The sequence below is a fragment of the Sapajus apella genome, unplaced genomic scaffold, assembly GCF_009761245.1.
Source record: "Sapajus apella isolate SASKATOON/1434 unplaced genomic scaffold, GSC_monkey_1.0 scaffold8, whole genome shotgun sequence".
NCBI classification, from domain to species: domain Eukaryota; kingdom Metazoa; phylum Chordata; class Mammalia; order Primates; family Cebidae; genus Sapajus; species Sapajus apella.
This window is the reverse complement of record NW_022436948.1, coordinates 29,401,191-29,545,369: the sequence shown is the minus strand read 5'-3', so window position 1 is coordinate 29,545,369 and position 144,179 is coordinate 29,401,191. Positions and strand designations below refer to the sequence as shown.

At 35.5% G+C, this 144,179-nt stretch overlaps 3 protein-coding genes across 3 annotated transcripts in view; 2 read left to right on the top strand and 1 right to left on the bottom strand.

Annotated features, from left to right (window-relative positions):
- Positions 1–29,322: 29,322 nt before the first annotated feature.
- On the bottom strand, positions 29,323–77,566 carry LIPI (lipase I). The gene is made up of 10 exons (XM_032277178.1): positions 77,002–77,566; positions 71,347–71,732; positions 68,311–68,419; positions 66,096–66,197; positions 59,373–59,462; positions 58,213–58,380; positions 56,348–56,452; positions 47,777–47,888; positions 39,378–39,554; positions 29,323–29,446 (listed from the first exon to the last, which is right to left on the bottom strand). Exons 1-10 carry the CDS (start codon positions 77,132–77,134, stop codon positions 29,359–29,361), a joined length of 1,470 nt encoding a protein of 489 aa, XP_032133069.1. The 5' UTR covers positions 77,135–77,566; the 3' UTR covers positions 29,323–29,358.
- A 4,149-nt stretch (positions 77,567–81,715) lies between these two features.
- RBM11 (RNA binding motif protein 11) lies at positions 81,716–95,079 on the top strand. The gene is made up of 5 exons (XM_032277177.1): positions 81,716–81,907; positions 85,164–85,326; positions 86,684–86,756; positions 91,375–91,471; positions 93,709–95,079. The coding sequence occupies exons 1-5, from the start codon at positions 81,812–81,814 to the stop codon at positions 93,994–93,996; spliced, it is 717 nt and encodes a 238-aa protein (XP_032133068.1). The 5' UTR covers positions 81,716–81,811; the 3' UTR covers positions 93,997–95,079.
- Positions 95,080–140,452: 45,373 nt separating this feature from the next.
- LOC116550966 (canalicular multispecific organic anion transporter 1-like) overlaps positions 140,453–144,179 on the top strand; it is an 85,866-nt gene continuing 82,139 nt past the window's right edge. The window contains exon 1 of the mRNA XM_032277175.1: positions 140,453–140,746. Within this exon, the coding sequence (XP_032133066.1) occupies positions 140,675–140,746 (72 nt within the window). The 5' untranslated portion in view covers positions 140,453–140,674. The remainder of the gene's footprint in view (positions 140,747–144,179) is intronic.

Genomic DNA, 144,179 nt, shown 5'->3' with positions numbered 1-144,179 from the left:
TCACCAGCACTTTGGGAGGACAAGGTGGGCAGATCATTTGAGGTCAGGAGTCTGAGACCAGCCTGGCCAACATGGTGAAACCCCATCTCTACTAAAAATACAAAAAATTAGCCAGGCATGGTGGCAGGTGCCTGTAATCCCAGCTACTCAGGAGGCTGAGGCAGGAAAAATGCAGGAGGCAGAGGTTGTAGTGAGCAGAGATGGCGCCACTGCACTCTAGCCTAGGTGACAGAGCTAGACATCGTATCAAAAAAAAAAAAAAAAAAAAAAGAAAAGAAAAGAAAGAAAGAAAAAGAAATGAAAGAGAGAAAGAAAATTATCAGTGTTCAGTGACTTTTTCATAATGATAAACTATTACACACAAAAAAATTTTCATGCTGATAAACTATTACATAGAAAAAGAAATGTATCCATTATGGACTATTATGGACACCTGAAAGGAATATACAACCTCTCTCATTGTATGATTCTGGTTTTCTTTTCTTTCTTTCTATTTATTTATTTATTTACTGAGACAGGTCTCACTCTGTCACCCAGGCTGGAGTGCTGTGGCATCATCTTGGCTCACTGCTACCTCTGCCTCCCAGGTTCAAGAGGGTCTCCTGCCTTAGCCTCCTGAGTACCTGGAACAAAAGCATTCACCACCACCACTCCCAGTTAATTTGTGTATTTTTCAGTAGAAATGGAGTTCTGCCATGTTGAGCAGGCTGGTCTTGAACTCCTGACCTCAAACGAGCTGCCTGCTTTGGCATCCCAAAGTGCTGGTATTATAGGCATGAGCCACCACACCTGGCCTGATCCTGCTTTTTAACACAATTCTTAACACTTCTCTTTTAATTTTATGAAGCCATATGTTTTTAGTCTGGGAAACCTTTGATAAAGCATCTAGGTAAATTTATAAATAGAAAAATAAATTTATATACATAGAATTAAATTTATGATCTATCTAATGGGTGGCAACTGAAAAATTTCCAAGTTCCATAAACTGAAGTGAAAGGATCACTTTCTTAAAAATGTTACAGGGCTTGATAATTACTTGGATTGTACTAAAACCTACAAAATCTGGTATATTCTATAGCAGCAATTCATAAAGATAGCTTCATGTACCATGCAGAATTTATACCTACCCTGAATTTAAGGAATGCATTATTTGTTATTGGAGTAGGATAATAAACTCCCAGCAGAATTGATTTGCATGAATGCCTATTAAACTATCATTCATGTGGAAATTAAACAACATATTCAGCTATTCAGCCCCAGATGTGTGAGACACAGAGAACATTTTCAAAAGAAGTTGGCTACCAAATCCCTTCCTCAATAGCTCTTTGAGTCTCAAGACAGCTTCAACCACACACAACCTCGGAGTCTCATGGTCCAAACCATATTCGATTGCAGCTCTAAAGTAAGCAGACATTTGAAAAGAAACAATCAAAGGTCTATGCCTGTAGCTACAGTCAAGGAGTTCTACCTTAAGTGGGGGGTGACCATGGCAAGGATAGAGTCTAAGCCAAATGATGGGCTTACCAGAACAGAAACAAGACAAGTCATCGGAAGCAGAGTCCAGGTTATAACAGGAGCTCAAGCACATGATGTGGGAACCCTATATGTCTTAGTTAGCAGATAGAGTACTACCATCCTGAGGCAGAGCTAATGGCCTTCCTTTTTTATTTTTTGTAATTGATTGCATAGTTTAGAATTTTGCCTTGAATTTAATATCTATGTGTTGAATAAATGAATTAATAATGATGAAAATCTGTCCACAGGTTATATGTAGTACTGAAGAATGACTTCAACTAGTGAGGTATCTATTAGAAGCCTTACTCTCTAAAAAGCCTCTGGTTAATTATTGATATGGGTTGCTGACAATTTCACTCTCACAAGGTAGGGGAAGCAGGGATGCCATCTGGCCTCTTGGCCCCTCTTCCTTTGCCTTCCACAGCTTTCTCTCCTGGTTCACAGAGGGGCACTTTGGTGGCTCTCAACTCATTTTGCAATTCTGCTAGACTCTCCTTCCATCCTTAGTTGTAACCAGCTTGTCGTCTGCCCAACACTTATTCATGGAGGGACAGACAGCAAGAAGAAATCACACTCTGGATTACAAAGTGGGAAGAAGCACCCCTTGGCCAGAATGACGGCCTCCTATGTTCATGACGGGTATTTCTAATTGATCTTGCATTCTTTTTCATTGAGCCCATATCCCCAAATGGCCCGGAGTTAGGGAGAGGACTCTAGAGTGGGAAAGGTTTACCCAAAACTTCCCTAATCTGACTATCAAGCCTAACATAATCTTTACATCAAGAAGTAAAATTTAGAACATTTAATTCAACATCCCTTGCTTTTCCAGCTCAGAGTGACTGACGGTGTTGGAAGTCCCTACTCATAAAAATTCATAATTGAAAACTGTTGATAATTTTGCCCAACGTCCTTTCTTTGCCTAGTTATACCTCAAGGCAATCTCCCGGAAGGCCAACCTTAAGCGCAGCAGACCAACCAAGCATCTAAGCTGAGTTCTTATCAGAGCCAACTTCAATTATAAACAACTGAGATGACGCCAGAGGCTAGAGTCCCTGAGGACCCAATTTGCTGTTTTCACCGTGGCTAAAATAAGGTGCTTGGCATCTAGAAAAGCTGATCTGTAGGAAATTTCCAATAGAGTTCCATTAATTTCTAAGTTTAAAATGTGTAATATCAAGGTCACACACCTGAGATAAAGCTAGGCTTGCATTTAAACAGAATAAAAACAGTGGAAGACTAGTAAGAGTGTGACTAATTTTACACTGGAATGTGCAAAACAAATTGGTTTTTCCTTGTGCCTTTAAAATTATGTGTTTTGTCAATGTGATACTGACATATTTATAATGAAGCATACTTTGTAAAATGACAGAAAAATATACAGTATTATTTACATCCACAAAGCTAGAAAAAGACTGTATGTCCCAAGAGTCTCCGTCATCTACCCCATGGCCACTTAACCAAATTACAATCCAAATACCAAAAAGAAAAGAAAATAACATTTGTGTTGTATGCCTTACAAGACCAAACCTATAAAATGAGGGGAAACTTCACAATTACTTGTAATTGCTCTGGGGAATTGTAACAGATGGACTATAAAGATGATTCCATGATAAACATCTAAATGTGGCTACTACCTTCTGTGCTTTCTTGGTTCATATTTTTATTGTTTTTTTTCTTTATAAATAGATAATTCATTCTTATCCATGGTAATGCAACAATTTCGGAGGTATTGAGTATGTCATAGTTTTTTGTTTTTTGTTTTTTTTTTTTAATTGTAGGTGTCTCTAAAAAGGCAGAGAAAACAAACAGAGCAAAGTCTGGTGTTGAAAAGAAGAGAGAAATAAAGCTTGCAAAGGAATGAAAATTTGAGCTTTTTAGAGACAAAAATTCTTAGACAATACAAAAACTAGTTACTGAATTAGATGAAGGTTCTTTTCCAGCTTTTCCCACTTGTTCATCTCTTAGAAGGCACTTATTCATGGCAGAAAAGAAAGAAAAGGTTAAAAAGAAAATACCTCAGTGTAGTGAGACTGTAATTTCATGAAGGCATTGCTGAAGACTCATCTTTTCCAGCATCATTCATCATGGTATTATGCATGTGTGCAATGTAAAGGAAAGTTAATACATATTCTTGGATGGGTGATCAAATCATGATTCCAGAATATAATCAGATACTGATTCATTATCCTCTTGAGATTTCATAATCTTTACATCAAGAAGTAAAATTCAGAAGAGGGTAAATATATCTAATCTTTTCAAAGTTAAAAAATTAAGAGCTTTTCATAATTTGTCTTGCATCATAATCAGCACTAAAGAAGATCATAGATTTCTACCATATTTACATAGTTAAAACAATATAAAGAAATATGCAATAATATATTATGTGACATTGTACAAGATGCTTTACAAACATCCAAACTGACTGTTAAAACAATTTTTCATGAAATACCATTTTTAGGTAAAAGAATACAGATGTGGTTAAGGCAAAATATTTCTGCTCAAATTACAAATCCTAAATGAAAAATCACAGTATAGAAAAAAAATACATTGTACCTGAAATTCTAAGTCTTCAAATTTATTTAGATATATTTATGCTATTTTAATAAAGACATATTTAACTGATTATAAGCTTGTAACATTTATATTTTGAATATGTCATTCTTTAAAAAATTAGTAATGCTTATAGGATTGCTGCAAAGATTTTAATTTTAAACACACACTTTTCAGTAATGTGACCAGTATTTATGTCCTATTTCACTAAAGAGATTTTTCAGGTGTCTTTGAAAGTGAATTTTTAAAAACTAAGTATCACAAATATTTCTGAAGTGTTTCCTAAAAAAGACCGTAATTCATGAAATTACAGTCATTTTCATAATGACTACAAAAGAATAAATTAAAAACCATAATTAAATTATAATTCTATTTTTTTTATATCAGATGAAATACTATATAAAATGTCCAGCATGTGTTAATGAGGCTGTGCAGCCTGGACACTTGATGTCCCGTTTGTGGGAATGTGAACTAACCCAACCATTCTGAATAATTATTGGCTCTGTGTGTTAACAGGCTAGACTTCCAAAACCAAGATCCTAATTCTAAAATGAAATCCTATTCTAAGATTATACCAAGGGCCGATAATCAAGAAAGTTTCAAAGTTATAGAGAAGAACCTCCATCCTATCATTATATATATTATCATTCATATAAACCAGATAGTGTTGAATGAAAATGCAGAAAAACAAAAGGCATACAAAATATGTTTCTCTTTGTGTACAATTTCAAATGCACACGTCTATCCATGTAAAATTTTACATCTTAGAAGGATAGGCAGCTATATCTAGAAGATAAGAAATTTTACTTTCCTATAATTTCATACATATACACGAGTATATGTAAACATCACTATTTATATAGATACACACAAATGTAAACATTACTATTTATATAGAGACACACGCCAATACATACACACACACATACACAGATGGTCAACAACTTATAATGGTTCAATTTATGATTTGTTGACTTTATGATGAAACAAAAGTGATAGCTTTCTGTAGAATATAACTATTTTGCTTTTCACTTTCAGTACAATAGTCAAAAGATTACATAAAATATCCAATACTTTATTATAAAATAGATTGTGAATTCAATTATTTTGCCCAACTATAGGCTGATGTAAGTGTCCTGAGCACATTAAAGGTATGCCAGGCTACACTGTGATGTTCAGTATGTTAGGTATATTAAACACATTTTTAACTTACAGTATTTTCAATTTATGATCAGCTTATCAAGACATAACCCCATTGTACATTGAAAAGCACGTGTATTGCTTTAAGCAGATTATGTAATATTTTAATTGAAATTACTGGCAACTTTTGAAACAATAAAATGAATTAATGCACTTTGCTAGTGGTTAAGATGATTTTTGGCCAAGCGTGGTGGCTCACACCTGTAATCCAGCACTTTGGGCTGAGGTGTGTGTATCACTTGAGGTTAGGAGTTTGAGACCAGACTGGCAAACATGGTGAAACCCCAGCTCTACTAAAAATACAAAAATTAGGTGGGTATGATAGTGGGTGCCTGTAATCCCAGCTACCTGGGAGGCTGAGGTGGGAGAATTGCTTGAACTAGGCAAGCAGAGGTTGCACGTGAGCCAAGATCATGCCAACGCACTCCAGCTTGGGCAACAGAGTGAGACTCTGTCTTAAAAAAAAAAGTTATTTCCTTTAAGTAACAGAATAGTCAACTAATTGTAGAAAAAAACAAGGAGCAGCTTTTACCAAATTGCACAATAAATATATTGTATTAAGGGTTAGTTAATTCAACATGATCCACTTCTCTTATGTTTTCAAGATGGGTATAGTATTCCCATCTTACAACTTAATGTGATAAAATCCCATAGCAGGAAAGGATAAGTGAGGGAATTTTAGAACTTTGAGGAAGAACTTTAAGGATTTGAAAACAGAGATGCCAAATGTCCTGTAAAATAGGATAACCTCTCCTGATCAAGGACTGCTATATGTCCTGAATGACTCTAACGCAATGAAGGTGAATAACCTGTTTTGTTTAATTATGTAAACCCAAATGTAACTGCCTAACTGCCAAGTACTTTCTCATGGTTTTAATATGCCATGAATTTTCCAGAAATGAAACTATTATGTACATGAGAAAAGATGGTAGATTTTTTTGTTTAGATACTCATTTCATAGTCTCAATAGGAAAAAGATAACACACTCAAACTAAGATAACTTAACATGGGTTAATTTTCAAAGAGTTTACTTATGAAAATGACAGTGGAGAAAGGTCAAGGGATCACAGGAATCACAACCCATGATAACTCTGGGTTAGTAGCAGCAGACAGAGTTCCGGGGAGCAAACTGCCCTGATCACACAAGGAAACACTGATTTTCTTATTAAAAAGAAAGATCAAGGAAACCTAGCAGAGATGGAGTTTAGGCAAAAATCCCCAATCCTATTTCCTCCCTTCCTTTAATCTCATACACATGCATAGGAGGAAAGAGCAAGGGAACCTATTGAGATATTCAATATGAACCATTTCACTTGGACAAAAGCCAGAAAATAGGGGAGTATAGCTGGGGACAAGGGGCAAACAGAAAATATCTATCACATTTACCAATGCAGATCAATCATGTCAACAACAGAAATAGCAGTTTTGTATTTGGTTATCCAATGAAACTATATTTGTAGCTATTTTTTTTCCTACAATGATTCAACATTTGATGGATGCAGATATAAAAATTTCATTATATTCTATTGTATGTGATATGTAAATGTTCTGGCACAATTATATACACTTTGGATTAGATATTGATGTTAAATTATTTCTCCTTTGTTAGCTGCAGCATAACATTAAAATTTTCAACAACTTGAATGCATACATTGTGTTTTCACTAATAGTTTAGAATAGTGGAGGGGTCATTCAAGAATATATGAAGTAGAGGCATTTCAGACAGAGATGAATGCCATTGGCTTAGAGTAATCACTATCTAACCAGGGCTAAAGAGGGCTAACTGAAGACACAGATGTCCAATCCCTGTATGAAGTAGGAATTCTATGAACCAGAGAAATAGAGACTGGTTCTTAGGGAGGTAATAAGTGTGCCTTCTATAGTATATAATACTATGTGCTGTCTTAACCGTCAAATACTTAAAAGTTAATGCCCCCATAATATCCAAAAGTTTTAGTAAGTACTTTGGTCCCTGTGTTCAAATAGTTGGCAGTCAAATTGGTGAAGTATGTTAAGTCTTTTGAAGAGCATTAAACAGCAGAGAATGTAAGAGATTTGTCTCTTTAATAGTGTGGGCCTTCTGTATTTCCTAAGGGCACATTCACATGATCCAATAACTGAGAAGAGAGAAGCGTAAGGGATAGCTTATGGCTTCGTTTGTTTGTTTTTGCCAATTAACGTAAATTTCTGGATTAAAGGTCAACTATCTCTTCCTTGGGAGTCATCTATAGGAGAAGCTAGGGAAGAGGCAAGGACAATTACAGCAGCTCAACAGTTTTGCCCTAGAAATATTCATATCGTGTACGGCTAAAGCCTACCTTTATCAGTCAGATAACAATGTCAAAGAGGCAAGCTTGGCACCGTTGCTCTTAGTGAATCCCTGCTGCCAGCCTTTTAACCTAAGTGCTCTCAAAACACTCATTTAATGGACCTTCCTGAAATTGTTCTCAAGATCAATAGGAGGTTCATTGATACAGCAATTTTGGAATTCACCATTTGCTTCTTTATTAAACCTGGGATAGTTGCCCAACTTCTATCATCTGAAATCCTCTCCATGACTCTCAAAATTACCAACATTGGTTCCAACATCATTCCTAGAAAACTTTTCAGTGGAGTATATTTATCTGACATTTGACCTTATTTATAGCAGTAAGGCTCTATGATGATTCCACCACCAAATAATCCCACAATTACATATTTTGTGTCACTTTTGAAGGTCTTATCCTTAATATCAGAGATCCATTCTATACATTTGAATCTTAGAAACCATTACTAGCTTCTCTCTGAATTTAACTGAAATTTCTTACTTTTATTCCGCCTATTACCCAAATTACATAATGTATTGAAGGCTAAAAACTGTCCAAATTTATGACTACATTTAGTTAAAAATGGGAATATGACTTTTTCTTTTCCTAACTTGGCAAAGATCATGGTTTTTTTCATGAAGACATATAGGCATATTTAAACATTCAGGATCTGAGAATCTGAAACATGAAACTTAACAAGTGGTCTTTAAGTAGTTTTCGTTTCTAAATTATGGTACATACCATTGAATGCTACAGAAGAAAAGACAACTAGGGACTACTCATCAACATTTCCTTTATGATATTCTTCCAAAGGAAACCAGGTGCCCCCGTGCTTGAACTCAGAGAGCAGGAACATTTACCTTGCTTTGATGTCACTAACACACACTTTTGGCTACTCATTGGATTCTAATGCATTTAGGCCATCTTGAGAGTAGAGTCCATAGGGAAAATTACCAATGGAAAGTTCACTGATTTTTTTATTGGACTTTCCTATGGATTAAATTTATCACTTTCTTATAAAATCTCTCCCTTTGCAGATCATGTGTGATAAATATTTAGCCGATTTTCCAGCTGTCCACCCAGAGATACTTCCATAAGAAGAGGTGGAAATAGATTCTGTGCATGATAGTGGTCAGGCTGGGGCACTATTTTATTTTAAAAGGAGATTTTTAAAAAATTGTTTGTCTTCCTTATACACATGACCATAATCTTGTGTTACTAACTTTCCTCTGGGAACAAAGTCATTCCAATCACAAATACATTGCCTAAAGAGGGAGGCTGATTACTCTGTTATGAATTCCATCTCGTATTATGTTTTAAAGATGCTACAAACTTGAGACATTACTATGTAGATGACATTCTCAGCAAATCTCCAAATAACATTTAATGAGATTTCAAATGTCATTATTATAAAACAGTAAAAGATATAAGGAAATAAAGAAAGCACAGTATATGTGTAGAAGGCATTAAAACCCAAATTTTGTAATTATGAAAACATTCAGTAAGTAACAAGTTTTATTCTAAACAGCAATTAAATCAGAACCACCACACAGGGAATAAAAGCGAATATTAAACCATTGTACCAACAATAACAGAGCCCTTTTTCTGCTGCATGACGCAATTCAGTGTTTACTAAGGAAGGAAAAAATGCAAGGTATCTTAAATTTGGTACTTCCCACCAAATTTAAGAAATGTGTACACTCTTAAGGAAGCTTAAGAAGTCTCTGACTAAAACACTGGAAAGGAAAAGCACTGAAAAGCAAATAACTATTACCCAACAATAACAACATCTATTAATATTATATTAATAATGTATTAAACACACTATTAAGCATCAACATTTCAGTTACTTACTGAGCCCAGATTTAATTTGCATAAACCATTTACAACACTGATAACCTATTGAAAAATGATTAAGAATATAAAAGCTTATTGCTTTCCAAGTTTCTTTTAAAGCCTTCTCATGTGTCATTTCATATAATCCTTATGCTGGATCTATGAGCTATCTACTGACTTAATCACTTTACAGTAAAGGAAACTGAGTCATACACAGAGTAAGTTTCAAAGTTCCCCAGATAATCAGTGTCATAGGTGAGATTTGATGTCCCAGTCTATCAAGTATAATTTCAGGAAGCAGTACAAATGGTGGTTGAAAGCACAGGCTCTGGGGCAAATAGCCTGAAGTGAAAATGTAGTTCATATCTTTACTGGCTGTGTGATCTTGGAAAATTTCCCTAAATACTGTGACTTGGATTTATAGTTTCATCCATTTTGCCTCTCATATGAACTCGTGAGAATCACACTAGTGTATGCTTCTAGGACACTTAAAACAGTACCTGGCTCTTGATAAATATTAACCATTTTGTATTATTTTCTTCACGTTGAGTATTTTATGGCCAGATGGAGATCAATGTCAATATGAATAAATGTCCATAATTCAACAGGAGGAAATACAAAACCATATAAACAACTTTGTTTTACTGGAAAGTGTATTTGGAAGCTATGTTAAATTGAGAAGGGGAAGGGAAAGTCTCTAAGGATATCGGTGAATCAATGACTGGAAGCTGATGAGACTTGTCTGGAATTTTTTTTTTTTTTTTGGAGACTCTGAGACTTAAAGTTTTGACAATGATAAGGAGATGATTGAGTGATGTTGTGGAAGAGATATTTTTTGAAGTCAGCAGAGACAGGAGAGACAAATATGTTAAGGGGAAAATGGTATGAAGTAATAGTATCTATGAAGTGCTTTCTAAAGGATGACACATGTAAATTGTGTTAAATGTAAATTATCACTATGATTTCAATTTCACTACTGTCTGACTGATACAACTATGTCTACCTCAGTTGGCCACATAAGATCAATGTTCCTATACCTTAGAGAATACCGATAACCTCCAGTTCAGAGAGATCATAAATATCTATCCACAGCTGAGCAGGCATATACAGCCAGCTAACAGATGAAATGGCCTGTCTTCAAATGCTATTGTTTTCCATTTTTTTATTGTGGCAAAATACACTCCACAAAATTTGCCATCTTAACCACTTTTAAGTGTACAGTTCAGTCTTATTAAATATATTCACGATGCTGTGCAAACATCACCACCACCCATCTCCCTAATTCTTTTTGTCTTGTAAAATTGAACTCCTGTACCCATTAAACAATGACTCCCAAGCCCCTTCCCCCAGGGAAACTCCTGCTTTACTTTCTGTCTTGATGAATCATACAGTATCAAATGCAGTGTTTAAGATATTTAAAATCTTTTGTCTGAAATCAAAGTGGAGGTTGGTACCAATGCCTGTGCCTTCAGTGAGTTCTCAGATCACATTACAGTGTAGTTACCTATTTATCTTTTATTACATTCTAGACATATTATTTCTTCCTGGTACAAAAATGTCTTCTTTGAAGATTATGGCATCTACCTCTATCCTCACTTTTTTGGGTCTGTTATCCACAGATCATCAGCCTCTTGTTTAGTCTTCCATTTAATGACAATTTCTGTTTAGTATACAACAGCCCTTCCCCCTGCAATGCAATTTCTTCATTCTTTTTTTTAATTGCATTTTAGGTTTTGGGGTACATATGAAGAACATGCAAGATTGTTGCATAGGTACACACATGGCAGCGTGATTTGCTGCCTTCCTCCCCTTCACCTATCTCTGGCATCTCTCCCCATGCTCTCTCTCCCCAACTCCCCACCCCCTCGCTGTCCCTCCCTTATTTCCCCCCAAAAGACCCCAGTGTGTGATGCTCCCCTCCCTGTGTGCATGTGTTCTCATTGTTCAATACCCGCCTATGAGTGAGAACATGCGGTGTTTGATTTTCTGCTCTTGTGTCAGTTTGCTGAGAATGATGGTTTCCAGGTTCATCCATGTCCCTACAAAGGACACAAACTCATCGTTTTTGATGGCTGCATAATATTCCATGGTGTATATGTGCCACATCACCCCAGAATTTCTTCACTCTTAAAAGCTCTGACTCTGGTTACTGGTCTCTGTTATGCACTCATTCCCAAAGCCATGTATTCAAATAGTTCTCAGAAGTGCTTCACATCTAAAAATCTAGGATTAATTTCTTGCTCTCTGACTAAATTCTCCTGGTATTTCAGGTATCCTGTATAACTTATTTATCTGCCCTTGCTTTTCTTTTACATTGAGACGCCAAGTTCATTGACCTCTCCAGTGCATCATTTTTTTAAAATTTGTTTCAAACCTGTATGAATCCCTACCATACACATAAGTTCTTAGGAAGTATGGTCCTACAATTTGCATATGACAATAGACCCTGTGTCAGGCATTATGGACATAAGAATAAATAAATCCTGGCCCCTACCTACAAGGGGCTAATTCCCAGCCTAATGCAGATTGCAGGCAAATTGTATGCAGAGTGGTAAATCTAAGAAAACTAATTAGAATGTACATAATTCAAGCTGGGAATATCAGAAAAAGGCTTTTTGAAAGTGGTGATACATGAGCTGTGCCCAAAAGAATAAAAGAGAGAGAAATAAAAAGAAATAAATTAGGGAATGAGATGGGTGTAATAGCAGAAAAAGGAAATCTCTAGATCAGGAGAGCTTAGAGATGAGAGAATATGAGAGTATATAGGGAGGCTCATTCACTCAATGTAATTGGAGAAAACAGGTTAAAGGAGAAATGGGGGAGAAAGTTACAAAGGGAATCAAATGTGTTAGGAGTTGAGGGAAAAGCAAATATTGAATACGACCCATAGATCCTGGATAACCCAGTGGTTGGTAGTAGCTTACATAAAAGGGTGAAACAAAATAGCCTAGAGATATAAGGAGAAAATAATCACTTTGTGTTATACTTCCTCTCAGTAGAAACCTAAGAAAAACTTGTAATCACGTACCTGATCTTTTAACAGATCTCTATTTATCTAGCTCCCTGGATTAGCATATATACTCCTCTGCCAGAAAAATTGCTCAACACTTTTGAAAGGTGGTTTCTCACCATTACACCCTGGCATTTATGCTAACACCAGCTGAGTTGTAAAGGGCCCTCCAGGGCTCCTAGGCTGTTCTCCTAAACTTATACATTATTTTTATTTATCAATTTACCCAGAATATTTAATGAAATATTATAGATACCAATAACATGACTAAACATATAGCTATGGGTACTAAAATGTAAATTAATGTCTTTTCAAAGGCTGTCGTGTCTTATATGCTAAATTTGGAGTATGTGTTTCTAATAAATGAATAGTTTGCTTTAACCATCCTGATTCGTGAATGTGAGTAATATAGGGGAGCAGCTTTGATTTTGCCCTTAATCTTAGAAAACAAATGATTTTACAAAGAGTAAATGATGATTTAGCATAAACACAACTTTAGCCTAAAACACAGTTCACAGGACTCAAACTTTGTTATTTTATGGGATTATACTAACCAGTTAATATTCAAAATTTACCATTTCAAAAGCAGAAATATGACAACAGACCCTGTTTCAGGCATTATGGACATAAGAATAAATAAATCCTAGCCCCTGCCTACAAGTAGTTAAGTCTCAGCCTAAGACAGATTGCAAGCAAATAATATGCAGAGTGGTAGATCTAAGGAAACTGATTAGGATGTACCTAATTCAAGCTGGGAATATCAGAAAAAAAAAAAAAAATCTTTGAAAGTGGTGATACATGAGCCATGCCCAAAAGAATAAAAAATAGAGAGAGAAATAAAAAGAAATCAATTAGGGAATGAGATAGGCGTAATAGCAGAAAAAGGGAAAATTGCCATTGCTTATGTAGAAGAATGGAGAAATCTTTTTGAGTGTAGCAATTCTATTGATATTCCTCATCACTTGTTACAAAACCCAGCTCAGGGAATGTCTGCATAAGGATAATGTGGAGAACATGCAAAAGAAATACACATTGCCAGCTCTTCAACCTAAAGCTACAAGGGAATGGCCAAGGAATCTGTATTGTCCTGACAAATTTGAGACTGTTTTAACTTACATTACATCCTGCTCAATCATATGTAAACACACACACACACACACACACACACACACACACACACACAGATGGTGTTATCACTGAAGCCTCAACACTGCATCTTGATTGGACAGATTTGACAATTAAAATGGCTGGAAGAAGATAGGACATTATAAATCGCACTTACTATTAACATCACACATTAAAAGGACATCTAAATTAAATCTTATCTATGATAGATAGGCAGAAATTTATGACCCAATGTTAGTTTATAACTGCAGAAATATTCAAGACAGACCAATGCTTGCTATGTTTAGGAAGTGACAAGAAAATACAGGTCTTTATAATCTACCATTTTGCCTCATTGGGTATCAGGTAACATTCATAATGCAGGCAATAGAGAATTCCAAGATGTGCCAGAGATTTCAGGTCTTTGGAAAGCTACGACATTTCACAAGAACAGCCATGAAAACAGGAAGAAAGTCAATTCCCACTTAAGGTAATCAGAATTTACAAATCTTCCTTTCTTCATTGAAATCTCAATAGGCACTTCAATATTACCTTTTAATTAATTGTTTCCTTACAATCATGCACCACATAACAACATTTTGGTCAAGGATGGTGTACATATATGAGAGTGGTCCAATACAATTATAACACTGTATTTTTACTGTACCTCCTCTATGTTTAGATATGTATAGATATACTTACTCTATAGATATAAGTAAGTATAGATATACTGAATTGTTGTGTTATAATTGCCTACAGTATTCAGTGCAGTAACACGCTGTATAGGTTTATAGCCTAGGAGTAATAGGCTGTACCATACAGCCTAGATATGTAATCAGCTATATCATCTAGGTTTGTGTAAGTACACTCTGTGATGTTCACACAATAAAACTGTCCAGCAATGCATTTCTCAGACATATCCCTGTCGTTAAGTGACATATGACTGTATTAGTTAACACTATGGGAAATGAACAGTACAATTTCATCATAAATAGAAACTGTTTACGTCAAAAATCACATAAAAGCATAGTTGCAAGACTACAGCCTCTTCCAGATATTTCACTTAGTATCTCCACAGATCACTAAGTGTCTGAATAGCACTCCTGAATCTCCACTTCCTACATTTAATTTCAGGACATTGCATCAATTGTCACAGAAGCATCCAACATCAACTTTCCAACTACTGCTTTGGATTATGTCAAATTATCATCCTGAGCAACAACAAGGCAAAAAGCTAACTCAGTGAGGTAACAGAGACATTGATCAGTGAAATTTTGCTGAAGGGTGGTGCCATTTTCCATCAAGATCAAGGGTACTCATACCTTCAGGCATCTAGATAACATTATAAAGGGCAAGTTCATGGACAAAAAGGCAATGAGGAAGGGTTATTGCAGTATACATGGGGTACCTTGTCTCATGTTTAGCCTGAGCCTGAAGAGATTCAAAGTGCAGATGCCATGCACAGCTCTTTAATAGTTTCATGTCCATTGATTTTCTGGGCTACCCTTTCCAACATTCAAATTGCTAAATGCCTCTAAAATACTACTGAATATTTATAACTGATTTGTGCCTTTGAGTGACATTATGTATAGTTATGTGTTTCAGTGATATAACTTGGGATTGACTCCAAACTTTGACAAAGTAGAATTAAGACCCTGCTTACTACTTGATTATTGCTGCACTGATAACTAATTTACTGAATGCCACAGTGAAAATTATAAACCTCTTGATAAATCTATTTAGACCTGTCTTATAACCTGTACACACCTTAACCAGGTATGTTACTTGGTCTTTCTATGTTCAGGAGTGTGTGGAGATAGAACAACATGCAGGGTTGCAACTGTTGCCTGTGAGGCTAATAGAAAATTCAAGCTAGTGAAGTATGTTTATGTATAGCACATTTCCCACCAGCAATTTTAGGAAGTTCTACCCACCACCCATATGTTCTTCGATATGTGGGTTACTTGGAGGGAGAGAAAGGAACTCTGAACACAAGCATAAAGTGCTTTATAATTTTATCTAGAGTTGGACTTGTCCCAATGCTTTTGTATAAACTTGCTTGATGAGCAACTGTTGTCCATTGGAATTTTCACTGTACAATCTACACACAACCAAACTTCACAATTGGAGACCTAAATTTGCACTTCCTGTTTGGTAAAGTTGAATGAAACGTGTTGTCTTTTAAGCTGATACTCTCTTATGAAAGCTGTTATTAATTTTATTCTATGATATGACAGGAAATAACTTCCAATTTAATTTCACCAGACCCCTGTGGGTGGACTAATTAGTCATACATCACACTTCTGCTGGTGGCAAAATGCCTCAAAAGAAGATCTCCAGGGATTGCTCTACCCAGAAGGACATGAATGAAGACACATGAAAATCATTCATTAAGAAGGAAGAAGATTTTTCTAGGTTAGATTTTCACTTGTAGGATTCAATTCATTTTACCATTTAAAATTCTGTCCTGGTAGGCATTCATTTTACAAATTTGTAAGGTCAGTAGAAATGAGAACTTTTGGAAATTGAACTGTAAATGTGCTGTAGACGTTGATAGAAATAGCTATTTAGAACTGTGCTTTTGCCAACGAGACATTCTGAGAAAGTCTGTGGGGGTTGGGATATGTTTAGGAAGTCATCGAACCCCCTAAAAATCAAGTTTATTGTTTTTACTATAAATAATGTATTTATTACCAACCACTTTCAATATTCTAATAAATAACCTTCACTGTTTATTTCATTGTCATGATATACATAGACACATGATTTATCTTCTTTTGCGATACATTCAGAAAATACGCTGCCTAGAAAAGTCATGGTTTAAAATTACCACCTGTTGATTATTTTGTTATAAAAACATTTTCACTTAAGAATCTATCTCTATTTGCCCTTTATTTTCACTTTCATCCTAGCTCTATCCCTTGTCTCCTTCATGGACCTCAGGATAAGTGCCCTATATATAACATTATATATTTCTGGAAACCCCTCAACATAAAATTTTTACATGTAGAAAAAAACGCATGTTTTAGCAAACATTTTGTTTACAGATTATCTTGGCCTACTTGCTATTAGACAATTTTTGTAGGCTCCACACGCTATTAATTTATATTCACTTTTAGAAGAATTTTCTTCAAAAACAAAAGTCTTCATAAATTGATTATACGCTATTTGTACTGCATAGTGCTTCTATGTATATACACACACACACAGCCACATACCTGTGTCTAACTCTGGAGGCCCGGCTGTACTGTTCAGTAAGTGTATTGAACAAGAACAAGAAAAGCTGTTCAAATTTCAAACAAGTTGAATTGAAGAGCTCACATCTTTGAATAAAATAGATACTAGCAGTCTTTAAATTTAACATTTCTACTGTTTTAAAAAATTACAACCAACACAGTATGAGGAAAAAGAATTGTAATAATCCTTTTTAATTCCTGCCATTTTATTAACCAGGGAGGCCTTATACCTTAACTTCATTGGTAACCCTTTGAAATTAAAAATAACAATTTAAAATTCTGATAAATTAATCACACCATTTACTTGAGGTACTCCTTCACCTTTCAAGAAATATTTTGAGAATTCATTAGCTAAATATTGCCATAATGCAGGCTAGAAATAAATGGAAATGAGTTCACTGTAAAGTTTCAACTAATGATGGCATGATCCAGAATTTTGTTAACCTAGAATACATAATTAGCTCTAGAGGTGAAATGAAAGGCAAAATCAATTCACGTATTAGTAAAAAACAAATAATATAATTATATAAACTACTGCTGTTCTTTTGCTATTAAGAACCAATGACATCTCTAATTAGGGAACATTATGGAAAGGTTAAAGATGAGAATACATGCAGTTTATCTACAGGAAACCTAAACCGTTTAGGTTAATGAAATGTCTGTGAAAGTCATATTAATTAGCACGTTCACAGGAACATAACATTTATTGTATAAATTCCATGGTAAAAAAAGTATTAAGGCTTCATACACACAACAGTGCGCCATCTACATTACCACACAGTGCTTACTTCTTTCAGTCTTTTATCCATTTCTCTCCTAATGATCTGTATGTTATTAAATACTATATTATTCTAAAAATCTTCCATAAGGCAGAAATTTCATTTAATGATATAGCTTTGAAAATAATGAAAAACAGTCAAAACTTGCTATTTTTGTAAAACAGAATTGTTGAATTTTCAAAGCTTCATTTATGTAATATTACAAGATGACAAACATATTTCTTTAATTCACTTTTGTTGTTATTTTTGTCTACTATCAACCAAAGCCATTTCTTTTACTTGAAGGTGAAAACTGCTCATCAAAATACAGTTTATGTTGGGAAACAAAGGAAGATCTAAATTGTGCATGAGAGTTTATACACTGCATATGTATGAAACAGGACAGGAAACAACGGTGGATTTGCATTTTTTAAAAGACAAAAGCAGATTATAATCAAATCAATTGTTACCACTACACCAATTCCATCTCTATACCAGAAAATTAGCCACTTACCCACAGGAAAACAGTAATTGACGACAAAAAAACTAGTGAAAGGTTTTTTTTATCTTTTTCCCATTTTTGCATCAACTAAAATGATACCTACAGTGCCTCTTAACACTTTTCTTACTTTTAAATATGTGGGTATGTTTAATTAGCTGAGGCTATGTTTTTCATATGCGCATCTGGCTACAAAGGAAACTGGGAATTTGAGTCCTGATTCTAATGTTTGCAGAGTATTTAGAACTTTGAGAATTCCCTCCAAATAAACAGTTTTTTTAAATGTTGTTAGACAAAAAATTTGAATTACAAGTAAGCCATTGACAAAGTATTTGACCACTGAAAGAAGAAAACTGCAATGGTTTAAATTTGCATTAATGCAACTTTACACCTAAGGACACTCTCAGGTCTGGTCCAATATGGATGTCTATGAGTAAAGTGGTGAGTTTTACTAGCTTGAGGAATAAGAGTACAGAGTTTCAGGCTGACAGAAAAGAAAAGCTGGGAAATTCGAGTGATCTGAGAGGAAATCTTACACAAATCAAAGTCACAAAGAAGAATGTCACAAAGAATAAAGATCTAAAATCAGCACATACACTTCATTTAGATATATGGATGGCTGCTACACTGCACGTTCATAAAAAGAGACTCCATAGAATCCTTCCGTCTCATAAAAGGGGTTCTTGGTGCTGGTAACACAGATTAAAACTATTTCAATCACATTCAAGATAAGAGGTTTAACAGTGGTATGTAAGAAGAAAAAATCACCCCACAGGAAGACAAAGTTCCACAAAAGGATACTTAAACCAGCCAATACTTTGAAATTCAGGCAGAGATGGTGCCTCTCTGGGTGAACTAAAAGTAGCAAGAAGAAAGTAGTGATCTAATTCTAGGAAAAATAGGGCCCTAATAAGATTTATGATCCAGAAACTCCAAAGAAGTCCAGACAGAAGGATGCAGTCTGAGCATTCTAGGCAGTAGCAATACCTGGATTACTAAATCAATCCCCAAAGCAGGAACTCATAAATACGAATTTGATTGAGGAAGAAGCTTGCCTAGCAGAAGACTTAGGTTATTACAGGGTAGAATGTGACAGAGAAAAAGAGCTTAGAGTGGAAACAAAAGAAGGTAGCCTCATGATTACAACTAGAATACATGGGTCAGAGATGGTGCAGAAATAAGAATGAAGAGAGAGCTCCTTAAACCCCATCTCCCTTACGTCAGGACTAATCCTGGGCACAGGCAGGAGAGCATAGCCTACAGGTGGTGGGGGAGGAGGAGTGGACTCAGCTGTGAGAAGGTGAAGGCAATATGGCTGAAAACCAGATACAGAGGATTTCGATCTTTGTTGCTCTCTGCCAGCAGCTGCCAGTAGTTCTCACACTTTAGTTGGGATCAAAATCACCTGGCACGGTGATGGTGGCAGGGGAGTGTTGTAAAACCACAAGTGACCAAGCAACACCTGTATGTTTTCCAATTCAGTAAGCACAGAAATCTTAATTGGAACAAGGTGGAGATCAGGCATTTACAGTGCTGCTGACTGCTCCTGGGACAAAAGCATGATCTTTAGAGAAGTGGGTCTAATCCATTGAGGGCAACCACTGAACAGAGAGAGGTCCAGACCAGCCATACACAGAAACATCTTGCAATTACACTTTACCAACATCCCCAAATAACATGTCTCCTAGTGACACTTGGGAGGCTGAAAATTAGAAACATAAAATCCAATGTCATTTATGTATCCTAGGCTCTTACATTTGTCTGGTTCTTCCAACTTGCCTTTGCTTGTTTAGAATTTGGGGTAGATCAGAGATGGATTCACATGTGCTAGTGTGAGAATTTGATACATTCATCTAGACATTAATGTACTATCTTGATGTTTGAAAACTACAACCCAAAGAAATTTATCTTTTTACATAACAAAATTCAGCCTTTGCTTTCCTTATAGATTACATTTTCCATTAGCAATAAAAAAAAGTAACAACACACATAGGCAAAGTATCTGCTTAGATACTCTGTAATATTTTATTATTTAGTCGTGTGAATTAAAGTAACTGCCTCAAAATTTCAAGAAATGCCTGAGAAGCAATTCATGTTAAAAGGCTGCCCTCTTGTGACAAGTGTTGTATGTTTTACTGTAAAAGTAATCTTGTTTTTTACCTTATAACTCCTACAGTCCAACTCATAACAGCATAAAAAGGAAATGAAACCTTATATAGTTTTGAATTTTAAAAAGTACCTTTCTTATATGGCACCTTTAGATAATGAATAGCCAACTTGAGTAAAATATTCCAGTGAGTTGAAGGTTTGAATCTAACTCACTTAACTAGTTTAATGGATGTAGTTCTAAACATATATAACCCACTTCTCTGCTTTTAAAAAATTAAAGTTAGCTGTAGATTGAGAGATCAGTGACAGAGTTTATACAACATAACTTAGATTGTCATCTACATTACCGTAACTACAAATGCCACCTCAGATTGAAGAATCCGTTTTATCAGTAAACATCTCTAATTGAACTATAAATAGTATCTGTCTTTTGGCTTTTACAAGCTCTTGTCTAAAATAGGAAATTTATGATGTAAAAATTACAAGGCAAATTGCAAATGTTATAATACACGCACATATGCTATACACAGAAGCATCTAAGAGAAAGTACTTAGCTTTGCTTTGGAGAACCAGTTAAATGAACTAGGAGAAAGTTAATATTGGAGCCACTCTCCACATTTAAATAAGGCACACAGGATTTTAATATGTGCTAAGTATTTCTTACATGCTGAAGCTATACTGAGGAAAATATTTATTCCCTATCTTTAAGGAATTAGGGTGCAATATGGAAACCATAGCTGTAAATAATTTGATCACAATGTTATAAGACCTACAATGTTCTGTGGATTTTTCATCTTTCAGATGTCTTGAAACTGTTCCCTTCTTTAGATTTTTAACCACTCCCTAGTAAAAATACGGTGACTGTAATGTTTTGTAATGTTAACTTTTGAGAGTTTTTTTTCTTTCTTTTCCCAAGTCCCTTTCGCAGTTCCAGGAGCAGAATTATTCTAAGCTTATTGATGTAAAGAAACAGAAAGAAAGGGTTTGATGGAAAAAACAATAACCTATTATTTCTGTCTTTTGTTTCTAAATGTCTGAGCATTTCGGATAATTTAAAAAGATTGTGGAATAAGTCAAAGAAGGGATTTGCTAAGAAAAATTATACAAGGTAAAAGGAGATTTTTTTTTTCCAGGTTAGAAAAGTCCACTCCCTACACTCCTACCTTCCTTTAAACGGTTAAGAAGAGGAGAAAGCAAAGGCCTCTTGATGAGAAGTGAGGACTTAGGCAGTTTCTTAGAAATATTCTAGAAGGCATAATCATCTTTAAAGAAAAAAAGTAGCTATAAGGATATGTCTAAGCAGAAGGGACCGTGGGCCAAATTACGAGAAGACCTTTGCATTCCAAATATGGTAAAGGAGAAGCAGAAAGCTGGCCAGCCTAAACAGGACACACAGAAATGAACAGAGGGCAGCAGTAGCTTATGGGGACAAGAAGTCAAGCCCCAAATGTTAAACCTGACGTCCATCCTCCAAATCCTCTGTTTAACAAGGCTGTGGCCTGGCACTATGTTTACATTTTTATCTGCTCCACAGTCTGGCACTAGTTGCCTCCTCAGTGACTGAAGCATCATTTCCCAGCTCCTAGGATTGTTTACAGCTGACTCCTGGCAACAATACTCACAGCACAGTAAAGTTTCTTCATCCAAGCTCATAGTCGCTTCCTAGGGCACCCCACATCCGAGTACTGCTTGGTACGAAAATACAATGGCCGGACTTCCTTGCTCTAATTTGAGGTCCTTAGGTAGACCCATCAATATCCGTGTAGGGTGGGCTGCGGCCATGATAGTGATTGCATTGCAGCCAACTTCCTGCTCTGCGCAATTGTATTGCTTTCACTCATCCACAGGTGTTGGAAATAACCCTTTCAGCTTCCCGGCATGCAAATCTCCATCTCAGAGTCGGCTTCCTAGGACATGTGACTGGTGACCTCTCTATCACTATGACAGTACTCAGGTGGGAGCATCATAAAATGGTCTGAGGCTAACTGCCCTAACAGCAGGGGCAGATAGGGGATTAAAATAGAATTTAAATAGATTTTTAAAATATGAAGAAAATTGACATTGTATACTCATATGAGCTTATGGATAGAGCCATGTATATGATTTCTAAGATCTCTCATGTAGTGTATATTTGCACTCTTTATAAATGGCATGTCTTTACATTGAAGTCAGTGAAATTCAAAACAGTAATTAATCTGTGGGAAAAACTGGGAATGCAGATAGCCTGGATGCTGGAGAGGCACACATCATGGGGAGGATAATAGTGAACTGCCTGGTCTATGAAGGAAGAAAACAGAGTGAACATAGAATATTGGTGAATAAGGAGATTTTCCAATAAACATTCAAATTAAGGTGAATTTCTTCACAGAATTATGCCTTAGAAATAAAAAGTGTTTCCCTACATTTGAATCCTCACAAATTTTCCTTTGATGGCTACTTTTGTGATTATTTTGAATAACAAGGTTAATATTTAAGGAAGCTCTCTTGTCCGGAATGTACTTTAAGTTATGTCAATTGATGTTGCATATAGAGATGTTGCATATAGGAGGTAAGAATGCTTTTGGCACCCTTGGTTTGCCTCATCATCCTGGGGTGGCTTCCAAATAATTTTTCTTTACCTTATAGCAAATACTGTGTCTACATCTAAATCTACAAATATTGATCAAGTGTTATATTTTGGTACAGGTTGTGGGAAAATGAGGCTCAAATAAAATAGTCCCTGTGTACAGTAACTTATTATTTAATAGAAACTGCCTCTTGTCTTTTATAATGAGAGTTTTTTTGGGAGCTGAGTGCATTGTCCTGCATTACATGGTTCTGAGAATACATTAATATATTTACTTTGATCATTTAAATAAAATGTATTTTTACTAAATTCTAATAATCTCTCCTCTCTCTCTTTTTCCCCCATAACCCTCCACATACATAAAGAGTTTTCTGGTGGGGCACAGTGGCTCACACCTGTAATCTTAACACTTTGGGAGGCTGAGGCTGGCAGATCTCCTGAAAGGTCAGGAGTTCAAGACCAGCCTGGCCAACATGGCGAACCCCCCCAACTCTACTAAAAATACAAAAATTAGCCATGTGTGGTGGCACGTGCCTGTGATCCCAGCTACTTGGGAGTCTGAGTCAGGAGAATCACTTGAACATGGAAGGCCGAGGTTGCCATGAGCAGAGATCATGCCACTGCTACTCCAGCCTGGGCAACAGACCAAGAATCTGTCTCAAAAAAAAAAAAAAAAGTTTCTAGTGAGAGTAAGCCAACTTTCTAGTTCCTCATTCTTCATTTACTTTGACAACTCTCATCTTAAAAGTTTTTTCCACAGGTGTTTTCCCAATTAAACTTGTCTTATACCAAGTCTTGAAGAGTAACACAATACTCCAAGTATTGGAGAATAAAAAGTCTTTTGAAAACTTGAGAAGTTCAGCTGATAAACGTCCAGCAATTTCAGAATCTGTATCTGAAGTAGAGTGTGTTTTTGCCTTCAATTAGTCTCTTTCCCTTTAGAATTATTAAGGAAAGATTGGGAATTTATTATTATTCTATGTGTTTGAAGTGTTAATACTTTAATATTTTACCAATATGTGCCCAGAATCTTTTAAGATCCTGTTCTAGATGAAAATTATTTTTAAATACTACGTTTGTCTTAACTAAAATATTATTAAAATCTAGCTTTACTGTATACATGGAAAAGAGTTTAAAATAGATAATCCAAGCTTTGATCTGATCTCTAACTGGAACAGAGCTGCTTGTAACATTGTGTTCTTCTGAACAGCCTGCTGCCTCTGGTCTCTGCCCACTCTTGCCCCACTAAGCTGAGGTTCACTGCTTCATTTATTTAATTTTGCATTTATCATTCAACAAATATTTATGAAACTGAACAGGCATTCATCCAGACACCAAAAATATAAAGATGTGTAGTACGAAATTTCCTCCTGTCAGGAAGTTCACATTCTGGTGATGGACACAGACACGTAAGCAAAGAGTAACAGCACCCCGTGCTACAGCAGAGACATGGAATCACAGTTTAGGAACACAAGAGGAGGCAAAGGCAAGGTTAGGCATGTGCTTGAGACAGATAGCAAATTAACCATAGAAAAGGCCAAGGAATGGCTCAAGTGAGAAGAAAGACATGTGGGCAAATCTGAGCTAAGAACCAGAAGGTGCTGATGAGTATCAAACCAGGAAACCTGGAAGAGTATTCAATTGAATCCAAGTGAATGTGGGTGAATAATCTGTTGCTTTGAATCTTAATACACTTTCTGCAAAATTACATTCCATTTAAAGCATTTTAATCATGACTGCTAGCCTGCATGCAAACACATTTTTCTATGTCCTTGTGAGATATAACTCTACCTCTAGCCAAGAGCCTTGCCTTCCAGAAACTTAAGCTATGATACAGAAATCCAAATTCAATTCATCAACACCATCTGTATAACCAGCTGTTCACCTCCAAGATTTTCTTCTTTTTTTTTCAAGTACTGCATATTCAGAGAAAAGAAAAATTATGAATGAAAATGGTAAATACTTTGAACTCCTACATTTCATAGCTCCAAAATTAGCCCCTAGTGTTGTCTGACAATGTTGCTTGTGCCACCTGGAGAAGCAGGTTATATTTGTCCAGTATTTGGTCTTTTTTTTTTTTTAAGTATTTGGTCATTTTTAGCAGTTATTTTTTTTTTTAATCCTAAGAATCAAAAGCACATACCATTTGAAAACCAGCACGTGTGTCTATCAATTTGCCGTGACATTTGCATTTAGCAAGATCTGTGTCACCTGCAGGCATCCTGGGCCACATCACAGTTCCTCAGAGGCAGCCCCCTCCTATTGTCCTATGCCTCCTTCCCAGTGGATTTTATTTCGTTTATCCATCCATCCATCCATTCATTCACATTTACATGGTGTCTATTGTTTACTCGGTAGATAATACTCAAAATGCAATAAAATATGTCTTTCCAATATTAATTGTCTAAATATTCTTTTTTCTTTTTTCCTTCATGTGATGAGGATGATAAGGGTACGTAACATAGGGCATTTGGAGGGATAACTAATATATTGCAAGTAAAAGACTTAAGTCACAGGCTGTTACACGCAGTCAGACAGGCACGAGTGCGGCAGGAGAGGGCTCTTCCCTCACCCACTTAGGAATCTCAGGTGATGGTTCAGCAATTATCACATTGCCTCTCCAAAAGATAAAATGAGGCTGCTGCAGACCGGTATGGATTCGCTGCTGGTAACTCACATACTCTTTACCGGTAACATATTGGGTTCTATGAGACTTGGATACCTTCTACCCCTAACAAGACTGGCACATAGTAAATACTCATTACATATTTTCTATTATTACTGTAATAATGTATAAAAATAGGATTAATGCTTAAGCCATCTGTTATGACCCAAAACAACACTTTTATAAATATAACTAATTGTAAACACCCTTACATAATTGTGCCTCATCTATATTGGCAACACACACACACACACACACACACACACACACACACACACTCTTAAACAATTATCCAGTAAATTAGAACATTGTTACAGCCTATTTAGACAATGCAATTTATTTTTTAATTTTTTTTTCAAGCCCAAATCTTACTATGTTGACCAAGCTGGTCTCTAAATGCTGACCTCATGTAATCCTCCTGCCTCAGCCTCTCAAGTAGCCACTATACCTGGCCCTTTAAAACAAACGAAAAAAAGTAGTATATTAAAAAAAAATTCAGTTGGCCAAATTGTGTTCACCTGAAATTGCAGTCTACCATGACGGATAACAAAGGTATTATTTGTTGGTTTGTTGGCGATTTATTATTTTAATGTAATGTTTATAATTCAGTGGAAATCCAAGGAGGCACATCAGTAACATAGGTCACAACTTATTCAGTTAGATGAATAAATTAATTAAGCTTTAAAAAGTAACCTATAAGTAATAAAACTACCTCATTGAGGGGGCGCTTTGAAAAGCAATGTTCAGTCAGATTATCTGACCTGTGTGAAGTAGACATCCTGAAAGATAAAATTTAAAGAACCTAGTTCCTCTGCCTCCTGCTGTATCTGATCAAGAACATCACGTCTTCAAGGCAGCCTGGTGTAACATATTTTGTACATAATGCCTACTTGTTCTTTTGTTGTTCCAGTAATTGCTGTGGAATACCTGGGTCTCATTACTGGCCCCTTAAAAGTGCAATTTTTGCTCTTGTTCTTGATCTGTAGTTTTCACAAATTTGGAAGGTCAAATACAATTAAAAAGATTGGTTGAGGACAATTAAATTGAAGGTCAGAGGAGTGTACTTTCCTCACCACCATCAAGACAAGCTCCAAAGGCTTCCTTTCTGTCTTAACTTTTACCTTGAAAAAAGGTGGAAGGAATTGGGATACTGGAGAAGATATTGCAGTATGGCAACATGGACACATTTCACAAGTTTATGCCTTTACGTTAGTCTGGAAGACTGTTATTAGCTCTGGCAAGGAAGGCCTTGTCTATTAACTCAAGGTCCTGAGCAATCAGGAAGACAGGGACAAAATTTCTGCTGTTGGTAACATATTTGCAGTGCATTTCATTTAAGTGTCATTGATGTCATAGACTGATTGAAAAGCTTCTGGGAATATATGGAAAATTAATGGGGGAGCATTAGAAAAGCAAAATTGCATGAAGCGGGGTGTGTGTGTGTGTGCATGTATGTATTTTAAAGAATGTACGAAGATTGTGAGCAGATGCCCAAGTGGTGGAGAAGAGAGAAACAGCATCTCTGTGGGCTGCAGAGGTCTGTGAAGGGAAGGGCTGCAATGGAAACTGAAGGAAATGTTTTAATCAAGGTCTGTCAGACAGTAGAGGTGCAAGCAGCACTGCTTAAATCCCTAGAGAAAAAGTGGAGTGTTTATGTTTTGTCCTAGAACATGTATCTAATACCTCAAGCACCTTCACCTACGACCAGATGAGCATCAACAATGGCCCCAATTTACTCTCAAGTGGATTATTATCAAAGTACATCATTATGATACTAACGGGTCATGGCACATGTTATAAGCTGTGTCCCTACACAAATTCATATTTTGAAACCCTAACCCCTCATTCCTCAGTGACTATACTTGGAGATAGGGTCCCCCAATGGGTGATTAACTTAAAACAAGACTGCTAGATTGAGACCTAATCTAATCTGACTGGTGCCCTAAAAAGAGGAGGAAATTGGCCAGGTGCGGTGGCTCATGCCTGTAATCCCAGCACTTTGGGAGACTGAGGTGGGCGAAACACGAAGTCAATAAATTGAAACCATCCTGGCCAACATGGTGAAACTCTGTCTCTACTAAAAATACAAATACTAGCTGGGCATGGTGGCGCACATCTGTATTCCCAGCTACTCGGGAGGCTGACGCAGGAGAATCCCTTGAACCCAGGAGATGGAGGTTGCAGTGAGTGGAGATTGTGCCACTGCACTCCAGCCTGGTGACAGAGTGGGACGTCGTTTCAAAAATAAATAAATAAATAAGAAAAGGAAATTTAAGCCACACTGAGACACCAGGGACATGCATGTACAGTGGAAAGACCATGTGAGGTGACAGCAAGAGGGCAGCCATCTGCAAGGCAAAAAGATGGGTTTCATAAGAGTGTTGGTCCATTATCACTCTGCTATAAAGAAATACTGAAGACTGGGTAATTTATATAGGAAAGAGGTCTAATTGACTCACATGAGGAGGTCTCAGGAAACTTTTATAATCATAGTGGGAGAGGAAGCAGGCACCTTTTCGCAGGTGGCAGGAGACAGAAGTGTGAAGTGTGAGAACAGGAAAACTCACTTTTAAAACCAACAGTTCTCATGAGACTCACTCATCATCACAAGAACAGTATGGGGAAAATGGTGCCCGTAATCCAATCACCTCCCCAGGTTCCTCCCTTGACACATGGGGACTACAATGCAAGATGTGATTTGGATGAGGGCATAGAGCCAAACCACCTCAATAAGAAGCCAAGCCTGCTGACACCTTGACTTGGACTTCTTGCTTCTAGAACTGTGAGAAAATAAATTTTTGCGCTTAAGCCACCTAGTTTGTGGTATTTTGTTATGGCAGCTCAAGCAAACTAATTCAGCAGGCAATCAAGCTCACAGAGGCTGTGACTGCTTTTGGCAGAGTGCATTAGAAACACACATAAATCCTTGGGGGCATTCAGATATATGTGAGAGAGAGTGCAGCGCTAGAAATTCCTGAACTGAACAAGTTAATTGGAGAATGCTAAGAACATTTAGATTATTATTTTGTATGTGATCACTTGTAAATCTAGTTATTAGCAGACAACACATACTGAGCTTTGGAGATCACTTAACGTGGGGGTTAAGAACACGGACCCAGGCATCTTAGTTTTGAATTCTGGTGCTGTGCATGATTCTGGGTAAATTACTCAGCCTCTGTCTCTTGGCTTCTTCTACTGTGGAGGCAATAGGGCTAACTATATGTGGTTTTCATAAGGGTTACATGAATGAATATGTATAATGCATTTAAATGGTTCCAGGAACACGTGATACACATAAGATTTAGCTATCATTTTATTATTGTCATTATGAACAGACACTGCTCAAAATATTTTATGAAAAGCAATTTTCATAAAAATTCTTTGGGCAACTGAGACATGGTGAAGTAAATTAACTTACTCAAGATCACACCATTAGTAAGCAATGGAACCAGTATTTGATTCATAGGTTATTTATTGTACTCCATAGAAACAAAGCCATTATCTACAAAAAAATAAAAAGATGCCAAGCAGATGATTAAATAGGTGTATATGTCTACCAGGTTCACATTAATACAAGTGACTTCTCCAAATGAAAATTACAAATAAAATAATGTATTCATTTCTTTTACTAATGAGATCTGAAAGGTGTAGAATGGTTCTTTTCAAAACAGTGAATTTAAGTATTCACTAAACTTCTCTACTTTTCAAAAGACATTTATTCATTAATAATAAGTAATTTACCTTAATAGGTAATAGTCAATGATAAGTATTAAATTGAGGAAGCAGAAAAATTAAACAAAAATGAACAACTTTCATAATATATTCAGAATGTTTAACTGTATGCATTTTTTTATTCTTTATTTTTGACTCCTAAATTTTTTTCAAGAAATAGAAATATCTGAATCTCAAATTGAACAGTGCATTGTAAAAGAAAAACTGATTACATTGTTTCATTTACAAGTCCATTAATTCACAAACAAGTGCATTTGATGGAAGACAGCATTTTATGTTTTCTTTGGTGTACATGTGTTTGGATCAAGAAATACTTCCTCTCTTTCTTTAAGTTCAATATTATACCTGCAAAGTGGTGGTCTGTGAAAGAAAAAAAGGGAGAGAACAATAAAATAACTTTTAGTAAAACAAGTTTATTTCCTTCTCTTGTAAATATTAGAATACTGTAGTCCATGCCTGTAACTAACTGGTTCTCTAAATGTAGGGAGTTGGAACAAATCTATAGGATCGTTTCCACTCTATCCCATTTTGCTGTGCAGGGATGAAATAGACATAATCCTTATGAGAAAGAAAAAAATCTGTTTCACTTCTTTTCTTGCTGCTTTATTGGAACACTTAATTGTATGAGTGTATACTGTATCAGTGTATATACAGTTATACACTGATACACCTGAAACTTGAACTCAACTCAGTGACCAGGCCATTCCTTCCAACATCATGGCCACCAGAAGAGAATCAGGGTGAATCACAAAGGCAAATTTTGCCAAAGCGATTTAATCAGTCCTCTCATGCCACCTACTAAAATGGAAATATTAAAGCTTAAGGTATTCTATATCTTGGACAGATTTTATATTTAATATTTCAAGCTTTCTGAGAAGTCAAGTCACTGAAGCACTGTTCACATATTTATAATAAAACAGTAAGACAAGTGTGTTTTCTACAATCAACTAAAAGCTCACAACCCCATTAGCATAGCACTGAATTACATTCTCTTGGTAAGTATGAAGTAAATACATGATTTTAAAAAAATACCTATATTTTACAAAGCCTCTACAAGCATTACAAAACAGTTTAGGCAGGTTCACAATGCCTATCAATGTTAAATTTTACCCAAGCCTTTGAGAAAAATTAATTCGCTCTCCTTTTATGTTGTAAAAGTTTATCTAATATCACTGTCATGAATTTGGGTATCTTTTTTATCTTATGTTTAATAGTTCCTTCTCTCCAGGCAATAAAAAATAAAAGCACTATAATTTGGAAGTAATTCTGTGATATATTTGGAATTACCAAGGGAGAAGAATATTATGTATTTATCTTTTTAATTTCAAAAAGCATACTGAATATTGTACTTCTACTGCTGTGCTTACCACACATTACTAAAATGAACGTATTACATTGGTATAAAGTGTAAGATTGATCTAAAATAGTAAAAAAGAAATCTAGTGATTAAAAAATCTTTAAAATTCAAATACAATCTAGTTTTGTATTTTAATCCACACGTATTATTATACCAAAGCCCAAAAAATATATAAGCTTCTTTGCTTGAAAAATCTCCTTAAGGCTTTTGCTCAACTTATCACCGTATCTATCCGTTTAATATTCCTTTTCTTTTGCCATGAACATAGAGGCCTCTAAATTTGACTTCATTTTTTATTTATTTGCTTATTTTTAATTCATAAAATTCTATGTATTCATTATGTACATTATGTTTTGAAGAATAAATACATTGAGGAATGGTTAAATATAGTTAATTAAAATACATATTACCTCACATAGTTATTTTGCAGCAAGAGCATGTAACATCCACTCTTTGCATTTTTCAGGAATATAATATTTTGATAGTAACTATGGTCACCAGGCTGCACAATAAACCTATCAAGCTCATTCCTTCTATCTAACTGTAATTTTCTATCCTTTGACCAACATCTCCTTAACGCCGACCCCGCCCTACTGGCCAGCCTTTGGTAACCACAATTCTACTCTCTGCTTCTATGAGATCGGCTCTTTTAGATTCCACATATGAGTGAAATCCTACAGTATTTCTCTTTGTGTACCTGGTTTATTATACTTAATACAATGTCCTTTAGGTTCATTCACATGTCATTGCCAATGATCAGATTTCCTTCATTATGTCTGAATAGCACTCCAATTTCTATCTCTCTTTCTATCTTTATCATTTATTTCTCTCTTTCTGTCTCTTTCTCTCTCTCTCTCTCTCTCTATATATATATATATATATATATATATAACATACATATTTATATATATTATATATATAAATTATATCAGATGAAAATACACATGTACATAAGAATTTGAAAAGCACTAGAAATGGTAATCCTGTGGGTAAATAGGCTTTTACTTAATTATTTATATCTCTTTAATAGAGTAGCACAAAACCTGGCAAGAGAGAAATATAAGTATACTATTGTTCTCATTTTATATGTGAAGTGCTAAAACTCACATAAAGTTAGACTGTGATAAAGTAACAGTTATAAACTCCAGATAAATCATTAAAGTAATAAAACAAAGAATTAGCAAATTGACAAAAGAGATAAAATTGAATCATGAAACTACTAGATTCACCCAAAAAGGCAGAGAATGAGAAGAAACAGAACAAAGGACAGATGGATCAATTAGAAAATGGAAGGGCAAGATGATAGTTGCTTGTTTGTTTGTTTGTTTGTTTTTGTTTTGAGATAGAGTTTCACTCTGTCACCCAAGCTGAAGTGCAGTGTTGCAAACTTGGCTCACTGCAACCTCCACCTCCTGGGTTCAAGAGGTTTTCCTGCCTCGGCCTCCCGAGTAGCTGGGACTACAGGTGCATAGCACCACGCCTGGGTAATTTTTTCTATTTTTAGTAGAGAATGGGTTTCACCATATTAGCCAGGATGGTCTCTATCTCCTGACCTGTTGAACTGCCTGCTTCGGCCTCCCAAAGTGCTGGGATATCAGGCATGAGCCACTGCGCCCAGCCAAGATGATAGTTTTAAACCCAACAATATCAATAATGACATTAAATTAAAAGATGTAAGTACCCTCAATTAAATGGCAGGGATCATTATCATTTTTCTTTCTTTTTTTCCCATTTATTTATTTTATTGCATTTTAGGTTTTAGGGTACATGTGAAGAACATGCAAGATTGTTGCATAGGTAAACACGTGGCAGTGTGATTTGCTGCCTTCCTTCCCATCACCTACATCTGGCATCTAGACCCTTGCTATCTCTCCCCAGCTCCCCACCCTCCACCGTCCCTCCCCTATTTCCCCCTGAGACACGCAAATTTTAAGAAAAATGAGGTACCTCTGCACACCTATTAGAAAAACTAAAATGAAAACCAAACGTTAAGAAAAAAAAAGCTGGTGAAGGTGCAGTTTGGGTTTAGGAGTCCACGGAGTTCTTATATTTTGCTAGTTTGAATGCAAAATGTGCAGTCACTTTAAAAAATAGTCTGGCAGTTTCTTGTAAAGTTCAACACACACTTACCATATGACCCAGATATCCAAATTCTAAATATCTGTCTAAGACAAATGAAAACATATGTTCACATAAAAACCTGTATGCCCAATATTTACAGCAGCTTTATTTACAGACATCAAAAAATGCAAGCAAACCATATGTCTTCTTACTGGTGAATGGGTAAACAAACTGTGGTATATCTATACGATAGAATACTATTCATTAATGACATGCCACTGATGCAAGTAACAACGTAGATGAATTTTATATGTATGTGGTTAAGTGAACGAAACAATATTTAAAAGACCTCATGCCATACACAGTCAACCCTCTGTATCCATGGGTTCCACATCCATGGATTCAATCAATAGCAGATAAAAAATATCTGGGGGAAAAATAGATGGCTGTGCCTGTATTGAATATGTACAGACTTTTTTCCCTTGTTATTACCCCCTCAATAATTTAGTATAGCAACTATGTAAATAGCATTTATATTATATTAGGTATTGTAAATGATCTACAGATAATTTAAATTCATGTGCATAAACTATATGCAAATAGTACATGATTTTATAGAAGGACTTGAGGATCTGTTGATTTTTATATGCACAGGGTTCCTGAAAACAATCTGCCACAGAAACCAAGGAGAAACTGTAATTCCACGTATATGTCTGGAGAAGTCAAAATTGGCCACAGTGGTTGCCAGCAGGTGGACTTGAAACCCAAAAAGCAGCATCAGGAAGTTTTTGTGATTGAAGGAAATGTAAGTTTTGATTGCAGTGGTGATTATACGACTCTCTGTATCTATGAAAATCCATGGAACTATACAACAAAAGAGTGAATTTTACTGTTACATTAAACTTTTGAAAGCAGCTTTAGCCCAACATTTTCTAGCTGTCATCTCAGGTCACTTCTGTCATATTCCTCTCAGCCCTAAGTTCTGAGGTCCTACTCCACTGGAAGTGCCTAGAAGGAGAGCTCTGCTGTGGTCTCTATCACAGTTTGTTAAGAAGAGATAATTACTTGTTGAGTGCATGCATAGTTTAATATGGACCATAAAGCATCACGTTTTTATAACTCATATTCCCAATAATTTGGCAGCACTAATTCTCACTAATTGCACATTATCTGTATGGACAGATCTAAATAGGAAAAGCAAATAGATGGTTTCAGCAATTATCTAAGTAATTAAAGTTAAAGCATACATTCATCCAAGCATCTGTTAACGTCTCCAGCCAGCAGGGAATGTAGCGTTTTGCTCAACACACCCATGAAATGTATTTTCGTATATTTTCCCCAGAGTAGAAACAGCTGCTCCAGATTTCACAAATTTAATACATTTCCATAGTTCATCCATGTTTAGACTTTACATAAAAATTAAAATTACATGCTTCTTTTTTCTTTTGCTCTGTAGCATAACCCAGTGACTTCACCCTATTTTATTACTTAACATATGAATAAGTAAAATATAATATTTATCTATGTTAAAATGATTAAGAAGATAGCGAAACAAATAAAATAGTGGACACATCTGTTCGTCTTTTCTCCTTCCTTTCTCTTTATAATAAGTGGCTAAGAAAAAGAAATGTATGCAAAGAACAATGATTGGGAGCTCACCAACATTCTGTACCAAGGTGTAAACATCATAACCCAAGATAGAAGATTTAAAAGCGTTCTTCCTCCTTGATGTCTCTTCTATGCATATATAACAATGAAATTGTCTAAAATGAAGATAGTTACATATGCATAGATATGAACTATTTATGGTAAGACAAACTTTGGGGAAAATGATGGATCCAATAATAAAAGACTAATTAAATTTAATAATCCCCAAAAGATAGAATACAACATAGCCATTAAGTTAGAAAAAAATGCTTACAACCCAGTTCATGATATAACATAGAACCAATAACACTGTGTTCACATTGTTTTCTATGTGAATAATGAGCCTTGAGGATATTGCAGTCTATGTTGAATAATGGATGTACACAAAGACTGTGTCAGATAATGTAAAAAATTAAATGCATGCTTCCACTGTAATATATGCACTTATGAGTAAGTATAACAAAATATTAACAATTGATATCTCTTAGTTGTAGGATTACATATGAATTAAGTTTTCCAAATTTTCCACAATGGGAATAATTGACTATATTAATTAGTGAAAAAGGTATGTTATTGTAAAAATAGCAATAACTAAAAACAAAAGATAAAACAAGGACAAATTAAAAATTTGAAGAAAGATTTTAGTTTAAAATCATTACAAAGGTGATTCTTGAGCTGAGAAACCTTATATATTCTATGTATTAACTCTGGATTTCTGTTTCTTAAACTAACAAAGAGGATACCTCATAGATTTGTTACAAGGACAACAAAAATAGCATTTGTAATGTAGTAGACACTAATTAAATTTTTACACTGTTACTCATCTAGAAAGCAGTTTACTAATATAAAATAATTATTAAGGATATTTCCTTAAAGATGCCTAAATAGTCAAAGAAATCATCAATCTTAGGTATACAACATATCTTAAATCATGTGTGTCATCCAAAGCACGCATCTTGAAGAAAACTAAAAATCCCTTCCTTATGTATTAGTTCTCTATAGGAAATGATTAAATTCACTTTGGGGCAGATAGCTCTAAAGATAAATTCTACTTTAGGGATAAAATTGCAATCAATGCAAATTCCATTTTCTAACCTTCTTAGTCAACTGTGCTCCAGCCTTCCTATATCCTAAACAACTCTCCTGGGTGGCTGGGCTCAGTGCCTTATGCTTGTAATCTCAGCACTTTGGGAGGCCGAAGTGAATCAGGAGGTCAGAGGTTCGAGACCAGCCTGACCAACACAGTGAAACCCCGTCTCTACTAAAAATACAAAAATTAGCTGGGTGTGGTGGCAGGCGCCTGTAATCCCAGCTACTTGGGAGGCTGAGGCAGGAGAATCACTTGAACGTGGGAGGCAGAGGTTGCAGTGAGATGAGATCATGCCACTGCACTCCAGCCTCGGTGACAGGACTAGACTCTGTTTCAGAAAAAAAAAAAAGAGGAGAGACAGAGACAAAAGTGAAATATGAAAGATTTTAGCATCTGTGCCCTGCCCTTGGACCAAGTTCAAGTTGACATGGCTACAGCCACCACCTAGCCAAGTAGGGATGAGGAAACCAGGCTCTCTCTGCTCTGTATATCTAGGATAATACCCACTACCATGCTATGAGCTGCTGAGAGACCAAGACTTGAGCAGACTGCACTGCCTACCGCTTCTTGCTTATTCTGCACACATGAGTAGAGCTCCATCCTCTCTGGTCACAAGCCTATACCTGGCACCATCTTGAGAGTTTGATGATGTGCTGTGCCTTAGCCTTGGGCCAAGTTTGAGGGGATTCAGCTGCAGCTGCCAACCAGCCAGAGGAGAGACGGAGAGACCGAGCTCTTCTAAGCACACTTAGCACAATAACTATTGCCCTACTACCAGCAGCTGTGGAACTGAGGTCTAGCCTGTCTCACCCATCACAGCTACCACGAACATCAACATGGACCAATTGTGTCCCAGTGGGTTACCCCACCACCACTACTGTCAACTCCGTGCTACCCAGAGGTCTGAGAACCTTCCCACACACCTAGCTTACCACTCCCAATACTAACTTCTAAACGAGCTACTTGGAGGCCCCCAAATCAGCCCTCCAGGACCAAAATGTGACCCAAGTCCTTTAAAGTGTCTGGAATGCTCTCCCAAGAAGGATGGCCAGAAATAAGCCCAGAAAGTGAGGACTACAATAAACACCTAATCTTCAATACTCAGACACTGAAGAACATCTACTAGCATCAACACCATCCAGGAAAACATGACATCAACAAATGAACTAAATAAGGCATCAGTGACCAATCCTGAAGAAACAGAACTACGTGAACTTTTAGACAAAGAACTCAAAATAGTGGTTTTGAGGAAACTAAAAAAAATTCAAAATAACACAGAGAAGGAATTCAGAAAAGGGGAAGTATAAGATTCATTCACCTTAAAAAGGAGGTAGAGATAAGCTTCTTGAAGACATTGACTCTATATATTTTGTTCAAAGACTTAATGTCAAGTGCCTTTAACTGTGCCTGGTACATATTGGGCACTAAATGAATAGGTGTTGAATGAATAAATGCAGAAATAAATACACTGGCATGGAACAATTTTAAAAAGAAAGAAAAAATGATTAATGGACATGTTTTTAAATGCCTAACCCCAATCATATTCAAATAAATTAAAGTTAAGGCAATGACACATAACATATCTCTTCCCAAATTAGGGAAAAAAAAGCATATTGTTGAAGTTATACTGAAATTGCCATCTTGTGTCATCAATAGTAGTTATGTAAAATTCTATATATATACTGGAAATAAGTGAAAAAATACACTAATAATCCCCAAGTGTTAATACTTCTGGCCCTATCCTCTTCTAGAATTTATACTTCAGAGACATAGCAGAAAGTAACATTTAAGAGTATCAGCTTTGGAGCCAGAGTACCCTGGTCTGAATTTCAGTTCAGCTAATTACTAGCTTTATCGCCTTGAAAATGTGATTAATCTTTCCGTGCCTCATTTTCTTTACCTGTAAAATGGGAATAGCTATAGTCTATTTTGTACAATTGTTAAGATTAAATAATGTAATATTTATAAATAATGTAATATATTGCCTGGCATATAATATGTGTTATACAAATGTTTGTTTAATAAATAAAAGATCAAAAATGCACATACGTATTTCTGTAGAAGACATTTACAGTTTGATTAACAGCACTAAAAATTATAAATAAATTGACTCCCCAAAAGTAGGGTAATTTTTAAATTGATTATGGAATAGCTGTAACATTAAATGTTATATACTTATTAAAATTAAAGAATTATCACAGCATAATAATGACAAATGACAATTTTTTCCCAACATATAATAAATATATAAGCATTCCATAATTGGAGAAAACTTAATGAAGTGACATTTTCTTGTAAAAATACCTTGATAAAAAATTAATTAAATGTATATGGATACCAAAATTTTACAGCTTTAGTTTGAGTGCCTTACATACTTGTTTTAACACCTCTAGTTATTCAGCCTGATTGCATTTAGTTCAATCATTTCCAGATTCTTTTGAAAATATTATGCTGTTAACCACATATGCTGTTCTATTATTATTATTATTATTATTTACTTTTTTGCTTCTGATTACTCTCTCTGTTCCAAAACAACTCGTACTTTTAATGGTAAAAGGCTACTGTATTTGGGGATTCCATTATCTGCTCATTAGAACAGTGACATATGCCTACTCCATAACCACATATGCTGTTCTAATGAGCAGATAATGGAATCCCCAAATAATAATAATAGATGCAAAGATTAGTAGCAGATTGAAAGTCTTGCAGCTCTAGTCCTTCAGGGCTTTATCCCTACCCACTCTGTACTTTCATAGTGAATGATGTTGCTAATGTTCCTGCTGACAATGTTCAGATATTTTGGTGTTTTTGTAAGAATTTCAATCATAGGCAAGGAACAATAAAACTACTCCTAGATTTTTGCCATTATGGTGACATCTGATTTATTGACTTTTCAGTGACTAAATAATATCACACCAAAAGTTACAAATGACTTCCCAACTCTCTTCTGTTGAAATAGATCTCATCTAAATGTGTATTCTTAACATTTATTATTTTTATTTTTACACTCCACAGGTTCTTGTGTACTATGTTTAACATTGACAGGAAGATAACTGGGAAATAAATATATATATAAATATAAATACAGGAACACAAAGAGAAATAAAGAGGAAGCACCACAGTCAACTAAAGAGAGATTTCTAGCAATGTATGCACCCATTTCTACTACTGGCTGTCAGCTGATGCTTACTGTTTGGACAACTCACATATGCAAATTGACAGATGACCAACTTATAAAAGAGATTTTTAGTGGTTCTCAAGGGTTTCACAAGGTGTTGTCAATGGAAATATGGATTCTTTTATAGCAAAAATTTACACTGATACCATGTGAAACAAGGATAGTGGGAAAACCTCTGTGATTGTGAGGACAAAAAACTGAGAAAAGTATATTAAATGTAATAAGAAAAACACTTCTAGAGCATGTCGTCTTCAGGAAAATTGTGCCCACACAGTAAGGATTGTGTTACATTTTAATGGGAATGGAGATATTTGTGATATGCTGACAAATCAAGACAGATGGCTATAAAACTGCAAAGTAAAGCGTCAGCTTCTCCTCAAGCTGTTATAGTGCATATCTGAGAGTCTCACTCCTGTCAGTGTATTCTTAGGGTTGGATCTCAAGTGATCCATAGGATCTTAGGTACAGCAGATGAAAATGGACTTTTCTGTCTTCCCAATAGAACAGCAGTGAAGTTGAGAAAAAGAAGATAATGCTGGAAGTCATGATAAAGTATATCTTCTGTGACCATCTATTTCCTTAGAGAGTTTTCATCATTGGACCTCATCTAAAAAATTGCAGAAAAGGACTCTCACCACTCCGTAAATATGTATGTTTATGGCAGAAATTACTGGTAAACTTCTAAGGCAGACATTGTTGTTACTTTTTTCATCTTTATTGTGTCTTTGAAATGATTGTGTTATTTTTCTTTGATTACACAATGGGATTATCAAACAAATTTCATTCAAGCAAGAAAAAAATAACTTTACACCATTTTGAGATTCTAATATTTGTGTAAAATATAGACTGACATACACAACAGATATTTGAATACATGAATTCTTAAAACATTACTTAACAAACTAATAGTTTCAAGTTTAAAAGATAACATGTTGAAATCAAAATTTAATTTTCTTACCTTTCTGGATATGTAAGTGATTTTAACATGAGACTCTGGATCTTGTATGTGCATGTGGAACATTGCAGATTTGAGCTCTGGAAATATGTCAAACCAATGCTTGAAATATTTACAAAGTCATTGTAAAATTGAGCGAGAATCTTGACTTCTTGAAGTTTATAAAATGGTTTGTTCTTTCTAGAGAGAAATTTGATATGTTCAGCATATTAATAATTTGAAACATAATTCAATTCTAAAATCAATATAATCCTAATAAGGGAGGCCACAGGGAACAATATTATAGGGAAAAGACCAAACAAAATATTATTGGAGTATTTATTAAAATAATTAAAACAGTAATTTATAGAAGAACAAAATAATAATAATAAATGTATTCCATCATATAACTGTTTTGAAAATGCTTTTTTTAGGTAAAAAGTGACATGTCTTTCTGAGTAGATGTCTGGTTTGTACATTTGTCTAAAATTAGAGAAGTCATCCTGTATATGCTTTTTAGATTCTTTAATTATCACAGTTCCTTCAATAGACTATATGTTCAAGGGAAAACTTAAAAATAATTTATCAAATATTTTTGACCGAAAGGAATAACTTTCAAAGCCCTGAGGTTCAAAACAGAAATATAGTGTTTAATAAGTACAATTTTCCATGCATTTACAATGTAATTAAGCTTTGCATACTTAACCTTATTTAACTACCTGAACAACTCCTTTTATTAGGTACTATGAGTATTACCATTTTACAGATAAGAAAACAACATCAGAGCACGTAAGTGTGTTTCGCAAAGCCACACAGCTAATAACACTCTTCACTGCTCTGCTCAATTTCTCACTCCTATGTGCCAGAAATGTGGGTCCCTGGAGAGCCATTTATGTCAATTAGGGCTTTCCTGACCCAAGAGGAGCTCTAGCTACCCTGTTGCACTTTTTCTCACTAGATAAAACTGATGGCAAAGAGGCGAAGGAGAAGGGGGAAGAAGAGGTGTAGGAGGAGGAGATAAAAGGAGAGAAAGAGAAGTAAAAGGTGGAGGAGGAGGAGAAAGGGAAGGGACTAAAGAAGACGACAGAAGTGAAGGGAAGAAAAGGTTTTTTGAAAAATCAGTTTAAAGAACTTTCTCTTTTGAGCCAACAACAACTTGATTAATCAAAGGTGACAATCACAGAGAGAACAGCTGAAGAGTAACCAGTGGGGCACCCAGCACTTCCTGCCACCTCACATTTTTTCTGCTCTCTTTTTGATTCCTTGCAACAGTTAGAAACCAGAAAAAGGACACGATTATTCACTCAAAGTCCATCTCTGCTACCTCCTTGCAGGGTTACCTGCAATGTCACGGACTATAATGTCATTAGATATATCTCTAATGTCTTTGCATGAACTTATCGAAATTTTTCAGAGATGATTCAATTCAACATAGCCAGATAGGTATGTGTTATCTTCCCATACAAATTCACAGCCATGAAAGGGGCTTCAATTACCAACAGTTTGCTCATGACGGCAAAATCTCTACCTTCAGCTAAGGCCTGTATGCTAAGTTTTAGATACATGTATCCACTGTCATTCAACATGTCCATTTGGATGTCTCAAGGATGCCTGAAACTCACTAGGTTCAAATCTAAATTACTCCTCTTCCCTAACACTCTCTCCAACAACAACAACAACAAAAAATACTAAAACTAAAACTTAGATTTTCTTAGAGTATTAAATGGCACTACCACCTAATACCCAAGTCTAACAACTAGGATTCATCTTTGATAGCACCCTTCTTTCAACTGCCACATTATCTGCTGACTTTACCTCTGAAATATCAAAACTGATTTGTATCCCTCATTTTTCCATCTCAACTCTAAACCTTCAAACCCAGGACACCATTGTGTCATGCCATATTCCTGCAACGGCATCTTGCTTTGTTTCTCTTCAATCCACTGAGGTCAAATTGCTTTTCCAAGAGAAAAATCCAATTATGGCCTCAACCTGACTGCCACAACTAAAATATTTCAGTGGTTTTCATGTGCCCAGTTAATAAAATATAAATTCTGGAACATGGCCTATGAGTTCTAATTTCTACAAAATATCTAAGTGTTCTCTATATTTCCCCTCTTTCTTTTGCTTCCCCAGTCTCTATTCTTAAACACACTAAACTCTCTTCACCTCTTGAAGAGGGCCATGCTTCTTGCTTCAGATATTCTGTATTTATTGGTCCTTCAGCCTGGAATGCAGCAGGGCGGTGAGTCCTGTTCATCATTTAGGACTCAACATAGTATCATGGGGAAGCTTTTAGTCACCCCACTAATTTACATCCCCTATTTTAATTTTCCATATACACTACGATTTGTGTCAAGACAATTTTTCATGAACAGATTTTACGTATATAGTTTTATAACTCTTTGTCTATCCTAACATGTCTCATTATGCTACAAACTTAATGAAGGTAGGACCGTGACTGATTTTCTCATCACAGTACGCCCAGCAGCTAACACAGTGCCTGGTTCAATGTAGATGCTCATTAAAAGTTGTTTGAATTGAGGAATGATGGACATCATTGTTTCATTTTTATTATTAATTTAAAATCTATCTGCTGCAGACACCTGATTTATATAAGAGCAGAACATCTTACCTATCCAGATTTGTATCCCCTATTCCTAGCACAGGTTCTGGTCTATAGAAGAACTCAATAATTTTTAATGAATGGACTGAATTGGATTCTCTCCATGTAACTTTTAGATCAGTGTAGAATGGCTTTATACTTTTTAAATTGTCACAAAGCTTGAAACTTGAAGTCACTCTAGATTGGTTTCTTTCCTTAACTTTCACTTATTCAATTAACCATGCAAACACATAACATACCTATTCTAAAGCCCAAAACTTCTAGAATCTCCCTTATCCTGTTTTTTCATTCCCACTGACTTAGACCCAGGCTCACATTATCTTTCACATGAATTATCACAGTAACTACTTCTGTAGCCTCCTGTCTCTGGTGTTGTTCCCTCTAATTTCTCCATTACTCATATGTCTGGGCCATCCTTCTATCTTGAATACCCAATATTGATATTTTCCATTTAACATCCTGTATTAGCATATTAATACACCTGGTCCAAGGAATCATTAATGGCATAGAAAAAATAACATTCAGTACAAAAATCAGGATGCAGAACACATTTCAATCAGATCCTAATTTTGCTAAATAAAAAAATGCCCATCAATGATAGACTGGATAAAGAAAATGTGACACAGATACACCATGGAATACTATGCAGCCATAAAAAAGGATGAGATCATGTCCCTTGCAGGGACAGGGATAAAGCTGGAAACCATCATTCTCAGCAAACTAACACATGAACAGAAAACCAAGCACCGCATGTACTCACTCATAAGTGGGTGTTGAACAATGAGAACATATGGACACAGGGAGGGAAACATCACACACTGGGATCTGTTGCAGGGTTGGGGAGCTAGGGGAGGGATATCAGGGGTTGCGAGATTAGGGAGGGATAACATTAGGAAATACCTAATATAGATGATGGGAGGATGTATGCAGCAAAACACCATGGCATGTGTATAACCTATGTAACAATCCTGCATGATCTGTATGTGGACCCCAAAACTTAAAGTATAATAAAAAAAAAAAAAGAAAGAAAGAAAAAGAATGTGTCTGTACGTAAGAGCATGTACAAGAGGGAGGAGGAGGAATAATTATAAACCAAATGCAAAGTGTAGATATTTCTGGATGATATAATTATAGGTGATCCTTGTTTTCTATTATATACTCTTATACATTTTCTACAGTGAATAAATAATCCTGTTTCCATTTTGAAAAAGAAAATAAAAGATCATTTAAAATTCTTTGACGCCAGTGGTATCTTTAAGACAATTTAAATCCCAAAACTTAATTAAATGTATACTCATGTGCCACATAATGATGTTTTGGTCAACAAAGGACTGCACATATGAGAGTGATCCCATAAGATTATAACACCATATTTTTACTCTACCCTTTTGTATGCTTAGATATTTTTACATACACAAATATTAATGATTATGTTACAATTGCCTCCAGTATTCAATACTGTAGCATGCTGTACAGGTTTGTAATATATTGCTTCTAGGTTACGAACTTATGTTACACTCCATATAGCGTGTGTGTGTAGCAGGCTATACCATCTAGGTTTGTGTAAATACACTCTATAATGTCCAAACAATGACAAAATTGCTTAAGTATGCATTTCTCAGAGGATATTCCCATTGTTAAGTGATGCATGACTGTATTAGAAAATAATATTAATAAAAAAACAGTAAAGTCATTATCCAAGATTAGGTGGACAGGTTATAACATATGTATATATATTCCCATATTTTATATCCATTCAGGAAAATACACTAATCCAAGTGTGTGAATAAAGCTATCACTATTTCATCCTGTTGCACATAGAATATGTTTGTAAGTTAACTCAAGGCTAAGTTTCTTTGCCTTCTGAACAAATTTGAAACAACTGTTCTAGGCTGATGGTTGAGTGCAATTTTTGAATTTAGATACTGTAGTAATCTATTCTCATGCTGCTATGTAGAAATACCCAAGACTTGGTAATTTATAAAGAAAAGAGGTTATTTATAAAGAGGTAATTTATAAAGAAAAGAACTGACAGTTCTGCATTGCTGGGGAGGCCTCAGGAAACTTACAATCATGGCAGAAGAGAAAGCAACATGTCCTGTTTTATATGGCGGCAGGAGAGAGAAGAATGAGAATCGAGCAAAGGGGGAAGCCCCTTATAAAACCATCAGATCTCTTGAGAACTTACTATCAAGAGAATATTATGGGGGAAACCACCCCCATTATTCAATTATCTCCACCTGGTCCTGCCCTTGACATGTGGGGATTATTACAATTCAAGGTGAGATTTGGGTGGAGACACAAAGCTAAACCATATTGTTCTGCCTCTGACCCTCCAAAATCTCATGTTCTCACATTTCACAACACAATCATGCCCTTCCAATAGTCCCCCAAAGAATTAACTCATTCCAACATTAATCCAAAAGTCCAAGTCCAAAGTTTCATCTGAGACAAGTCCCTTCCACCTATAAGCCCGTAAAATAAAAAAAAAGTTAGTTACTTCCCAAATACAATGCTGGTATAGGCATTGGGTAAATACACCCATTCCAAATAAGAGAAATTGGCCAAAACAAAGGGGCTACAAGCCCCATGCAAGTCCAAAATCCAATAGGGCAGTCATTAAACCTTAAAAATAAAAATGAAAAAAAAAAAAAAAACACAAAAACCTTAAAGTTCCAAAATGATCTCCTTTAACTCCGTGTCTCACTTCCAGGGCATGCTGATGCAAGAGGTGGGCTCCCATGGCCTTGGACAGCTCACCCCTGTGGCTTTGCAGGGTACAGCCCCTCTTGCAGCTCTTTTCATGGCTAGCATTGAGTGTCTGCAGCTTTTCCCGGTGCACAGCGCAAGTGTCAGTGGATCTACCATTCTGGGGTCTGGAGAATGGTAGCCCTCTTTTCACAGCTCCATCAGGCAGTGCCCCAGTGAGAACTCTGTGTAGGGCTCCAATCCCACATTTCCCTTCCACACTGCCCTAGCAAAGGTTCTGCATAAGGGCTCTGCCCTTGCAGCAGATTTCTGCTTGGATACTCAGGCATTTCCACACATCCTCTGAAATCTAGGTGGAGGTTCCCAAACCTCAATTCTTGTCTTCTGCACACCTGCAGGACCAAGGAGAATAGTATGGGGGAAACCACGCCTATGATTAAATTATCTCAACCTGGGCTTATCCTTGACACGTGGGGATTACTACAATTCAAGGTAAGATTTGGGTGGGGAAAAAGAGCCAAACCACTTCAGGTACTCTCCTATCTCTATGTTTTTGGTACATTCTTTCTTTTCCCCGGCTGTATTGCCTTGCTTTCATATGCTTCCTTGTTTCTTCTCTCTGCTTGAACCGTACATTAAGTGATCTTCTTATGTAAAACAGTTTGTTAAAAGCTACAATTATGCATGAGTCTCCATTAATCTGTGACTTCCCTGAGAACAAAATACTATCTGTGTCAGTTTGGATCCCCATTATTTTGAAAAATGAAAAATGCCCGAATAAGTTTGATGTTGAACGATTTAAATCAATTTAATAGCAAAACGCATGTTTCTGACAAGAATAAATAATAGATCATGCGTGAATGCATATGTATATACATTCATATATAAAACTGTAAGCAATTTAAAGCAATGAACAATTATGGAATAATATTAGTTATTATTTTAAAACATACAGTGTTCAAAATTAGGTGAAAAGGGCCAAAAAGTTTCTCTCAATAAAATATGGGTTCCAATGAAAGTCAAGAATTTGGATTGGAATTATTTTTTTGAGACAAAGTCTTGCTCTACTGCCCAGTTTGGAGTACAATGGCACAATCTTGGCTCACTATAACATCCACTTCCCAGGTTCAAGTGAGTCTCCTGCTTCAGCCTCCTGAGTAGCTGGGATAACAGGTGTGTGCCACCATGCCCGGCTAATGTTTTTGTTTTTGTTTTTGTTTTTCCATATTTTTAGTAGAGATGGGGTTTCACCATGTTGGTCAGGCTGGTCTCGAACTCCTGACCTCATTATCCACCCACCTTGGCCTCCCAAAATGCTAGGATTACAGGCATGAGCCATGGATTCTGGCCAGAATTTTTGTTTAATTTCTTTTATCTTCTTTGGGTGATGGAAGGTTAGTTTAAAAAGGGAAAAGAACAAGGATAATTGCTACACTTTCATTACCAGTCCTATCCAACTGTTAAATTATCTGAAATGCCTTGATTAACTTTAAGAAAATTAAATGTATACAATCTAATAGTAAAATATTTAAAATATGTTCAAAATTTTAAAAACTTTGCTGGACTTGTAACCCAGGATATTATCTCTAAGGATGATCATGGCATCCCATGACATAATGGTCTTTATGTTACCTCAGTACACAGGTATTTCATATTTTCATTACGGTGAGCTTATCATTATTTTCTTTGTGGATTCCAAGGTTTGAAAAGTTTATCTATTATTATGAGCTATGGCTACTTTTTGTATTTTAATATTGTTTCATATTTTACTTAAGTGTTAGTAACACCGTAACATTAAACATTTTCACTTCCATTGTTTGTGAATGTGCAAATAAATAACTAGTCAGGGACTTTCTCCTGGCTCACAGAATTTGGATATCTCTATGTACTCAAGTCCAAGGTCCATCACACATTAAATTCGTTAATTAATTAACTTATGTACTGTAGCTACCTAAACTGTACAGCAGTAAATGTTGGAAATATCATCTATGCTTCCTGAAATCCTAATCTGTTCAATAACCAGTGAAAACTGTAGCCAAATTACTGTGTCTATCCACAACAAAACAAACCTTTATATTGCTTTTGATCACTAGATACGGTGCCTGTGAGCCTTTTGAAAATCATTTCATTATTTAATGGCTATTTAGAAGTCTAGCACAGCAGGTTGGAAACCACAATTGTATAGTAATGTGCCCCTTTATATCATTCTTCTAAGAAAAAAAAAAATATCTAGTTTAAGAATTTATTAAACACAGAAATATATATTCAACAAGCTCAAGCCAAGAACATTCTTTTATATAATTATACAACCTTAAAAATACGTATACACACGTGCACATACATATGTACCTACATACAAAGTTAAATAGAAGATTGAGAAACAAACAAAACCCTTTCCTATTATTTGGGAGCGTTGTAGGTGGGAATCGCTCTCTGACACAATCCTAAAATTGTGTCACTCTATTTACAGAAGTCACTAAACATTTATTCACATCACTGTGAACATGATACTGCCTAAAAACTGGAGAAATTAGAAGGCAAGGTGGTTAGGAGAAAGACTGCAATGAGAGTCAAAAGAGAGAGAAAGAAACAAAGCCATCTTTAACTCTTATAACTTTTTTTGTGTGTTTGTTTTTTGAGACAGAGTCTCATTCTGTCTCCCAGGCTGGAGTGCAGTGGCTCCATCTTGGCTCGCTGCAACCTCGGCCTCCTGGGTTCAAGGGATTCTCCTGCCTCAGCCTCCCAAGTAGCTGGTACTACTGGTGTGTGCCACCAGGCCTGGCTAATTTTTGTATTTTTAGTAGAGACAGGGTTTCACCTTGTTAGCCAGGATGGTCTTGATCTCCTTATACATGTATAACTTTTAAAGTCTCTAGTTGCTTAAAGTAAAGGAATCTCTTTAAATATGTTACTTTTCTCTGTAACATGAAGGATTTAGAATGTAACACATGAGATCCTTTTAATATTTAACATTTTGAGACTCTCTGGATTAAAAACAAACTATAATATTTAAATTATCTGTTGGATGGGATCCTGAAGAAAGCAAACATTGAATTTAGGAGAGAAGAAAATACTGCATTTTACTTACTTATAAAGCCTTGGCTCTTCAATCATTCCAAGCTGGTTTAATAATTTAAATGAAAAAGAGCCATCCGTCATAGTTTTATCCAGAACAATTATACTGAGAACAAAATAATAGGCTATAAAATAAAAATATAGAATGCAACTCACGTTATTTTTTAATTTTTTGGTTTTGGTATATATTCAAATACATATGTATGTATATGTATAGATAGATACATAATCTAGGCTTTTATTACATATGCAAACAATATTATTGAGAGGACTCATTTGGTAAATGGATAATATATTTTAACTTTTGTTTGTCAATTTTTGACTACTCTTAAACATGAGGAATGAAAAAGCCTGCCAGCTAGTAATGGGTATGGTGGAGTGCCAAACAAATAGCTTCTAAATACTAACTAGTCTGAAACCAAAACATTTCAGAAATTAGGCCAATTAAGCAACTCATACTTTCAATAGCACACCTAAGGTAAATATGATAAGATTTCTTAATTATCTGATTAATAGTGCCAGCTGTTTGCTTGGCAAACAATTCCTAATTTCACTGGCTGTTCAAGAATGACTGTCAGATTAAATAATCCTATATAAGGCAAGTTCATAGTAGTTCTTATTCAAATTGCCTTTACTAAACGTTGGTCGAGTATGTCTTTCACATGCAAGGATGCTGAACTCACTCCTATATATTGCCAGGTCTGTGCAGGAAATCCTGACTCTCTAAGAGTTACCTCAAACACTAAAAGACGATGAATTTGTGATTGGATTTTTCCCATCTCTGACACAAGAGGTACAAAGTAGCACTTCTTACTTTGAAGTTATTTCACAGCCTCAGAAAAAGTACTTTGATTCATTTTGACCATAAAAATGGGCATTCAGACTTGCTCAGATGATTTCTGGCAGCATAGAATATTGAGATGTTACAGATTAAGCCACTCTCCCACTATAAGTACTTGGAAATGCTAGGTGTACAATCCACGTTTCAATATGCAACCAAGCCCGGAAGAAGGAAGGGTAGATGTCAGAAGGCAGAAATAGAGAGAAATTAAAGCCAAGGCCAGAAGAATATTTGTGCTATTAGAGTGTCAGAAAGAAAAAAGAGTGTGGGGCCATTAAGAATATTCAAAGACACGATAGCTGAAAACATTCTAAATTTGGCAAAAAAAAAAAAAAAAAAACAGATTGAAAAAGCTAATAGAATAAATAGAAATTCTCACCAAGACACATCATAATAAAACTGCAAAAGTAAAATCAAAGAAATAAAAATCTTAAAAGCAGCCAAAAACAAATGATGCATTACCTACAGGGAAACACCAATTTGAATCACATTGGATTTCACATCTGGAAGCCATGGAGGCCGAAAGAAAATATTACATTTTTCAAGTGTTGAAAGAAAACACTGTCAACATCAAATCTTACATCCAACAAAATTGTCCTTTGAGAATGAAGGTGAAATAGAGATATTATCAGAAAAAGAAACAGTTAAAAAAAAAAATCTTACTACCAGACTTATCCTTACAGATTGTCAGGAGTAATTTCTTCAAACATAAAGGAATTGATGAAATAATCAAGAACCGTTATGAAGAAAGAATGAACAACAGGAAAAGAATAAATATGGGTACCTACAACAGATTATGTTTTTTTTTTCATTGATTTTATGAATGTTATTTGAGGATTGAAACAAAAATTATTACAAAATCTGATATTCAAAATCAAGATCAGGAAAAGTGGGGAATGTAAAAGGACCTACATGGATGTGAGGTTTTCACATCTTACTTGAAGTGGTTAAATGTTGGAATCACTAAACAGTGATAAATAATGTCTGCATATTGTAATTGTTGTAGGCCTCCCCAAATATGTCCTTGTCCTAGTCCCTGGAAACTACAAGTATGTTATCTTACATAGCAAACGATAATTAAGATAGCAAATAAAATTAGAATTGCTAAGCAGCTGTTCTTAAGTAGTTACATTATATTAAATTATCCAGGTGGACCTAATGTTATCACCTGAAAAGAGGAAGAGGAAGACAAAAGAGGAGAATCAGAAAAAGAGATGTGGCGCAGAAGAAGGTTCAAAATTATATAATATGAGGACTCAGTCCACCAATGTGAAGGAAAATGACACAAGCCAAGGAATGTGAACAACCTCAGGAGTTAAAAAAGTTAAGAAAGAAACGAATGCACCTGCCAACACCTTGACTTTAGCACAGTGACACCTGTATTAGACTTCTGGACTACCGAACTTCGAGATAATACATTTGTGCTGTCTTAAGCCACCAAATTTGCGGTAATTTGTTATAGTAGTGATAGAAAAGCTATATTCATTTTGATACAAAGAACGGGATAGTGCTATAACAAACATATGCAAGTGGAAAAGTTGCTTCCAAATTAGAAATGAGCAGAAGCTGGAGGAATTTTCAGGAACATAATAGGAAAACCTAGATTTCCTTGAATAAATTGTTATTAGAAATGTGCTTACACTAGTAAGGACACAGGAGGAAATAATGAACATGGCAAAGAAAACACACATTGCAAAAAGACTGTTGGTGAGAAATATGGATGTCTAATGAAGTGAATAAGAATGTTAATCTTGCTGTTGTTGAGGACTCAGACAGAAATCAGAAATATGTTATTGGAGGCTGTGTGCAGTGGCTCATGCCTGTAATCCCAGCACTTTGGGAGGCTGAGGTGGGCAGATCACAAGATCGAGTTCAAGACTAGTCTGGCCAACATGGTGAAACCCTGTCTCTACTAAAAATACAAAAATTAGCCTGGCCTGGTGGCAGGCACCTGTAGTCCCAGCTACCCATGAGGCTGAGGCAGGAGAATCACTTGAATCCAGGAGGTGAAGGTTGCAGTGAGCAGAGATTGTGCCACTGCATGCCAGTCTGAACAACAGAGGGAGATTCCATCACAAAAAAAAAAAAAAAAAAAAAAAGGTATTGGAAACTGGTAGAAAAAGAATCCTTGCTACATAGTGGCAGGTAGCTTAGTGGAATTATATCCTGCAATTTATGTGGAAAGCAGAAATTGTAAATGAAGAAATCTGAAATTTAACTAAGGGGATTTACAAGTCAGGGATTGAAAGTGGGGCCAGATTTCTCCTTGGTGCTCATCGTGAATTGTGAGAGGAAAGACAGAAACTGAAATGAAACTGTTAAATTTAAAGGAGTCCTGACTTGCTGATTTGGGAAATCATCAGCCTAGCAAGTTTACTAAAGATGCCCAAATTAAGAAATTTACCATGGGAAATGAAGATCTAGAGAGAGAGCTGAGGGTGTAGCTGGAACTACACCCTCAGAAAGATTTTAGAAATCAGAGTATTTAGTCACACAAAAGGGTCTTTGAAAATATTAAGCAGGTGACTCACAGGTTCCTTTAGCCATCTCAGCAGAGGCCAGTGATAGAGGCAGGATTTTCTAGAAATGATATGGAAGAGTCTCTTTTCTAATGGAATGACTCTCTGTGACATGTACGGAGATCCACCAGGCTGTGGAGAATGTAATAGTGGTATAAATACTGCCCACATAGACTAAAGGCAACAGAGTATAAAATGACAGAAAGTTTTGAGGCCTGTAAGAATTCTACAAACAAGAAACAAGATGAAAAAATTACTCAGATGCAAACATATGCTACCATTTACACATCTAAAGAAGAAGGGGGAGAAAGAGAAAGAGAAGGACTCTAAGAGACCAACATACCATGAACCCAGGGAGAAGAGCCATGAACCATACAGAATTATTCCCAGGCCTTAAAATCAAACGGAGTTTGCCTTGCTGAATTTAAAAGCTGCATGGGACAGTTGACTCTATTTTTCTTCTACTTTTTTTCTCTTTGAACAAGAATGCCTATAACTGGTATCCTATGTCTATGTTGTGTCATTGTATTTGAGGAGGAGGTAAGTGGATTCCTGAGATTCACCACAGATGACGAAAAATTATTTCCATGCACTTATAGCCAGAGCTTTAGCCAAATCTGATTTAGGTGAATTAGACAAGATTTGGAACTTTATATCTGTTGGGTTTAGAGGACATTTTTTTTTACTTTAAGTTGATGCCATAATGACTTAATGATGCCTGAGATCAGCCAACAAAATATTATCTTATACCCAAAGAAGCAGAATACACATGTATTGCAAGTACCTTCAAAGCATGCACCTAAAGAGATCAATCCTCGGCGACTAAAAATACCTCAGCACATTGTTAAAAAATGATACAGAGTTTGATTTCTAGCAATAATAAAATTAAACTAAAAATCAGCAACAGGAAGACAACAGGAAAATTTCTAAATAGTGGAAATTAAACAGCATGCTAACAATTAACCCACAGTCAAAGAAGAGTTCTCTAAAAAATACATAGGACAGAATAAAAACATACAATATATCAAAACACAAGGAATACAGTTCAAGAAGTACTGAGAGGGAATTTCATAGCACTAAATGATTACAATAGAAATGAAGAAATATCTGAGGCCAACAATTTAAGTTCCTTCCTCAAAAAAATAGAAAAAGAACAAAATAAACCCAAATAGAGTAGAACAAAATATGTGTGTGTGTAAATATATACATAGAGAAAGGAAAGAACAAAGCAGAAATTAATGAAATTTAATAAAATAACATAATAGAAAATTAATTAAACAAAAATCTGGTTCTTGAATAAAAAACAATAAAATTGATAAACCACTTTGTCTAGCAAGACAGACAAAATAAAAAGAAATGAGATAAATCACTATCAGGAACGAAACAAAAGGCATTACTACAGACACTGCAATCCTAAAAAAAATTTTGAAACAGATAATCCAAGTAGTCTTAAAATTTTAAATAAATTAAATTTGCATAAATAAAACTTCCTCTCAAGAAAGTCTCCAGACCCAAATAATTTCACTGGAAAATTCTTCCGAACATTTAAATAATTAACACAAATCTAGCATGATCTCTTCCAGAAAAGGTAATAGAGAAGGGAAAATTTGCCCACTCCTTTTATGACGCTGTGTTAATATAGTATGAATACACTATTACTCTTATGCCAAAACCAGACAAAAATGATAAAAAAGGAATACTACTAAGAACTTAGAAAAATCCTCAACAAAATATTAACAAATCAAATTCAACAATATATTTTAAAATATTCACTAAGGCCAAGTGGAATTTACTACTGAAATGCAAAGCTAGTTCAACATTCTAGAATCAATTAATGTAGTTCAACATATCAACAAAGAAAATAATTACATGATCATATCAATTACACATAAAAAGCATATGGCAAGATCCAACACATATTTATGAGGTAGAATACTTAGCAAGTTAGGAATAGAGGGGAACTAACTCAATTTTATAGAGTATCTACAAAACAAAGCAAAACAAAACTATAAGTAACATCACACTTTAATGGCAAAAGATTGGATGTTTTTTCCTCTAAGGCAAAGGTGTCTGGGTTTACCACTATTATTCAACATAGCACTGGAAGTTCTAGCCATTGCAATAAGTAGATTTAAAAAAAATATTAAGTGCACAGAGATTGTAATAGAAGAAATAAAAACATTCTTATTTGCAGAAACATAATTGCTTACATAGAAAATTCTAAGGGATCTATTTTTTTAACCTAGAAATAATAAATGAATTCAGCAAGTCCCAGGAAACATTTTCAACACAAAAGATGCAATCTCATTTCTATATACTAACAATGAATACGGAGATACCAAAATTTAGCAATACATTTTATAATTATCACCCAAAATGAATATGTTGTATACACATAACAAAAGATGCACACTATCTGTATGCCGAAAATCGTAAAATGCTGATTGAAGAAATCAAAGAATCAAAGTATATTGAAAGACATACTATATTCATGAATTAGAATATTTAGCATGGTAAAAATATAAGCTCTCCCCAAACTGAAATACATGTTTAATGCAATTTCTGTTGAAACCTCAGATAAATTTTTGTAGATATAAAAAATCTTATGCTAAAATTTATATTAGAAGGCATATACAGAAGATCTAAAATAACCATGACAAAGAAGAATGAAGAGGTACTCTATAGCTATATTAATTAAATGATATGTGGTGCTAGAAAAAGGGATAAACACATAGGTAAGTGAAAAAGTGTAGAGATCAAAATATGAATCCAACACAAATAGGTACAAAAAATATATTTAACTGATCATTGGTAAAGATGCAAAAGCACTTAATAAAGGAAAACCTTTCAACAAATGGTTCTGGAGCTACACAAAAACTAAATATAAATGGATTTCAGATGTCAATGTAACACATAGAACTATATAATTTTTAGAAAAAACATTACAGGAGAAAACCCTCAGGACTTAGGGCTCAACAAACAGTTCTTAGATGTGACACCTAAAGCAGGATACATTTCTAAAAGGAACTAATGATCGATTATTCCGCATTTGAACTAATCACTTTTTCTCTGACAATATTTTTGTAAAACAGATAAAAAGACAAGTTACAGACTGTAAGAAAATATTTGCAGATCAAATACCTGACAACATATATAGTTTAAAAGGTATGTAAAGAGTTAACAAAAGTCAACAGCTTAAAAAAAAAAGCCCAATTAAAAAATGTTCAAAAGACATGAATACACATTTCACCAAAGATAATAAGAAGAAATAGTCAATATAATCCGCCATCAAGGCAACAAATATTAAAACCACGGAAGTATCATGCATGCATGTCAAAATGCATAGGAGTTTTAAAAAATAATGACAACACCATATTCTGAAAAAAATCAGGAAAATTAGATCACTTATATTTTAATTGGGAGAATTTAGTAAAGTGGTACAGTCACTCCAAAAAAAATGTCAAATATTTTCAAAACTAAATGTGCAATTAGTTTCTGTCCCAGCAATAGCACTCCTGGGGATTTAAGACAGATAAATGAAGACATATTCATACAAAAACTAATATACACTATTCATAGCAAATTTATTTGTCATAGCCAAAACCTAAAAACATCCCAGATGCTCTTCAACAGGTAATTGGTTAAACAAATGGTGGTACATGCTATATCTATGTAAATGTTTATGCATATTCCACATGTAATATCTATACAGAGAGATATGGATAGATATATAATATTTATAGATATATATATAACATAGATATATAGTACATAATATCAAGATCAATATATAGATATATCTATCAATGGATATAGAGATATTATAAATCTCTCTATAGAAAGAGTTACATAATATAGCTATATATTATATAGATATCAATATACATTGATTAACAATAGAGATAGAGGTATATTACTATGGAATACTACTCAGCAAATAAAAGTATAATGAATCATTGATACATGCCACATGGATGAACCTCCTCCAGGAAATTGTGCTGAATGAAAAAATAAGCCAATTAGAAAGGTCACATGCTGGATGGTTCCCTTTATATAACATTCTTGAAATAACAAATTTCTAGGAATATATGAATGGATAGCAGGAATTGGAAACCAGCAAGTGGGGGAATGGTGTAGGTAGTTATAAAAGCATAATACAAGGATTCTTTGTGGTGATGAACTGTTTAGAATCTTCATTGTGGTGGTAGATACACAGCCCTATATATGTGATTATTTTATATGGAGCCAAATACACACATAGCCACACACAGGCAAGTGTATAGGGAAATCTGATTTAGATGGGTGGGTTTTATCAATGTCAATATCCTGCTGGTGATACTAGACTATGGCATTGCAAAATGTTTCCATTTAAGGAAACTAAAGTATTCATAGTATTTCTGTATTATTTCTTACATCTACATGTAAATCTAAAATTAACTCAATAAAATTTTTAATTTGAAAAATGGACAGCCCCAATTCTGTTTGATAGGACACATCACTAATGTTTGAAGACTAATATATTGAAGTTGGTAGTGACTGTGACTGGGAAACATTAACAATGATTGACCCAAAATATTTTATGATAATCTATTTTAAGTATTTATCTCTCAGTAATCAAAATCAATGACAGGAATTTAAAACTTCCTCCATAAAATTCTTCACATAAAAAAGATTCATTTTATTTACAAACCAATTCCAGTTTTTCATTTCCAAACAGAATAATTTTGCATTTTAATACTTCCTCAAAAATCTAATTTTGTATTATATTTCTATGAGATTCTCTCTTGTTCTACAAGTTTTCTTCTCTTGTCTAACTCTAAATGAATTATGAGTTATTACTGCTTTCTTGACCTTATTTATATTTACATATTAACAATTTAGTTTTGGTTTCCAAATGGGTGTTCATACTGTATGTAGATGCCAAAATAACTTATCATTTTAGAGGCTAAAATAACTCTAGAGGTGAAAAGAGTAATATGCAAATTTGGGGTGAGGGAGTACAACCTTGATTGCTTCTTTGGGAAAATACTACTCAAGCATCTGTCCATTTTATCTAAAATATCAGGTCCTTAGTAGAATTTGTCTAATTGGCTATGGCAAATTTTAAATTTGCCTGAAAGAACACAGTGGACTTTGAATGGGTACAAAGAACACTTTGAATCAAATGTAAATTAGCAACAAAAAACAATAATTTGTTTATGTGTTAAAAGTGTTAATAACTTACTACAGAATGGATATGTGCCACTAGTATCCAAAAACACAGTGGTCTTAAATGGTCTTTCTTCCATCCTTCCTTTTAAAACATCTTTAAATAGCTTGGCTTGATAACCTGAGGTTTGAGAAATAAAACATTAGAAATTGGACTTCCATTAAATAGCATACGGAAATGTCAAATCACTGAAGTAACTAAGGGATCAGTACATATAACCATCGTGATGATCGTCATGGATTTTGATAACTTTAAAAGAATTGTTTTCAAATAATGTAGCATTCTAGTTATTTTAATTACAGTAACAACTCTTAATTTCAGGATTCACAAATAAATCTGCTCCCTGGACAATCTTATCAAAGCTTGGCATACTCCATATGGCTATAGTCCATTTTTAGAAGTTTTACTATTATAAATTCAGAATTTTACTTGTAATTCTTTACAATAAATAAGCAGAGTAAATTGGCTACATAAAACTTAGAGTATAGCTCCCTGAGTATAGCTCCCTAGTTCTCTCATACACATAATACATACAGATATGGTATGCATGCATATATGTTATTTATACTATATATATGTATTATAGATGTATTTTACATGTGCTATACATTGTACATACTATATACATATTTCAGATACATATGTGTGCATGTAGAATATTTATTATATATAACATGTTGATATATTGATAAAAATTATAAAATAAACTTTATATTAATATATATTTCATATGCTTCATGTATTTCTTTGTTCCCACAGTGCTATCTCCAAATTTGAGATTTGAATATTGTAGAAATAATAGTAAATTAAGAATTCAGAAGTTTTACTCAAGTTCTAACTGATGCCTTTATACAATTTATATATTCACTCTGGGCTACAATTTTCTTATTATATGGAAGAAGGTTGGAACCAGAAAAGCAATCCACAACAGGAGGTCTGAAGGAAGCTAATCCCACATGATATCTTATAGACAGAAGAGGTCTAAAAGAAAAATCAAATTGGCAAAGCCTGCACAGTGCATACCCCTCCCAGGGTATTCTCTGTGTGTGTCAATCCTGCTTCAGCATATGGTTTAATTTAGCCTATACAATCACTACCCATTCCTGGAACCCCTTTGGCTTTGGAAACATTTCTGGAAAATCCTGCCGTGACAATGACCAGATGTTTACATGCTCATGGCATGCTTGGGTCTAGTGCTCTCTTTGAAAATCCCTAAGCAAACAGTCTCTGAAATTCTTTCCAGTTCTAATATTATATGTTTATGTGGATTCTTTTTTCTCTATAATTTCCTATTGCTAATAGAAATTAGCAGTAATTTTCTCTATAATTTCCTATTTCTCTATAATTTCCTAAAAAAAAAAATTTAGTTATCAGAAGTAGCAATACTTAACTGCTCTTACCAAGCTTTATCCATTTAGAAGGTGTAAACCAGGTATGATTCATGTCTACTTGCTGATAGCAAATGAGAAGCTAACCATGGCTCACATCTCTTCACTTGCTCCTTAGATCTCCCATTAAAAAAATAACAAACCTTAGGGTTAACAAGACCATGTAAGTTTCATTCTTTACGTGAAAATATAGTTGGACGATAGTTAGATGTTTCTGTACATCAAGAACAAGGATCATTATAAAGCCACCCAATTTGCCTACAGCACTGAACATAAAAAAGCAATTGATCAAGTTCCTCTAATTCAATATATTGAAAATGTTTAGTAGGGAATGAAATATTTACTCTGTACTACATCTCTACAGATAATTTTTTCCATAAAATGGTCATGTATTAACAAGTAGAGTGCACAGTTTAGCTTCCTGCAGAAAATACTAACAATTATGTTATGCATATTAAAAAGAATGATAGTAACCATAACAATATCCCTTACCTAGCCAAGGACATGATTTATCCTTAAAACTGCCACAGTCCACACATAAGCTATTCTTGTAATCTTTGTATGATTGACAAGGAAATGAAATAAAATTGCAGTTTGTTTCCAAAGATGCCATGAACAAGTGAACTGCTCTCTGGTGGTCGCATTTAATGAATTCAATTCCTTAAGGGTTAAAAAAAAAAAAAAAAAAAAAAGCAAAAGAACTGTGGATATATTAAGCCATGTTCACATACATTTAAAAGCAAAGTAAAGATGAAGTTTTACTAAATACTATGTATCATAGGAATATTACTGACTATAATACACAGTTTTATCTCAAACCACTAAACATATAGCACCAATGAAAACTTAAATTTAGCACATCTTTTGCATATTTATAATAAATTTTTAAAGTAATAACACAGCAAAAAGGTTTAATTTCAGTGTTTCACAAGCCCTACACAATATAACTGTATTTAATAACTAGTGTACATATCTTTTCCTTCTAATCCTTCACTCCTAACATTTTCATCTAATGACAAAGATGACTATGAAACCAGGTGACATTAAAACTTTATTGCCTTCCTTTTATTTTCCAGCCACTTTTCTAACCTTGTACATCCTCATCCTTTTCACCAAGCTTCTTCCACTACCGTGGCCTTTGGTCACGTTATTTGACCAGTTGCCATTATGGACCTAAAAGCATTTCTTGCAATGGCTCTGATGTGAGCCAAATTCCACACCATGGGGAAGTTGCTCAGCTGTCTTTATGGACAGAACAACCAAGTATCAAGAGTTTTTAAATGTCTTTGTACAGTAACACTGTAATGGTTAAGACTAAATCCTGAGATCAAAATTGCATTATATGATACGTTAGCTACATGTGCTTCCTCAATGACTTATAACTTCTCCTAATGTTTAAAATGATGAACTAAAATTATTAAAAATATAATCTAAGAGGTCTTATCCATGACCAAATGGGATGTCTACTGGTAACCTTTATGAAGTAAGCACAATAAAATTAATTAGACCATTGTTAATCAATAACTCTCTTGAGTCATGGGAAATGGTGATGAAATCAAAAAACTGCCTACAGATTAAGAGGAGAAAAGTAAGCTATTTTCTTTCATTATTTCAAATACTATGTAATTCATTCAAAGATATTGTCACTATACCTGAGAAAATTGATTTAGGACAGCCGGGTTGTTTATTTCCTCCATTTGGATAAAAATCTATGTGTCCCAAGGGCTCTTGAATGCCTAAACCTGGGAAGAAAAGCACCCAAGAATCATAACGTGTATATAATCAGGTGAGTAGCTTGTGTAAAACAAAATATCGTGTAAAATCCACTGAAAGTAACTCTTTAAATATTAGAACTGAAAATAAAATAAGCACTATTTTTATAAAGATAAATTTTTCTGCTATAAATTCTTCATGAAAAGTACATTTCGTTAATTTAATATATTAAATTAAGTCAGCCACGAGTTTACTATGGGTCAGTCACAGTTTTTTGTACAATGAACGTGTAAGTGAAAAAAGAAATAGAGCAAAATTCCTTGCAGTGGAAAATACTTTTTTTATTGGAAGGAAACCATAATAAGCAAGTAAAAATACAGTATGTCAAATAATAATAAGTGCTATGGAGAACAGTTAAGTAGAACAAGAGGACAGGAAGTATCTAATGAGGGTGGTATTTTCATGTTTAAGTCATTTGGTTAAGGAATTTGCCACTTGGAGACGCTGGAGTGGAACTAAAATGTGAAGGATGTGAGGCAGTGAGCCCAGGGGATATTTGTGTGAGCATGCTTGGGGTATTCATAGAAGCCAGCATGGCTAAAGCCTAATCTGTAAGACAGAGCTTCAGAGCAAACGAAGCCAAGTCCTACAGGGCCTTTTCCATCAGTGTGATGATTTGCTTTCATTTTGGGTCATAATTCCTAAGACCTGCTGGTGCTGGATTCACTAACTGGAAAAAAATCTAAAAACTAAGCTGCCTCAGCTGAAGTTGTTTAAGGCAGAGTGACATGAAACAAATAGCTTTGATTCAAGGGCCTATGTAGCCCTGTAGATCCTTACAGCACTGGTGAATGTACAGATTCTGAGCCTATTACCAGCATATAACTCAGAGAAGTCTTAACAATGAAAGGATTAGCAAGGCCCAGAATACTCAGGATGTGATTTGATATAAAATTGTGCCACCAAATAAGATTACAATGCTTTACTCTGTGTCACAAAAGATTTCCTACAACATAGTGAACTCACAAAAGAGATCAGTAATAGATTTGGCATAAAACAAATATAAACACATGGGTCTGACAAAAAGGGTTTAGATGCCACAACTTGACTTAGTTCTAGGATGTTAAAAGAGCCTCTAGTGAGTTGTTAGAAGGACATGAGAACACTGGGCATGTACACTGAAGTTGGGGAGAGGGGAGAGGAGCACTGTTTAATGCCTAAGGAAAGACAAAGGACAACCTAGGTGACTTCATGACAAGTCCCCTTCTAGAATCCAGGGAAGCATATGTATGACTTGATTGGGACAGTGGTGAGGATATGCTAGACAGTCTGTCTTAACATCCCATCATCCTCTTAGCTTGTGGAATTTAAGCAAGGAAAGGCATGCTTCCCAAATAACCAAAAAGTTTTTAAAACAAGATCAAAAATTAACAGTGTTAGAGATCTGTTAAATGTCCTCATATATGAACTTGACATGGAGTTCCAAGACTAGTGGTTTCCAGTTTGGAACCATCATTTTCTCCAACCTGCCACTGAAAGGCACTGAAACCAATAGGACTGCTGAGGAATCCAGGGGAGCAAAAGAGATTTGCCATTAACTTACAAGCAGCCCTTGATTCAGTTGTACCACATCTTTGGTAATAAACGGTCTTGTCAAGCTTTTTAATTTTAGGAATGTGGCTTCTTATTTGGGTTTTCATTTATATTTTTTTCTTACTGACTTTAAGAACTTCTTATATGTTTATTGCCTATTTGGAATGTCTCTTTCACAATGTCCTGACTTTTTCTTAACTAGGTTATATCATCTTTATTATTGGCTGATAGTGGGTTTTTATCTCTTTTCCTGCTTTTTTTTTTAACGGCTTGCTGTTCACATTCTTAAATTCTTTATGACATTCTCAATTTGTATATAATCTGACATTTTAATCTTTTCATTTGGGTTAGAGTTTTTTCTGCATTTTGGGAAAATATTATTCATTATTCCAGTGTTATAAAGGTTTCAAAAATAACAGCCCATAAACCATTTATTTTCCTTTCACATTTATGCACACCACAAGGAAAGAATTTTTGTGTTTCATATGAGTTTGAAGTTTTTTTTCAACCTCAGAATCCAGTTGGCTGAAACAGAACCACTTAGTTACTGATACTGGTTGTGTCTTCTCTTTTTGTTCTTTGTTTCTTGTCTCTGAGAATTTATTTTTAAAAGAAATGTATGAAGTTCAATAATTCTATGTTCCTTTCATTATGTGAAAAGAAGGCAAAAGTGATATAAATAAATTTTAAAATGATAATTAATTTTTATCATTTCTAAAGTGCAAATGTTGGATTTTTAAAGCATCTGCAATTCATAATTTTTATTCAAGTAATCTTTTGGTATGTTTAATATTTGCTTCTTTCTCTATTTCTATGTGTTTATTTTGCTTAATTCTTAACTTTCTAAGGAAGATGCTTAGATTATTGATTTTCAGCCTTTCAAAATAGTTTTATTCAAAACTATACATTTACTTCTAGCCATGGCTTTTTGCTGAATCAAAAAATTAATATGCAATACATGAATATTATTCAATTCAAAATATTTTGTATTTCTATTATTATTATAGTATTCATTAGTTATTTTAAAATGTTTTTTCACTTTCAAAAATATATTGATTTTAGTTATACATTTGTTATTTATTTGGATTAAGTGCACTAAAGATAGAGAAGATTATGATTTCTATACTTTGAAATATTTGAGAATAGATTTAAGGTTCAGTATATGCTGAATTTTGGGTAAAATAGCCATGTGTGTTTCAGAAGACTGTAAATTCTTCAGTTCTCAGGTGTAATGTTCTATTAGTGTCTATTATATCAATTGTTTTAATTAAAATTATTCACTATGATTGTGCAGTTGCCTTTTAGCAATGTGTTACTGTCAATATTGCATTACATATTTTGAAGCTGTGTTATTAGGTACGTACAAACTGGAATTGTTATATCTTCCTTGAGAATTCAACGTTTTACTACTTTAAAGTCTGTCCACATTTTTAGTAGTTTATGTAATAAAATAAATTTTGTCTAATATAGATTGACCACCATTTGGAGGATAATATTTGCATATATTTTTTATCACCATTCTACTTTCAAATATTCAGCTTCCTTGTTTTTATATATGCCTTTACTAAATAAGAGTGGGATTTTAACTTTTTAATAAAGTGAGACAACCACAATATTTTAATTCAAGCATAAGGCTATTTATCTTAACTGTATAGTTGTGTTTAATTTTACCATCTTATTATCTACCTTCTATTTGTTTCACCTGTTGTATGTATTCTTTCTCTTTTCCTGCCTTCTTTTAGGCTTCATAAAAAGTATATTCAATTTCTGTCCTTGATTAGCTTGAAAGTACTCTTTTATTATTTTCTTGCTAGATACCCTAGAGATTCAACATGAATACTGAACTTATGAACATCAAATATTGAATGTCATTTTTACCTTCTTATATACAATGAAACAGAGAAAGCTTGAAATTCATTTACCACCTGAAATCATATGCCATTTTTAACTTATTTCAATTATCTATATATTTAAAGTCCCATAAAACATTACTAACAGTATTTTATGATATCAGCATAAGTTTAGATTTAACTAGTTCATTGTTCTTTCCTCCAAAATAGCCATGACCTAAAAATAATTTTCGTTCTGGCTGAAGAATACCTTTCTGCTCATGACTGTTTGAAGAGTAACTTTCTGCTCATGATGGTTTCTCTCCAGTTTAAATTTGTCTGAAACAAAATACATGTATTGTTGAAACAGATTAGGATACTATCTTAGCAGTTGTTTCTATTCACCATATGGTAGCAATCATTCTGGTGTTTACTAGATTCCATTGTTTCTGTTGAGAACTCTGTTATAACTCTGGTCAAATTTATTCATCTTCTTTAAATAAATGTGAATGCTTTGATGATGGCCTTTTCTGCAATTTACTATTATTCATCTCAATGGAGGTTAATCTTTATTATTTTTCTGACTGAATGGAATTAATTGGGCATTTTTAACTTGTAGAGTGATTCTATTAGTTTGGGAAAATTATGAGATAATATATCTTTAAATATTGCTTCTGTTCCGTTTTTCTGCCCTTTTATTCTGGAATTCTAATACAACATAATTTACCTTCTCATTGCATATCCTATACATCTCTTAACTGACATTCTTTGGTACCCATTTGCTTCAGCCTAGAAATTTACTTTTCACCTACTTTTTAGTTCACTCACTCACTCTCTCTTTATCTATTTCTAATTTTCTGTTAAATCGATTCAATGGATGTCAATTATTTTACTTTTTATGGTAAGAATTTTCATTTTTCAAATATAATTAATAATATTTATATTTTCTGTTAAAATTTTTAGTCTTATCTTCTACCTTTTTAAAAATATTAATAGCAAAAACCACAATTACTTTTGCACCAACCTAATAATAAGCACATTTTCTTTATAGCCAGTGTATAACTGGAGGCCTGTAGTTCTTGTTTATTGATTGTTGTTTCTTCTAGTTCTCATTCAGGTTGTGTTGCTCCAAGTGTGCGTGGTTATCTTGGATGCTAAACGTTTATTTTAAAATGTTTTCATAAAGATAATTTGAGACTAATTATGTGAATTACCTACAAAGAAGGCTACTGTTTGCTTCTGTCAGATAACTAGGAGCTCTAACAATTCAGAATGTACTTAAACAAAAACTTAGTAAATGTGCTTTTGAAGGGGCAACTCAGATGACTAGAAGCTTGCTGCAGACCATAAAAAGGCTGGTTTTCTCAGCTTTACCCAAGCTCCTATAATGTCTTTTGGAGTTTCAAACAAGAATAAGAGATGAGATGTTTTGCAAACCCAATATGAGGATTTCAAAAGCATCTATCTTTTGGGTACTGGACTGATCATTTTCCCCAACATCTCAGCAAGAATGTTTGCCCAAATTACCTAATCCACAAATCTGTAAGGTCACATGACATTTTGAACACCAACAACTGAATAAAAATAAGGATTATTGACAAGTAGAAAATGGGATCATTGTCTAGCATTCAAGGAAAAGGCAATCTACCAGGTAAGTGCTGAGTCCACATATCTCATTCAGAAATTTCTCAGGACAAGTACATATGCAGCATCAAAAGTCTGTTTCTTATTTGTGATAGTCCTAAAAAGATCAATCAAAAGATCAATCAAAGGGTCCAACTATGTGGCCTCTAGTGGCAGGTTAGTTCTGATAGCTTGCATCATCAAAAGATGTTAAGAATATAAGACAACCCAAGACAGTTCATTAGGATAAGTAAAAATTGAAAACAAAAATAATAAAAAGTATGAAGAGCTAAGTCAAAAATCCATAGGCAGAATTGAAGTTAGAGTTTCAGAAAGAATTCAGACAAGAGACTATGGATGATTAATTAGCCAATAGGTATGTTGTGTGTGGATGTGCCAAGTTGATGTAAAGAGTTAGAGATAATAAAGACATGAGATGTTAGGATATTACACTAAAACTATGACTCCCAAGGCTTTGACTGCTTATAGAAGTAGGTGAACCTAAATTTCAAATAAGGAGCAAAATTGTTACCATTGGAGTCTCAATCTATTGACATGTAGTCATGGGGGTTGAAAAATTGTGTCTATGGCATTTATGTATCTCACCAAAACAACAACAACAATAATAATAATACTAACAATACTAATATGGTAGTATAGATCACCACAAGATAAATTCAGGGTAATAAGGGAGCAATGATATTACCTGGATGAAGGGACATAAAGCCTCCAGAAATAAGGAATTAGGGGTGGTGTTAGTGTCACTGCCCTTGTCTCTATCTTAGCACCAAACCCTCTCCTGATTCAGTTTATAAGAATAATATGTTAGTTAAGGGCATCATCTGGAATCAAAACATGTGATGTCAAATTATGACTCTACCACTTACTGACCTTACGCCCTTTATTCTGGTTTCCCCAACTGTAAAGGGAATGATAGTTGTTATCTATGTAATGGAAATTTAGTAGAATTCACTAATTAATTCATGCAAGCACTCAAAACACTGCCTAATATATAGGAAGTACTTGATAAATATTAGTATTAACAAATTCAAATCAGGAAGACCATGAGGACAATCTGTTTTTTAAAACTGTTCAACGCACTCTGGCCAAAAGTCCAATACCCTGTTAGAGATTTTCAGCTATGATAACTAAAAACAATAGAAAAAGTATTTCCTTACATTTAGGGAATACTATTCTCTATTTGTGGCTGAAATGCTGTGTTCAGTTCTAGTTGACATATATCACAGCAAGAAAATAAGTGGGGAGAATGGTAACCTAAATATATCAGGAACGTTAAACATGGGGGGAAATGTGATCAAATCAATAAAACTGTCAACAGCATGAAAGGAATGACTCTTAGTTATCTATTTCAGTCTTTTAGAATGACATGATACATCTAGAAACCTGAAGGAAGCAAGCTGAAATCAAAGAGTGCCATTTGACAATGCAGGAAATCACTAACTCTAAGAACTATTGCTTGGGAAATAGTATCATTCTATAATTACAGGGTTAAAATCATTTTATCCATGATGGTTTTTCTTATGCTCTCCTCTTGCCCAGGGTCTACATTCCCCTCTTCATTTTCAAATAATTAGGTAATAAATCCTGATTTCTTACCATTGGAGTCAGAATGGATGACATCCACAAACTTTGCATCAGTGTAATCTAATCTGCTATATGGTGGTTTTCTGGAGAACCTTGGTCCAGCAGGGTCAAGACCTAAAACGCAAGATAGAAACTATCAGTCTAATCAAGTCTACAGAGCTCATTATAGTGAATAGTTCCATTATTATTACATTATATACATAAAAAGCATTTATATTTTTAGTTTAAACCTATCCAAAAACATATTTAAAAACAAATGAAAGTGGATGAATAGCAGGTATCTTCATTATTTGAATAATAATACTAACCTTCAGAGCTTTTCAAGTTAAGCCACAGCAAAATATTGTAGGAATTTTGGAGAATTTTAATGTAAGAATGAATTAGGAGTAATACAGTAGTTTATATTAAATAAGAACTACTCCTCCTGAAAGAAAAAAATAATGAATACCATCTGGTCCTCTCTTGAACTCTGTACCTTGCTAGTTCACTCTGGATTTATCTGTAGATAGACCTGTAAAGCTTTTTTAGATGCCAAATATGATTTGGGATATGGGATAAATCATATTATGATTCATTTCTCATAAGACTTTCTCATACACTCTTAAGAAAAGAAAAATATATTTTAGATTCCATAGAGTCTGAATACTATTTCTAGAGTATTTTAAATTCTAAATAAAAATTCTAGACTCATGACTTTCTGGGGAGTGTCAAAAAGAGGAGAGAGAAGATAGGATTCAGTTTCTTGAGAACATCTATATAATGAAGAGACAATCATCTTAAAAAGATATTTGAAGGTGAAATATAATGTTTCTCATCTCAAACACTTCTATTATCTCCATTTTATTTAACCCACTTTACTGAAAGAGACAGAAACGTCTTTCTTCCTATAAATTATTCTGATGTAGAACCTCCACATTTGGTGGCCTGTTAGTCCCTGATGGTTGCCTGGTATTTGGATCCATTCAAACCAGACTAATAAGTGCAAATACAATTTCAAGTATAAATTGAACAAGTGTGGTTGTTGAAACAGAATGGGCCTTAAGTACTAAGGAACTTTGTATAAATAAATACTGGCTAAACTGTTACTTCTTGACCCTCTACATTCATTCAGTTAATTGTTTTCACACGTTTGATAACATTAAAACTGATTAGTGTAAGGTTATGCTCAAGGTTTGTAAAGTTAACTATCTATATGTTTTTCACCTCTCTCGCCCTTTTTTGAAATTTAGCTAAAGACACTACTACCTTTTATCAACACTTAACATTATTATAAATATTCTATGGACATAGATATAAATAATTGCTTTCTCCCCACCCCCCCCAATAAAAAGGTAAATTGGTTGAAAGGAATATTATCCTCCTGTTCCTAAAATCACTACCACTCATACAGGAAAGAATGAAAATCCATGTCATCCTTATTAGGTGACTAAGCTTTCTGGATGCAGTAACTTTGTTATGGAAATATGAATGGGGACCCAGAGTCCCTTAAATTGGATACAATTCCTGATTCTTTTGTAGTATTCAAGTAAAAATTTTTAGAGAGTTGAAATGCATCAAAATTTGTGATAACTAAGTACAAAGTTATATTCCTAGTTAATACATAAAGCATTTTTATTTGATGGGTCATATTTACTTCTGTATTCTTATGATAAAATTTCCTTAAAATTTAGCTGGGACTGCATAAATAGATATTTTTCTCCCATTTCCTTTTCAGTAACTTAAAGCTCTGTTGAGAACTTAACAAGACTTTAGAGTCTAACTAAAACCAAACCAATATTTGAATATAACATAATAAAAAATAAATGTTTGTACATAATTTCTATTGCTTAATTATTGTACCCATTAAATTTTAAGCAAAGTGTCTGGGTGCAGTGGTTCACACCTGTAATCCAAGTACTTTGGGAGGCTGAGGCAGGCAAATTACTTAAGGTCAGAAGTTTGGGACCAGCCTGAACAACATGGTGAAACCCTGTCTCTACTAAAAATACAAAAATTAGCGGAGCATAGTAGCATGTGCCTGTAATCCCAGCTACTTGAGAGGCTGAGGCAGGAGAATCGCTTGAGTGCAGGAGGTGGAAGTTGCAGAGAGCTGAGATTGCACCACTAAAACTTTAGCCTGGACAACAGAGTGAGACTCCATCTCAAAAAAGAAAAAAAAAAAAATAGCAAAGTAACTTCTGATGTTTAAACATACAATAAAACACTACTTTTATAAAAATAATTTTACCTGTTATTCTTCCAAGTTGACCATGAAATATTTTTCCAACAAATCCACTGATATGAGCCCCTAAGCTCACACCTATGAAATGAAAATTGTCAAGAGATGCACCATGCTTCTGCAATTAAAGAGACAGTCTTAACAAACAGTACTCATTTCAAGTAATCACAAATCATGCCTCCCTCATATAGCAACATTTTAAAATTCATTATTTTTTCTGGCTTAATTCATTTTACGGTTATAGGGAAAGATACGTTATAATTTCTAAACAACTATATATTTATTCAACTTTTGCCATAAAATATTTAATTTTTCTTTATTTATTTTTAACATCATTTTCTTATTTTAAAATTGTATCATCTCATGCAGGACAGTATATACAAAACACAATTAATTAGCAAAGTGTTTTATAATAATAAACATTTCTAGGTGCTTACTTTCTGCTAGCTACCTCAATATGTGCCTTATAATGTTTATATTTAATACTCCCAATTTCGTTATGTTATTCATTTTTATCCTATTACCTAAAACTGCCATTAGTACCTACTAAATGCAAAATAAGTAACATTGGATCAATTATCATTTTATTAAGGAAACATTGTCAGAAATAACAACTTGCCCAAAGCCACATTGATTCTTAAGAGAAAAAGACAGAATCCAAGCTGCTGTAGTCTGAAAGTTTGGATCTCCCTAAAATGCATAATCCTCAAGATGATTATGCATTTTATATTTATATTTGGATATGAGGTCTTCTTGTGGGTTGAGAGAATTGTGTTATGAATGTGGAACTCTCATGAATGGGATTAATGACCAGATAGAAGAGACCTCTGAGGGATCTCCTTCAACTTCCACCATGTGAAGACATGGTGAAAAAAAGGCATCATCAATGAACCGGGAATTGGGCCCACACCAGACACTGAATCTGCTGATGCCTTCCCCTTGGACTTTTCAGACTCCAGAACTCTAAGAAATAAATTTTTGTTGTTTATAAGCTACCTAGTCTATGGCATTTGGTTATGGCAGCCAAAATGGACAAAAACACAAGCCAAGATCTGACTTCAAAATGTATGCTAATTTGCCTTCTTGTTTTACCTACTCAGGTTGTGTCAAAAACCTTAGGAAGTTTCACAAAAGTTGAATAATCATTCTCACTTCAGAGATAATATAATCGAGTTCATGGATTTTAGGTGACTTCTCTTGATCATAAGCTAAGGACTGAGTGATGCAGTCCAATCTTCCAAGGCCAAGGTCTGAATACCTCTTAGTCTAAGCTCCAGGAAGGGACATTAGGCAACTACCTGAGGGTGTATTTCCACCACGCTCTCAGGGGGCAAATGTGAGACTCGTGGGCAGATCATGGTCCAGCCCACACAGTGATGTGCCTGATGGCTTACATAAGATGTGGAGCACTTGCCACAAATGAAAAACTGGACTCAGGCTTTCAAGGCACAAGGTTATGATTTCCTTCAGATTTCTCATAGCCATGCCCCAAAGCCTGAGGGAGTATCTCTCTAGACTCCAGTGGTGCCGATCTTTTAAGTCTTCCTCTGTAATATAAATCCTCTGTAAGCAAAGGCACTGTTAGAAATTTATCTAATATTACAAATTTTCGTAAGTATTTCTATTTAACGTTCTCATTCTCCGCACTTTGAGGCACACATATTTATTAGTTGAGAAAAGACCAGTATCATCAGGAAAAATCAATGATGTAATTAATAGTCTATTGGTAGGAATGGTTGAATCAGTTAACTCCTCTGTCTCTCTACAGGAATGGTATAGTTGTATCCAAATTTGGGGGTGTAAAACTAATAATGAAAGTCAATTTATTCAATGATTACTAAATGTCACCCATTGATTAAGCACATATATAATTCAATATTCATATAAATATTTTTACAACATTTTGTTATTCTATATAAACAAAAAAGGAAATACAGCACAGAGAGGCTATATAATTGTTCAAAATCACACAGTTGATCAAAGATGGATATACACTTTGAACCCATTCAGTCTGACCTGTGGCCACTACATGTAACTGCTTCTTGAAAGTGTTATGTTTGTTCAGTTTTTAACAGAGTCTTGAAAGTTCAGCACAACACAACTCAAGGACAAATTTCAAGCCCAAGAATGTTCCCAAACCAGATATCACCATTTTTTCTCTCAAGTACCCACAACTACCTATTTTTTTTTTTTTTTTTTAGGATAAACATAGATCTCCCTAAGGTCTGACAAGAATCATTCACAGGTAACATAGAACCGGCCTGAACTTTATTTGATCCATTCAAATCCTGAGCAGACTTGAATGAGTCTAAGGTCCACCTCAAAGTTGACAGAAGTTTGCTACTTTTCAAAATGATTTTTTGCCTGTGATCCCAGCACTTCGGGAAGCCAAGATCACCTGAGGTCAGGAGTCTGAGACCAGCCTGGCCAACATCGCAAAATCGTCTCTACTAAAAATACAAAAATTAGCTGGGCGTCGTGGTGGGTGCCTGTAATCCCAGCTACTCGGGAGATTCAGGCAGTAGAATCACTTGAATCTGGGAGGTGGAGGCTGCAGTGAGCCGAGTTTGCACCATTGCACTCCAGCTTGGGCAACAAAGTGAGACCCTGTCCCCCCAAAAATGACTTTTCTTTACTTTTACTAATTCACACTTGATTATCTACAAATGTTTTGGCCATATATTTTAAAAGATAACTAAAGAATGTTATAATTAGAAAGTTTACATTCCCTGCCCATGTAGAATCGCTATTTTATTCTGAAGTTGGTATAGGTAGAGTTCAAATAAATCTCAGAAGATTTTGAAATATAGCATAATATTTACTAAATTTTAATACAATTTTTAAAAAATAAGATAGCATATGTCTAGGTATAGAATTATTCATTGAGCCTGACAAAGAAAAGATGGCTACATACATTAATACATCAAACCAGTAATTGTTAATGCTTATGGAGAAAAGCATTTAGTTTATTATAACCTTGTGGCATTAAATGTCACACACTGCATATTGTATAGCATGTATAATACATTAAATTCCCAGACTTACCAAAAGATTTTTAATGTGCCCACTCAAACTTGCAGCAACTTTTCTGGTGTTTTTAACTGCTCTACTATAAATAAAGGTTGTAGCACCCCGGTTCCAGTCTACTACAATTACATTCATATCTTCTTCATTCAGCAAAATCCTTAGGAAATTCTGAAGCCATGATGGGATGGAGCCCACCGGTCTATATCCATGAATAAGCCAGACTGTTTTCTTTTGTGTGTCAAAATTAACGTTAAGTGAGTTATTGTGTTCAAACAGTGGCTCAGCACAATTTAGGTTGTTCCTTGTATACATCATCAGAATTGTCTCTATTCTTGGAATAAATAAATCTCTGAAGGAATCCTTTACGCTTAGCTGAGAGAATTCAAGGCATGGTCTTTTATTCTCTGAAATAAGAAAATGTCAGTCAAGCTGAATACTGTAATAGTATTTATTGCAAACAACAGAATTGAAAGTGGAGGGTAGAAAGGATTTCATTTCTTCATAGTCCTTCAACATAATTTACTGAACAACTACAATAAAGTAATGCATTAATTATGTAAAAAGATTTTCCAAACCAAAGATAACATAATTACAATGGAAAATATAAATGTGATTTGTTCAAAAATTAAGAAAACTTTTTTAACTGTACAAAATATAATAGTAATGGATGTGAGTGAAAGCAATAATACTGTTAATAAAGAAAGTGCAATGGGCACTAATTAAAGTAGATAGATTGATTACAAACTTTAACAAAAGTTTTACAAAATTGTCCCTATATAATAGCATTAGAAAAAAATATTTAATCTGACTAGTCATCAATACAAAACAATCAAGTAATATTTTCCCTATAACATTTAAAATACTTTTAAAAATTAATAATAAGTATTTATATAACGTGAATGTTGAGATTGTAAGTTGATACAACATTCTTTTGAAATTTTGCATGTGTATGTGTTTACACTACATATAAACTTAACAAATCTTTTTCTTAATTTTCTTTCTAGGACTTACAAACCATTTGTTTTAAATGTAAAAACATTAATCTCTGGGTTATGTATAATGGGACAAAAAGGTAAAACATCTTAAATCTCATTCTTCTAGCATTTTCATCCGTGTGTGCATTCTGTCACTATTAACTATCTATTTATACATTGTTCTACATGATTATCTCTCTGCACAAGAAAGAACTAGGGCAGAAAATAAAATAACTAAACCAGATTAATAGCAATAGTCATTCCTAGGCAATGAAATGGTAGCTGCCTTTTATTTTCTTTTTCACAGATTTTTGTGATTCTAATTTTGTCACAATAAGCAAATAATCCCCAAAGTGTTCCCCCCCCCAGGTGATAGTGTATATTCATACTGCTTCTAGCACTTTAATTTCATAAGAATACTTATGAAATAATTTTTTAATCCATACCAAAAATTAACAAAAGTATTAGTACACTTTATGCCAGTAACTCCACTTTAAAGAATCTATCCCAAGAAAAACATAGCAAAAAAAGAGTTAACAAGTATTGTTTTAATACTGAGATAATATCTATTTCTTACAATAATCCTAGTTTTCAAGTATATACACAATATTGTCACAATTGTTTAGATTAAGGAAAAAAAGGAAGGCAATGAAGGAGAAGCAAGACTCGCATTCCATTCCTACATTAACAGCTGAAAGATACTTGGAAAAGTTATTTCATTTGTTATAAATATCAGAGAATGAGGAAGTGTAGAAGGGAAATATATTGAAACACAATACAATATGAATGCATGCTACACTGTGCAAATCGTGTGGGAAATCTATACATGCACCTTCCTACCACGTGGAATTCTGACAAGAATTTAATACATGTCAATACCAATCAATACATCCAAAGGATCCAGTAGGATCCAAAACCAGTAGGATCCTGGTGATAAATATGAGAGAAAGAAATCATCACCCAATATAATCAGCAAAGATATCTATTAACAGATATAGAAATCTTTCTCATTAGAATGCAAGAAAAATTATATCTCAAAAACCTGAGCAGGAGACCATTAAGAGAAAATATTCTTAATATATTTTCTACATCACTGTAGAATGACTTAATATATTCTACATCACCGAGGAATGACTATAGTTAACAATACTATATAGTTTCAAATGGCTAGAAGGAGGATATTGAGTGTTCCCGGCACAAAGAAATGATAACTTTTTGAGGTATCAATACGCTAATTACACTGATCTGATCACTATGTATTACATCTATCAACATATTACTATGTATAGAAATAATATGCACAATTATGTCAATTTTTAATGAAAAAAAAGATATTCAGTCAGTAACTCATTCATGCAAATGATTGAAAAGCTGTTGAAAACGAATCTGACTACACAAGCAAAATAAAGTATGTTTCTAACAAGTCTTTAAACCAGGAATTCCCAAATATGATTTTTAAAATAGATGTAAAAAATATGACTGGGAATGTACAAATTTTCAGAATGTAGTTTCCTGAGGTCATCCCCAGAGATTCTTATTTTGTAGCTATATCTGCATTTTTAATGGGGTAACATTAGGGATTCTGATACATTAGTTCATGAACCACACATGGAGAAGCCTTACATCTGGAAATTATCGAAAATAATTAAAGAGAAAATGAACATGGAAGAAAACATAGTAGATTATTTGAATCTAATTTTTAGTGCTTTATATGTGACCAAATCCACATTTATGTTACCTTCTTTGAGCTTCGCAATGGAGCGAGATAGTATTACAGCTATTAACCGCATTTAGAAATGAGGAAACGAGGTTCATAGAGGATAAGTGATTTGGCCCAAGATAACATGCCACTAGGACATGAATCTAGATCTTTTAATTCCAAATTTCATGTTCTTTCATGTAACCCTTGTTTAAAGAGATTTTAATCCTTTGAGGGCATCTGATTTTAGTAAGTCAAGGGAAATTAATCGTGGATCATATCAGAAAAATACTGATACAAGTTAGAGAAAAATAATTATTTTGTTGAGGCAGTCATCTCAGAATCCCATGGGTTCTAGAAAGATTACAGCCCTACAAACAGGCTTCTAAGGCTCTATAACTTCCTACCCCCTTATTACTCCAAAGTGATCTGTGTACCTACAGGCATCACCTGAGAGCTCAGTAGAATTGCTAATGTTGGGCTTCACCTCTACCCTACGGATAAAAATTCACATTTTAACATGATTCCTAGATGTCCTATATCACATACTACAAAATAACTTTACAAAAATAACTCCATTTTACAAAAATAAGTTCATTTTATTCTGCATTTCACTTTCCTCAACTGTGAAATCAGAAACCTGAATTAATCTATCTTTAACATCTCTTCCAAGGCACACAGGAGTGGGAAACTATGTCCTGTGGCCCACTCTGGTTGACAAGCTAAGAATGTTTTTTACATGTTGAAATGGTTGGGAAAAATTAAAATTATAATATTTGGTGATGTGAAAGTTATAACAAATTCAAATGTTAGTGTCCATAAATAAAGTTGTATTAGTACACATGCACACTCACTTGTTTATGTATTATCTACTGCTGCTTTCTTGCTTTGGTGACAAAGCTTAGTAGATGCAAAAAAGACTGTATAGTCCACAAAACCTAAAATATTTACTATCTGGTAGTTTACAAAATTATTTCCTTGCTGGCTCAGTGGCTCACGTCCGTAATCCCAATACATTGACAGGCTGAGACGGGTGGATCACTTGAACCCAAGAGTTGGAGACCAGCCTGGGTAACATGGTGAAATGCTGTCTCTCCAAAATTTACAAAATTAGCTGGGCATAGTGGTGCGTGCCTGTAGTCCCAGCTACCCTGGAGGCTGAAGCCAGAGGATTGCTTGAACCTAGAAGGTCAAGACTGCAGTGAGCCATGATCTCCCCACTATACTCCAGTCTGGGTGACAGAACGAGACCCTGTCTAAATAAAAAAAAAAAATTAATGACCCTTGCAATATAGTAATAGCAACAAGAAAAATTTCAGTTTAAATAGTTACTATAAGTTGGCAACTGTACTAAGAATAAATATGCATATATGCATATAATTTGAATATATAGATATATAGATGTACTGCATATTTGTATAAAGTTTTTTGAGCTACCGCTCCTCTCCCATTTTATTCTACTTACAATTTTTAAAAACACCTGACTAATCTACTTTCTGTAGGTCATTTGTAATCAAAGGCAGATTTAATCAATGATTTTCATGTTGACAAGTATGAAACATGCGCCTCCTGGAGGTATATATCAGAATCGCTAGCGGAGAATAAAGGAGCATGTATAATAAATAAAACACACTTACATGAAATAAACTACTGAAATCCAACAAAAATTTTTAATCAAGTAGAGATTCAAGGAAAATGAAAGAAAGCCTAAAGAGTCTACATGGGTTAAAAATTATTTTGAGGATCAGTACAATTTTTAAATCACTTATTTTCTACTCCTACTGTTAATATCTAAAAGTTATACTATTTTATTTTAATCATCATATACAAGAATTAAACTCTCCATGCAGAGAGAAACATACAAAGCAATTATGCTTCAATTTTTCCAACTGAAAATTTAGGCAACTGACTAAGTAAATACTAACCAAAACAATAATATCAGAAAGTCTGCCAAATACGTTTTCAATGTAAATGATGATATTGAAATGATTATAACTGTATTAAAAATGATAATTAGGGGCCTAGACTTCAAATTTCTCTGACTTTCAACTTAAGGTGCCACTATTATACATTACAATAACATAAAATCCTTATCAAGAAACTTCAGAGTAATAATATAAATTATAAACTGCATATCAGTATCGAGATTCTGTATTTAAATATGAAATTCAAATATTTCCAGAATTACGATTATCTCAAATAGCCAATTGAAAACACAATAATGTTAATTTCTAGTTAATTTTAAAAGTTATTTGAGCATGCATTAACAAATTTCAAGTAAGTTTAAAACATAAAGGAAATTATCTGCTTTCATAAAACCCCTACGGAAAACTATTCATCTTGAATTTTAAATTTGCAACTGTTATTACCATAAAGTAGAACAAATTGTTCTACTTACAAAGTCAAACAAGTAATTCTACTTTATCATAAAGCAGAAAATGATGCTATTAATATTGATAAACTTTATCACTGTACACCAACAGCGCAGGAGAATAAAGTTCTACCTTACTACCATAAACCAGCTTGTTTTTTGTTATACTGAATGAGAGCAACAGTTGTAGTATATGATGATTTTGTTTGTTTTGCCATTGATAACTTACCCAAGTAAGAATTTTCTTCAAAAGTGGAACTAGTTAAATAAAATTGAAACAAGCTATTTAAAGCATAATTTAAAATACCAAAATAATTTCTGTTACTGAATTATTCTTTCTCTTGAGTGTTTCTGCTTATTCTCTATTTATATCTTAAAAAAAAAAAGCTTTCCTAGTTACTAATTAACTGGCAAGTACATAAAATGCAAAATGTCAACTTATTAAACACATGCACACAAACACATACACACACAGAAGTTTTCTTCATAGTAATGTTTGTTATAATTAGTACCAATAGTCATAGCATCTTTTTATTCCATATTGTCATAATATTTTTATCTGGGAATACAGACTACACTATTGCATATGTAATTTTTAAAGATAATCACATTGTGAATAAGTATCTTACCAGATCTTACCCAGCACATCAAACAAAGAAAAATATATACTCTCATTTGGAATCTGAGAAAAGCAAAAGCAGCACTCAATTCACCAGAAAGGAAATTCTGTGACTCATTGAGGTTTCTCTTTGGTAGGATCATCAAGGGCTGCCAGGTTCTACTGTAAAAGTTCACTGACTTTTGCTCCTCCCTCTTGGTTGAAAAAGGTGAGGTAGTTTGTTTTCTCCCATTTTAGCTTGTGACTGTGGGAAGGATTTTTAAGTCACAGGCTCTGTAATAAGGCACAAACAAAACTTCAGCTACACAAGTTGAATTTGAGGAAATGATAAATCTAATTACATCTTTCTGTATTCCTTTTTAACCTCAGGATTTCAGAAGTGGTCAGGGAAAATAAACAAACGTGATGTTAGAAAATGCAGGAAATGGAAAGTGTCAGAAAAAGTTGTGGTTTATATTCATTTGGATTACAAACTGAGATGTCTTTATATATGTAAATCAGTAATGAAATCTACATCCATCAAGCTCTATCAAGTATAAAATACGAGCTTTTCATATTTATGTTATTTTATATCCCCAAAGCAGAGGCTATTTTAAAATTCAAAATTTTGGCTTATCTCTTGACGTTAAAAGGTGAATTTTTTAAAAATTGTCTTTAATTATGACAACCATTTTAAAATTAGCACACTTTTTCTTTTTACATATTTACTTAATTATCTTCTTTTCCTACCAGCCATGGACTTTAGTAAGCAAGAAAAATTGAGAGTTGTTCTATGTACAGGAATTACAAGGTTAAAAATTAAATTTGTTTTGAAAAAATTCAAGTCTCCGTAAAGTTCCAAAAATACAGTAAGAACAGAAGTGTTTAATACATGCCATAAACCCACAGAAACTAATCTGAGATCTCGGAAAGAATTTGAGAAGATCCACAAACAAAATGAGGTATTAGTTTTAAAAAAAATCATGAACATTTAACTTCTGAGGAAATTCCATCATTATTTTGACTATTTGATCTCTGGGTGTTTTACATGAGACTTCCATTTTTAAAACAATGCTACCACTACAATCTGTTTGGAGACCAAAAAATAATCTAGGTCTTTCCACAGCACTTAGCTGTAAGAACTATACCTCTCTAACAAAGATATAAATAAATCACATCATTTCAGAATGTGGGAAGAAAGATAATCTTAAAACAAATTTTTCCTAGCAAGTTATACTTAATAAATTAAAATACAAATCTTTCCTCTTTCACTTAAATTTCCTTTTTTCTTTGTGCTTTCAATACAGCATTATAATATGACTCTTGCACATTTACTCTCATCTTTACAATTCTGAAGAGTTCATACTGAAAAATACTGGCCTATCAGACAGTATAATACAGATTCCAAATTTAAAATTATGATTCTTCATTATCATGTATTTTACATACTGCCAATATGAGAAAGATTAGGTTATTAATGTTTATTGCATTAAATAGCAAAATATTGGGGAATGACAAAGTTATAAAATGCCAGCAATTTAGTAAGACATAATCTATTTAAGCACTTTAGTCCTCCTTGGATATAAAAAATCACTGTCAGTAGCTTACATACATGCTTACAATGTAAACAGTAACTCAAAGGCGATGTTCAGTATGATGATGTGAGGATAATAATGATGAAGAAGATTTACAATTTATTGAGCCCTATGCATCAGGTGTTCTTCAAGTACTTTACAAGTAATTATACGTGGTAGTTAATTATTGTTTATTGCGATGGAAAATCATTGTTTATCTCAATATATTTTGTGACAACCTTTTATTAATTTGTCAATGTGTAAAAATGTTTAACAATCTTACTTTTTGACTGAGCAATTAAGCACCAAAGACATTTCCTACAGAAATCCAAAACACTTTTCTACACAAACATCGAAGGTCCTTATATGTGGCAAATGGTGCACATGCACAAATACATGAGCAAAGACGTTCATCTCAGCATTCCAGTAATAGTCAAAAAATGAAAGCAATATAAAATCTAACAATGAGAGATTAGTCTAACTAGGTACCTACTGTGGATTAAAATTAATGATATAGATAGATCAGTATTTATTGGTATAAAAGGTCTTCATTACAGTTTTAGAGGGCAGAGGGAAAGCTGAAAAACAGTATGATGTAGCATGGTTTATTTTCCTAAAGTGAGAAATATATACGCATATATATGTGCATAGTTCGAAGTCTGGAAGGATTTCCTCTAAAATAGTTATCTCTGCCTGATAAATTTGTAATTTTTACTTTCTTACTTCCTTAAATCTTAAAAATATTTATTTATGCTATTTACAATAAACATGTAAAACGATTAAAAAACTGTATTTACTTGACAAAAATATGGTTAGGAAAAATCATAATAAAGTCAAAGTGGGGGTTAAAAAAAGTGAAGACCAAAGTGAGTTCAATTTAAAAAATCATGCAATAAAATCCCTTAATAGTAATTGGCCAAGTTCCCCCATTCACTCATTCATTCACTCAGTTGTTCATTCATTTTGGAACTTTTACTAAGCACCTATTGATTTCCAGGCACAGATTTTGTTGCTGGGGACACAAAGTATTAAGTATTAAGACATTTATTTATTCAATCTTTATTATTTCAACAACTATTTGTTATATACCCACAGGTGTGCCAGAGATTGTCCTAGGTACTGAAATTTCCATTTATTATATGTTCATTCAGCTAGTGACATCAGATATCCTGATATGAAGAAAGGCTAGTTCTTTATAGAATGCTACATGTATTTAACCCATTAAAACTTGCATATGACTAATGGTCCAGTAAATACTGAAAGTTTGAAGTGAATTATTTTTAACCCACTAGATTTATTACCATGCAAGCATTCAATATGAGTTAAGAAACACAGTATGCTTACATTAGATAAATGATATATTGAGATCAAATTCTGAAAATCTTGCTAACTACAGGAGCTGACTTTCAGTTTATAATATTGACTAAGTGCTCTATAATTATAAGCACTATAAACTCATGTACAGCCAAAAGAGGACATTATGACACCAAAATTATGCACATTTGTAGGCAAAGAAGGATGCAAATTTCAATAGAAAAATATAATATGAACTTTAATTACAAGTGTAGTTAAAGGTTTATAGCCTATATACTCATATACATGCAATGGTTTAAAGTGAAACCAGAAGATACAGCTTCCATATAAGTAGTGTCTGAGGGGAATTTAAGGAGTAAATATGTTGGTTTGATACGATTTATGAAGTAAATGGCTACAAATATATCAAGAGGTCTACACATAACAGAGACTTGCAAGTATCCATTCATTTGATCAACATATTTATTTGCCTACAATGTGTTTCCTTAACTCCCTCCTACTATACCACAACTGTACTGATGATAGTGGAAAGAAAAGGAAAAAAAAAAATGGAGACATGATATATACCTTCATGATATAGCAGTTGAAGGCAACTACTGATACCTTTAGTATTCAGTAGTTATTGTATTTCAGTAAAATACAATATTACTTTATATTGTATTCGTGAGGATGGAAAGGCTGTCTCTCCCATAAGATAAGCTTTAGGAGGTCAGAATTTTATACTTGTTTTCCAAGAATTAACCATTTAGAAAGTACCTATTAAATGAAGTAACTATATTTAGTCCAATCCATTCCTTAAGAAACAGAATCCAAATTCCAGAGAGAAATTGCTTGTTCAAATTCGTAAAACTGTAATGTCAGAGTTCAATTAGAAAATAGGACTTCCTAAATTGTGTACCTTTTCATTAGAAAAGATTTTTTTTGTTTGTTTGGTCCATCACCCAGATGAAAGCACACCTCCTCAATTCAAAATGAAATTTCATCATGATGCCAAACTAAAGGCCAAATAATGCTCTGATTACCTATATGTTATTCATGAGATGATCTCAAGGTCCTATGTAGACATACGGTAGCTACAGAAAGGAAGCTAAGTTAACAGTTAATTTATCAAAGTACTGAGATTCTAAGTTTTCTTTCTCCTTTCTTGTAACTTTATTGTTTTTAAGATTTTTATTAAAAGCAAAATTATCCCAAGAAAGAACTAAGCCTTTAACATAGTATACCATATACAAAGTACAGCCCTGAAACAAAGTACAGCCATTTGATCCTGCCACAAACCCCCAGTTGCCATCCTTAAAAATTCTCTCTTAGATACAAATCTTGCTCTACTCTCTCCAGTATATCTCTTTGTATTAGCTTTCCCAAGTTCAAGTTCCTTTTGGAGTCCACGTAAAACCTCTGTGGCCAGTTTCAAAAACTCATCCAGGGAGCACTTTCTAAGAAAATAAACTTTAATTCTAGTAGTCTGTTGTATCCACATTCATGCAAGCATCGATTCTTTCAAAAATTATTTACGAATAATTTAATATCTTAATGATTTGTTCATTTATTCTTTGGACACAAAGAAACGAATCTCCTCGCATTAGTCTGGGAGCATTGAAGTTACCACATCTCTACAGTCATTTTATTTAAAATGTTGATTGAATAAATCCAAATCAATTAATGTGCCAGAATAAAAGGAAGCCACCCCACTAGCTAAAGGTTAGTAAAGCCCTTTCTGCATTCATCTTTCTTGCTCTCACCCACTCTCCCACCGCTCAGCCCTGCCCTCGGTAAGGGGGCTGGTGCGGTGGGCGGTTCCCCACGTGCCCTGGGGGCGTGGCCCTGAAGCCTCGCCCCGCCCCCGGCGCGCGCTCCCGGCGCCGGACCCGCCCCCTCATCCGCGCGGCGCCGTAAAGCCGGAGAAGGGGCGGTGTCTCGTCTCCTACTTCACCCTACCTCCAAGACCGGAGGATGTTCCCTGCTCAGGAGGAGGCCGACAGGACGGTGTTTGTGGGGAATTTAGAGGCCCGAGTTCGGGAAGAGATTCTGTACGAGCTGTTCCTTCAGGTACCGTCCTCTGGGAAGGGGCGGCGGAGGGGCGGAGCGCGTCGGGCCGGAAGCGCAGCGCTCACCTGGGCCACCCAGAGCCCCGCCCCCTTCCGCCCCGTCCTGAGCAGGGCTTTTAATTTAGTTTCGCCTTGGCGCACCTGTCTCCAGGTGAGCGGCTGGGGAGTGTAGTGACGGAGTGATCCCATGTCCCCATCCTGCTTCAGAGTCCTGGGGGTGGGCAGGGATGGGGTTCCCCCGCCCCGCGTTTCTGAGTAAGGGCTTCCCGGAGGCTGCCTGGGCCTCGGGTGTTCTCGGGCAGAATCGAAAACAGCCAGGTCACTGTACTCCGTGAGGAAATAAGCACGTCTAACGTCCCGCAAAAGGAGAGGGGTCGCTTTTATAATGTTTCCTTTTACACCTTGCTCGTTACTTCAAGCCTCTTATGCAGAGAGTATTTTTATTCCAGCATCATAAGTGAGATTTGAGATGATTCGGCAGCCAACTTACCGTCACTGTGACCAATTGATTCCCTGGCCAAGGCCCTTTAATTCATACCAAGAAGACCTTCGGAAACTTCGAGACCTGGTACCTCTAGGATTAAGCCTGTTGTGTCCTGTAAACACGCTCACGTATCTTGTTGTCCTATACAACTAGGTCTCACTTGCCAAAGAGATACCCTTATTCAGCCATTCCCCTAACCGTGTAATGATCCGGAATTCCAGAGCAAACAGGAAGATGCGGGGAATACAAATTGAAGAGACCCTTTCATCTGCCTAAAAGGAAGAACTTAACATTACAGTGTTTATGACAATCTATAAAACAAGAAGGGGACATAGAAAAGTGTTCCCAGTCGGAGCTCTGAGGTCAGCAGTGTGACTCTGAGCCTGTCAATGAATACCTCAATGCCTCAGTTTCTTTATATGTCAAAACAGAGTAATAGTATCTGCAATATAATGTGGCTGTCGGAATATATGACCTAATGGTAAAATGACCAGAGCTAAGTCAACACTTACTCTTTGCTACCACTGCTACTGCTAATGATACTGTTGTTAGTATTCATAATAACATCAAGAGAAACCTACAGTTACTTCCTCCTGTCAGAATAAGGGAAAGTTAGGAGAAAGACCATTGCAGAACTAAATTTTCAGATTGAATGGGCGAAAGGGGTTCTTTATTTGGTTGTGAAAGGACTTACTTTTGTCTCCACACTTAACTAAAGAAACCCTCTTTAAGTTATAGATACACAGAGTTTGGTAGAGAGGGTTCGCTCCAGGAATACAGTCTCCTTTCCTGAACATTAAACTTTTTTATTATTTGAAAAATATTGTTGATTTTAAGACTTATGTTCATTCTTTTAATTCATCATCTTTTTAAACTTGCCCCCTTTTTATCACCTCTGATCCATGTCTGTTTTTTCATTCTGTATCGTTTGAAACTATTTTTCTCCAAAAGACTTCTTTGACTTTGAGCCTCCAAAAAAAAAAGGGAGAGAGGAAGACTAGGGTGGGATTGCATTATCCAGTACAAACACATGTTTAGTCAATCAGGACTCCATCAGTATCAGTTGTGTGGATCCACCAGATTATGGATTTTATCTTCTTATTTTTTATAATTTCCTTCTTCCACCTAAGCAAATTGTAAATTTTATTTAATAGATCAGGTAAGAAGCATACGTTCTTATTTTTGTCTAGGTACTGAAAAGAATTGCTGAAGTGGAGTTTCTTTTCCACTTTAGACTTAGACACCCAGTAAAACTTGACAACTGTCACACTATGTATTTCATTGTGGTTTAAAAAATACTATAAGATGATGTGATTGTTGCTACATGTTAGTCTTCATGTTGAATTTTATCTTTAAAAGTGCTTTGGATTATCTAAATTTATTTATGTCAAAATTCAAATCATGTAATCATATTCTGTCTCATAGTGATTACATGTATTTAATATTGGTATAAAAATCACCAATTTTATTGGTTTTATTTATATTACTGTATATTTATCCTTTTACTGTTTTCTTTCAAATTTCTGATTATATTTGTAAGTGAGAAAGTCAGTCATTTGATGATGTTATCATCAAAAATCAGTCACACTGATGAATGTTATCATCATTATACTTAAAATACCGAGATTTAGAGAAGAAAATATAATGAATTCGGTTTCAAATACATTGAGTTTGAAGTACAAAAATGTAGAGGTCTCCAGAAGGTGTCTCCATGAAAGAGACACAGTGGAAAAAGTAGATTTGTTGATGAGGTGGTCCTTGAAGCCAGAAGGGAAGGGAAGCTAGTCCCTGGGAGAGCACAGAGAATGAAAGGAAAAGACTAAATCTTAGCACACAGAATTATTTTAAAGATGATCATGACTATTTTTATTTAGAGTAAAAGCAGTTTGTGTATTTATGCAACTCTGCAGAGAAAAATCATCCATTATTAAAGTCTGAACCCTTCGACATTAAATCAGTTGTTTGTGTTTGTAAGTGCCTCCTGTAACCATTATTATGGCTGTGATGTAACTTTTTTGTTAGTTGTAATTAACACTTTTCTATGATATTTGGCTCTGCATTTTTAAATCTTCATTGCATATTATAGGTTTTTCTATCAATATAATATGAATATTTATAATTTATATTTATTCCATTTTAATAATGTACCATGGAATAATACCTCCAGTTAGATTTAGAGCCTCTCTAAATTCTCAAACTTATAAATGATGCAATCTATTTAAAAGTCTTAAACATATTTAAACATTTTTCCTTTGGAAATTTACCAAATGCAGTTTCCAAATCAAAATGCATGATATATTTATTTCTTCTTGTAAAGATGTTTAATCTTCGTGACAGAACATTTAAGCTATTATATAACATTGCCAGCTTTTTGGGGGTAACTCAACCAATACTGAGTTTCTCATTTCAGTTAATTTTGTAATTCAGTATTGCATGTATGTATGGAGATGAAGCAGTATTTTAATCTTAGATTTATGTGTTTTCTAAGTTGGTTTCTTAAGCCTAACAGAAGAATAGTCTACCATTTCTTTTACAGCTCGAAACTAGTACCTAGAATTTCCTGTCCTTAATACCATAAATGTTTCCCCAAAAAGCCAGAAAATACAAAGAAAGTGTGAGGAAGTGTAATGTTTATTATTAGAAAGATGCATTATTAGCAGACATACATAAAAATGTTGGTAACACATTTCTTTAGTCTAAAGCTGAATTTACTTGTTTGAGTATAAAAAAAATCTTTGGATTTATGAGAAAATAATTTTTAAGTTTCTTATAGGCGGGGCCACTAACCAAGGTGACTATATGCAAAGACAGAGAAGGAAAGCCGAAGTCTTTTGGATTTGTGTGCTTTAAGCATCCAGAATCGGTATCTTATGCCATAGCTTTGCTAAATGGAATTCGTTTATATGGAAGACCAATTAATGTGCAGTATCGATTTGGTAGGTCCTGTCACTGATTAATCTTCAAAGTGTTTTGTGGTTGGTACTATTCTTAGAGGCATAAGCATTTTGTTTCCTATATAGTGTAAGATCAAAAAAGAAAAAATATCTCTGTGGTAATTGTTACATTTTCTCAGAACACATGTCTAATTCATAATGTTATATGGTTAGTCTTGCCAAACCTCTAGCATCTTTTTCTAAAAATAAAATGTAAGATAATCATTTTAATATCAACCAGCAAGTGGCTATGATGGTTGCTATTGGCCCTTATAAATTGATCAAATCTAAATAAACTGGGGTCACACAACTGTAGCATTTATATAGCAAGAGCATTTCTAATCTTGTCAATGCTAATGTATGATATTTAATACGTGCTCTTTGGAAGATAGACAGGGGACATTTGTCCTTCCGGGGAAACCTTCTACCTTCCGGTGGTAAGCCCCTGTAAGAGCAAAGTGGCCAAAGGCAACTGTAGAGTTACCCTTACTAGTGGCAGAAAAAGCCTCCTGACATGAATGGCCTCAGCACCTTCTCCTGCACACACGTCAGGAACAAATCATTCATGATTAGCTGCCCAGAGAACCCTATACCGTTACTCTAGCCCTTTCTTGTTTCAGGAGACTAATAGAGGCCATGTGGTAATTCTTGCAATATATATGCAGCCTCCTTTAAGTGATTCAAGTTTACTGATGTGTCACTTCTTGGTTTTTAAATTCCTCTTGCTATACTGAAAACAAATACTAATAACAAAAATAACACTTTATTGAAAAGGGAAAGTGTACCTCTTTGCATTTCTTTTTTTCTTCCTTTCTTTTTTTAAATACATGGTTGCATCATGTTCTCCAGTACTTTCTGGTTAACCTAATACCTAGTCTGGGATTAGGTTGGTGCAACAATAATTGCAGTTTTGCCATTGCTTTTAATGTCGGTAGACTAGGCCAGGGTATGTTATGTTCTGGCACATCATGTATAAGGTTGAATTGGCTTTTGTCCATGCAGGTTAGAGAACTCCTGCCTTGTACACTGGAGGCAAATAACACTTGTTTATTTGCCATTTTCAGTTTACAGGTATCTAGAACAAACCATCGTGTATCTTACAAAGTCCCATGTCAATGTAATTCTTATGTATAGTCATTGCTTTAGACAAAGCTTGATTTTAATTCATTGATTTATAGTACTGTAAACAATCTGTAAATATGATTTGAGAGGTCAGACAGATATGCATATATCTTATCTGAGTATAGAATTTTTAAATCACTACTATGTCTTAAAATATTTTGAGTTATTTTATGACTTAATATTACAACTCCAAAACAATGCACCATGAAGTAACCTGTTAACTCTGTTTCTTTGAAAGGGAGTTCTCGCTCTTCTGAACCAGCTAACCAAGGTTTTGAGAGCTGTGTTAAGATAAATTCACACAGCTACAGGTAATTATAAAAACGTTTCTTATTAAAGGTAAAGCAAATATGTTCTTATACTAAGAGGAGTTTTAATATATTTTGGGCTATAGTAAAACTTTACTTTTTAGGCAAAGAATAAAATTAAGGAATCCTTTTGTTCTGAGCCATTAAAAGTGATAGAAAATATTTTCATTTAAAGTTTAGTCTTAATATTTTCAGTAGTAGGGGGTAGAGACTTTACATTTGTAGTTTTTTTGTAGTTTCCCACATGCTTTTTATAGTTGTTAAATCATTTAAGCATACAAGGTTTCATCATGAATCACAGAGACACTGTTATTTATATTTTGTATTTGAGTAACTGGAGTTGCAAAAGTCAGCTAGTTCTCAAGGTCACAGGATAATAAAGTGCTAGCTTTGAAACTAAGCCTTCTGAAATTAAGCCATTCAATTAATTATTTTACTTTTTGAAATAATTTTCTGTGTTAATTTTCAAACTGTTCTAGAATTTTATATAGCCTGATTTCTGATGCAATGGTAGCCTTCATGTACACCATCTGGCAAGTCATCCCAGAGATCATGAAACTAAAAGGCTCCTACACCATATGAAAATGTTCAACTTATACCTTTTATTAAATCCATTTTTAAAACAGTGAAAAGCAAGAAGAAAGATATTGGATAACTTACCACACTTAGGATAAGATCCAAGTGGGCAGAAGGACCAACTAGCTGATTGCTGGTTGCACTAATATCCACATGTCTTGTTTCGCTCTGTTGTATTGGCCTCCCCTGCTGGCTGCAGTACTTCTGCAGACTCCTCTAAGTGGTTCAGGCTTGTTGATATATCACTTGTTGTTTTTTTTTAAATTTCTCTTGCTGTACTAAACACAAATGTGAATAACCAAAACAATGCTTTCTTGCAAAGGGAAAGTGCTTTGCTTTGCCTTCTCTTTGCATTTCTTCTTTTTTTAAATGTCTGGCTTTATCATGCTCTCTGGTACTGTCGGTTTAACTTACAGGCTGGTAGAATAGGTCAGGGTATATTATGTTCTGATACATCATGTGTCAATGATGTATATATAGATAGATACCTATATCTATATAGAGGGGAGCAACAGATATACTCTATTCAGAGTGTGTGTGTGTGTGTGTGTGTATACATATATATACAGAGAGAGAGCGAGAGAGAGAGAAGTATTGCTCTACTATCCATCTATCCATATATGTATATATAGAGACAGAAGTATTGTTCTGCTAGCTTGCTTACAGTCTATGATAAACACTAGAAATGTTAACAGTATGAGTGTCATCCATAATTCCCTTTTTCTTGTCTTCTGTAGCAGAACTGAATAGTCTCAAGTAAACTAACAATAGCTGACCCTCCTATCCCTTTTAGTTCTCCCAACCCTCTGAACATAGGGGAGTGGCCCCTTGGGCTGTCAAATATCTAGGTTTCTCTTTAGGAGCAGTATTGCACCCTAGATAAAACAGTGTGATCCTCATCTTCATTTACCCCAGCATTTCGACATCAGTGAAATCAGAAGTTAGGAAAGGAAGTGATGAAATTAGATTGCCTGAATTTGCATCTTGGCTCTGCCACTTATTAACAGTCAATTAACACTGTTAATAAAGTAGCAGAGGCAAGACAGAAATTCAGACAAGAATTGGATACATTATTTCACTACTCTGTACTCCATCTCTAAAATGAGGATAAAACTTTACAAGGTTAGTGTGAGAATTGATTTTTGTAATTAACACAAGGTGCTAAAATACTGAGCATACAACATTCTGCAAATGTTAGCATAAAAAGGGACTTACTACTTTGGAGGAGGAAACTCTCTATAGTCTCATGGATCAAGCCATGTATATAATGTAAGAGCTCCTTTTTTCTACTAATACCAAGTGGGAAAAGATATCTCTTCTTCCGCAGGAGGTAGGAAGGAACAAGCTATTGCTAGGATTTAGACAGAAGAGAAAAGACTAGATGGGCACTAGAATATAGCAGTAAAACTCTGGTATTTTCTAGTTAAGTTTGATAAACTGACTCTAAGTCATCATAATTCTGGAGTAGACGACCTGAGGTATGTGTATATTTTGGCTATGACATTTCATTGATAGTACTTTATTGTTCTAGTATTTCTGACATTATAAAGAAAGTATAAAAATGGGTTTTCATGTCCCCAAAGTGATTTGCAGAGAAAAATGGTACTTATATAACAGTCTAGTCTTTGGTCTTCCTTGGAACTGTTTTTTTAATGCTTCTTGTTGTTTCATGTACCTTCCACTTTTAATGAATATTTCCTGTATTAGTTTGCTAGGGCTACTGTACCAAAGTACCACAAACAGAGTGCTTAAGCAATAGATATTCATTATCTCACAGTTCTGAAGGCTGGACATCCAAGATAAGGTGTCAGCAGGATGGCTTCTTTATGAGAGCTATCAGAAATAATTTGTTTTATGCCTCTCCTCTAGCTTCTGGTGGTTTGATGTCAATCTTTGGTACTTTTCAGCTTGTAGAAGCATTACCAAGATCTCCACCTGTGTCTTCACACGGTGTTCTTCCTGTGGGTATTTGTGCTGTAGTTTGAATGTGTCCCTCAAAAGTTCTTGTGTTGAAATTTTGGTCCTCAGTACAGAAGTGTTGAGATGTGGGACTTTTTGGAGGTGATTGGGTCATGAAGGCTCTGCCCTCATGTATATTTTAATTCATTTTTGGATTATTGGATTAATTGGTTATTGAAGAAATGGGTTTGTTATCACAAGTAGGTTCTGTTGTAAAAGCCAGTTTGACCATCTCTCATAAGCTCCTCCTGCCTGTGATGACTTCCGCCATTTTGTAACATAGTATGAGGCCCTCACCAGAAGCTAACCATATCTAGCCACCTGATCTTGGACTCCCCAGCCTGAAGAACCATGAGCCAAAATAAATCTCTTTTCTTCATAGGAAACACAATACCTGTTTATTATAATACCTGTTTGTTACAACCAAACAGGTGTTGTGTTATAACAACAAAAAATGGACTAAAACAGTCTTGTCTTCAAATTTCCCCTTTTTAGCAAGATACCACTCATATTGGATTAGAGACTCATCCTGTTTTAATATGATCTCATCTTAACTTATGGTATCTGCAATGACCCTTTTTCCAAATATGGGAACATTCTGGGATACTAGGGTTTAGGACTTTAACAGCTGAATTTTGGGGAGACGTCAGCCCATCACAGTTCCCAATTTACATGGGGTTCCTCTATGCAGACAACTTTGCGTGCCCTGAAGAAAGATAGTGGTTTTAAAGAATCTGCAGCTGTTTTCCTGGTGGTGCTCATCTCACCACTTCTGCTACTGAGTCATCGCTTCCCCACTGGGTAACCTCATTCCACCTTTCATCTTGTTCCTTGCCATCACTTTCTCCACATCCATTCTGGACTTTCTGAGCACTGTCTCCTTAACTGGTTGTTATATTTTTCTCTTTCTGTCACTGAGAACTCTTTCATCCCTCACATTCTTTTCTTCCCATTCTTGCTAAAAAACTCATTGTTTTATAGAAGCTGCTCTTTTTGAAAGTTATCAGAAATTGATAAATTGATCATTGAAAGTGATGAGCAATTCAGAAGACTCAGTGCTATATCCAGTTTACTCTTCCATAACAACTGACACCTAATTATTTTCTTAATGGGAATTCTGCTCCTGCTGACTTCTGTAATAGTGCTCTCACCACTTATAAATGGTGTTCTGCCTAGCCATCTGACTGCTTCCTGTCATTCTTCTTGACTCATCTTTGTCTCCACCTTCCTGTGCTGATTTTAGCTTTCTTCATGGTACACTCCCTCTCCTAACAATTAATAGTATTAGCATTAAAATTAACATGTAGACTATTGAAGAGTAGCTATAGAGTCTGGCTAGCATTTGTCACCTCTCCATAGAAGCACACATTACATTTATAAAGGTATAAATGGTACAGTTTTAAAATTAGGTATTTTATTAATTAATGTGTGGAGGACACCAGCAAATGTGTTCATGTTAGCATGAGCAATTAGTTAAGGAAAGGGCATAATTTTTACAGTTCAGCAGTAAAGGTGTCTTTAAAAATAAGTTGGAGTAAGGGGAGAGAACTTAAGAGGACAGCTCAATAGGTGCAGCAAACCACCATGGCACGCATATACCTGTGTAACAAACCTGTACGTTCTGCACATGTATCCCAGAACTTAAAGTAAAATAAAAACTTTTTTTTAAATTTGATGAAAATGTCCAACTTCTTAAATTTTTTTAATATCTGGAAAAGACTGAAGTATACCTTCAGTGAATACTAACAACTTGCTTTACCCTTTCAATAGCTAAGTGTTACTTGTCTTTATATGAATAGAATACTATCCATCAGTTTTCTATCAGAAAGCCAAATTTGACTCTAAGTATTGAGACTTCAATATCTAGTAATTAATTATTTATTGCTATGTCACTCTGTTATCAGCAATAATAACTGATTATTTGTGTATGTGTTTAAGGTAATTAATTACTCTTTAACTGAATGCTGTCAGAGAAGCTTGCTTTCTCTGTGTTTGTAATTATGAAGAGTTCATGTTTTTCTTAAGAGAAAATGACATTTGTACATAGAAATTTTAAGATTTTATTGTTTCTTCTTTCATCTCAAAGGAATGAAGAAATGGTGGGCAGATCTTCCTTCCCCATACAGTGTTTCCCAATTAATAATACTTCTTTACCTCAAGAATGTTTTCTCTTTCAGAAGATGGTAAGTTTAATATGCATTTTATTAAACATGTAATATGATACAAACTATGAAGACCATGAAGACTATTTGTAACATATGGTGCACAAATTTAAACTGGGATAAAAACACAGGATGTCCTAGCGTTGTCCTCCAGTGGTCTTCTGCCCTAACACCGTCATCCTAAATTTCACCTGTAATGCCTTAGCAAATGGCCAGGATGTCAACAGAAAAGGGGCAGATGACAGTGATGATACGCTGCAGTCCACGTGAAATTTGAGTAGAGAGTTCTCATGTGAATGACTGTTTTAAAAAAGGTTTGCAGTGGCTGGGCATGTTGGTTCACACCTGTAATCGCAGCAGCTTGGGAGGCCAGTGCAGGATCAGTTGAGGCCAAGGGTTTTAGACCAGCCTGTCTGATGCAGTGAAACACTGTCTGTCATAAAAATGGAAAAAATTAACTGGGCATGGTGGTACACACCTGTAACCCCAGCTACTGGGGAGGCTGAGACATTAGAATTGCTTGAACTCATAAGGCAGAGGTTGTAGTGAACTGAGATTCTGCCACTACAACTCCAGCCTGGCCAATAGAGCAAGATTCTGTCTCAAAAAAAAAAAAAAAAAGTTTGCAGAATTGAATAATTTCACTTAGATTGCTTTTGGACATGGATTTTTAATGTAAATTACTCTTTTTCATTGAAGACAAAACTATTATGAAGGTTCTCAATTGGTCAGGTAAACTAAATTATTTTCAGAGACCACCAAAAATTGGTTTTGACTTAGAAATCTTAATTATGGACTTCATTGTTAAAGGAGAACTTAATTTTTTTTTCTATTCCTCATAAATAAGAAATTGAAGTCCAAGGTTGTCAATCAACAGGCCCAAGATTTTGCAGCTTGTTAGTGATGGGTGTAGGACTCACCCAGGTCTTCTGATTCACAGACTTATTTTTGCAAATACCCAACCTATACGTGAGCTTTAGATTTTTTAAATATCAATTTTCAATTTTTAAACAGAAAAAATTTCCCTGGAAAATAATGCTTGAACTTAAAAACAAAAACCTTTTCTTAATTATGGTAAAATACGGTAAACAATCAGTTCTCATCTGAAACTATAAATGTCTTCATCCCAGCATTTTTTATCTTTTGGTAGAGATGGAGTAGGAGAGAGACACAAGTTCATGGCATCTCTATTCATCTTTAATCTGCTTTAAATATAAATTTGGGTTAAGAGCTTGTGTGTTTTTAAAGGAAGCATCTCTCCTAGCTACATAAACAGTAAATAACTGTGCTATACAATATGTACAATTAGCTACATATGTACCTAGGCAGCTGAATTTTAAAATTTTATTTAATTTCAATTAATTTAAATTAAAATTTATGACCGATACTTGATTCAGTTATCAGAACACTTTTAAGTATATTTGAAACAATTTGGGCATGTGACTATTTTTTCAACTCTAAATTTGATGTAATCTAAATTCAGATTAGGTATTTTCAATAAAAATTTAGCATTCAGATTGAGATATGCCATATTTATAAAATATACCCCATATTTTGAAGACTTCTTATGAAGAAAAAGTAAAATATCTCATTAATTTTATATCATTTGCATGTTAAAATTATAACATTTTAGAGTGTTATAGTGGGATAAATGAAATACATTGTTTAATTTCACGTGTTTTTTTTTTACTTTTGTATTGCAGTTCGTAGATTTAAAACTACATATGGGCTGGGCATGGTGGCTCATGCCTGTAATCTCAGCACTTTAGGAGGCTGAGGCAGGTGGATCACCTGAGGTCAGGAGTTCAAGACCAGTCTGACCAGTAGGGTGAAATGCTGTCTCTACTAAAAATACAAAAACAAGCCGGGTGTCATGGCATGAGCCTGTGGTTCCATTTACTCAGGGGGCTGGGACAGGAGAATTGTTTGAACCCAGGAGGCGGAGGTTGCAGTGAGCCAAGATCATACCACTGTAGTCCAGCCTGGGCAACAAAGTGAGACCCCATCTCAAAACAGAAACAAAAACTATTTCTGTTACATGGCACTAATCTGCATTGTAGATTAGTAGAGCTATACACATCCTTGACTATATTGATCCTTTAATGAAACACCTACATTTCTATGAGAGTTAACTGCCTTCTTATACCAAAACATAGATTAGTTTACTCATGGCTATTTGTATAATACACATAAACTGTTAACTTTTTTCCTTAACATTTTGGATTAGTTTTGGTAGATGAATGTCCTTTTTTTCACAGCAGTGGCATGCATATAATCCAGTGCTGCAGCTTCCTTACTACGAGATGACAACTCCACTTCCTAATAGTGCATCTGTGTCTTCCTCAGTGAATCATGCTCCAGATGTTGAGGCTGGGCCCAGCTCATATAAATGGACTCACCAACAACCAAGTGACTCTGACCTTTATCAGATGAATAAACGAAAGAGACAAAAGCAAACAAGTGATAGCGATAGTAGCACAGACAACAACAGAGGTAACGAATGTCACCAAAAGTTCCGAAAGTCTAAGAAGAAGAAAAGATACTAGCATTACCTACAAATGAAACTTACCCACACTGATTTTAGTAGTCTTTTGAAAAAAATAAGATTTTAGTCCATCAAATAACCAATTTCGTGGCTATCTTGTCTTTTGAAATATATAGTAATATGACTTATCTCTAGTTTGCTATTCAATTTTTGCCTTGAATGACAAAATCTTTTTAAAAATAATATAATGTACTAATTTTGTATTTGTCATGATATTTTTGATCCATTGGCAATGTATACTTTTGTCATTTTATTAGTACCAATGATGAAATTTCACTAAACTATTAATCAAAAATCACTTATTGAACACATTGATAAAGCACCAATACTCCCTTTGATTATCACCTATAACCAACACTCAACTACAAATGGGCTGGGATTCTATGTGGAAGGGTGGATTTTCTGAAAGAAAGTAGTGCAGATATTTAAGGATTGCATATTGTTCCTATTGAGGATGTAATAAACAGGCATTAGTACCCCTTTCTCTTAGTATCTAAATATGTTGTTTCTGAGCCATACTCTTCTTCTGGTTTATTTTATAAAGTGAGGACATACGATAATGATACCAAAGGAAAGATAATTATCAACTTTTGGATCTTTTTTTTGTATACATTTGTGTATTTATAAAGATACCTGCTTCTTCTCACTTATTAATTGTATGTCATGAAAATCAGTTGGCTATGTCAGTGTGTATCATCTCTTGCTAGCAAAGTTTGAGATCATATATTCACATATTTAAATCTTGAAAATGAGCAAGTAAATAGAATAATTTATTAATGTATGATATGTAATGCTTATTGTCTAAATCAAGTTTCCTATTTTTGGTTCATTTATTTTAGAAGAAAAATAGAATACATGTAAAATTAATTGTTTATTTGGGCATTTTGTTTATTGTATAACTCATTACAAACTAGAGTGATGAAACTATATATTTACTAAAGCTAATTGAAAGAGTCTTGCAACTCAATTGGGAGTTAACCACCCAATTCAATAGTAAAAGCCAGTTTCTTTTTCGTGTTGCCTAGCACTTTAAAAGTATTTATTATTTAAAAAAATAAAGATATGTTTTTAACAAAAAGAGTAACTGAATTTTACTCTTGGTTATAAATATGTAATACAGTAAAGTTTGAAATAGAAATATTAGTCTATATCTAGTCAACATGAAAAACTAAATTTTGCTTTATGTAGCTGATATGGTTTGGCTCTGTCCACACACAAATCTGACCTTGACTTATAATCCCCATTATCCCCACATGTCAAGGGTGGGACCAGTTGGAGATAATTGGGTTATTGGGAGTGGTTTCCCACCTGCTGCTGCTCTTGTGATAATGAGTGAGTCTCATGAGATCTGATGGTTTCATAAGCATCTGGCATTTTCCCTGTTGGCACTCACTTTGTCTTGTTGTCTTGTTGCCTTGTGAAGAAGGTGCCTGCTTCTCCTTTGCCTTCTACCATGATTATAGATTTCCTGAAGTCCTCCCCAGCAGTGCAGAATGGGAGTCAACTAAACCTATTTCCTTGATTAATTACCCAGCCTCAAGTATTTCTTCTTAGCAGTATGAGAATGGACTAATACACTTAATTGGTACCAGGAGTGGGACACTGCAATAAGGATACCAGAAAATGTGAAAGAGATTTTGGAACTGGATAGTAACAGGCAGAAGTTGAAACAATTTGAAAGGCTCAGAAGAAGACAGGAATATGTGAGAAAGTTTGGAACTCCTTAGAGACTTGGAGGGCTCAGAAGACAGGAAGATGTGAGAAGGTTTGGAACTTCATAGAGACTTGTAGAATAACTTGTTGGAAACTGGAGTAAAGGTCACTCTTGCTATGCTGTATCATAGACATGGGAAGCATTTAGCCCATGCCCTAGATAGAGATCTTGTAACTTTGAACTTGAGAGAGATGATTTAGAGTGTCTGGTGGAAGAGATTTCTAAGTAGCAAAGCATTCAAGATCTGACTTGGGTCCTCTTAAAAGCATTCAGTTTTGTCCATTCACAAAGATATGGTTTGGAATTGGGACTTATGTTTCCAAGAGAAGTAGAGCATAAAAGTTTGGGAAATTTGCAATCTAATAAGATAGAAGAGAAAAGCCCAGTTTCTGAAGAGAAATTCAAGCTAGCTGCAGAAATTTGCTTAAGTAATGAGTCAAATGTTAATCACCATGGCAATGGGGAAAATGTCTCCAAGGGATGTCAGAGGTCTTCCTGGCAGCCCCTCCCATCACAGGCCCAGAGTCCTAGGAAGAAAAAATGTTTTTTTTGGGCCAGGCCCAGGGCCTTGCTGCTTTGTGCAATCTCAGGACTTGGTGCTCTGCATTCCAGCCATGGCTAAAAGGGGCCAACATACAGCTCAGGCCATTGCTTCAGAGGGTGTAAGCCCCAAATCTTGGCAGCTTCCATGTGGTGTTGAGCATGTGAGTGCACAGAAGTCAAGAATTGAGGTGCGGGAACCTCCTCCTAGATTTCAGAGGATGTATGGAAACACCCAGATGTCCAGGCAGAAGTTTACTGCATGGGCAGAGCCCTCATGGAGAACACCTGCTAGGACAGTGAAGTAGGGAAATGTGGGGTCAGAGCCTGACACAAGTCCCCATTGGGGCACTACATAGTGGAGCTATGAGAAGATGACCACTGTCCTTCAAACTCTAGAATAGTAGGTCCGCTGACAGCTTGCACCATGCACCTGGAAAGCTGCAGACACTCAACACCAGCCTGTGAAAGCAGCCAAGAGGGGAGCTGTATTCTACAAAACAACAAGTGCAGAGCTATTCAAGGCCATGGGAGCACACCTCTTGCTTCAGCATGACTTGGATGTGAGACATGAAGTCAAAGAAGATCCTTTTGGAACTTCAAGGTTTAATAATTGCCCTATTGGATTTCGGACTTGTGTGGGGTCTGTAGCCTCTTTGTTTTGGTCAGTTTCTCTTATTTGGAATGAATATATTTATCTACTGCCTGAACCCTCAATACACCATTTGAATCCTAATAATGTTTTTGCTTCTCTTGTCATATGAAAAGAGTAATATCTTGGAGAGAAAAATAACCCTCACCTCAGACACGTACCCAGGCTATGTCTTTGTTGATTTTATTCCAATCTCCAAGGTTAATCACAAACAAAACATTGCAGACTCATTCTGCAATCAGAACTTGTCAATCAGAATTCTGAGAGTTATTCTAGACAACTTCCCATATCCACTTCTATTAGGTCATTAGCTCCTCATTGTGACCTTGTTCAGTTTCTCTTTATTTCCTGCTTAGAATATCCATTAAGCAAGTCAATCCACAATGAACGAATGCCATTCTAAATATTAATTTTGGTGCTGAGGCTACATTACTAAAAATGTATGGTCCCAACATTCCAGAAGCTACTGGTCTGCTGGTATTGATGAAAAGACAGATAACATCAGGATAGTGCTATCACATAATATAGGTAAACACAGAGCAGAATGAGAGTGCAAGACAAGCATCATTCCTCAAGAAAATCCTGGGAAGAAAAGAGGGAATCATCTGACTACACAGAATAAAGGGGGGGATCTAGGAGTTCAACAGCTTTCTGTACAAACTCTAAGACTTTCTCATATTTTCAGCTCTGCACTTTATCTTTCCTTAGGTGGCATCAAGTTTTAAGCCTGTGCAAGTAAAATGGCTGGCAGCTTGCCAATTACTCCAATACCCCTGAGAATATAGGGGCTCAGGATATGGCAATTAAAAAAAGATTAAAATTCCTGCTTTCATGGAACCTATATTTATGAGGAAGATAGAATAATTAGGATAAACGAAATATAAAATCAGATTTTAATAACTGATAACTGCTGAGTAAAAAAATGCAGAGAAAGGTTTAGATATTAAAGAGCAAAAGCCAGAGAGAGAGTAAGCTATGTGGATAGCTGAGGGAAGAGCATTCCAAGCAGAGTAAACAGCAGATGCAAGGCCCATGGAGGAAGCATTCCCGGGAGAAAAGAAAGGAAGCCAATGTGGTGGAGGAAGTTAACTAAGGGACCTTAGAAGTTATTGTATGGACTTTGACACATAGTGAGGGTTTTTTGTGAATGGGAGTAAGAGTGAGAGTGTGACAAGGATAGAAATATTGAAAACATTGAAGTTAGCCAGCCAAGAAAAGATGATTGTTTGGATCAAATGGTAGAAACAGAAATGTAAGATGTTATATTCTTGATACATTTTAAATGTAGAGCCAACAGTTCACTAAGCAGCCTAACATTGGGAAAGAGAACAAATGTAGTCAACAATGATTCCAAGGTTTTTGGTCAGAGCAACTGGAACAATGAAGTTACCAATTGATATAGAGGAAACAATGGAAGAGCAAGTTTTGGACATGTTCATTCTGATTTGCATATTAGACAGCTAATAGGAGATAGGAATTTGTACACACAAGTCTGGAACCCAGGGGAGAGGACTAGGTTGAAGATGTGGGCATTAGAATCATTGGCATACTTATGATATTTAAAACCTAGAGATTGGATAAGTTCGTCTAAGAAGTGAGTGAAGATAGAAAGGAAACGAGTCCAAGAATTGCCCTGGGTCTTACCAGTCAGTATTTGTCCCTCAAGGAGATGAGGATCAGCCAACAAGATATAGTGACAAACAGAATGTGATGTCTGTAAAAACAAATGAGATAAATACTTTAAGGAGGAAGAAATGATGAGTTGTATCAAATTCTATTGACAGGTCAGGCAGGGTGTGTACTCAAAATTGTTCATTGGCCAGGCGCGGTGGCTCACGCCTGTAATCCCAGAACTTTGGGAGGCCAAGGGAGGCAGATAACTTGAGCTCAGGAGTTCAAGGCCAGTCTGGCCAACATGGTAAAACCCCATCTATACTAAAAAATACAGAAATTAGCTCGGCATGGTGGCTAGTGCCTGTAGCCCCAGCTACTTGGGAGGCTGAGGCAAGAGAATCACTTGAACCTGGGAGGTAGAGGTTGCAGTGAGCTGAGATCATGCCACCGCACTCCAGCCTGGGCAACAAAGTGAGACCCCATCTCAAAAAAAAAAAAAAGACAGAGAATTGATCATTAGAGTTAGCCATGATCCTTGATCTAAGACATTTTGAATGGATGATTCTGACAAAGGCATGATTGGAGTTATTTCAAGTGAGAATAGAAATAAGTAAAGGGAAGACTGCAAAAAGGAGACAACTTACCTAAATGTCTTGTGAAGTGGTGCAGAGACAAAGGACACAACTCGAAATAAATGATCAGGAAAGATTTTTGTCGGGTTTGTTTAATGAAAGACCTAAAGAAGTTCTAAAATTTTGTGGTTTCTTTTTTCATTCTCTGTGATTTAATAGTTTGTTTTAGAATTCTTTACATTTGTTGTAATTGGATTTTCAGAGGAAGGGGAGTTAAAACTGTCTGGTTTTCATATGTCATGTTTAAAGAGAACTTCTGTGTACTTATTCACTTATTTTAAAAATCATTTTTATTAAGGTCTTAAGAAAATTAACTCTCTGTTTTTTGTGTATGTTTTTCAAAATTTTCCGGTTTGCTTTTTGTGTTCTTTCCAGAAGAGTTTTTATATCATTAATGTATAGCCAAACATCAGTTTTTTTATGGTTTCTGGCTTTTTATAATTATGCTTAGAAAACTCTTTTACAATCAAAAATTAAGAAAAAAAGTTTTATCTTAGAATTTTATTACTTTTAATATTACATATAAATATTGGATCATGAACTATTGTATTATGATATAAAGAGATAAAATCTTTAGATTTTAAAAACTGCAACTTAAGAAATTTTGAGTTTGTTTGTTTGTTTGAAGGCTTATTACACCAGAAAAAGAAATTATATTCTGACTCTAGGTAATCCTGCAGAGGATGCAGTCCTGATGAAAGGAGTGAATATTCCAACTGACTTAATTTATTCCCTCCCCAGCCATTGGAATGGGAGTTTGAAGCAGAAAGTAAATTGAAGTAAAGGTTACATTACCTTAGCTGAGTTTGTAGAATGAAATGCCAGCCTTCTACATAGAATACATAGCACACTCAGTAATGGTTTCCAGGGAAGCAGATTCCATTTCCACCTGAGATAACAAAATAAGTTTTAGCAGGTGGTCACCTTAAGCTTGAGTTTTAGAAGAATTAGTGGTATTTTGAAACATACAGAATAAGGAGATTATTTTCTAGGAAAATGACCAGTTTAGAGGTAGGAAAATAAAAGGCATAAATGAAACATGGAAAATAAAATTGGGGGAATTTAAGTAAGATATGGTTAAAGATATTTTGAAATGTGAAAGCCAACTAAATAAAATTTGAGTCAGAAAAATCTGAAGAAATAAAACACACTTTAAAATAATGTCAAAAATTTAGCTGTTATCATTAATTAAAAATAAATAAATAAATGAATGAGTGTGCCTCTAAGGAAAGTAAATTGTCAGCTTTTTGCAAGGAGCTAGACTTCCTGAAAATGGCCCAGGTATCTGCTTTTGACAAAGAAATAGCTGAAATGAGGATTTTCTCCCACTTCTCCTAGCCAGAAGGGTAAAATCCAAGCCCAACTTCCAATGGGACAAGTGGCTTCCTCAGTTCTACCCACAAGAAGGAAGGCCTGAAACTTCACATGTGCCCAGGATCTTCTAGTTCAAGGCAGCAGTGGCCTCTGCAACAGCACACAAACCCACCATATGCAACTTCAGCAAGCTTCTCTTAGGAAATAAATGGAGAATAATAAAATGTGCCTTATCTTGTCTTGCTCTGAACTTCTCCAATGAAGTCTATTCTTCAACCCATCTATAGGATGGTAAGAAATTTATGCCGAGTCCTGTTGTAAGACAAGTGGTGTTTCCAAAGGGATCCATCTTACAAGACATCGAATTATAAGAAACAAGTGTTTGAAACCAGAGACACAAAAAAATTAATGGATCTCTTTTTCCAAAGATATGGATCTATGGAGCTATAATTTGTTTTTCTTAATAAAGATGCAAATCAGAACAGCCATTTGCTGCAATTTCCACCTTTCAAATATATGCATACAAGTAAAGCCAAATTAAAATACATATCATATTCAGAAAATAACAATATAAGAAGCTCCAAAAGATCAGCTTGTGAATTTTACATGAAAATGGAAGAGAGGAAGTTACAGGCCATTACTTCAATGAAAATTCCAGACCTGTCTTTCTAACAAACTGGGTCTACTTCCACCTTCTACCCACAGAACATCCGGCCACCAGCTTCTTCCCCCTCAACCAAGTCCATCCAAGTAGAACTTAGCCAGTCATTCTGATCCACTGTATTCCATGAGTAATTGGGAACCACATGAAAAAATTTGTGCAGGATACCATAATGTACTTCTCTGAAGAACATTAAATTCACTGAACTGTATCAAAGAACTAAATTTTCAGGCAATAATATGAAAATAACATTTAGCAAGCTTTCTTTGTTTACTGCTGAGTAATTGAATAATGTTCATTACTCAGTTTTGGGAGTAGGAAAGTGAATGAATGAATGAATGAAAATGAATGAATAAGGGACTAAGCTGTAACAGGTTAATAATCACAATAACTGCTATTTATTTAGATGACTATTACATTCCAAACATTAGCCTTGAGAATAACATCATAAAGATGAGGAAGTTACAAAGAAAAAATAGAATACAAATCTTGTGAGACTTGTTCCAGTGACCTTAATATTTATTACCACACTGGTGGCACTAAAGATTTACCTGCAAGATCTACAATAACTGGAAAGTGATTTTGAATGAAAATTTGCTTAACAGAAATGATGATTAGCCTTTGCTAGAACTGTTTACATTGTTACTAGTCTCTTAGATATAATATTGGACCTACTAGATTGAGGATGAGGCTCTCTGTAAATATTATGCCATAGCTTGGTGTAAACTTCAGATCTATTAAACTTACTTCAGGTAAACAAAATGGAGGCTTTCCTGTGATATTCCATGCAAGAGAACCATTTTATGATACTGCTTTTATATTCTTTGACCACCCAAATCATCCTATTTTAGTTCTTTATTTCCCCAAGTTTAAATAGGATATGCATTATTTGGAAAATATGTTTTATTGATATAATATGTACTATTTAGAAAATATAGAAACAAAATTTAAAATAAATTAATGAAGTGAATGTGTATTTAAGAAAAGAGGTATCATAGCAAAACAAAACAATGTAAATAAATTTTGAATGCAAAAATATCCTACCTTTTACAAAGATGAATGAAAATGAAATGTCACCTTCTGAACTATTTTTGAATACTTCACTTTTTTGTTTTTGCTTGATTCAGTTTTCATTGAATCAAACTTTAAGGAAACTTGCTTGAAGAAATCTGAAATTGGGGCATGACTGTATTGACATTTGAAAGAAAACTACAATATAAGGCAGGATTGTTGCACAGAGAACATAGCGGCTGCCTGACAAGACACCTGACAAGGTGGAATTGTTGAATTCAACATGGTTCAGTGTCTAGTCTTTCATTTTGAAGTTCATAAATATTTGGACACCTATTATGGATTGCTTCACATTAAATAATCTCATTTACAAACCAATCCCTCTCTTACCATAATTGACATTGCAACAACCATTTTGATTAAAGGATACAACTTCTTTAGGTCACATATGTCTGAAGTAGCTAAGCTTATGTGACCCACATCAAGCTAGTCGTCCTTGCAATCTTCCTCTTCTGGCCAAAAGTGATAAGTCAGTATTGCTACTCAATCCAAAGTGGGCCAATCCTGGTTGATTCTGCTGGAAAATACAAAGGAGAAGGAGAATGAGTGGCTACATTCAGAAAATGTAAATCCAAGAGCTGTCTTTAGCCATGTTTTCATCTTGTGGATAAGTGAAACAAGAAGTCCTTTACAAAATAGATTAACAGTGGTATGCAGAGAATGCAGAAAAAAAGAAAATAATAAAGACATCTGAGACTTCCCAAGATCTAGTAGTTTTACAATACATTCCCTCTTTTTGGTTAGGTATTTGCTTTGGATTCTAAGTAATACACTCTTTAATACAAAATTTTTGTAAAGTAAAAGTCATAGATCCAGCTCCTAGAGATCTCTCTGTTAAAATCTGAATTCCGTCACTTATAGTCTTTTAATTAGAGGAAGTTGCTTAATAGTTCTTGTCTGGGTTTTCTCTTCAGAATGATTATGGTAATTTACATTTCTACTAGCTGTATATGAGATATTTTCCAACAATTTTACCCTCACTAGATATTTAGTATCTTTAATATTTGCTAATCACCAATCTAATAAGCCAAGTGCTACCTTGTTGATATTTGCATTTTCATATGCTTTACTATAAAATAACACATATGAGAAAAAGAAGGTTGATTTTTTTTCTTGTTTATTAGTCAATTCCTGATTTATGTGAATTAAGTTCTTGGTCCATTCTTCCTATTGGGGGCTTATGTTTTTCTTAATTATTATTACTATTATTATTTTTTGAGATGGAGTTTCACTCTTGTTGCCTAGGTTGGAGTTGCAATGGTGCGATCTTGGCTCACCACAACCTCCGCCTCCCGGGTTCAAGAGATTCTCCTGCCTCAGCCTCCTGAGTAGGTAGAACTACAGGCATGTGCCATCACACCCGGTTCATTCTTGTGTTTTTAGTAGAGACGGGCTTTCTCTATGTTGGCCAGGCTGGTCTCGAACCCCCGACCTCTGGTGATCTGCCTGCGTTGGCCTCCCAAAGTTCTAGGATTACAGGCCTGAGCCACCGTGCCCGTTTCTTAATTTTTTTTAAGAGGCCCTTATATAGAAAGAGTAACAATTATTGGCATCTGTAATTTTTGCAAGTAGAGTTTCCCTGTTTGTCACTTGCTTTCTATTTTGCTCAAATATCTTTGAGCTGGAGAATTTTCAGTGTGTTCTCAAGCCTAAGTCTATTTTCTCTACCTCGGTGCATTCGTTATGTGATTTTCTCAGGAAGGCTTTTTTGTTATTAAATTATGTGAATATTTCTAGCTTTTCCTCTGGCATGTTATTTCATCTTTCACATTTAAATGTTTAATCTACTAACAATTAATGTTATTCTGTGTTACAAGTTAAGGGCCTACCTCATTTATTCTCCAATAGGTTAAAGTGACTCTTCAGCTGTATAATAAATCCTTACTTGTTTGTGTTTCTGTACTTTTTATTCTAATTGATTCAACTATCTGGCTTTACAACAACACTGTATTGTTTTAATCACTCTAGCTTCCAAATGTACTATTTCCACAGTTTTTTAAAATTTCCATTAAACATTTAAGCTAATAAAATTTTATTGCAATTAAAATGTGTTTTTCTGCTTGTTTTATTTTATTGATGTAAAATATTTTAAATTCAATAATTTCTTACCAATAATTTTTTAAAGAACATGACAAAATAATGATTTTGAAGAGTTAACTTTGCTTTGGATTCGCGTCCTCTCTTTTCCAATGTAAGGTGAAAGATCTACAATACTGGCAATTTATTTTAAATATATATGTGAAAAGACTGCACTCTTGTGACAATATAATTTACACTTTTACCAACTTCGCTAGTTTTCAGTAGACTTCAGGATGAAGAGGATAAAACAGCATCAATACTTTTGAACATTTACGTAAATATATCATTAGAAATAAATAATAAGGGAAACTGAACAATCTAAATCACTCTCCCTTTTTCTTTTCTCACTTTTTTCTTCTCTCTCATCTTTATTCAACTGATAACTCTTGTAACATGAAAATTTATTTTTATTATGCATGTTATTTACCAATTATTAAAATGAGCCAACCCTATTTCCAGTGGTATTGATACATAATACTCAAAAAAAAAAAAAGGACTAAATATCCCATAGTCTTTGAACATCTTTATGTTAAAAAAAAAAGTTTTATCATGTAGAGAGCTTTATAGTGTGGCTCTGTGGCATCTAGAAACCAGGAAGAGCCTGCTCTGGATTTCATGTAATGTGACCTCTGGCTAGAGTGGAAATACCAAGTTTTATTGGAGAGAGTCAAGGCAGTATAATTATTACAGGTTGACACGTATATAGCCATTGTGTCTTAAGTGAACATGTACTTGAAAGTTATTTGAAAATTAAGGAGGAACTGTAGCACACAGCAGAGTGATTTGTTCTCTCTAGGCTGCTAGATTTATGAATACCAGAAGCATCAATCTGGCTTCAGCTGAGAAATATGCTGGGAAAATTTTTTCTAGCTGAAACAAACATGAAGCCAGGAAAGTTTTGTAGGTCTACTATAGATAGACTGAATGTTTGGGTTGCCACAAAATTCATATGTTGAAGCCTAATACTCTGTGATGGTATTTGGAGGTGAGACCTTTGGAAAGTAATTAGGTCATGAGGATGGGGCTTCCATGAATGAGACGACTCCTTATAAGAAGAAACATAAGAGAGCTTGTTTCCTCTCTCTCTCTCATGTGATCCTCACCACGTGAAAATATAAGGCTGTCATCTGCAAACCAGGAAACAGGCCCTCATAGATACCAGATCTATCAGCACTCTGATCTTGGACGTCCCAGCCTTCAGAACTGTAAGAAGTAAAAGCTTACTGTTTAAGCCAGCCAGACTGTGATATATTTGTTATAGCAGCCTGAACTGACTAAGATAAGGCCTAAGCAAATCTATAACAAAGGGTAGAGGCAGGAAGCTAAAAATCCTTGTGGAAGCAACATTCCTTGACTAAGCTCTCCTTTAGTGCAGCAATGAAATTTCAGAAAATGAAAATTAAGAGCGCTTTCTGGATTGCAAAGATAGATATACATTTTTGCAAATGTCTAATCTTTGTAAGATAGTAGCAGTGTTTCAAATGACACTTGCAGAAAAAGAAGAGAATATGTTTAGGTGAATTTTCCCCAAAAAATATGGTAAATATGGTCATCAGAAAAATTTTTCTACTAGGAAACATCCTTAAATGAGTTTAAATTATATATATATATATATATATATATATATATATATGATAAGCACTGATAGCCTGGCATTAAACAAACAGCCCTAACAGTCTTTCAGAGCTGAACCCAGATTACTTCGCATCTACTCATTTTCACTCATTTCCAACTAAGTTTCTTGCAATAGGCTTGGCAGTGCTAAATGTTGGGTTCTGTAATAACAGCCCTCACAACTAGGAATTGGCTTTTGACTAAGTTGGCTGGTCAGTGCTGTGAGATTCATGAGCATCCTATTAGCTCCTAATATTTGAAAAAAAAAAAAGGTTGCCAAAATATAGAATCAACCTAAGTGTCCATTAATGGATGAATGAACAAAGAAAATGTAGTATATGTGTACACACACGCACACACACTGAAATATTATTCAACCATGAAATAGAAGGAAACGTCATTTAAAACAACATGGATGAACCTGGAAGACATTATACTAAATGAAATAAGCCAGGCACAGAAAGAAAAATACTGCATGACCTCACTTCTATGTGGAATCTAAAAGTTAAACTCATGGAAGTGAAGGGTAGGATGGGGGTTTCCAGGTGTCAAGGTGTTAGGGGTTTAGAGGAGAAATGGAAAAACACTGGTCAAATTGTAGAAAATTTCAGTTAAGAGGAATAAATCCTCAAGATCTATTGTACAACACAATAACTACAGTTAATAAGGATGTACGTAATACTTAAAAATTGCTTACAGAGTCTATTTTAAATGTTGTCATGACACACAAAAAAAATAGGTACATGTGATGGATATGTTACACAGCTTGATTTAATCATTCCGCAATGTATACATATATCAAAATATCATGTTGCACCCCATAAATATATATGCTTTTAAAAAGAACAGTAAAAAATTTAGACTTGGGGATGAGTTAACCCTCCTCTAAGAAATCACATACGTTTCAGTAATTTTGTACTGTGTGAATATAACGAGGCTAGTGCTACACTTTTCAGACTTCACATTTGTGGTTTGTATTTTTTTCCACTCCTGGCCTTATTGATCTATAGCAACTTCAGTCTGACCACCAAATGCAGTGGTGACATTCTTCTATTGATTTGTCTACCCTATAATAAATCCCGATTCCTTATCACTCATGATAAGTCTCCTTCCCTGGTTGTAACCTATAAAGTTGGGTGCCTAGAGTAAAGGTATTACCACAATAAAAACCTGAAACACATCGGCTCTGGGATAAGATAGCAAGAAGAAGATGAAAGGGACTCGAGAAGACCATTAAAGCTGGAAGGGGATCCAAGAGACAATAAGGATGCTGAAAACACTGAGGATATTTTTACTGGAAAGTTTGGCCACACAGTTCTCTGTTGTAATATGGACATTAAATAAGATATCCAGCAAACTTTTTGATTTAGCTGGAGAGCTTTGTGGACTGAATGAGAAAAATGCCACCAGGCTTTTTCTAGCTTCCTGTAATTAAATACAACATTGGTGGGCAGAGAGAGGCTAGAAAAGAAACTGTTCCATTTTAATTTATATTTTAGGAGTTTAGAAGGAATATAAAGGATCCAGAGATTTCTGAGTTGAAAAGAAAATGTTTTTTCATCCCTACTTTTTGCAAGCAAAAGATTCTCAAAAAGAAAAGAAACAGCTTCAGCAAATATAAAATACAGCACACTAAATGAAAGTCATGATAAAAATCACAAGCATGTGGCTGCTATAAATATTCTTGTCAAGACCTCAAAAACTTTAAGGATGAAATGGGAGAGTTTCCTGATCCCCCTCACAGGACCTGTGACAGGGATGTGGCTCGCCTCATCTGTTCAGCTACTTGATTGCAAAAATTGGCCATTCTGCGTGGAGAAGGACCCAGAGGTCAGAATCAATAGCACAGAAGGCAGTAGCAAGAAACAAGGGGAATCATCTCCAGGAAGCAAACCTGTTCCCAACCTTGAATGTCAGAATTACTAAGACCAATAACAGCCATGCCTCTGTATCCTCTCCACTTTTGAACTGGAGTTTCTACTGCACTTACCTTTCTTCATCTCACCATTGTGTGGAGGTAGAAAAACTTGTCTTTTTAATTCACAGCTCATCAGATACAGAAGAACCATGGCCAATTAGTCAGAGCACCTCATCGATACCTGGACCTGAATTAGATGATGGCCTCTTAAAACCTGGCCTGAGCGTGGTGCTATAATGCAATGAGAACTTCACAAGGTTCATGGGAAGGGTTGAATGTATTTTGTGTGTGGTCAGAGGAAGGCAATGGCCCATTAAAGATGACCATAAATTATTTGATGTTGATCTCATGTAGTTATGAGGTATACATGCCTTTGCCTTGAATCCAAATGGGCTCTTCAACTGCTTTGGCAAATAAAACTCAGCCAAAATGATGTTATGTCAACCCCTGAGCCCAGTCCTTAAAAGACGAATATTTTTATTTTGTGTCTTGGAATACTTGCCTTTGTAGTCTTGAGCCTTCACATAGGAAATGCAATTATCTTGCTGGAAGGACCATGTGGAGAAGTACTAAGGCTACATGGACAGGGAAAAGAGCCCAGATGAACCCAGCCTTCCAATAATCCCTGCTATGGCTAGGCATGTGAGTGAACCCATTTTGGACCTCTGAATCAGCCCACCAGCTGAACATTACCACATGATCCCCATCATCATCACAGGGAGCAAATCACGAAATACAATAAATTTTGTGTTTTTTAGCCACTAACGTTTGGGGTAATTTACTACACTGAAATAGATAACTGAAATTGTATTTCAGTGTGAGACATCCAGGCTTCAGCTGCTGGGACATGGAAAAAAAGCCATCCTTATTTTATTATGGCAAAGGAGAAGGATTTCCTCTTTTCTTGGCCTTCCTGGCAGTGAGTTGGCCTCAAGGTGTAGGCATTCTTTGTTCCCCATACTGTATATCTTACCATTACTATTCTTACGGGGTTAGTAAGCTTTTTAAACTTTGGGATCCAATAATTGGAAGGCATTTGGATCTTCTCCCCCAATACATTCCCCTCCCAAGCTTTATCAGTAATAACTGTGTTTTGACCTCCATCTACCGCTCTTTTGTTTTATTTCTCTTACCTTCAGAACTCAGGTAAATATGGGAGTAGGGAAAGGAGTATTTTCGTCACCCACTTCTAAACTTCATCAGTGTGTAGTATTTCTGACAACTCAACATTCAGAATTTTAATGCAATCAGATTGGTTTGATTTGCTTTTAAAACCAGTAAGATGAAAGGAGAGACCTGATTTATTTTCCATGTTTCATTAGTCAACTCTAATAACTTTCCATAGGCTCCCTAAACAATTTAAATGCATCTCTGTGAATTGATCTGCCTTTCATCTCCTTGATACATATCTGTTAACTTGGAGGTTTATATCTGCATAGATACTGGTCCCTCCCTATATTTAAAGGGCGAGTAAAATTATAGAGCTTTAATGCTTATTCTGTAAATTTATTTACCAATCATTTAATTTTAAACATAAAAATTCCATTTTATCATGCACTATATCCATAAATCAATATGTTTAAAGCTCAGTCTGAAAAACTCATAGGAAATAATTTACATTAAAGCTGTTCTAAGAATTTGTAAATTCTGCTTATTGTTGGTTTTTGGTTTTCTCTCAGAGTTGGCCATCTGGGTAGCTATTTCTTGGACTTCTTCCCTCACACCTACACTCCAGCTACCACAAGCCACATCTCACTGTATCACCCAGGCTGGCATGCAGTAGCGCAATCTCGGCTCATTGCAACCTCTGTCTTTTGGATTCAAGTGATTTTCCTGCCTCAAACTCCTGAGTAGCAGGGATTACAGGTGCTCACCACTGTGTCCACCTAATTTTTGTATTCTTAGTAGAGACAGGGTTTCACCATATTGGCCATGCTGGTCTTGAACTCCTGACATCAAATGATTCATCTGCCTCAGCCTCCCAATGTACTGGGATTACAGGCATGAGCCGCCACGCCCAACCTCAAAAGAACTGTTTATCTCAATAAACACCTTTCATATTTTTTTATATTTTATTCAGGGAGATGAAATAGTTTCTTCCCATTTTATGCTGAACCCACCATGTTTATTCACAGTGATTCATACAGATCCAGCCTGGTGTTCTCAGGCTTTCTAATTCCAAATATTTAGCTATATTAGGCACCCCAGTATTTTCTAAAATAATTAGAGTCCAAGTTGGTCCCAAGATTCTATAGCTTTTTTAAAAAAAATCAGAATTATAAATCCCACAGTAGGCCAGATTACTTGGGAGTGCCTTCAAAAGGGACAGGTGTGTAATGACAAGACATCCCTTTCTTTGGTCTTCATGCTTTCTTCAGCAGGGGTCAAGTAGAGCTCCATATCTCTGTGATCTGGTAAGAGCCTCACCATTCTTTTCTTCCAACTCCAACCCCTGTACTTAAAGCTTCTTCCTCACTGTTTCCCTTAACACCATTAAGATCAATCTTATTATAGTGTGTGTCTTTATTTACCTCAACTGCTACTAAAAACATAGGCCATCCCTCATCTCTCATACCATCGGCATCACTGGGTATGTGAACATCCTAACTCAGATTCATATCTCACACCTTTCCATTTTGGAGCGTTTCTGCTGTGTTTTAAGAACTCACAGTCATTCAACATAAAATCCTCTATGTCCTTAACTTATTTTCTTACCTTCCTAGACTGAAACTAGATTCTCTCCTAAAGACACTGGTTCCCTTGCAGCTTTCTTGAGTAGTGGTTGTTTTCCTTAGCATCCCCCTCATACAACTCGGCCTGGAGGAGGGAGAGTTGCCTCTTTGCTCAACATTGCTACTTCCAGATCATGCTCCTTCTTCCCTGGCATGTCACTATGTTAATAACACCTGACATGCCCCCTCATTGCACCACTCATAGTGCTCCCATGTATTGAATTTAACTCCTGGGTCACTGCCAGTCTTTTGAACACCATTCCTGCCAAAATTCTCGGTGATTTCAAGTATAAGACCCAGGTGATTCTCCCAAATCACTGAGCCTTTGATTTCCTAAACTCTTCTCTAATAATTTCAAGTCTTACCCTCCCTAATACATTCACTTTCGTGGTTGTATGTAAAACTTGACCCAATCAACAAAAAATGCAACTTCTCTATATTTAAATTTCATTAATCCCACTCTTCCCTGACCACCTCCTGTTTTTCCATTAACAGATATGGACAAGAACAAGATAGAGATTATAAGAGTTCATATGATCGTGTTTTAAACCCTAGGCTAAGGCAGCCTAAATAAACCACACTTCATAAAATTGTTTTTTGCTTTATTTTCAGAAATTTGAATATTTTTCACCTCTGTAGATAGTACTATGTTAGACAACTTTGTGCAAATGGTTAATTGGTATATGTATTATATAATAACACATATCTCCAAGAGTTAATGGATTCAGAAGGATCCATTTTAGTACTCCTAGTATATTATTTGAAAGTGATTAACTTTAAAGCGTTATAATTATGATAAGTGCTATAGAGATAAAAAACTTATTTTTCCTCTCTATAATTCAGTATTGTTTGCACTTTTAAATAAGAACCAGCATGTATGAGTCAGTTATGTAAGTAAAAGCTTTTAGTTTAGTTTAGTTTTGTTTCAACTGCACTTTAGATTCTGGGGTACATGTGCAAAACATGCAGGATTGTTGCATAGGTACATACATGGCAATGTAGTTTGCTGCCTCCATTCCCCCGTCACCTATATCTGGCATTTCTCCCCCTGTTATCTCTCCCCAAACTCCCTACCCCCCACTGTCCCTCCCCTATTCCCCCCAACAGATCCCAGTGTGTGATGCTCCCCTCCCTGTGTCCATGTGTTTTAGCTTTAAAAATAACAGCTAACATTAACCAGTGATTCAAAAAAGAAAAAAAAAAAACTATCAATGGATATGCAAGGAAAAAAATCCCAAAGATTAAGTCTGATGCCAGTGTGAATATACTTTTATTCTTTGTATCAAATTAATAATTCTGTCTTCATAATTTTAGAATTTTTCTCAATACTTGCATTAGTTTTTCCTCGCACTGTTACAAAGAAGTAGCTGGGACTGGGCAATTTATAAAGAAAAGAGGTTTAATTGGCTAACGGTTTCAAAGGCTGTACAGAAAGCAGGATGCCGGCACCTGGTCAGCTTCTGGGGCGGCCTTAGGAAACTTACAATCATGGCAGAAGGTGAAGTAGGAGCCAGCATCTTATATGGTGGGAGCAGAAGAAAAAGATAGTGAAGGCAGAGGTAGTACACACTTTAAAAAAATCAGATCTCCTGAGAACTCACTATAGAATACCAAAGGGGGATGGTGCTAAATCATTCAGGAGAAAACACCCTTGTGATCCAGTTGCCTTCCACCAGGCTCCACCTCCAACACTGGAGTTTACAATTCAACCTGAGATTTAGGCTGGGACAAAAATCCAAACCCTATCAATACTATTGCCATCTCATTTATAAAATATTTAAAATGTGACATTCTTCTCACTGAAATACATTCCATTTTTCTAAATTGGCTTTTTTTTCCTACTTATGGAATATACAAAAACACTCTTTATCTCATTTATCTCTTTTTAAATTACATCTTATTCACTTTCATACCAACTTGTTCTTTTCTTGTAGCCTTCTTCTCATATTTAACTAACGTCGAAGCATCTTGTGTCCTGAAGAGAATAATAAACATGCTTACTACATTTCTTTAAGTAAATATTTTTGGAGTTTGCCTCTTCTCTGAAACATCATGATTTGTTCTCTGATGCTGTATTATACATTTTAATATTCTCTCTTTTTAATTTATTATACTTTAGGTTCTGGGGTACATTTGCAGATTGTGCAGGTATTCACGTGCCTTGTGGGTGGTTTGTGGCATCCATTGTCCTGTCATCTACATTAGGTATTTCTCCTAATGCTATCCCTCCTCAATCCCCTCACCCCCTGCTATTCTCCCCCTAGCCCTCCACTCCCCAGGCCCCGGTGTGTGATGTTCCCCTCCCTGTGTCCATCTGTTCTCATTGTTCAACACCCACTTATGAGTGAGAACATGCAGTATTTGGTTTTCTGTTCTTGCATCAGTTTGCTGAGAATTATGGTTTCCAGATTCATCTATGTCCCTGCAAAGGGCATGAACTAATCCTTTTTAATGGCTGCATAGTATTCCATGCTGTGTATGTGTCATATTTTCTTTATCCAATCTATCATTGATGGACATTTGGGTTGATTCCAAGTCTTTGCTATTGTAAACAGTGCTGCAATAAACATTCTTGTGCATATGTCTTTATAGTAGAATGATTTATAATCCTTTGGGTATATACCTAGTAATGGGATTGCTGGGTCAAATGTTATTTCTATTTCTAGATCCTTGAGGAATCACTACACTGTCTTCCACAAAGGTTGAATTAATTTACACTCCCACCAACAATGTAAAAGCAATCGTGTTTCTCCACCTTCTCTCCAGCATCTGTTGTCTCCAAATTTTTTAATGATCACCATTCTAACTAGGGTGACATGGTATCTCAATGTGGTTTTGATTTGCATTTCTCTAATGACCAGTGATGATGAGCCTTTTTTCATGTTTGTAGGCTGCATACATTTCTTCTCTTGAAAAGTGTCTGTTCATATCGTTTGCCCACTTTTTGATGCATTTGTTTGTTTTTTTCTTGTAAATTTCTTTAAGTTCCCCATAGATTCTGGATATTTGCCCTTTGTCAGATAAGTAGATGGCAAAAAAATTTCTTTTTTATTTTAAAGATTTAAACATGAGGCCTAACACCATGAAAACTCTGGAAGAAAACCTAGGCAACACCATTCAGGACATAGGCATGGGCAAGGACTTAATGACTAAAACACCAAAAGCAATGACAACAAAAGCCAAAACAGACAAACCGGATCTAATTAAACTAAAGAGCTCTGCATAGCAAAAGAAACTATCAATACATTGAACCGGCAACCAACAGAATGGGAAAAAAAATATTCTCTCTCTTATAAGTACACTCATTCCTAAATGAGGAGAACTCTCCCAGATGCAGTGTTTACCCAATTACATGAAATGAGGAATGAGTTTATACCCATTGTGTTTCAACTAGGGTACAAATCCTATTCTTTCCTGTATTCAGAAGGCCATGTGTGGACCTTGGGCTGAGTTCATATGCTCTTTCATTGCTGAAAAGGCTTTTATCTATTTGGGTCCTTCAAAAATGAAATGAGTTCTTTCTATATTCACCCCTGACTTTTTAACATTCTTACCAGATAACATACATGGATCTGTAAAATCCCCACTGTGCACCATGACAGAAGGTCTTCCTGACCCCCTTCCTGTTTCTCACCTGTAGACATTACATCTTGCAAAAAATAGTAAGCTACCACCACAAGTTTACTTTTGGATAGCCCTTGGTTCCATCCTATTGTGTGATAGGAATTTCGGTCTCTAATTTAATGTAGCAAAAGTTCACTTGAGATTTAGATGTTAACATGACAAGGTAGCATCTAGGCAGTAGAGAAGTAGTTGTCAAGGTTACTATTGGATAAAGATATTTGAATTTAGAAACAGGAAGAAAGTGGCAGAAAATCAAGAGAGGATGGCTTGCTGCTTCTCACAGCTTGACTCATTGGCCTCTCAATTCCATCAGCCAGGCAGTCTGCAGAAAATTCTCCCAGACCCGGACAAGATTACTATCATGGCTGTTGTGAGTTTTATTTTTTTTCTGTTTCTACTACTGGTTATCTTAGAAGCTGAGTGAAGCAAATTAATTACAGTCATTTTCTTAAAATGGCAAGAGGTTATTAAATAACACACTGTCTTCCACAATGGTTGAATTAATTTACACTCCCATCAACATTATTATAATCTTATTCATGAGATGCAAAATAAGCAAAAATCAAACCAAGCAGGTAAAGGAAAAATATAAAGACTGATTTTGTTTTAAAGTTATCCCAAAATAAATTTAAAATACTGATATTTTCTGTCATTTTCACTTTTTTAACTAGAAAAATCATATAAAGACATGCTAGGGCATAATTAATTTAAACATAAAAAATCAACATCTTATAAAAATCACATTAGTGATGATAACTTCTCTTAATGGCAGCCTAATATCCTGAAAGTAAACTCATCTTTTCTGTAACTATAGCTCTTTTTTTTTTTTTTTTTTTTTTTAAAAGTCTCCCTCTGTTTCCCAAGCTGGAGTGCAGTGGTTCAATCTTGGCTCACTGCAACCTCCATCTCCCAGGCTCAAGCGGTTATCCTGCCTCAGCCTCCTGAGTAGCTAGGATTACAGGCAGGTACCATGATTCTCGGTTAATTAAATAAAGTAAACTGGGTATTAATTATCTTTAACACTCACCTGAATATTCACTGCTTATTAATACTTAAGTCAAGTGTGTAATAATAATCTGATTGCAGGTACATATGCATTTAATTTGACTTTTATGGTTACTTAGAACATTTTCAGAAATTACCATATGCTAGTAGTGCTAAATTCCCTAAGTAACAGGTCCTTTAATATTTCTTCAAGAAATGGAATACCTGAAATTTATATCCATCCCATATTAAGTATAGAATCATGGGCCAAAGAAATTTGCACAATTTTATATGCAAAGTGGGAAATAATTATTTATTTCTACATTGAAGCTAAAGTACTAAGATTGTCCTAAGTACCTTATAAACGCTTAGTAAATATGATTTTCCCTCTAGACCAAAAAAAATTATGCCATATTTATTTCAAGAGTTCTATTTGTACTAATGAGCGGGTACATGGAAATACACCAACATTCTGTCAGTGCAAACACTGAAAAGCAAAGCTCTGTTCCCCAAGAATGAGAAAACACTCAACACAGCAGCATGGTTTAACAGCTTGCAATGTTAACAAAAGGACATGCTACAGTATGTTCAGCTCTTCATATCTCTGTGCCTGGTGTTTATCCATTGAATCAGATAATTGATAGCCTCCTTCAAGTTATCTGTGCAAGAATGTATTTTAATATTTCTTTATCCTGTAGAAAACGTTAAGAGGAATATATCTTATTTCCTCATTTTTAAAATTTGTTATTTATCCTTTATATTTACATTGTAAAGGATACATTGCTACAAAGTGATACAGCAAGAACAGTGAGTTAAAATTCTTCCTAGCAAATCCAAGCCAGCTATCTTCATATCCCAGAGTGCAGTGATGATGGACATGACTAGATATTCAGTGTTCAACAGAACATCTTACTTTATTCTAGTTTTCTCTACACAAAGAAAAGGTTCACGTTCTGACTCATCGCCTCCTCTGCTACCGTGGAGACACCAGTGTTTAAAATACTTTACAAAATTCATTTCTGCAGCAAGAAATTGAAAAGAAAAATAAATGTTTTACTTGTGTCTGAGAATTACAATCTTATAATTCTGCAGCTTTCTGAAAGACAAATAGCAGTTGATAAATACAGAATCATTATACAGAATTATCAATCCTTCTAAGCAGCTTTCAGAAGGCTAAGAAAATTGTTTCAGACCTAAGAACTATAGAGGCAAATGAAACACTAATCCCAGAAAAAAAAGACTTCTTATTTTGCATTCTAACCATGTGTTTCCTTTGAGATTTTGTAAAAGAAGAAAACAAAAATAAACAAACAAAATGCTTAAAAACAGGGTTTAGCTATCAATCCAGCTAATTCTTGTATGCAGAATTTTTTTTGATTTATCAAATCCAGTAGAGAGTAACAACCATTTAACTATATGGTAAGCAAACTTCACTCTGACAATCTTAATTCAAGCAGCTGTAGTCATCAAGCTTCCAGTAAAAGGTATAGAGTCAAGGACATTCAGTATATGTTAGGACTGATCAATAGCTCTCCTTGACCCTTTGGCTCTTCTCTCAGCATGCTTTTTGTCAAAAATACAATCATCATCACTTAATCATGGGGATGCATTCTGAGAAATGTGTAATTAGGTGATTCAGTTGTTGTACCAACATCATAGAGTATACTGGCACAAACCTAGACTTTGACTAACTATACACCTAGTCTATATGGTATACTTTAGACTATTCCTAGACTACCACCCTGTACAGCATGTGACTCTCCTGAATACCATAGGCAATTGTAACACAGTGGTATCTGCATATCTAAACTTATCTACACATAAAAACAATAAAAAACATAGTATTATAATCTTATATGGTCAACCACCATATATGCTGTCATATAGTTCAGTTGTTGACTGAAATGTTGTTATGTGGTTTTTTTTTTTTTTTTTTTTGAGACGGAGTTTCACTCATGTTACCCAGGCTGGAGTGCAACAGCGCGATATCGGCTCACCGCAACCTCCGCCTCCTGGGTTCAGGCAATTCTCCTGCCTCAGCCTCCTGAGTAGCTGGGATTACAGGCACGCACCACCATGCCCAGCTAATTTTTTGTATTTTTAGTAGAGACGGGGTTTCACCGTGTTGACCAGGATGGTCTCTATCTCTTGACCTCGTGATCCACCTGCCTCGGCCTCCCAAAGTGCTGGGATTACAGGCTTGAGCCACCGCGCCCAGCCTGTTATGTGGTTTATAGCTGTAGCTCATCCATTACCACTGTGAATCATACCTGTGTCCATATTCCATCTTCAAGTTCACCCTGAATACCAGCCCCTCATACAAAAATGCCTACTGTGTGCCTTAACAGTGGATATTGGATGTTGTTGATTGTTTGGAGAACAGAGGAGTAAAAAGCCAAGATTCAAAATAATAGGAAGTTCTGCTTCAAAAAGTAAGGAGTTCTCCCTAAATTCCCTCTCAGGAAGGGAACCCTTCTTGAGATGTATCACAGAGGTGATGATGGGCAGCTTTTTTAAAAAATGTTTTAATCACACACTTGTGTGTATAGGTATTTTGCTGAGACATGATCATTGAGAATAAAATAGATTATTTTGGCCCACAGAATTTCACAGATGGGTAATAAAAGTCAGTTGCCAGTTTCATTAAATAAACAAAACAACAACAACAACAGAAACCTCAGTGGAGCTCCTTTTTAATGACTTTTTCTACTACACAAAACAGGATGAATCACTGTGAATTGTGGCCAGGTTAATTAATCAAAAGAAAGATATTTTTATTTGATATTGTTCATTGACAGAATTTGTTTTCAGAAAAGCCGTTTTTGTAAAATATGTAGGAAATACTTAATATAATTCTAATTCCTCAAGAACCTAAATACATTTCAGGATGGTCTCGATCTCTTGACCTCATGATCTACCCACCTCGGCCTCCCAGAGCTTTTTTTCATGTTTGTTGGCTGCATAAATGTCTTCTTTTGAGAAGTGTCTGTTCATGTCCTTTGCTCACTTTTTAATGAAGTTTTTTTTTTCTTGTAAATTTGTTTAAGTTCCTTGTAGACTCTGGATATTAGAACTTTGTCAGATGGATAGATTACAAAAATTTCCTCTTATTCTGAAGGTTGTCTGTTCACGCTGATGATAGTTTCTTTAGCTGTGAAGAAGCTTTCTAGCTTAATTAGATCCAATTTTCAATTTTTGCTTTTGTTACAATTGTTTTTGACATTTACATCTTAAAATTTTTGCCCATGACTATGTCCTGAATGGTATTGCCTATTGCATAGGTTTTCTTTTAGGGTTTTTGTGATTTGCATTTTGCATTTCAGTCTTTATCTTGTAATTTTTGTATAATGTGTAAGGAAGGGATACAGTTTCAATTTTTCAACTGGTGTTAACCAGTTATCTCAACACCACTTAATAAATAGAAAATTCTTTCCCCAATGCTTGTTTTTTTTTTTTTTTTTTTTTTTTTTTCCAGGTTTGTTGAAGTTCAGATGGTTGTAGGTGTTTGGTCTTATTTCTGAGTTCTCTATCCTGTTCCATTGGTCTATGTGTCTGTTTCTGCACCAGTACCATGCTGTTTTGGTTACTGTAGTCTTCACCTTACAAAATTTCTAACATATCTAAAGGGTTGCCAACTTCCCTTATAAACTAGGGAAGTCAGTATACCACAAGGCACTTGAGTGATACTTTGTGCCCTCCCTTAGAGAACTTCCTTAAAAATAGGAAGTCTGTCTCTCAGAGTTGGGGTAATTCTCTGTCACCTTGAAACTCACTTTTGGGTTCACAGCATTGTGCTTCAGCATTCTGTCTCATTTCATGGCTTCCTGGGAAGAAAATATAAACTGGTTACTAATAGGACTAGGAGGAAATCCAAGAGTGTTGTTTGGTTTTGGAGGAATTTGCTTTTAAAGGTGGAAGCTATTTGCCCCGAGACAGTACTAATCTCTTCCTCTCAAGGGGACTATCTTGTTCCTATTTGGCCACTGAGCTAATGGTTAAACACAGTGGGCTAAGAGAACAAAAGGCCTAGATATGTTACAAGGAATATGTTGGTCCCTCTACTCATGTTTCTACTCTGTGGATGTCCCGAAAGGGATTAAAAAAATTTTTTTTTATTTCCATAGGTTTTTGGGGGAATGGGTGGCATTTGGTTACATGAATTAGTTCTTTACTGGTGATTTGTGAGCTTTTTGTTTATAATTTATATTAATAAATATAAACTTATTTATATTTATTTATACTATATATAATAAATCTACATAGTAGATTTATATTACATTAAATTTATATAATATATAATTTATAACATAAATATATATAAATTTATATTTTATTAGATTTACATAATTTATATCATAATATATTTATATAAAAAGTATAAATATGTTAATAAATATACATTTAATAATCTACATAGTAAATTTATATTCATACACATATATCCTATTGATTCTATTTCTCCAGGGAACATGGATGAATACACTACTGATCTTATTATCCTTCCACGGTCACATTTTTCCATACTTTATACAACCCTTTGATATTGCTCTCTCACTCTTTAAGGTGTGTATCACAGGTCAGTTTCTACAGGAAGTAGACTCTGTGATGGAGTTCAGTGTGTAGGTTATTTCCTAGAGAATGCTCTTGGGATCAACACCAGTGACAAGGAAGAGATGTGAGCAGCAATGGACAGAGGGAAAAGTGAAGAGATCACTTTCTCCTCATAATGGGAGCTATCCTGTTTTAGACTGAAATGGTCTGGTCTTCATACCCCAACCCTACCAGTCATTTGCAGTAGGCTACCACAGAAATGTGTGGCCTTGGGCCAGGCTGCTCTCACCCTGTTGGGAGGGCTTGGCAACTAAAGGCTTTTTGCTGGCACCTGTCCCACCAACTGGGTGGCAAATCCTTCCTTGAAGGTGGTATGGGTGGTGCAGCTTCATGTCCCCCACTGGGTCATTCCTGATTGCTTTTATTTTTAATTTTTTTATTGTACTTTAAGTTCTGGAGTACATGTGCAGAACATGCAGGTTTGTTACGTAGGTATACATGTGACATGGTGGTTGGCTGCAACCATCACCCTGCCATCTACATTAGGTATTTCTCCTAATGCTACCCCTCCCCTAGCCCCGCACCCCCAACAGTCCCTGGTGTGTGATGTTCCCCTCCCTGTGTCCATGTGTTCTCATTGTTCAGCTCCCACTTATGAGTGAGACCACGCAGTGTTTGGTTTTCTGTTCTTGGGTGAGTTTGCTGAGAATGATGGTTTCCAGCTTCATCCATGTCCCTGCAAAGGACATGAACTCATGTTTTTTTATGGCTGCATAGTATTCCATGGTGTATATATGCCACATTTTCTTTACACAGTCTATCATTGATGTCTTGATTGCTTTCATTACAGATTCTCTCCCTGCAGCTGTTTGTTTGTTTGCTTGCTCGCTTGTTTTTTGAGACGGAGTTTCACTCTTACTGCCCAGGCTGGAGTGCAATGGCACAATCTTGGCTCACTGCAATCTCCACCTTCCAAGTTCAAGCAATTCTCCTGCCTCAGCCTCCCAAGTAACTGGGATCACAGGCTCCCACCACTACGTCCAGCTAATTTTTTAAATTTTTAGTGGAGACGGAGTTTTAGTAGGTTGGCCAGGCTGCTCTCAATCTCCTGACCTGAGGCGATCCACTGGCCCTGGCCTCCCAAAGTGCTGGGATTACAGGTGTGAGCCATCATGCCAGGACCCTCCCTGCAATTTCTACCTGTAGTGTTGATGGAGAATTTATCAATAGTTTTTATCTGAAGTTTTGAAATAGACCTTATTGATATTTTCCTAAATTATGGCTCCTTCTGGGAATCATCTAACCTCCTCCATTTCTTCTCTAGTTGGGTCTCTTGAGACTCCTCTATATCAGCTTTCCCCAGGAATTACTCCCTAGCTTGCTTTATGAAACTAAGTTGGTGTAGATATGTTGTTTGAGTTCTAGTTCCCTTTTCTCTCTCATTATGGGTCTAGTTGAGCTTCTGAGTATTCAAACGCCCTTTGTATCTTGAAGTTTTAGTACTCAGCCAGTTTGTCCTCTGTTGTTTCTTTGAGTTAACTCTGTTTTCTGAGTCACAATCTTTCATTCATCTAAAGCATCCTGAATTTTTCCTATCTACTCTCCCATTTACATGTACTCCTTCTGTGCCAAATGAAATCCTAAGCCTAAGCCATTTCAGAAGAATCAAGCTGTTTGAAAATACTTTGTTGGCATCTGTGTTTTCATTGATGTCATCCAGTTTTTTCTCTGTCACCACCCAAGTGAAGATTATAGCCCATTTCCTTTAATTTCTTAAGAGAGACTACCACACATTTATAAAAATAGGCATAGCCTGAGTCTCCAACACTCTCAAGCATAATTATGGGGTGGTGGTAATTAGGGTTTCAGGAGAATGTAAAGGCCGAAGAAACTTGTGATTTCAAATAATAGATCCAATTCCTTGGCCCTGATGCACGACAAATCTAATGACTCCAAGCTGGAAAACTCTCTGGCTGTGAAACACAATGCAAAACGGCCAACAGGGATGATTTCAGGTAAGCCTTTAAAAGAGCTAAGAAACTGGAATGATCAAAGGCATGTGTGTTTCAAGTGTAGTGAAATCTGTGGGCAAAACTGATGGGCCCTAGACCCACGAAAGTTTTGTTGTATAACTTTGATCTCCAAATTCTACTTTTTGTCTTTATTTCCCAGGTTCCCAGTCCATTACATCAAATATTAGGGGTTTAGACACCTCAGGGAATGAGTGAAAAGGCAGAGAAAGGTTAAGTGTAACACTGGACAGTATTATTCCACATAAACATAAAGAAGGGTAAAATAAGTACCCTCATCTAATGGGTGATATTTACCCAATATTGTTAGTTATGAAGAATAATGAATATAAAGCAGGAACAATATATAATACTGCCCATTTAGCAAATATAAAGTGCTAATTAAATGCATGAGATTATTATCAATTATTTTAGGAGATCATTATAGTTCACTTACGGTAAACCCTCATAATCTAAGTACTTTGTCGTTCATTTCTCTTATAAAATTTAAGACATCTTAATATAAACATGCATTGTATTTAGAAAAACATGTATTAAATTTATGAATTGTAATCTATAAATTTCCTGCATTATACCATTTACTTTTTTCTATATTGACTCTTTCTCATCACAAGAAGATAAATAGTAATGTAAAGTCATCTGTTCTGTTTCCCACATTTGATTTTTACATACAACATTTTAATTAGGATTTTATTTAGTGTGTGACATGAGGTAAAAATGTATCTTTTGATATCAAATAATCAAGCAATGATCACAGAACCATTTAAAAAATTATTTTTGTTTCTGACTTAATATATTTACTATATATTAAATTCTTATATATGTATGACATACATGGGCTGATTCTGTTTTTCATTACTGTACTATTAACATTAATCCCTTTTTTATTATTACATTAGTGCAGAGTTTCTCAAACTCAGAACTACTGGCATTGAAAGCCAGATAATTGTTTGTTTTGTGGCCTGAACTATACATTGCAGGATGTTTAGCAGCAACTAACCTCTATCCATTAGATACTAACAGCAGTTTCCCACCTCTCCCCCTTGGGATAACAAAATATGTCTTTAAACACTGCTAAGTGTCCTCGGATGAGGAGTGGCAAAATCACTGTTGTCTGAGAATCATTACATTAGTACAACAGCACCTAAATATCTGTATCTTTACTTTTTAGTAACTAACAACCCATGCCCATTTTCATTAATTTTCTTATCAATTTTTTCTGGTCTAGGTTCATCCTTTTCGATAACTGAATGAATTATTTTTATCCTCCTGAAGTGCTCAGTCTGGCCATGATTGTGTGGAAGACCTACCTTTTCAAAATTATTGTGAGTTATTACGAAGAAGAACAATGTACACCAGGCATGGAAAATCACTACTATGTGAATGCTCGATACAATTAATTGGGAAGGTTTAGAGCTTTTTATGCTACGAGTTTCCTGTTATAAATCTGTTTTCTAATACATTTCTGTTGGGGGAATAAATTCTTAAGATCTTTTTGCTTTTTTTTTTTTTTTTTTTTTTTTTTTTTTTTAACATCAGGTCTCACTCTGTCACCCAGGCTGGAGTGCAGTGGCATGATCTCTGCTCACTGCAACCTCCTCCTCCCAGGCTCAAGAGATCCTCCCACCTCAGCCTCCCAAGTAACTGGTACAACAGGTGCTCACCACCACATCCAGCTAATTCTTGTATTTTTGGTAGAGACAGGGTTCTGCCAAGTTGCCCGGGCTGGTTTCGAACTCCTGAGCTCAAGCATGCCACCTGCCTTGGCCTCTAACAGTACTGGGATTACAGGCCTGAGCCACCATGCCCGGCTGCCTTTTTAAAGTTATTGAGCTATTCTGGCTTTCCTTTACTTTGAGTGTTGGTAGTTTGACATTTTTCTATTCTAGAAAATTATTTGTTTTATAATAAATTTATTGACCCAAATAGAGAATCACTTAAAATGAGAAGAAATTGCATTATGCTTATCCAAATATATACCATTCTTTTATATTTTTGTGTCATATATGTACAGTGTTAAAATTACTTTTCAAATTGAAAAGTTCATGTGAGATTACTACAATATTAACCAAAAAAGGCCAAAATGGATATAAAAATAAGTGTACTCTGTGAGACATAAATGATTACTGTATATGCTAAATTACTGAGATCTTAATAAATGATGTAACTGAATAATGAAACATCATTGATGTCTCAAGATTTTAACACTGATTCTATTGGTCTCACAGTTCTGATTATGAAAATACAGAAATGTAAATCTATCATATTAGGATAATGTATTATGCAAGTTACATTTTTTTCCTAAATGAAATTTTAGCTTGTATTATTTGATTCTTTGTTTACATTTAAGAAAGGCACTGAGAAGAAGCCTGTTAGAAATATTATGTCTTCTGGGGCCTGGGTGCAGTGGCCCATACATGTAATCCCAGCACTTTGGGAGGCTGAGGCAGGTGGATCACGAGCTCAGGAATTCAAGATCAGCCTGGCCAAGATGCTGAAACCCCACCTCTACTAAAAACACAAAAATTAGCTGGGCATGATGGCGGGCACCTGTAATCCCAGTTACTCGGGAGGCTGCGGCAGGGAATTGCTTGAACCCAGGGGGTGGCAGTTGCAGTGAGCTGAGATCATGACACTGCACTCCAGCAGGGCGACAGAGCAACACTCAATCTCAAAAAAATGAAAAAAAAAAAAAAAAAAAGAAATATTATTTCTTCTGGCTTAAGCCAACTTAAATAGGCAGAAGGGACTGCCAGCCTTCTTAATGCAATTTAACTTAGAAGAGTAGCAATTTTTTGGCTAGTCATATCTCTATCTTAAGTTCATTATACTGTTCATACTATTCTCCTAATTATTTATACATTTAACATGTGATCCTTGATATAAATTTTCATATGCAAGTGAAAAGGAAGAGCAAAGAATTGGTTGATATGTGATGAAACAAACATCGACCATATTAACATTGACTTTCAATATTTTGGCAGTTTTTGATAATAGACTGACAATAAATGTGCCTTGTTAAGAACAAAAAGATATAATTTTATACATGATAAAATAACTTATAAATCAAGAAAGCAAATTTCTTTTTAAGTGTTCTTGTACTGTCTAAGAGGAAAATAAAAGTTTTGATTAACTTTAGAGTTTGATTAGGTAAGCATCCATATTCTATCTAAAGTAAATACTAAGAAAATGTAAACAAAGTTTATAACTTCCAAACAAGAAAGGGAGGGGAAATTGATGCCAAAAGAAGTCAAATCCATCTATTACGACAGGAAAGGAGGAAAAAAAAATGAAATATAGAACAGACAGAAGAAATGAAAAGCACGGAAATGTATGGTGCCTTTAAATGCAAATATAGCAATAACAGTATGAAATATTAAAGCCCTGAATAAATTATATTTTCACGCTGCAGTTTTAAAAAGTTCAACTAGGGCTGGGTGAGATGGCTCATGCCTGTAATCCTAGCTCTTTGGGAGGCCAAGGAGGGTGGATTGCTTGAGCCCAGGAGTTTGAGACCGGCTTGGGCAACAGCGAAACTCCAGCTCTACCAAAAATACAAAGTTAGTCAGGCTTGCATGCCTGTAGTGGTGGTGCATTCCAGCTACCTGTAGAGTTGAGGTGGGAGGATTACTTGAGCCTGGGAGATCGAGGCTGCAGTGAGCCATCTTCACTCCACTGCACCCCAGCCTGGGTGACAACAGAGATCCTGTCTCAGAAAAAAAATGAAAAGGCCCAAGTAACACATACACCGGGCGCGGTGGCTCACGCCTGTAATCTCAGCACTTTGGGAGGCCGAGGCGGGCGGATCACTCACAAGATCAGGAGATCGAGACCATCGTGGCTAGCACGGTGAAACCCCGTCTCTACTGAAAATACCAAGAAAAAAAAAAAAAAAAAAAATGAGCCGGGCGTTGTGGTGGGCGCCTGCTGCAGCTCTGCTACTCGGGAGGCTGAGGTAGGAGAATCGCTTGAACCCAGGAGGTGGGGGTTGCAGTGAGCCGAGATCGCTCCGCTGCACCCCAAGGAAGTAGATCGGAAACAGGGATTTCTGGGAATACCTCTTAATATTACCAAATCTGCAGTGAGTTGGTTGTTACTTAAGGTGTCCAGTAGATGGTGCCAAAGTAACATTCATAGATGATTAGGCGGCCTCACAGGCTGGTCCAAGACGCATATTAGTTCCCACAGCCAACCATCCTTCTTTGCCTTGGAAAGGTGAAGTCTGCATTTGCAATTGCTAATGCCAGCTGGACAGCCTCTGCCTATAGATTGAAACTGGATGGTATTGCTTGTTTTACGTTTGGTATTGAAAGAATAAAAGTCAAACCATTATCTTACAGCTTTTACAGCCCTTTACTGATATAGTTTTTATGGAATCATAAAATAAACATATTCTGAAATTAAATCACAAAGTGTTGTGAAATAAGGGTAATAATTTACAGTCATATATCATGTTTTTAATTTTAGAGTCTATTTGAAAGATGTGCTGTATTTTAAATCAACACTACATACAGTGTTTTTTCCTAGGATTAGCCTTTAATCCTGACCAAGAACTCTTGTTAAGCCCTGTTTGATCTTTTATAGAGAATGTTCCATCACCTGAATAGTCAAGACACTGTAAAGGATTTCAGTTTAAATTTACAAAGCTATAGATAATCAAAAGCATTTTCTAAGCAAAGTAGAGGAAAAGTCATAACAAAAGAATTAATCGATTTTGGCAAATGGTTGAGAGCATACTATGGAGAGAAAAAAAATCTTGGTTTCAATGCTTGCTCTGTATGATTTGGGACAAAGTTCTTAGATTTTATTCTGAACCTTTGTTTCCTCAGCTGTATAATGGAAGTAATAATGGTTTCTTCTTCATAGCTTTGCTCTGAGATAACATGAGTACAAATAAATCACTGGGAATATGCTTAGCATTTAAGTCCTAAATAAATACTAACAATATTAATTACATTATCATTATTTGACCAATGTTGAACTTTGTGAACTCATGTCTAAAACTTTGTGAGCTCATGTCTAAAATATCAAAATTTTAATGTGTAATTTGGACCTTCCATCTACAGTAAATTTGTCGTTTTTCTTTTTAAAATATTTATGGAAACCATATTTTTTTATAGAATGCAATGTTATCTGCCATTTAAATAGCATGACACTAAGATGATATTTAATTAAATTTAAATGGATTTCAATTAAATCAAGATTTAATTTGTTAGACAATTTACTCATTCTTTTCTCTGAATGACACATTCTGGTTCACTAGACCAATATTTATATTCTTGAAAGCTGAAATATAGTTGCAAATTTTGTATTAAAATATGTTAAATATTTTAGAACTCATACCTCATGGATTTCAAATAAGATATCCTACAATATAGTTCCCTTGATTCTGTAGCTACAATCAGATACATGTTTTGTTCGAGTTCTAAAAGTTTGCTCACGCCAACTTTGTGTGTGTGTGTGTGTGTGTGTGACAGTTTCTCTCTTGGAGTAAAATGGCTCGATCTCAGCTCACCACAACCTCCCCCTCCTGGGTTCAAGAGATTCTCCTGCCTCAGCTTCCTGAGTAGCTAGTATTACAGGCATGTGCCACGATGCCCAGCTAATTTTGTATTTTTAATATAGTCGGGGTTTCTCCATGTTGGTAAGGCTAGTCTCGAACTCCTGACCTCAGGTGATCCGCCCATCTCAGCCTCCCAATGTGCTGGGATTACAGGTCACACCAACTTTAATGAGACCACTGAAAAGTAATTCTCTTTTCCCAACAGTTTCATTTACAGAGGTTGCTGCACCTGTGCTACATTGAGAACACATCACTAAAGCCTTGACAACTTTGAGACAGCCAATTAAAAAGGGTTCCCCAGAGAATCTTCAACTGGCCTGAGCACTGGGAGGGCAGGGTGCAGTCTTCGGAGTTTCCTGTCATTTGCAGTGGAGAGGAGGCTGACCCCTCCTGTTTCTGTGGGATTCTATTTGTGAGATGGGGCCTGTTAACAGGAACCCCTTTCACTTTACTATGCTGTTTTCCTTTTTCCTTTTCACATAAATTCCATAATCACCTTATCCTTCAAAGTGTCTGAGAGCATAATGTTTCCTGGTCATGTGACAAGAACCCAGTTTTTAGCTGAAATAAAGAGAAAGTCCTGCAACAATTCAAATTTGACTACATCAAAAAGATATCAATACTAAAATTAAAATACACACGTACCATAACCCTACAGTGTATGCTTAAAATGATTTAAAATTTGTTGGAAAAAATAAATTTGCAAGACTATGCAATAATATTGTGAAAAAAACAAATACACAAAAACTACGAGTTTAGTAAGTATAGTCTACCAAAAAATTAAACATATTTTAATGTGATAATCATTGAAATTTTATTTATTATGTTGGCATAAAATTATATCAATGAAAAAATAAAAACTTCAGAAATAGACCCAGGGATTATGATTATTTAAACTAAAAGGACGTACATATTAAATATTGGTGAACCAAATAATATTTAATCAATAATGCAATAAACGTGTTGTTAGAAAAGGCTAGATGCACACATTTTAACATATTTAAAAAATAAATTCTTGAAAGATTAAAAGGGCAATCTTTTTTAAATCAAATGTTAAAAAAACCAACCGTTTCAAAAATTCTGCAAGATTTTTAGTACTATTTGCATAGTATGACTGGGAAAGTTTATCTGAAAAAGGTTAAATGACCTTGCCGGGTCACAAAGTTAGTTAGCAGAGGAGCAAGGAACTACATACAAATTCATTTGAATATAAAACCTATAATTGTTCATTAAAATTCTATATAAATTACTTAGGGGATTTCTCAGCATGTTTTGGACTAGATAACCTTATTATTAGTGGTGGTGATGTCATCATCACTGTCTTTATTACCCATAGAGCAGGAAGACAATCATGAAGTTAGGTGAAATAAATTTATCAATTTATAAATAAATAACATTCTGGGGACAATGTACATTAGTAGCTGCTTTTGGAGAATGTTGCCAAAGGTTAAGCAGAACCATTAAAACGCTGAAAGCTCCTTAACTAGTAATTATTTGTAATTCATTTCAAGGTAATAAAAAGAAGTGAGTAAAAACACTTTTTGCACAAAGAAGCTTATGCGATAGTAAAAACTTGGAAATAATAAGATGTTGAATAATTGACATTATTTTATTAGTTAAAAATATTAGATATTTTAAATGATAATTATGGGGATAATGCAGGAAAAACTAAAAATGGAAAAAATAAATGTAAACATGGTAAAATTGTAATTAAATACAATACTAGAGCTTATTTAAAAAGTGGAGCATGGGAAATTACACATAGAGTTGTCATGGGGTGGAGGTGAGAATAGAAGTTAGGTGATTTTTTTCTTTGCTTTTTTTAATGCTTTCGCTTTTTTAAAATTCATAATAATAGGAAGTAATACATTTAGGCAATTTGCTTATTGTATCCATGGACATAATTATAATTTCTAAATATAAATGTAAGTATATTTGACTAAGGTCAAAATAATTTGAGCTTTAAGTAATTGTTTCAGCTATTTCAAAGAGACAAATTCAGCATATTAAATAACATAGGTTTTCAGATTTCTCTTTCTTTTTGTCCAATTTTGGGCAGCATTTTTAATTCCTAAATTAATTTCCAATTAATAATCATTGGAAGGAGAAATCATATCTATGTTTTTATAGAAGTCTACTCTAATGAAGGCTAATCACTTTAGTAGTCTTTGAAGAATTTAAAGACTTTTTTGACTTATCTCTCTGTTCATTAATGTGCCATTTTGAAAGCCAAATTAATGAAACTCTTCCTTGTATAGCTCATCCTTATCCCATAAATTCATCTAGTTAATGTTAATGGGAAGATAATGACTACATTCTTGTGCCATAACCACCACCCTGGCTTTAATATATAAAGATCGATGGTGAGTCAAAGTATGTGAACACTGGCGAAGGAGGGGGCTGAAAATGAGGTTAAAATTGTGCACCAACCTGTTGTGACCCCTTTTTAAACCTTTAAAACATACATGATTTTATTATGTCTACTTCTAGGTGCTTAAAAGATATTAGCCTTAATTTGAAATGATTTTTTTAATGACAAGACTCCTTTGCCAATCTTTATCCTTGACTAAATTTCATCTGTTGTTCCTAATATTATAACTCATTGGATCTAAGATGTCACTGATTGTAAACGTTATCATTATTTCACAGACTACTAAGAAAAAAAAATACTACAAGTTAAACTATAACCAACAATGTTTTCTTATCTATGAGATGTGTTATTTAGAGCACTTGTTTAGGCCAGTCAGGATAAAACTTCTGTCTAAAGTCTAAACAAGCACTGTTGTCTTGGGTTTCTTCCAAACTCGAACACCTGTTCTGCAAGTTTCCATGCCAAGGTTTCCTTGAATATGACCTGATAACTATATTTCTTGCTCCTCTTCTCTCTCAGGTGTTTGCTTAAACACACTGAAGGAATTCAGAACATGACACCCCACGATATGCTGCTTTGGTATATGAATTATTTTTAGCTGAAGGCTCTTGAAAAACAGCAAAGGCAGGGAGAAAGATTTGCTGAACTCCATCTTTCTAAAGACAAATGCTCCATATGAAACAATCGTCATCAATAGCTTCTCTAGGAGTTTCATCAAGCAGGAAAGATTGACTCATCACAAGAGAGGGAACTAGAAGTTGACACCACTCCCAAACAAAGTTTTTCACAGACTTTCATATTTCCCAGCCTTTCTTCTTTTACTCATCTTTCCAAAAAATTATTTACTCTTCCTTAAGTTGTCTATGCACCCCTCTATTTCCCTATATTTCTATATATTATATACCTTTGCATATGGTATATGTGCTCCAGAATGTCACTGCTTTTTTGGGGATATTCACTTTTTTCTCGCAATGTCCCTGCATATATAAAAACTAAGAAATATGCATTCCTTTTCTCCTGTTAACCTTCCCATTGTCAGTTTATTTCACAGCCTCAGCTATCAAACCTACGAGGGTAAAGAGGGAAAGTCTTTCCTCCCTCTAATTCTTTTTTCAGCGGGTCCTTCCCTGACCACCGTATACAAATTGCAATAACATTATCCATATTCCCATCCGTCTTTTCATTATTCTTCTTAACCCCACTTATTGGCATGTGACATCAAAACCTTTCATTATTTAGATAGTGTATTGTCTGTTCCCCAAAACACACTAGAATATATATTTTACGTTGGAGGGATTTTTCCTCCTCTTTTTTCTTTCCAGCACTTCCCACAATGCCTACCCCTTATATAATAAGAATGCAATAAATACGTGATGGGTAAATAAGTGACTATTCACCTAAACAACAGAAAACTTAGAAAAGTGCTTCCAGTTCACAGTAATCTCCTTCCCCTCGAAAGACAGACTACTCACACTGAGAAATTTCTCTCTCTCATAACCCTGTTTTATGCTGCCACTTTTAGCTGACACAGTCTTTTCATAGCTGTGTTAATATTGAGGCACATATAAGTTGCCACAGCTCTTGGGCTTTGGGTGCACCATTTTTTTTTTTTTCCATTCTGAGTAAATTGATGGTAAAACTACTTCTGGTCAACTCTGGGATTATCAGCCATATGGCTCTTTTCAAGTTATTTAATTTCTGAAAACCTCATGGGTTTGTTTGTATGGACTCAATTAAACACTAAATATAAATAGCATAATGTAACATCTGATATATAAATGCACTATAAATATTAACGATTATTAAGTTTTAATCTTAAAATCCTCAGGGCTCTGTTCTAGCACTCTACATTAGTTTGATCAAAACATTCAAGTCTATCTGAAATGCATTATGTACAGAAATGACAGATTCCTGAGGCATGGCTCAATACACATTCATTTAAATAGAATAAATGTGAAATTTACCCCACTGATGTCTCCCTGGAAACTAAATAATTCAGAAGGTGGTGGAGAAAGTTAGATGAAGGAATACGGAATACAGCCCTGCTCCAGGTTTAGCAGTATTTATTCCTGGACATATTACATATTTTCAAATACTTTACACTCTAGAAAGAATGAAAAAACAAACATAAAAGTGTTTAGTCTTCTGAATGTGTTGTTCCTGTACCTGAAATGGTTTGCCTTCAGCTCTTCTATGGCCAGTTTATTCATCATGAGGCAAAGGGAGAGTGTCAGGCATAGTGGAAAAATAAACACAAAGATCCTCGATTCAAGTAAATCTGATGTTATTCTCTGGCTTTTATTCCAATGTTAATGTTGGCAAAGTCACTGAACTCTCCCTCAGCCTTGTCTCCTCCTCTGTGACATGGTAGATACGAAATAAACCCTGAGCAGCCTGCAGTCTTTTCCACTAGTACTTTGACTTTCGTTTCTCTAGTGCTGGTTTTTAACTCTTATAACACAGTCAGCAACAGTGCAGGAGTTTCACCTGCTTGTAATAGACAGAAGCGTGACTTTGTGACTTTTGCTAATGTTCTTCTAACTCCATTTTACTATCAACTCTCATCTCAGGAGGACCGGGGAAAGAAAAATTTGGTGATTTTTCTCAACCTTGACAGATCTTGAGGTGTGAACTTCACAGAGAGAAGCTTGTGCATATTTAATAGAAACAAACCAAAAAGTTAATTTTAAAAACATGTTTGATTCTCCCTGTGGAAATCAACACCTGCCCTTTCACTGCTTAATGTCATTATTATGATGAGTTTGGAAGTTCTGAAGGGATCCAGCTATGCTTACCACTAGGAAAAAATGTGGTAGCCATGTTCTATAGAGAGCAAAGCTGTCAACCCCAAATGACAGGCCTGCATGTTGATTTCCCATAAGACCTTCTTTATGTCCAGTAAAAGAGAGCCCAGTCCCCCTTTAACGGGCAGCACTCTTGGCAGAGACAGCTGACTTATTACCTGGTTAGTCACTCCAAGGGCATATTTGAATTACAATCTGATGACTGATTGTTCAAATATAACTCATAAAAGTTTATCCTCCTTGAGACATTCAGTACTTTGACCCTGAACTCAGTTCCCTATCACTTTCCTAGCCTCAGCTTTTTCTCTATACGAACAAAATGACCTCAATGACAGACACCCTCGCGACCGTTTTTGACTTTTTCTTCTTTTGGACAGTTTACAGATCCTCTGTGTTAAGTCCAATCATTTCTTTTTCCACTATTGCTTCCACGTTTAAAGCATATCTAGGACGATGGCCTTAAGAGTTATGCCCACTTGCTGTGCTTCACATTTATGGTTCCCAGCCTCAGCTGAGCCTTAATCTCTACACCTTTTAAGACATGGCTAGGGTAGGGGGTGGTGGCTCATGCCTGGAATCCCAGTACTTTGGGAGGCTGAGGCAGGTGAATGACCTGAGGTCAGGAGTTCGAGACCAGCCTGACCAAAATAGGGAAACCTCATCTCTTCTTAAAAAAAAAAAAAAAAAAAAAAACTAGCCAGGAGTGGTGGTGCATGCCTGCAATCCCAGCTACTCAGGAGGTTGAGGCAGAAGAATCACTTGAACCCAGGAGGCAGAGTTTGCGGCAAGCCGGGATCACACCTTTGCACTCAGCCTTCGCAACAAGAACTAAACTCCGTCTCGACAACAACAACAACAACAACAAAGACGTGGCTCTAAATAATGATTGCAGTGTTTACGGTGTCTACACAACACATCAGGGTCTGCGCCCTGCATTTTACATTAAGTATCTTTGTTGTCACTTTGGATGCCCGATAAGATTGAGGAAACTGAGGCAAAGAAACAAGAAGTTACAACATTTGTCCTGTTTTATACAGGTAGAAAATGCCAATGGAGTTGCAATCTCTGGTTTCTCTCACACCCATGCCCCTGCTTACAACCAAGCTCTCCATCAGCTCTTTCCTCTCTATGCTAAGACAGTTGCCAAAGTGTGGGGGTGGAGGTTCTGGCAAAAAATTCTTAAAGCATGTGTTGAAGAATTATGTATTATTTAAAAACACATCAGCCTAATGGAGAAATCTCAATTAACATTTATTTTTGTCTACTTTTATAGCTAATGCATGATGGCTGCAGAAAATTTTGGAAATGTGTAAAAATACACATATATAAAGAAAAGGATTCATAATCTCCCTACCCAGAGAGGATGACTATTAACATCTGATTCTTTGCAATGTTAAATAATTTAACGTCTTTAAATAATTTGACGTTTTTAAACAGAAGCCACTTATTTATATAATTCATATGTAATAACATATACATATACACAGATATTTGGAAGATATTTATAAGTCAGAGAACTAATATTTCCAACTACCAATAAATGACGTTACAAAATTACAAAAGAATAAAATATCCACTCAAAATGCAAGATAAACAACAGTGTTAATAAAAACAGAGCACGAAAGATTACCAATATGGTTTCAGATTCCACATTATAAATAACTTTTAAGAAGCTACAAAGTTTTGGTGTTATCTGAAGGAAAAGTATACCGAATTACCTGAAAACTAATTGAAGTTGTCTACCTCTTCCAAATGCACATGCATATAAATGCAAACTGTCTTCATCTAATTCAATCAAAAAAATTTTCTCAAAGGATTGAATAAAGAAGCAGGTATAAAAGTCCAGCTGTCTTCTACTAAACCAGACATTAAAATGTTAAATTATATTAAAACATAAATGTTAGAATGATATCAAACCTTAAGTTTTGGAAATATAGATTTTTAAAAGTAAGTAATATATCTTTTATGAGAACATGAAATAGGTTTATTGTCATTATCTTTAAATCAATTGACAAATATATTTTATTTTAAATTTAAATTTGTAATTTGATAAATATAGGTAGATAGAGCATACATAAACTAAAGTTAATTGAATCCTCAACAATTTTGAAAAATACGAAAGGTCCTACATTCAAAAACCTTGAGAACTATGATCTAACAGAAATGTACTGGCCAGTCCTCAGAGGGAGGTGTTTGTCACAGTACTGACTGCAGCATTAGCCTACATATTGATGCAGAGTGACTAGATAAGTACTAATCATAATGATTCATGCAGTATTTACCACATCCCCTTGTGGTTCTAAATGTTTTGTTTATTATATGATTAAATCATGTAATTGTTACAACAAACTTATGAGGAAGGCATGACTATTACTTTTATTTTATAGATAAGAAAGTGAGCCCTGAGATGTTCACAACTTGCTGGTAAATAGTAGAGGCCACAGTTTAAGCCCAGAGTCTTACGTTAGAGTCTATGTACTAAATCATTGTGCTATGGGAGTTCCTCTAAAACGTGGCGTTTGAATGGAACAAAGCAGCATGAAACAGCAGGTGAGGACTGCCTAGCCTTGCATGGGTAGATGCCTCACAAATCATGTTTTTAAAAACCTGGGAAGAGGGAGGTGTTTGGCAGGGCTGAAATAAAGAGATGATCAACACATGTCACCAATCACAGTTTATTGCTATATACTATGGTTTGAATGTCTGTCCCCTCCAAAATTTATGTTGAAATCTAATAGCCACTTTATCAGTATTAAAAAGTGGTATCTTCAAAAGTGTTTAGGCAGTGAGGGTTGGGTAGAATTCATGCCATTATAAAAGGGCAAGTTACACCCCATTTTTTCTTTTTTCCTCCTACCCTCTACCATGTAAAAACATGGTGTTCCTCCTCTCCGGAGGATGCAGTATTCAAGGTACCATCTTAAAATCAGAATAACCAAACTAGCAGTGCCTTCATGTTGGCATAGCCTCCAGAGCCGTGAATCAAAAAATCTCTGTTTATAAGTTACCCAGCTTGTGGTATTCTGCTGCAGTAGCAAAAAGTGGACCAAGACACCGTATAAGAAGAAGTTTTATTCCTTAGTTTCACAATGCTTAAAAGAAAGGGAGAATAAGAACAAATCTCACAGGGAATATGCTTGATAGATGAAGTACATTGACTACAACGTGAGTGAGTTCCAAAATCACTGAAGCTTAATTGCTCGATTAGGACAGTAGTAGGCCTCTGTACAAAGTTAAGTCTACTTAAAGTTTGAGGTGCATATTTATCTCAGCTGTTCTCAGGTGAAACTGTCATGACTGATGAAGCAGAGATCTTAGATTACAGGCAAGGTGGCTGGAGTTGGCAGGGTTTCAGAGATTATCTCGAAGGGTAACAGGGTGTGGCTCTGTCAAGGCTGAGGGCTCAATCTTCCGAGAAACAGCTGACAGTATAGCCCTTACACAGCATATGTAGGGAGGTAGCTCTCAGAGTGTAGACTACTGTGGTCTAAGCACTCAGATTGTGTGTATATGTATATATATATATATATGTGTGTGTGTGTGTGTGTGTGTGTATATATATATACATATGTATGTGTGTATATATATACACACACATGCGTGCACACACACATATATACACAATACATATATACACAACATATACACAATATATATACTATATATATAGTATATATATATACAATCTGGGATATATATACATATATACGTATCGGTGTGTATATATGTGTGTGTGTATATATATATATATCTCAGATTGTGTGTATATATACTATATATGTATATATATACACACTATATATATATATATATATATCTCCACCAAAATATTTATATATTTTGAAGTCCAGTAGTTGAAATCAGTAACTCACAGATGGGGTATGATAAGACTAAGGTGTGGTGTCACATTCCTGAGGGCAGGGAAGATCACTCCAAGTTCTCACATATGGAGTCGGATAAGACGTCACATTTTTGAGAGGCTGAGGAAATACACTTCAAGTTCTTATCACAGCAAAACATATGTCACTCCCATGGCAGACTACATGTTTGGAATCATTTCAAAGCTACACGACAGGAAAGAATTCTATCACTATGACTTTATAACAAAATACCACTTGCATAAATTTTGAAGACACATAAAACAGCACCATATATTTTCCAGGATAAACAAGTATCTCAGTAAATGTGCAGAAGGTGAATTGGAAAGAGGCTTATTAGTTGTTCCAAATAAATGACTTCTGGTGGGGAAAATAAATGGACTAAAAAAAAAAGCAGATGAAAAATATAAAGAAAATAAAATAGGCCCTTCACAAAATATATTGATAGCATGCAGTGAACTGAATAATATTGTTAATTTTTACACCGAAATTAACAAGAACAATGGAAATAACATCTACCCAATCTCCCCCGCCTCATAAAAACATAGCCTACAATTGTCTTAAAGAAAGAAATTTTTCTCTCTCTGCCATAGTGACAGGAATATGCCCAACTAACTGTGGAAAACAGTCAGGTCTCTCTTTCGACCTTACTCACCAGCCTCACAGTCTGACTCTGTTTATAAGGTTTTCCTCCACCAGGAAGGATGACGGACCATACCTGCAGACCATACCTGCAGAACTTGTGCGGGACCATACCTGCAGAACTTGTGCAACTTCAACCCAATGAATCTTTTCAACAAGCCAAAACACTGACTACTGCAGCATAGGATATGCCCCACCCATTACTAAATCTAGATGTCCTTTTATTCCACCTTCTCATGATTTTCTTTTCCCTGAAAATAAAAGTATTTATTTCATAGTTCAGCTAGTATGATAAATCAGTGAGTCAGAATTCTAGCTTTGTTGTAAGGTTTTGTGAATGTCTGGTCCTCTTATTTTGTACTTTTCTATTTCCTAGACAAATCTGAGTATTTCACCCAGTTTTCCTTAACTAGGGATAGAAAACTCAGTTTTTTTTCTTACAAACCTTCATGTCTTCCTCCTCATTTGCACAATCTTATCTTGTACCTTCTATAAAATGGAGAAACTTGACATTAAAATGTAATTTTTATTACATTTTGAGGGATTCTCAGAGAATTTTTCCCCCAATCTCCTTAGGGGGTACGTCTTTACTACAGTTCCTATACACATCTGTTACCCTCCCGAAATCCTTTTTTTTTGACAGTCTTCCTCTGTTGCCATGCTGGAGTGCAGTGGCATGGTCTCTCAGCTGACTGAGACCTCTGCCTCCCTGGTTCAAGCAACTCTGCCTCAGCCTCCCAAGGAGCTGAGATTACAGGTACATGCCACCATGCCCAGCTAATTTTTGTATTTTTTTAGTAGAGACGGGGTTTCACCATGTTGGCCAGGATGGTCTCGATCTCTTGACCTTGTGATCTGTCCAACTCAGCCTCTCAAAGTGCTGGAATTACAGTCATGAGCCACCCCACCCGGCCATTCTCCCCAACTTGTACACAATTTTGGGGAGCATTCCTCCCTTCTCCCACCAATCAAGGAGTCAGTTATCTCTCCTGAGCTGAGTAACTGGAAATCTTTCTACTTCCAGTTGCTAGAACCAGCATTACCTGAGGGAACTGATTCCTAGAGGTCAAGACAAATGCTGGGTTTAGTGCCTGAGCTGTTCTTAGGATTCCTCTTTTTCAGGCTTCCTCCTCCCTCGCACAGGTTCAAAGTTGTTTCTTTCCCGCTAACTGTATCTGAAAAAACAAGGCCCATTCTACTAGAAGACCTTGTATTTTCCATGGCGAATCCGCAGAGTGAGTAGTTTAAAAGTGCAGGTAGGAAGAGGGCTCTTCATGCTGTGGCTGCTGAGTGAGAGTGAGATGTCCCCAGATTGGTTCACGGGTTTGTTGAAATGAGACAAAGTTTCTAAGTCCTGAGCTGTACCCTTCATTCTTCACAGACATGTTGATTTTAAAGTTAAACCTACACCTTCCTCCTTGCATAGGGCAAAACGAGCATGGTATTAAGAGAGGAAGACAAATGAATTGCATTCTAAACATTCCCTGGGACTTCAGTTCCATCAGGTATCATCAGGTCGAATTCTTATGTAGAACTTGTGTGGTTCCTCAGTTTGACCCATTCTATGGCCACCCCAGACTTCCCCAGAGATGATTTGTGGCCCTTTCTCCAGAAAGCCGGACTTCTCCTGTCCGAAATCTTCTATTCTCTCCATCTACCAGTTAAATAAATCCCAGGAAGCAGACAGAATATTCCTTGTCCTGAAATATAATGCTCATCCCTGTAAAAGACTACATGACCTTATCTTTATCCTTACTTTTAGGAATTCCTAATATTTCTCCTTCTTTTGTTACTTCAAGTGTCAAAAGAAACAAAATTCTTCATCAAACCAATGACATACATCATGTATCAAGTATCTGCCTCAAAGTAACATGTTGCATATTCTTTACTTCTATATATGGGCTCACAGTTTCTTAATATTTGCTAAAAATCAAAATGGGATTCTTTACTTTTATGTTCCCCTTTGAATATCACCTGTCACCTTTAATTGTTTGTTCATCCAAGATACTATGAAGTTTTTCATTTATTTTCTTGTGTTGTAGTTACTTTGAAGAGTAAACTGTAGATGTAATATACTGCTATGGTTTTCTAATACTATGGAGAATATTTCATTTGTTTTTAATGTTAAGCCCATTGAAATAAATTTGCTCTTTAAACTTCTACTGACACTTGTTCTTAAATTTTTTTTAAGAGACAGCTGTAACATCGTTTACAAAAGTATAAATATCATCCCAGTGAGAAAGTAACTTTCAGCTTCTGTCATAAAAGGGACACAGGCAACAAAAGCCAAAATAGACAAATGGGTCCTAATCAAACTCCACAGCTTCTATGCAGCAAAAGAAACAATCATTAGAGTAAACCGGCAACAACAGAATAGGAAAAGATTTTTGCAATCTACTCATCAGGCAAAGGACTAATATTCAGAATCTACAAAGAACTATAGCAGATTTACAAGAAAAAAAAATCCATTCAAAAGTGGGCAAAGGATATGAACAGACACTTTTCAAAAGAAGACAAATATGCAGGCAACAAACATATGAAAAAATGCTCATCATCACTGGTCATTAGAGAAATAGAAATCAAAACCACATTGAGATACCATCTCATGCCAGTTAGAATGACGATCATTAAAAAATCTGGAGACAACAGATGCTGGAGAGGATGTGGAGAAATGGGAACCGTTTTACACTGTTGGTGGGAGTGTAAATTAGTTCAACCATTGTGGAAGACAGTGTGCCGATTTCTCAGGGACCAAGAAATAGAAATTCCATTTGACCCAGCAATCCCATTACTGAGCATATATCAAAAGGATTATAAATTGTTCTATTATACAGATACATGCATGTGTATGTTCAATGCGGCGCTGTTTATGATACCAAAGAGCTGGAATCAACCCAATTGCCCACTGATGATAGACTGGACAAAGAAAAATTTGGCACATATACACCATGGAATACTATGCAGCCATAAAAAACGACGAGTTCTTGTTCTTTGTAGAGACATGGATGAATCTAGAAACCATCATTCTCAGCAAACTGACACAAGAACAGAAAACCAAACACCGCATGTTTTCAATCATAGGCGGGTGATGAACAATGAGAACACTTGGGCACAGGGAGGGGAACAGCACTCACTGGGATAGGCAGGGGGATGGAGGGGAGAGGAGGGGAGGATGGGGAGGGATAACACCCGGGAGAAATTGCCTGATGTAGGGGGGGGGGGGGGGGGGGGGGGACGGGGTGGAGACAGCAAACCACCATGGCATGTATGTACCTATGCAACAATCCTGCAGGTAGCAGGATGTGCACATGTACCCCAAATACAATTTTTAAAAAAGTCACAATCTCAAAAAAAAAAAAAAAAAAAATGGGGACACAGGTTTCTAACAGGAAATGGAAAGGGAAGAACTACTGAGTGGAGTGCAAACTCCTCGCCAGGCAGAAAGCAGCTGACTGTACAGACTGTCCCTCCCCATCTCCCTCCACACCTTCTTTCCTCCGGGCCCAACCCGATTCCACCCGCACCCCGCCCCAGGCGCACTGACTGGGACGCCTAGGCAGGGACTAAAGTGACAGCTGACTGTGCCGGGTCGGAGTGCGCGTCCTCCCCGTGCCGGCGCCGCACTGACAGTCCCCTGCCAAAGGAGGTGACAGCCGCAGCCCCGCTCCAGGCCAGCGGCCGGGCGGGTACGATGCTCTCCAGCCTGCGGAGCTGGGGCGCCCGCTGCTCCTACCGGCGCGTCCGCGGGGAGCTGGATGCGCAGGTAAAGTTCGCTGGTCCTTAGGGCAGAGGAGAGGAGGCTGGCCGTGGGGCCACTGTGGTGGGGGAGTGGAAGTGGGGAGAGGTGGGTCCTCGGACCCTGAATGTGGACTGATGAGCCCTTGTTTCAGTCGTCATCACACACGGGGTAGACAGACCTGCAGACTCCCTCAATCCTGAGAGCAGAGCGCAGAGATCAGGGTGGGTGCAGCTTGAGCCAGGGGGAGTTCAGTCTTGGTGGAGCTGGAGGAGAGGAAGAGGAATCTTTGCTTGAAGAGATAAGTAACTCCCCCATAAACAGAACACAGGCCTGTCATCGCTGAAGGCACAGGTTGGGGTGGAATTCTGCAACCAGTGGGTGGTCCAATTAATCCCGCAGAGCATTGGGGATTAATAATACTCAGTGTGGATTTGGGACCCAGGTCTGGGGCAAATCCAGAAACTTCAGACTCTTGATGGTCTTTTGTCCTGGCACAGGATAACTCACGCTTTTACAATGGGAGTCCCGTGCTAAGACTGTAGTGAGAGAAATGAGCCCTTCAGTTGTGTATTAGCAACAATTTTCCTAACAAAAGTTTTGTTTGTTTCTCTTATCATCACTATGCAAGACATGGACTTAGAGACAGCACTGTTGTCCTAACAAAGAAAAACAATATAATTCCAATTCAGTGGCACTTGTTCTAATCCTGGCTTTTTTGGTAACTCTGAGTGTCAAGTAAATGTGACATCTATTCTGATCACATACAAAATCAAACTATAAATTTATTTAAAATTAAGTTACATGTAAACTACTTTTATAAAAGTCTATGAAATAGAAGGGCTAAATAAGTTCCTTGAAAACGTGAAAAATCTCCATCACTATAGTATGCTTTTTTTTACTGTACCATAGAGACGGCAGGCTCAATTGGGTAAACTGCTTTAATATCAGCAAAGGCGACCAAAGGCGGTAAATTATAAACTTGTAGTTGAAAAAGTGTAAAACTCAATTTTGTCACCCAAAATTCTAGCCAGCTCTTTCTCCAGTATTCAAGAAGTGTTTGTTTCCTTGACTATTATTGACCTTTGATAGCCTTCATAGATCAAGAATCCACTTAAACAAGGTTGAAAATCTTCATTTTAATTTCATTCTCTATTTATTATTTCTATGATGCCAAATGTTTTAAAAAGTTGATGGTAGCCAGGCACAGTGGCTCACACCTGTAATCTCAGCACTCTGGGGGGGCCAGACATGGAGGCACCTCATGTAGTCCCAGCTACTTGGAGGGGCTGAGGTGGAAAAATTACTTGAGCCTGGGAAATCAAGTCTGCAGTGAGCCATGTTTGCCCCACTGCACTGAAGCCTGGGCGACATAGTGACACACTAGCTAAAAAGAAAAAAAAAAAAGAAAGTTGATGACTTCAAAATGTATAAGAAACTCTGTTTACTTACATATATTTGTTTTTTGAGATGGAGTCTCACTCTGTTGCCCAAGCTGGAGTGCAGTGGCACGATCTCAGATCACTGCAACCTCTGCCTTCTGGGTTCAAGTGATTCTCCTGCTTCAGCCTCCCGAGTAGCTGGGATTACAGGTGTGTGCCACCATGCCTGGTTAATATTTGTATTTTTAGTAGAGAAGGTGTTAGCCAGGATGGTCTTGATCTTCTGACCTTGTAATTCACTGGCCTCAGCCTCCTAAAGTGCTGGGATTCCAGGCATGAGCGACCGTTCTAACTGAATTTTTATGGCTAACATGGTGACCTGTGAATAGAAGCTTCTACATATTTTTTGTTGGTGGTGATTAGCATCCATCCATTCAGTCGGTCATCCCAAAAATGTTTACTTTAAGCTGGGCTGTGGGCCTAGAGAAACTGGAGATATCTCCAGACACTACAGATAGAGAGAGAAATCAACTATAGTTTCTGTCTTCCAGCAGCACAAAGTCTAGTGAGAGAGAAGCACCTGTAAGGAGATAATGAGAAAAATTCCTTAATATGAGGGTAAAGTCTCTGAATGCCAATCTGGAGGACCTCTTAAGTCCTCCCTGAGGAGTATGTTGAGGTTGCTCTGGTCATATAGAACCTGTATCAGAGCCTTGGACTGGAGTGAAAGGACAGACATTACCAAAGGCACTAAATCCTGAATAGGATTGAAGCACAAGAGCCTGGAGAAGGGAAGCAGAAGGAAGTGGGTGAGAGGAAAGGTGTAGGTAGTGAAACACAGTGTTGCCTGGGTACAGAGGTGAGAGTGTAGAATCACAACTGTGGGACAGAATAAACTAAGTGGTTTAGATCATGTTTCTAATACTTTGTTGCAAGATCTTAGGCTAGTTTCTTAAACTCTGAGCATTACTTTCCATTTCTATAAAATAAGGGTGATAAAAATTATTACACCATAAAAGTATTTTACATTTAGTGAAATAACATACTTAGTACAGAATTTAGCACATCTTTAGTGATTTTAAAAATGTAAGTTTTATCTGGCTGGGCATGTTGGCTCACACCTGTGATTCCAGCACTTTGGGAGGCCAAGGTAGGTGGATCACCTGAGGTCAGGAGTTCGAGACCAGCTTGGCCAACATGGTGAAACCCCGTCTCTACTAAAAAAAAAAAACAAAAAATTAGCTAGTTGTGGGAGTGAGCACCTATAATCTTAGCTGCTCAGGAGGCTGAGGCAGGAGAATTGCTTGAACTTGGGAGGCAGAGGTTGCAGTGAGCAGAGATAGTGCCACTGCACTCCAGCCTGAGCGACAGAGCCAGACTCCATGTCAATAAAAAAAGGTAAGTTGTTTTCAATTTCTGGAAGTTTTCCCTTCTCTACGAGCATCTATTTCACTTTCCAGTAACCTCCTCCACTATTCCCAGAATTCTCCTATAAAATCCACAAAGGAAGCTTCTGAAATTAGGCATTATGGGATATCAGTAAACATAGCAATGTGTCACACAAACCATATTGCCATAAGGCCACATCTCCACTTTAAACCCAAGGAAGCTTGAAACCTCACAGTTCTGAACCCTGGCCACCTATGATCTGGTGGTCTAAACACTTCTTGTTCCTCTGCCATAATCCAGAAATAACAGGACCTCCATTCTAGTGAAAATTGCTCATAAGTCAGCAATGTCAAGGTATGTTTATGGAATGAATGCCTACTACAAACTCAGTAGTAAATAAATACAATAGATGATAAAACAGTTTAAACAAGGCCTGTAGGGGACACAGGGAAATGAGAAACTCACCTGGGGTCAATTAGGTCTGCAGACAAGAATTGCTGTCAGATTGAGAACAAATGAGTTAGAAAGATGATAAATATTTAATGGAGAAAATGGGAGTAAATTAGAACATTAAAAGACACTCAGAATTGTCATGTTCTATTTTTCTACATAAACATTACTATTTGCAATACATAATCAACTCAGTAATATCCATAATATGAATTCAGTAATTATCAATGTATTATAAA

Excerpts from the sequence above, each read along its gene's own strand:
- RBM11 (XM_032277177.1), top strand. The coding sequence starts at position 81,812 with ATGTTCCCTGCTCAGGAGGAGGCCGACAGGACGGTGTTTGTGGGGAAT. Across the intron at positions 81,908-85,163 it reads TGTACGAGCTGTTCCTTCAG|GCGGGGCCACTAACCAAGGT; the intron begins GTACCGTCCTCT and ends AGTTTCTTATAG. Across the intron at positions 85,327-86,683 it reads TAATGTGCAGTATCGATTTG|GGAGTTCTCGCTCTTCTGAA; the intron begins GTAGGTCCTGTC and ends TTTCTTTGAAAG.
- LIPI (XM_032277178.1), bottom strand. The coding sequence starts at position 77,134 with ATGATCCTACCAAAGAGAAACCTCAATGAGTCACAGAATTTCCTTTCT. Across the intron at positions 71,733-77,001 it reads GATGTGCTGGGTAAGATCTG|AGAATAAAAGACCATGCCTT; the intron begins GTAAGATACTTA and ends TTCTTATTTCAG. Across the intron at positions 29,447-39,377 it reads TCACTTACATATCCAGAAAG|ACCACCACTTTGCAGGTATA; the intron begins GTAAGAAAATTA and ends TTTCTTTCACAG.